The following is a 144179-nucleotide window of genomic DNA, read 5'->3' as shown; positions in this document are numbered from 1 at the left end:
TTTTAAAGTATTATTTCATTATCTCTACCTCAGTGTTTGGTAGAGTTAGACCTAATGCTTTACCCTTTGTAGTTGTACAGCCTAGAGGCAAGAGGAAACACTGTGATGAAACATTACCAATTTAAGGCCTAATATCGAGGAGAAACATATGGACTTCTCCTGGAGCAATGGAAATATTTGGTGATAGAAAGTCAGTAGTGTGAGTTACTGCCTGGTTGGATGGTAGACAGGCCAGGACACTAGGTAATCATGCATATGAACAATTTTTTCATCTTCTTGACTTTAGCTACTTTGAAATAGTAGGTATAATAAACAATTAGATTTTGATAAAATACCTTCTAGTCTGAACAGTTCTGTCTTAACTGTTCATCTCTCTATGATCCCTTGTAACATTTTAGTTTTGTTCCAGTAAGACAATCTATGCTGTCAGGGTAAGATATTCTGGTTGGTCTGTTCATACATGGAAGAAGGGTAAAGGGTCAGGTAGACATTTGTGACAATAAGACCTCATTTGGGAAATTTTAAACTGCAAAAATTTAGAAGTAGCTCTTAAGCAAGGCTTATATTGAATCCATTAGCTCCACAAAGGTAACTCAGTTGATATATAAGTACTTGAAAAGCCATCACCTTTTTTGGGGGGGTGGGGGGTAAAGTCGTGGGGCTTGAACTGTGGGCCTAGGCACTGTCCCTCAGCTCTTCAGCTCAAGGTTTGCGCTCTACCACTTGAGCCACAGTGCCACATGCCCCCAGCCCTAAATTATCCTGATTAATTTTCAGATAGAATCTGGTTTCCTACTTGTGTATGATCTTAGGCGCTATCCATTTGATGTTATTCTTCCTGGAAATTAGAATAACTGGTACCTGGGATAGTGTATAGATCTTTCTGTCCAGTCTGGGCTTTATCTACTAGCCTCACAACAGTAGACTCCCATATAGTCAGGATTTTTATAAGCTTACCATACCTGATTTTTAAAAAATCGTTGCATTTCCTGCAGGTTCTTGAATGCTGAATTAATTTGTGTTTTCTTGGGTTCTTTTGTTTCATTTGAATATATGTGTTGACTTATTCCTCACTTTTCCTTTTCTTTCACTCACGTTCTTAAGTAAAGTGCTGAGAAACCAATTCTTCTTTCTCAAGATAGTCAAGGTGAACATTATTTAGTCCAAAGCAATTTAAGTAATATTTAAACAGCTTCATATCTATGAATGGTATATGAATGCTAAGCGCTGACAAGGGTCTTTTTATTTTCTCAGCCATCTTTGGCATACACAGACAGATCATGAATTATATGAAGATAATAAAGCTACAGATGCTTGCCAGGAGGAGAAAAAACTATTACTAATTGTTTGATAGAGAATTCCTTCTCGTGAAAGAAATATGCTGCTTGATGCAGGATTTCACAAAATCATATTGCTAGGAAGAACCTAAACCATCTCCTAACACTACCGATTTGAGGGAGATGAACTGACCTCCTGCATAATTTACTTTTGAGTCAAATAAAATCAGGCTTCCAAAAAGAGAGTAGACTTTAGAGAAACACCATGTAAATAGGTGCTTAGCTGTTTTTGTCAATTGGTGAAATAATACAGGAAAACTACAGCAAGGTAAAAATATAAAGAACTTTGCATTGAAATACTCATTTGTATATATGTGTGTGTGTGTACACGTGCCTGTACACACACGTGCATGTGCATGTGCTCCTGCATGCATTCATCATTCCTGAGGCTTGATAGTGCCTGGGCACTATCCCTAAGCTTCTGTGCCAAAGGATAGTGGTCTACCACTTTGAACAGAGGTGTCTTCAGATCTCAGCCTCCTGAGTAGTTAGCTAAGCTGATTCAGCCTCTGAGTAGCTAGTTAAATTCTTCTTGTCCTCTATGATTCATTGCTCTTTTATTCTTTCCTGAGGTAATCACAAGCCAAAGTCATAATATGTCTAATTGCTTTAAAAATACTATTACTGCTTGGCAGAAGGGACTCCAATCTATACTCTTAACTACTTAGGAGGCTTGAGAACAGAAACCAGGCCAAATTTTAGTGGACTTCCTTCTCAATCTATAGCTGGGTGTATTGGATCATTTCCACCATCCTGCACTATCTAGAGACTAAGATTGGAAGGACTGCAGGATCAAGGCCAGCCATGGTCGGAAGCTAGAAAGTTGGTGTGCAACTCTGATGCCATTGATGATGGGAAGGCTAAAAGGACAGATCAGGTGCATATTCTTGTGGAAAGGGAACCCCTATCCCAAAATTAACCACTGATATGACGCCAGCCTTGCAAGAACCATACCCCAAGTTGAAATCCCCATAATTGCCCACAACCAAAATAGATATATACATTAACATCCAAAAACATAGTACAATCTGTTCTTTGCTGTAATATAATCTTTATCCGATTATCATATGATGTGACAGAGTAGTTTCTTCACTTACTTATGATATATTTAAAAAGACCTAGAAAATTCTTTCTCACGTATTAAGTGAAAACAAATGGCAAATTGCCTCATTCCTTACATATTTGACTACCACGAAAAATTCATCTAATGATTATTATAGTAATATATTCTGATTTATTACTTTACTTTGTAACAGTTTTTAAACTTTTTGCTTCTCTGCTGAAGTTTAAGTATTCAAATAGTATCATCAAAGTATATTCCTAGGTACTTGGGGAAGTTTTGTACAAGGTTTTTAACCGATGGCTTCTAAGAATTCTTAATTGGTATATTATTTTATTTATTTTTAATTTCAATTTAATTTCATTGTAAAGGTTATGTACAGAGGGGTTACAGTTACTTAAGTGAGGTAATGAGCACATTTTTTATGGAAAGAACATTGTTATCCACTCCATCGATTTTTTTTTTTTTGTACACTCAAACAACTACTGATGATTTTGCTGTTGCTATTGATCAATGGGTACTTTTGCTTTCTTTGTTCATGCATTTTTTTTATTACAAAATTGATATACGCTGGTTTTACAGTTACTTAATTTAACTAAAGAGTACACTTCATTTTATTTTCTAAATTTCAAATTTTGAACTTAATTATTTTCTTTTGTTTTTTGAGGTAATTTTTTCAGAGTTGTAGGATTAGTTAATTTAATTTTTCATGATTTTTACACATGTAAATTATTCAGATATATATTTTGCTTTAAAAATGTTTAACACGTGAATTTCTAAGATTATTTTCTTAATTTTTATATGGTTGGTAAATTTAAATAAATTTATTTTCTTAAGGTACTAAACATATTTTCCAGTTAACAAATACTGTATTTTCAAGAAAGACAAACTTTATTAAGAAGGGCTTCATTACCTGGTCACTTTTTTGTAAATATTTGTACTTGAATTAAAAAAAAAAAACGTTTAATCTGGGCATGGTGATTTGTGGCTTCCATTTTCTAGCTATGGTAGGAACTGCAAGTAGGGTTTATAAATAGGGAGAGCCTGAGAAAATATGAGACCTTAGTACAAAAATATCCAGAGTGGGGCTGGGAAGGTGGCTCAGTTGTAGAGTGCTTGCCTTGCATGAAGCCCTGGGATCGATTCCTCAACACCACATAAGCAAAAAGAAAGAAGCTGGAAATGGTGCTGTGGCTCAAGTGGTAGAAGGCCCTGAGTTCAGGCCCCACAACAGGACCCACAAAAAAATATCCAGAGTGAATTAAAAAAAATATCCAGAGTGAAATGAATAGAGATATAGCCATCCCTAGCGCAATATAGAGCACCTGGTTTTCATATTCTAAATCTTGAGTTAAAACTCCAATAACATCAATCTTTTGTAAAAATAAAAGGATACATGTTTCAAAATGTTTATTGTTTAAAACTCTTTGCAAAGGTTCTCATGTCTTCTATTTCTTAATTTTCAATTTACTTAATCTATAAGAATCCAAGTATATCGTGACTATTTTATTTCTACTAAATTTTAAATAGTACAAACAATACTATGATTCAATATATTAACCTACTTTTACTATTTGCGATAATTTACTCTGTTAATATGATAATATCAATATTCCAAAGGTGTGTATGTGTTGTGTGTGTGTGAGTGTTTATGTGGTTTGTGTGTGTGTGTGCTTTGTATGTACTTTGTAATGCTTGGGTGATCACTCTATTGTTTCACATATGCTGGGCCAAGTTTTTACCACTGAACTATACTGTCTAGTTATAATGTAAGTATTGTTTTAAATTATGACTTTTAAATTTTCATTCCTAGTATGTTTTTTTCAAAATTATATATGATAAAATGTGATCCATATTCTATCCACGATAACAATTTTTATTATTTTATTGTTTTTTAGAATATTTCCACTGCTTTTCTACTTCCAAACTCTTGTGTTTGTTATTGATAAAGGTTTTACTTTGCTACTTTTCTCTCTCCATTCTTTTTGCCTTTAGAGTTTATCTACTCTTTCTTTTATTTCTTTGGAAATTAGTGATCATATTCCTATTACAATTTCTTTACATTGTAACAGGTCTATACAATGCTTTATTTTCTATTTTATTTTTTTCCCAACTTCTTTGACTCTTAGTCCACACTATTAGGTAGAATGAAAAGAAACTTGATTTAGAATACTTTGATTATTTTCCTCCTTCTCTTCTCTGAAGTATTTCTCTACTTAGAAACACAATAGCAATTACATATATCTCCTATGTAGTTCATCATTCTATTCTATCCCCTCTGACTCTACTCTGTAGTACAGTTCAAGTTGTTATCATTCAACTTTATTATGCTATAGTGTTCACTAAATCTTAACTCATTCCTAAATTTATTTTAGATGCTTTAAACATTCTCTAAAGACATTTTTCTCTATATAATATCTGGGGTCTTGTGTTTTCACAAGGTGCAAAATGTGAGTGACTATCAAACATCTAGATATCTCTGTAGAATATTGGTCCACCTGTTCAATAAACTCGTATGCAAATTCAAGGAATACAGGTCAGTCAGAACAATTTTGTAAAATGGTGTAGCTTGAGCCATCATACTAGTTTGAACCTTATTACCATGTGTAGTAGTGAAAGAACAGACACATAGAAGAATGGAACAGATTTATCAAAAATAAATTCTTAGTTTTATGGTCAATAGATTTTGAAGAGGATGCCACGACTTCATGAAATAAAAATAGAATCTTAAATGGGTGTATTGGCACCATTGCTTCTCTAGATTTAAAATGATCTTAGACTACTACCTCAAACCTTATACAAAAATTTAAAATAAAAAATGACTATCAAACTAAATGTGAGATGTTAAAACCTATAAAACATAAATATACAAATTCATGACATTGGCTCAGTAAAGGTTTCTAAAAATTTGACATGTAAAGCATTAGAGGCTAAAGATAATCAAAAATTAACTGGTTAGTATCAAATGATAACCTTTCATAATTCTGTGAAAGTAATGAAAACATATCCAACAGATAGAGCACACATATTTGTTAATGCTACAATGTTAATGTTACAATGATCCTGAGTCTTAAGTAAATTCATATCTTCTAATTCTATATAAAATTTTTCCTGAACAGGAGACTTCTTAAAGAACATATGTAAATTAGTAGTTAATAGGAGGAGCATATGAAATAATTTAGTATCTAAAAAAAAAGAAAAAAGAAAATTCACTAGTATGACCATAATATAAAAAGATGACACAAAATATAATAATGCATTTGTGGAGAAATTGATACATTCCACATAGCACAATGATTTGTATAATACCGCAATCATTTTAGCAAGCAAGTTTTCCAGTCTTCATAAGGTTAAAGAGAATTGTATATTATTCAGCCATTACACTTCTATGTATGTATTAAAGAGAAGTAAAAAAAAATGTTTGGACAGAGAATGTAGTTCATTTACAGTGCACTTGAATAGTATGTGTGAGACCCTGGAAATAATCCCTGAAAACAAATTTGAAAAGACACACTATAGAGGATATATGCTGGACAAATTCCTGTAACTGAATTTTATATCTATTTTAATGTCTGTTCTAAAATTTACAGCATTTCTATTTGAAGAAATGTAAGTTTGTGAAACTTAGGCTTGGAAAACCTATGATTGTACAATTCACTTACAAAGCACTAAAATGTATACAATAAACGGAGATAATATATTGCATGTGAATTTCATGTCAGCAAAAAAAACATTGTTAAAAATACTTCACACAAATTGCAGAATACCTGAAAATATGTTTTCGGTGTTAGCTAAAAATTCTTTGTAAACTACAGCTTTTACAATGAAGATGTGATTTCTGTTTATTTTGAGTTTTTTTTGGTCCACTTTTTTGAGTTTATGCAGAGATAACTCAATCAAAAAGTGCATGTGATAACTGGAATATCTAGGAATTATGCATCACTTATAAGTAATTGATAACCTTTTCTGGAAGGAACTTTTAGCAAATGACAAAATACACAAATCTATGTATTTGCATTTTATGAAACCTATATGCTACTTGCTCAATCCAAATGCTTTTCTCTACTTTGCTAGGAAAAAAGTATTCTCAAGATAAGAGCCAACAGCAGTGAAAAGAAACAAAATACACAATCATGTTGATTTATTTGTGAAAATAACAAATGAAATAAAACAATTCCAGTTAAGCAACTCCAATGTTAGTATGTATGAAGATGTTCCTGAATGCCAACAGACATTGATTTTTTTTTTTGAGTTTTAATTTCTACTAACATATGAAAACTAGAACACGAAAACAAATATAGTCTTAAAGCAAACCAGCCTTGGAATAATTTTCTTAATTGTTTTGAAATCACAAAAGAATTGATACCATTGAGGAAATGATCATTTCCTATAGAAATCATTTAAAATGTTTATCACTTATTATAATTCAAAAACCAAACAAGAGTAATTTTATATAATCATTACAAATATCATTTTATTACTATTATAAAGTAGAATAAAAGGCCAGTCCAAATATATTCTTCTTCTTCTTAATTTTTAATCATTACCTAGATATCTCAATCTAAATAGTCATGTCTTTAACATAGATGTAAATATTCTATAATTTTTACTTAACATTTTTCCGGGGCATGTATTCATGTTTCTAAGAAATGTTCACAACAGTTAAAAGATGCTTTTGTGAAATTAATATGAAATTAATGTGATATATATTGTTGTTGTTTGCAAGGCCTGACCATTGTCTCTAAGCCTTTTTATGATCAAAGCTAGCACTATACAACTTGAGGAACAGAGCTAATTCCTGTTTTTAGTGGTTAATTGGAGATAAAAATCTAACAAGTACTTTTCTGTGTGGACTAGTTTTGAACACAATTCTAAGATCTAATTACACAGAATAGCTCGAATTATAGGCTTGAGTCACTGGAACTTGTTTTGATGTATTTATTTAATTTTAATTATGTCTTAAGATTTTTTCACTATAATGTACATCATTCTACACAAAAATTTGGATATATGTATATATTTCTGATGACAATCTCCAAAAATGTATGTCTTTCTACATATTTTATATATATATATATATATATATATATATATATATATATATATATATTTCGGAAGACAGACTCCCTATAAAACTTTATGCTACTATTTTTGATCTTTTTTAATTTCAAAGATATGCAGTCTATTTTTCCTAAAGTTTCCTAGAATAAAATAACTAATATTTAAATAGAATGTAGAGTTTATTATTTTTAAGGGAATTTTCAATATTCCCATGATATTGTAGTAGCATTTACAGTTTATTACTTGAAATAATTCTGTTCAAACTCTTAAATATTTTTGTGTAGTTGGTAGGGAGAGAGGAAGTTAATTCATACTGGTTAGGAATTTGCAATACTTCAAAAATCTATTCTATAATTTGTTATAAGCATATAGTCAAGCTACCTGTTATGGTTTAGTTTTTTATTTCTTTTTTTGTTCTAAATTTTAATATGGATGCATCACAGTGGTAACATGAAAATTATTAATCAACAGACAAATAATTGCAAAATCACAAATACATATCAGACTTTCAATACTTAGCACTTATGATGCTAGTAATAATTTTGGTGAAGATGATGATGACAACAGTGTACCCTGATAATTACAATATTGTGATTGAAAAGGAAAAGACTTTACACATTTTTGAAGCTAGAGTTCCCACATTGAATACATGGTAATAAACAGCGTTCGATTACATACAGTATGAATAACAAGAGGAGAGTTTCAATATCAAAAAATAGAACCATATTAAACAGGTAGAGACAGTAAAACCCTAATGTTATTCCCGCAGTCTCTCTAATTTATACTCATTTTTCCTGGTGGTATTATTTTCTTATAAATAAAATCGTTAATTTGCACATTTTGATGGACTAAGATGTAGTTTTCAACTTAGTGTGATTAGTTCAAATAACATTCTCATATAGACACTATTCTATAACCCTGTTTTCCAATGATATATTAAGAGTATGTTCTTCAATACAGCTGTAAACATATGACACAATTTACATAATACCACTTACATATCTGTAGTTACCTTAAAAAGGCATACACTCTAGAGACATGAGGTGAAATTTATTTTTATTTCTGCAGGAAACAATTTGTGACTTTATACCAACAAACTGAATTTGACTCTTTCTTTATTTGTAAGGTAAGGTGGAAAATGTAAGGACTCTGGAGTTCAAGCCCCATGACCAAGAAAAGTAAAAAGGGAAAAAAAGGCGGTAAAGCAACATTTTAAAGCAAAAATTGTCTAGAAATAAAATTATAACAGCCCCTGAACTGGCAAAAAAAAAAAGATTAAAATGAAATTGCCTTCAACCATTCATTTAAACAATCTATACTGAGGGCATGCTATTGGAGCTCACATCACTAACTAGAATTTGAGAAGATCACAGTTCAGAACCAGTGTGCAAAGAACGTAATAAGATTCTCATATCATACTAAGCCTGGCATTCTGCAATGCATTTGTGATCGAGTTACTTGGCAGACAGAGGCGAGGAACTTAGCCTCTGTTCAGCCCTCAGCAAAACTGGTAAGTCTATGAGCAAATAACTAAATTGAAAAAAGATTGTTCTAATGGTAGAATACTTGTTCAGCCAACAAAATATCTAAATTCATACTCACTTCCTAAAAGAGGAAAAAGGGGAAGAAAGAGGAAAGAAAGAGAAAGAAAAGAGAGTAGAGAAGGAGGAGGAGAGAAGGGAAGGAAGGAAGCAAGGAAGGTAGGAAGATAGGAAGGAGGGAAGGAAGGAAGGAAGGAAGGAAGCAAGCAAGCAAGCAAGGAAGGAAGGAAGGAAGGAAGCAAAGAAAAGAAAAGAAAAGAAAGAAATGTTGGAATAAAGAATGGGAGGGAGAATGAGAGGTATAAATAAAAACCTCAGCATGTGTTAGATGTTAATAATGACACCAAATCATTTTAGTTATAAATGCCATCATTTAATTCCCTGGGAAGAAACATTTTGTATCAAGCCCTATTGTATGGACTTGGAATCCCTGAAAGGCCACCAGAGACCATGACCATTGCAAACAGCAAAAGAGTCATATATTTGCAAGCTTAAGCTTGATTCTTTGCACATCGCGTAACCGGTGACACTAAGAGTCCCCGAGCACAAAATCAGCACAGCTTTTATAGTATTGAACAAACAAGTTTAGGAAACTTCCACACAAGCACTTACATGATTGTTTTGAGTCCACGGTAAACACATTGCCCTTTTTCTGAACTATTGGTATGTTCTGTTCCTGGAACACTTGGGCAACTGTTCTGCTTTCTTAAGTTTGGGCAGGGTTGGTGGCAACCTGTGGTTTTTTTCTCTCTCTTGGGGTTACTCTGAGGGCAGCCTAGCACAAGTTGGTGGGGGTAATCTCAAATTGGAGTTACTGTGGCTCTTCATTCTCTCCTCTTCTAGAACATCAGGGACCAATCATGGTCCCTTAATTGGCACAGTCTTCTATATTTACAGTTTGGTATTGGGATCTCAGAAATAATAGATGGACTGTGCTGATCTACAGGGTCTACAAGGTCCAATTGTGAGTAACAAAAATTAACAGTACCAAGGACCTTACATTTTCTTCCAGCAATGTGACTCCGTATACCACAGCTAACTTACCTTTATACCAGCTGAACTCGTAAGCTCCAATTTTAAGACATACTCATACAATTTGCTACATACTTAAACTTTCTGAGGTTTGTCTTCTTTACAAACATTTTAAGACAATCCTTATTTTTAAATCTTTCTTATCTAAAGGATACCAATTTTTCCCCAATTCCTTCCTAAGACTTTCTTTACTACACTCCTATTCTTTACAGTTCCTTGAGCTCTTTTGTGACTAGAGTTTAAACCCGTAAATTTTTCCTTTGATTTGTGGAACCAAGTTATCTTAGAAAGCCTTAAAGTACCAGTGGGATGAAAATCTTGCGAGACTTTAAGGCTAAGATTAGGGCTGGGTCTCATTCCTCCTCTTACCACCATATATTTAAAAAAAAATTCTCTCCTCTATCTTTCAAACACATCCAGGCGGAAGCAGATAATTACCATACCAGAGCCAAAATAGGTTGTGACCCTGAAGTGCCTAAGGCAAGGCAGTGATATCCTTGTCCCAAATATCCACTGTGGGAGTAGAGAGGTTACTGGATATCACCAAAAGAATGTCCCACATGATATTAGTTTTAGCAGCTTTCAACCAGGAAGCATTCTCAGGTGATGGAATCAGGCAGGAGTTCAGTCTACTTTTACCAGAGTGGAGATGGTCTGGGTGATGATGTAGATTTCTTCCAGGTGACTGTCAAGCTGTCGTTGAAATTTACTCATTAGTGTGTGCAGCAGCAGCAGCAGCAGCAGGGACTCTCTGTGGCTTCAAGGGACTGTCACACCTGGTTCTGGGCTGCGAATTCCTACAAATACTGGTTAATGATTCATTGCATAGGCTTGGCAGGCTATGACTCAACTAATTTTTTAAGACTATTTACACAGTAGCCCAAGACAATTTACCAAGATGACAATTTTTTAAACTAGATTGTAATTTTAATAAGATTAGGATTTTCTAGGCAGATATAGAGGGCTCAGGCCTGTACTATTATTTCCCATGCCTTTTCCTTCTATCTATTCAGTCTATTTTGTCACATTTTTGAAAAAGATACTCTGGTCCCTTGTTCTTAAATGGGGATGATGGGCAAAGATTCATCTTCTGTCACTTCTTCAAGCTGACTCAGGGGTGCTGATCCTACCTAACCAGGAACCTATAATCTTAGCCTATTTTACAAAGAGGTTACCAAAGTTAGATGTCATTAAGAACAACATTTTAACTTTTGACAAATGCACAGACCTTTTTTTCTGGCTATAGCAGTGCTGCTTATTTAGCCTTCTGCTTTGCAAAAAGATCTTTCAGGATGGCTTAGGAATGTGATCTCTTGTAATCCTAACAATGTCTGAGTTACCTATGCAGGCATTCAGACATATATCAATAGAAAAAACTCTCCGGGATACAAACTTTTCCTGAGCAGATGAATTTCATGAAGCTCGTGTCAGCTCAAAAGTTACTGCCAATTAGAGCTTTTGGCAGTAACAGGGGTTGGGATCTAAACTATCCTCCACATTTTACAACCTTAGCCTTTTAGTACTATCACAGATGACTGACAAGTTCCTGTCCCTTACAAGGTAGATAGTCATAGACATTATGCATGCTTACAACCTATCTTCCCATGACCTCCTGACTCTGACCAATTTTTGAAGGTCCACACACAAATGATTCTAGGATCTGACATTATTTCTGCCATCCCAGCAGATGCTCCTGAATTGCTTTCATCCAAGTAGTGTCTTCTACACACTGGGAAAAATGCCTCATTGGCATTTCTCTTAGTTGGTTGCTGGACTTGAACTCGGAGCCTGAGTGCTGTCCCTCAGCTCTACAGATCAAAGCTAGCACTCTGTCACATTGAATCCTAAAGTAGGTCTGCTTGCTCTTTCAGCCTTCTGGTGGCTGAGTAGAGGTGACAGTCTCACACGGACTTTTTCTGCCCGGGCTGGATTCAAACCAGTTACACATCAATGAGTCTCATAAAAGGCCACTTTACTCCAATTAAAAGCAACAGGGGTGGGGGGGGCATCAACATAGAAGTAGTTTTAAGTATATTCTTACCTGAAACATATTAAGAGCCAAAGTTACGTCTGACAAACTGACAAAAATCCTCACTCCTTTTTTTGGGCCTGATGAGAACTGTTACAAAAAAACCATGAGATCAAACTGAAATAGGAATTAAGCAATTATTTTGGTAATCCTAATTTTTCCTTTCTGCACTTTGAGGAAATGTTTAGAACTATTATACATTTAAACTTTATATACAGAAACCCATTCCTAATTTATAAGCCTCCTATTAATCTCTGTTTTAATATTCTATACTTTAGTTTTTAGTTACATTTTGAAAAATCCTTTGAACTTTCAAGGCTAAGTGTGTCACTAATTTCCTCTTGGCTGCTTGTTTTAAAACAGATACACATGAAAACTTTTAAACTCAAATAATATTTTTTCTTAATGCAAAAATTACAATCACCATCACTGTACCAAGGAGCTAGACTTAACACCTTTATGTCTTTAAAAAAACATACACAATGGCAGAATGTTATTGAGAGCAAATCACATTATACAAATAAAATTTTAACCATCTTTTTAAGGCCTTCTCAATTTTAATTTTAACACATCCAAGGGGCAGTTTTAGCAATGCTAATCAGATCTTTACATCACTCATTTTTACCATCATGTTTCCGGTGTCTATGTGAAGGGAAAAGGGACAGAATAAAGAGGGGCCACTTGGCCCTTCCTGTGGAATGTGCACACACACAATCCGACTCTTTAGGGTTAGATGAACTGCTATTGAGCCAGGTTGCCCTCTTTCACCATGGGTGGACTTCCCATGGCCTGTTCCACCATGCATGACCAGCTGAACTGCACTTCTGCCTGTTCACTGTTCACTCCTAAAGATAGGTTTTTTGTTAGCTTCTAAGTTTCTCCTTTTTGTTAAGCCAGATATCTGGATTACAGTATAAACAGCCTTATGCATTCTGAAATACCAGATTTTCTAATTTTAAAGTTAAAATATCCTTAAAAAGCTATTTAAAACCATGTGAAAATGCTTTAAAAATGTTTCAGTAATGGCCAAACCTCATAACCTTTTGAATTTTAAACTTAATCTCACCCAATTGTTACATCATGCTGACAATTTCTATCATGAATATGTTCACAAACACATACAAAACACACTCAGATCTTTAAGCACCCAAAAATCAAAATCAGTTTTACATATATTTTCTAAAGTTTTCTAACAAAAATTTAAGACAATATTTCTTTTAAACTAAGTAATTTTGTAGAGCTTCATTTTCTCAGGGCCTGATTGTTTAGTGAGTCATTTCACCAATTGATCTTTGACTCACTTCTGTTGGAGGAAGTCTCGGGGGGTGGAGGGGTCACCTGAAACTAAACTGTTTTCTTTTTTATCCAATTTTATTTTTATTTATTTATTTTTCTTCTTAATGTGCTTTTTTTTAATTGAGAAAGTACTGTACAGAGGAGTTAAAATGGGCAAGATAATGAGTACATTTCTTATCAAGCATTGTAGGTTCCTCCTTGGATTCGCCTTCCCATCCCTTCCCATCCTCTCTCCACCCCCCAACCCAATCCTCCTCCCCCTCTCCCCCTCACCACCAAAGTTGTAAAGTGCATTTTTGACATAACAACTTATATATCTCATTATTCAAATAGGTCCACCTGTATCCCTATTTAAACGATTTGTTTTTCTCCCTTGCCCTCCACAAATAATACTGACATCAAATACAGTGAAAGCAGGGGTCATACCGTGGGGGAGGGACATACAAAGCAATGAAGAAATAATCTTATAAATGTGTTAGAAACAATCCCATGAAAGAAAAAAAAAATATTTGAATATGTATTCAAATTATCTGACTTTTTCTGCTTGACACAGACATATACTTGTTAGTGCAAATAAGTGAAACCATTGGACTTATGTTTCTTTGGGCCTGGCTTACTTCACTTTACAAAATTTTTTCCAAGTCTTTCCTATTCCTAACAAATGGGGCAATGTCATTCTTTCTAATGGAGGCTTAGCATTCCATTGTGTGTATATACTACATTTTCTTGATCCATTCATCTACTGGTGGGCATCTGGGTTGGTTCCATATCTTAGCTATGGTAAATTATGCTGCAGTAAACGTAGTTATGCTGGTAGCTTTAGTGTGGTCTTGTTTGTGAACATTTGGGTAAATGTCCAAAAGTGGGATTGCTGGGTCATAGGGGAGCTCAAGCTGGTTCAAAACTTTGGCGAAGTAGCAGGGTATAAAATTAACGCTCAAAAATCAATGGCTTTTCTGTATTCCAACAATGAGAAAAGTGTGGCTGAAATTAGGAAAGAAACTCCATTCAGAATAGCTCCACAAAAAATAAGATACCTAGGAATTAACTAAACCAAAAAAGTGAAGGACCTCTGTGATGAAAACTTTAAAACCTGAAAAAGGAATTTAAAACAGAACTAAGAAAGTGGCAAAAACTCCCATGTTCTTGGATTGGACAGATCAACCTCGTGAAAATGTCAATACTTCCCAAGGCTATCTACAAATTCAATGCGATACCTATCAACATTCCAACCTCATTCTTCAAGGAAATAGAAGAGGCAATCAAAAAATTCATATGGAACAATAAAAGACCCTCAATACCTAAAACAATTCTCAACAGAAAGAACAGTGCTGGAGGAATATCAATACCAAGTTCCAAACTCTACTACAAAGCCATAGTAATTAACACAGCTTGGTATTGGCACAAGAACAGACCTCAGGACCAATGGAATTGAACCAAAAACCCAGAAATGAACCCACAGACCGTTAGCCATCTAATCTTCAATAAGGGAGCTAAAAAAATAGATGGAAGAAAGAGCCTTTTCAGTAAATGGTGGTGCCAAAATTGGTTAAATACTTGTAGAATCAACTCCAAATGGACCAAAGACCTCGGAGTCAAAGCAGACACTCTGAAATCATTATAGGATTATGTAGGAGAAACCCTAGGTCTCCTTGGTACAGGAGGAAATTTTCTTAATAGAGATCTAGAAACACAACAAATCAAAGAAAGGTTGGACAAACGGGATTGCATAAAATTTCTGAGCTTCTGTATGGCAAAGGACATAGCTAGCAAGATCAACAGAAAGCCCATGTATTGGGAGAAGATCTTCACTAGCCTTAAAACAGACAAGGGTTTCATATCTAAAATATACCTGGAACTCAAAAGATTAAATTCCCCAACAACAAACCTTCAAAGAAACAACTGCCCAATAAATAATTCTGCTAAAGACTTAAAGAGAAACTTCTTTGAAGAGGAAAGAAGGATGCCCAAAAGACACATGAAGAAATGCTCAAACTCCCTAGCCATAAAAGAAATGCAAATCAAAACAACATTGAGATAGCGCCTCACCCCAGTAAGAATGGCTGTAATCAAGAACTCTAATAACAACAGCTGCTGGAGGGGATGTGAACAGAAGGGAACCTTACTGCATTGTTGGTGGGTGTGTAAACTTGTTCATCCACTTTTCAGGACTAGCTGAAAAATCAAAACAGGCACACATCTTTCTATGTGACTGAGCTCAGCTGGAGGCTGGAATTTTTATTTCCCCAGAGATTTTCAAATAAATAACAAAAACACTAAAACCAAAAACCCACATTTAAAACTGGTACAAATTCTAAAACAGAACTAGAGAAGACAATAACCAAAGGCTGAGTTTATCCCTACCAGAACTCTGTGTCATTCTCACTCAGCAACCTGAATCCAGAGTCTGCTGAGTGAGCCTACCACTCTCAACCAGAACTTCCCTATCTCCAGAAACATACAACAGAAAACAATAAGGTCTCAGTGAATGGGGTGACATCTCATCAACCTTTGTTGACCCAGGGGCCTTCCAAGGGGGAAGAGAAGTCCAAGTCACTTTGGGGCTAGGGAAATCAGTCCCTAGAGGCCATCCCCTCGGACTTGCAGATTCTCCCCTATACTCCAACCTCCCTGGGCCAAGGCCTAAGGCTAAGATAAACCTCAAATGACAAACAGAGCACTCAACACAAAGGCACAACTTACAAAGGCACACTGCAGCTTTGTAAATTGCCAACCAAAAAGTGCCAGTCTACAGACTTATGGTTTCCCAAAAATGTCCGTCCTAAACAGCAATCTACCCAGAGGGGTCTGGGGACGTCTACTCACAGACCCCATTGGCAGTCTTATAGTGTGTCTACCAAGCCACCTTGCCAACCAGTGTATAGACCCCTCGGGAAACCAGAACTACAGATACAGAACTTGCTGGCAACCAAATATACAGAACAGCAATGCCTTGACTTAAGAGCTGGGTTTTTTGGGATTCTTTGGTGGGCCGTCTAGAGGGTCCTATGAGGCAGGTTCCAGATGAGCCCCCAGAAATGTTGTATGGACTTGGGACCCCCAAAAACCACTGGAGACCATTACCAATGCGAACAGCAAAAGAGTCGTTTATTTGCAAGCTTTAGCTTGGTCCCCCACACACCAGGAAACCGGTGATTCTAAGAGTCCCCGAGCACAAAATCAGCACAGCTTTTATAGTATTAAACAAACAAGTTTAAGGAATTTCCACACAAATAGTTACATGATTATTGTGAGTCCACAATAACCACTCTGCCCTTTTTCGGAACTATTAGTATGTTTTGTTCATCGAACACTTGGGCAACTGCTCTGCTTTCTTAAGGGTGGGCAGGGCTGGTGGCAGCCTATGTTTTTTGTCTCTCTCTTGGGGTTACTCTGAGGGCAGCCTAGCAAAGATAGTGGGGTTAATCTCAAATTGGAGTTACTTTAGCTCTTCAGCCTGAATAAACCATACCATACCATATACAAAGCTCGGTAAAACACAGGTCTGGTTTACACTGTTGGACCAATAGGAGGGTATGTCTAGTGCTGTTGCAGGTGTGTCTTAAGGTTTGTGGAGTTTTTCATCCTGATGATCTTGAAATGATGAAATAGACTAACTACAGAATTACCTGGACAGATACCTGCTGAGACCTATATTAAATCACAGCTTAACAAAGAACAATAGTTACAATGAAATACATTGAACAACAAGACACCGCAACCAAAATTATTTTTTTCCTGAATCACTGTATTTTTTACACTATATATCTCATGTACAAGTTCCTCATTCCCTTCTGTCTCATTATGTTATCTTTGTTTTGGTTTTGTTTTCAGAACCATGATATAACAGGCCATTTCTTATATTTTTGTCTTCTAGTCTTCAGAAAGTCTGCAGTTAAATAGGGTTACGTTCCTTTGGTTAGAAAATAAAAAAGCATATTGGGAGAGGTCTTCATCATAATTTTGTTATGATCTCAAATACGTTTTTATTTCAGGCATTTTCACCTGTATAATCTCACTTTAAACTTTTCCAAAGGGCACTTTAGTCGAAGGAGGAAATTTAAAGTGGATTCTGGTAGAGAATTTGTTACTAAAATCTCTGGTACATAGTAAGGTAAGAAACTCCAAAATCATTCATTAGAGAGATGAGTTATAACTCATCTTTTTACACACTAATACTCTTTCCTCAACAAAACCAGAGGATTTAAAATAACTAATATTTTTTAGAGTTAATGGGCACAAATGTGCACGAATTTTCTAGAAATAAAATGATCACTCATGAAGCCTTACTGATATTTCAAATAATGCTTTCCAATAAAGGGAATCACCTTCACATATTTTCACACAATATGTATCTGCCGGGTAACAGAACCCCAAACTAGACTAAGGCATCTAAGAGCTATCCAATTGTTGTTGCCTTTTTGCAATACTGCTTTCCTATCATATTGATTAGTATGAATTGTATGGCCAGTATAAAATCACATTTGTAATAAAAGTTACTAGATTGGACCTTCATGGATGAAAGAGGAGTGGGGTTTCTGGTGGAGCCCTGCCAGGTGGACTGATTTTCAGTGGAAGAAGGACTGGTCACTGGGGAGGAGGCTGTTTGGGGCAGAGCTTTGAGAAGAAAGAACAAGGCTACAAATGAGGAGGTTAGTTAGAGGAGGGGTGCAGGTAGAGCACTGTGAGCCCTTGTGGGATATGTAGGGTGAGGTTTCCCATCAGACAGGGCAGGAAATGGAGGCAAGAGGCTGACAGGAATGTGGAAAAATGAGGGTGAGGCTTTTCAGGGTCTGGCTTTGAGAGGGCATGGTAATACTAGGAAGAAGTGGGCTAGTAAGGGGTGGAGTTTCTGGTGGAGAATGGCAGGCCTTTGGGAAATGTATTAGGGTGGAGGTGGGGTTTCTGGTAGAGCAGAATATAGTCCCAATGTATGGAGGTGTTTTTCAGAACCAGGGCTTTGTGAGAGCAGTGATAGGATCCAGTGCAGTAGACTACTTGGGATGCGGTTCCTGTTGTAGCCAGTCACCACTTCGCAAAGAGGAGTAAGGTTGGGTGGGAATTTTAGTCTTGCAAGGCAGGACATGGACTTTGGACAGGGTTTCAGGTATGGCAAAGCAACCTTCCAAAAAGGACTATGGAGGGACAAGGATTTACAGTTGAGCCTGGTGAGGCTTCCAGAAGGAGGTCAACTGGTGCCGTGGTTTCCAGTGGAGCAATGTGGGTGTCGAGAGATGGGATAATGTGGTGGGGGTTTTCTAGGCTTCCAGAAGGAGGTCAACTGGAGCAGTGGTTTCTAGTGGAGCAATGTGGGTGTCCAGAAATGGCATAGTGTGCTGGGGGTTTTCTAGTGGGGTTTTTCAGGTGCAGGGTAGTGTTTAGAGCCATGGGGCTAGTTGGAGGAGGGGCTTTGAGAAGGAGTGGAAGGGCTGCAATGGTGTAGAATAATTATGGGACGGGAACCTGGTGTAGGAGGGTGTGGATCTGAGGGAGGAGCCAATAGGGGATGGGTTTATCTGTGGAGCAAGGCAGGGCATTGAGAGAGTAGATGTGGGAGGTAGAGAGCTTGAGTTGGAGCAGGGTTGGCTTTCCAGGCAGGAGATGGACTGTACAAGAAGCTCTGGCCAGGTGAGGCGGGGCTTCAAGGGCAGTTATAGGGGAGGTGAAGGGTTTTTGGTATAGCAGGATAGGCTTTGTGGGAAGAGGTAGGTTCAGGGCTGTGTTTGAGAGGTTAGGCCACTTAGAAGTAGGCTAGTTATTGGTGGAGTTTCTGATGAAACCAGGAGGGGCTTGAGGGAGAATGCTGGTTGGGGTTGGGGTATGAAAGGGATGGGAGGAGCTTGGAGGTACTAGAATAGGGGAGCAATGGGACTATGAGGAACTAGAATAGTTAGGGGCGGGGTATCTGGTGGATGAGGTGGGGATTTCAGGGAGGACCCTGATGTAGGCTGGGTTCTTGGTGCAATAAGTCGGGACATGGAAGGAGATATGGATGTGGCCTTGTTTCTGGTGGTGCAGAGCAGGGATTCCAGGAAAGGGTGGAGTGGAAGAGGGAATTCTCTATAACAGAGGAGGGCTTTCAGGAAGGAGTCTGGTTGCAGTCAGGCCTTTGAAAATTTATAGCAGGTCTACCCGGAGGTACATTAGTTACGGTTAGGCATTTTAAGAGGAAGCTGCCTGGAAGTGGGTTTCCAGTGGTTCTAGTCAAGTTTTATGGGAAAGGGGAATAGGAAAGGGACAATAATTAGTGAAGAGTGGGGCTACAAAAAATAAACAGTTACCACTAATAAATACCATATAAGAACACTATTTTCTGTCAGTGTAGACTTATATAACTTTTATGTATGCGAGAGATACTGGATAAAGTAACCAAGTAATAATTCCTTCCTAGTGAAATTTTTCTTTATTCCAGTTGAGTGAAAATAAAACCACAGGTCAAATCAGGCTCATAGGCACAAAGTAGACTAAGCAAATGAAGAACTAGAATTGATTCCCAAGTACCAACATTAAGGACCACAAATAAAAGTTTAAAATGTCTCAGTTGGTCATAATTGATAACATTGTCTTAAAGTTATGAATGAATAGAACTTTTACTTTGACCACTTTTGAAATCCTAAAACTAAGTAAATAGTAATGTTTTAACTTTATACAATGTTGGAAAGTATACTAAAATAATTAGTAAAATTTAAAATTGTACACAGAATGCTTGTTCTCCAGTATCAATTCTAATCTAAAAGAATTAAAAACCAGAAAATTGTCATATAATGAGTTTGCAGCATGGTTTCCTTTCCGTCATCAAAATGGTGACTTAAGCAATGTGTCTTTAGCACTGGATGCATCGATGTTAAAACATATCTAAGAATGTGAAACACTATTATACAGACCCTGAAAATACTCAGAAGGATCTATGAAATGTTGTTGGAATAAAATTAATGACTAATTACAGTAGGAATTGCTCTTCACTAGCTAGGCCTATAAATACTTTCCAGAAGAAAAGGCTACAATGAAACATAAACAGTGAAAAGGAAGCAGGCAAGCAGACCATGAAGTAAATTTTATCCAATGAACAACATCTATTGAAGCTTGATTGCAATCTTCTTTTACCTAAGTTAGTTACTCACCTATGTTCTTCTCTAATGCCAAATAACAAAGTCATGAAAATGCAGTAATCATTTTCATGACATTAGACTTTACAGAAAGAATTCAATGAATGTACTGCTAGAAAGTAAAGATAGATGTCTGAGCAAAAGAGTGAAAAAAATATCCCCAATCTCTGGCCCTCCGCTGTGAGAAGGGTACAAGATGAAGCACAAGGAGAATGGACAGAAGTACAGTAGTGCATAACAGTAGTTCCCAAGATGCAAAGATGAATGTAACAGAGAGAAAATCAAGATCATCACAGGATTTAGCATGGAAGAGTAGAGACAAGAACAGTGAAAATGCAAGGAGAATTACAAAGAATGCCCTTGCATATTTGGCAGAAGAGTGCATGGCATTGAGGTCTAAACTATGTGGAGGTATTATAGGAAGCTACCTGTACTCATATGGTGCCACAAGAAGCAAAGAACTTATATTTACAAGTCATTGAATAATCCTAAAGGTCTTGCTTCAGTAGTGCAGAGTTAAACCTTGATAAATTCTGTTTTGAAACACCTAACAATCTATAAAACCAAGACAAGAAGATTCATATTGTATATAAGTGACTTGACTGTTTGCAACAATAGAGTTCAAAAAATCAAATCACATAATGTGAATGCAAAAGCATAACATTATTAAGGTAATCTTTGAACAACACACATTTTATGGCAATAGTCCTGATTATAAATGATTTGTTTTCCTTACAGATTTTGGACGTACAAATCAACAAAAAACAAAAACAAAACAAAGCAAAAGACCATAGAGGATACCAGTGCCTCATCACTATTCCTAGTTAGTCAAGAGCATGAGATTGGAAGATCATGTTTCACAGATGGCTAGAGTAGCAATCAATGAGACATTTATGTTCAATTATTCAATCAAAGCAGAGTGAAACCTTGGTTCAAATAGTACAGACTCAGTCAGTCATGAGTGAAAAAAACAAGCAACAGTTTGAGGCTCCGAGTCAAGTTTAATTACTGTGTGTGCATGCATGCACGCTCACACATGCACACACACACACACACACACACACACACACACACACACACACACAAATGGAATGAGAGAGGAAGAGGGAGAGAAAAAAAAGGAATATTAAGAGTTTAAGGACTATCCTAAGCATATATTAATTAATAAAATGAGGGAAATCATGGAACCTATGCTTCTTGGAGTTTGGCTTCCTTCACATAATATGATAGTTTTCCAAATCTTTCCATTATTTTGTGAAAGGTGTTTTGTCATTCTTTCTGATAGAAGCATAAAATTCCATTGTTTATATACAGCATATTTACTTGATCTATTCATCTATGGAGGGGCATTTTGATGGTTCTAAAAATGCTGCCAGAAACATAGTTGTAGATTTAGTGTATTTTACCTTGAGATCATATCGACAAATGCCCAGGAGTGGGATTGCTGGTTCCAGAGCTATGTACATTTGACCTTCCAAAATTATGCTAATTGAAATGAACTCCAAGACATAGAAAAAAATTCTTTTTCTTTTTTCAGATATCAACCTTGATGTTCGTAAAGTAGAGCATCTAGATCTTATTTTATTTCATTTGTCTTTTGCCGTTGGTTTATCCCTGGCAATCTCTGTCTTGATTCTGGTACCTTCAACTTTGTATATACATTTATCTGATTTGGAGAAGGAAAGAGAAAAATTATAGTGATGAAAAAAGTACAAAGAGTGACCCATTGCAACAATGATATTCAAAAGATACTATATCGGAAGTGAACTTTACAACTTTGGGGTGGGTTGGAGGTGTGGGGGCTGGGAAGTGATAGGAGAACAACAATGGAGTGGGTAACAATATTCAATAAGGAATGTACCTTACTCACTTAACTGTAACCACTCTGTACAGTATTTTTGAAATAAAATAAAATTTTAAAATTGAACCTATCCTAGAAAAAATAGTTTTCAAAGTAATACATCTGTCACAGTACTTGTGAGGGATTCTGAAGTCAAGCTGTTAGACTTGGAAAAGGATAGATTGGGAAGCCATCGCAAACAACAATCAAAAGGCTGAAAACTGTGCTCTGGAAAGGTCAAACAGTCAAGGGAATACAGGGGTATGAGTTATCTCAAGAGTATTTAAGTTCGAACTGTTTGACATTAAAATATTAAGATTTGGAGACAAGATCGATGTCTGTGTTATGGTTCTAATGACTATTACTCCCTTCTGATCTCTAACAATAAGGGATTCAATTATCACTATGTTTACAAACAATACCTCATGTTAATAGTTGTAACCACAAGCTAGATTGATGCCTTAGTTTGTGGACATGCCTATAGCCACTGACCACCCCCCTTGCAAGTGCCTGCCTTTTTTCTTGAAATTCTTCACCCACTGGTGGTCTCATTTCTCATCGCCTGTTTGGGTGGGATTTAAGACTCCTTCCTCTCCTCACGCAGCCACTCCGAGGCCCCAGGGGCCAAACTCGGCACCTCACAGGCACTCTCCAGAACCCAGCTGCATTTGGGGATGCTGCTTCCTGAGCCATTGACCTACTGCCTCCTTCCTCCCTTCACCATCCTCTGCCAGGGCCTCCCGTACTCTCCCTACTACCCCCATCCTCAACCCCAGCTCGGCCTCCCCCGAGGCCTCCCCTCCTCTCCAAAAAGCCCCCAGTGCCAACCTCAGAGGGGCCACTGCTCTGGGGAAGACAACTGTGGACCTGGCCCAGCAGAATCAAAGGTTCCACAATGTGCAGCCGGCTTAGAAATGGAGGCAGCATAGGTCTCTGATCAGTGTCTTTCACTTCACTTACACAAGTATTAATTGTATTAATTTGATATTTAATTTTGGATTTTGTAACTTCTTATTAAGCCTTTGAAGAATAGCTGGTAGAAATATAGTCCCAAAATTCAAATTGTCTCTTGTTTAATTCTTTCAAGATTCAGAGATGTTTAAGTAGTTATAACCATCATGAACTCTCATTTCCATAGCAGAGTCTATTCAGAAAATACTTGCTTATGCATCTGTTATCAATTATTTACAAGACTTGAAACTTTTAAAGTTTCAAATATTACAGGAAGATCTTTGATTCATGTTGAATACATGTGAGTAGGTTGAGCTGTTGCATACATTCTTTTGTGTGTGTGTGTGTGTGTGTGTTGTGTGTGTGTGTGTGTGTGTGTGTGTGTGTGTGTGTGTGTGTGTGTGTAGAGGGGTGTATGTGTATGTGTATCATTGAAATCAAGGATAAGAATGTCTGGTCTGAACTTGTCTCCTTTTTCTGAGATATAATTATGGTGTTTTTTGGTTCATTGTATGATCTGATTGCTTGCCTTTGCCTGATGTGCACAATCAAGCTCAATTTTTCAATTAAAACTTCTTATTTATTATTGAGCATAAGGGCTCTGATATTGCTTTGTCTTTAGTCTGCCATCTAGTATCTTTGTTTCCTCTTCAAAAATTAACATGAAATATAACTTTTAACTCCTGACTGACTTTCCCTTTAATTTGCAATTTGAAATAAGTACTATAAGACCTTTGATGTCTGTGTTCATGAAGAAAAATCATTTTGAATTCTCTGTTTAATGTAATAACATCTGGACAGATTTGTTTGCACCAAGATCTTAAAATTTATTTTGTAGTTTTAGTTTAAAATACCTCCTCCATGTTTATAGCGTGGGGAGACAAACAATTCCTAGTAACAATGATAACTGTTTTATTCGTTAAAATATCTGATAATTCATAATTTTGAATATGTCTAGTTTCAAATGAATGCATTTGTTCAATAGCTTTGCTTGATAGACACATGCACAAAAATACCAGTCGTAGGGGCTGAGGAGGTGGATCAGTGGTAGACAGCTTATCTTGAATGCACAAGACCCTAGGATTGATTCCACAGCACCACCTAAGCAGAAAAAGCTAGATGTGGAACTGTGGCTCAAGTGGTAGAGCACTAGTCTTGAGCTGAAATGCTGAAGGACAGTGACCAGGCCCAGAGTTCACCACCACCAACAAATTAAATAAATAAATGAAAGTCATACTCAAGTACATTAATTTCAAAGGTTAATTACCATTTTGGGTAGGGGCAGGGTGCCAAGATACAGCACCTGAAAAATAGTAAAAACAGAAAGTAAAACATCAGCTCTGCCAACAACATGTAGAATTGCCACTCAAAGAGAAACTGGTACTAAGAATGAAATACTTTTTATAACATTTCTTAAGAAATTATGGCTTTATGATAATTATCAAATAAATTGACCTTCAAAAACTCCATTGGGGGGCCTGAGTCTTAAGGGAACCTACAAAAACTGGAGGAGAAAAATCATCATCCTGTTTTTTAAAATTGTTATTGTTAAGAGAGTGTACATACAGATAAACATATTGTAAGTCAGGTAATGAGTTCATTTCTTATTTGACAATCCCATCCCTCCTGTCCCTGTCCACAGTGGTATAGCTCATTGTGAATACAGTATCTACAGAGTACAAGTGCTGCCTTTGTTTCCCTGTTCTCCTTGAATATCTCTGACTCCCTCAATTCCCATAAATGGATAAACTAGAACAGAAAAATTCCTCTTGTTTCCAATTCCTGGAATACATTTCAATATAAACATCAGTAATTTTCTCTGTACACATATCCCAAACTCGTATACTTCCTGCACCCAGTCATAACTCTCACCCAATTCTATGGTCCACAAAGTCATTCTTTTCACTTTCCACACAGGAAGAAGCCGAGATTCAGAAAGATTAAGTAACCTATTGGAAATACAAGGCTGAGCACAGTGGATCGCTTTTATAACTTACCTAATCCAGAGAGTAAGATCTGAATATCATAGTTTGAAACCAACCCAGGTTGACATATTCATTACATGTTTATCTCCAGTTAAACAGAAGAAAGCGAGAATTGTGTTTCATGTGGTAGAGCTAAAACGCCACCAGACTTGAATGGGAAACGTAAAAGATAGTGTCAATATGATGATTTTCAAGAACCAATGCTGTTCCATACATAATCTCAGACACCACACACACACACACACACACACACACACACAAACACACACACACACACACACACACACCACAATCACATCCCTTAAAGCAGATGTTAGTACTGAAATCCAAATAGTTATTTTTAATTATATAAGCTTTATTTTTTAGCTTGAGTGAGGTTTGACTTGATAGTTTCAACTGATGAGCCACTACTTAGAACTTTGTTATAAATATACCCCTGTCTGTATTAAGAAAAACATTCTCCTAGTTAAGTCTTCCTCCTTTTCCAGCAATGATAAGTTTTCTCTTCTTGGTCTAGTTTCTTCTTTTGGGACTCAATCTCTTAGACTTTTCCTTCTTGCATTGTCTGTACGTTCATCGATCCAGTAGATCTCAGTCATCCTAATAACCTGGACAGAACCTGCCTTGGGAAAAGTGTTCTAAGCTCACCATTCAGTGGAGATTGTTAGTACTCACCCATAATCACATTCTCTTCAGAATTGGGAACTTGTTAGGTCCAAGAATTTAGGGAAAGCACTCACTGTGTGCTATTTCATACTTTTTGATTTAATGACAACTTCCATCTATTGTCTACTTTAAGCATTGTGTGAAGAGAAGGATTGCCCCTAAGAGACAGAAGTACTGCACTAACTGTTGCTGTAAAAACATAGAAAGAGGGAAAGAAGCTCTGAAGGAACCGTAGAGCCTAGAAACTGATTTCGTAAAACCCAAACTGCCTTTTATCTTACCGTCAAAATAGAAAGTCAGAGACTGCAGTTACTTGTAAGCTTCATTTATATTCTTGAGCATGGGGCTCCCTTCCTCTTTGTCCTTCTGACCATTTACATCAGGGGCAGGTGGGAAGATGTAACAAGAACACTTAGAGTTGGGACCTGGGATTAAAAACTCCTTTTTGTGATCATAATCATTCCACCACTTCCTGAATTGTACCTGAGGTGCAGAAGGAAATAAGGTTAGTAATTCAGAAACTTATAATTACTTCTAAGTTTGCTACTAATTTTGCTATCTAAACTCATCCATATCCACCCCCAGAATACTATTTCCCAACTGTGTAGACACCCTTACACTCTGTTCTCCCGGAGCATTTGAGTGTAGGGCATCTTCTGTTTCTTATGTGTACTGCTTTATAAATGGAGATTTTCTCCAAGGCTCAAAATTATTTCATTGATTGGGACATTGTGCAATATGCCAAAGAAAGTGTTACCTGGAAGGAAGGTCCTAGAAGGCAAAGCATCTGCTAGGACAATGGATACCCATGGTTTGGCATGCTTAATGTTTTAACTTGTGCACTGAACTAACAGGAGAAAATGACACACTAGGAAATCTGCCAATTATGCCAAATAAAGAGATATGGTGAAGGTCAGAGAAAGGACATTGATTTCATCATAGTTATGACAAGACAAAACCTTAGCACACTATCAGAATACTAATCTATACTCACCTACTTTCTTATTTACCCATATCATTAGGTCTGAGTTGTATGGAAGAGTCCTCAGGAACAGGAAGATCTCGGGGACAGCCTAACATTGTTCTGCCATTTTGGACATAAAATAACTAGTTTGATGAAAGCCATTAGTAATATCCACAAATATGTACATTTATCCTACTACACTTGATAAGTATACCCTCAGTATATTATCTTTGGTTTGGTCACTTGCTGACATAGCAGCTGTCTGGTAGCTCCATTTTGACTTCACTTTATTCACCAGAAATGGAGAAGGAAAGAATAACTACAACACATTTGCATTTTTCTCAATGAGCAGTGAGTGAGTGGCAGGGGAGTATTCAAGAAGCTCCCCATGTTCTCAGTTAGCTAGTACCACCTAGATTCCAGCTCAAATCTTGATAAACAGATACAGAACATACATGTAACTTATTGTGCCAGATTCCCAGCTAGAGAGGTAGATGAGAAAGTGGAAGGGCTTGGTGTGAAAGCCACAGGTTGATATAAAGCAGAATTCAAAGAATGTGAAGATGAAGCAAGCTACCTGGGAGGGAAAGGAGAGGCAGCTAAAGCAGAAGAGCACCTAGACAGAGAAGATAGAGCACATTTGAGGCCACCTGGACATCAAGGTAACCCATCTGAGATACAACAGTCTGGTTGTGCAAAGCCACAGAGAGAGGTTGGAGGAACATCAGCAAGTGCTCTTGCCCATTTCTAGGGAGCTCTCAGAATGACAGGGTAAGAATTGGTAGCTACAAAGAGCACTGCTGCTGAGCACATCTCAGATCCCTTGCTACCATGATAATTGACATTGGAGAGGAGCAGCAAGAATTGTATGAGGTGATTGCAACTCACTATGTGGAGGCTGTTCTGCAGCATTGTGGAGTGTGGTCTCAGGATGCTTAGAGCAAAGATCTTATAGCTGGTATCAAAGAATGCAGTCTACTTGGAGTAGACATTTATAGATGGCACGTGTCTGAACACAACAAGCCCATAATGAGATGCTAGAGGTAGTTTCCCTAAAGATCTAACAGCCAAAACTGGAGAGGCAAACCCAGAGCTCTGCACACATCAGGCCACCATGCCAATTGCTTCTACCATAGTACTAGCTACCCAGTTTGCACACCCATGACTTTTTACCCTGATTGTGCCCCACAATCCCTCACAACTTTTACTCTTTCACTTTGTCTATGTTTCCTTTTCCCTGCTAAACACTTCTGGATGCCTGTATTAGCTACCGCAACCCGTGCAAAACTGTTGTTTCTAATCAATTTCCTGACTCTGTAACTCAAATTACAGTCACAGTTACCATTTACCTGGTATCCTAGTCTCTATACACTTTTTTGTTACCCATAATTCATAACACATGGTTCCAACCATCTGAACACTGACACCCCTGTCTCTGATACCCCATTCCCAAACAAAGCAAGGGAATAGTGAGCACAGACAGTCGAGTTTGATACTCCTTTTGCAGGCGTATTGGGACAAGTTATTCCTCAGGTATTTAACACGAGGGACTAACTAGTGGTGGAAAGAAAAGAGCTTACTCAAAGGTGACTAAAATCCAAGGACATGACTTACAACTTATTGCTAGGAAAAGAAGGTCTTGCAGTGAAAGTTAATGAGAAAGAAAATTTTAGAAAAAATATTGGGGATGATGCAAAATTTGAGCTTAGTCTCTTCTACTAGTGGTCTGAATTATTTTATGACATAGATATGTAAAATTATATGAAGATGCACATTTATGCGGTACTTATATTAATTGATGGAATAGTTGCATAGTATCACGCTAATTATTTTCAATAGTTTAAGCTCTATGATATGCTCATGAGTCTGCCTTTGGCAATATGAATTGAGCTCTCTAACAACAAACGGAATTTCATTGTCAAATACTACAAGGAGATTACAGATGATAGTACCAAAATGAAATCTGGAACAGTAAAACTGAATAAAGCTACAAGTTTGCAGTGAGGGTGTCAGTGGTAAGGGCTATGATAAAAGAAAAATTCTTCACCATGGAATCTTGGAAAAATAGAAGGTGTTTTCTTGAATTACTAGCTTTTAAAATATTCTTAGAAATCAAAACATTGTTTTTTATTCTTGCTATTTGGAACCTCTTTAATGAATGGTTTAACAAAAAATTATCAAAACGACTTTGAAAATTCAATGATGTGAATTATCACATTAACATTATACTCAAAGTTGCCTTGAGATGCAGGAAGGCTGTATTCCTTTTCTATTAAATTAATGGAATAAGCTTCCTGTTGAATGATTGGACAGTCCATGACACTTGTTCCAAAACAAAAAATATACTGGAGAGAAAAAAAAGAGGAGTAGTTCTGGGAAAATGGGGGAGAAAAGCTGGAGGCTAAACAAGCTCTCGCATAGAAAGAAGTTTTATTGTTCCAGTGAACAGTCTTAGGCTGGAGAATTACACCAAGTGTGCCATCACAGTACAGAGAGTTAGCCAGAGAGGGAAAATCCAGGCAAGGAGACAGATCTGAGCACTTGCTGGTAGCTGCGGCTGTGGTGGTGAGCCGCCACCTCCATACCTAAACACAGAGAATCCTGGGCAAAGTTGCCAGACACAGCAAGCTAGTAGATTCTACTCAACACCAGTAAGAACTGACAAGGAGCAGATATCTTCATCCTACAGAATGCAGACCAGAGACTTCAAAGGAACCAAGACTCCTTCCACGGAGGAGAAGTCACTCAGCCCAGGCAGTGAAAACTCTGCCCCCAAAGGGTTGTCTTTCTTCACTGGGTACACAGAGCCAGATGCTACCCCTCCCTAAAGCAGCGTAGATAATCAATTAAAATTCAGTAAACATAAACCTTGAGAATGGTTCTAGGCTGGGCTCTGTGAATGTCTCAGAAGCTAGCCCCTCAAGGAAAAGATACTGTTTGCTGAAAGGCCTCAACTCTACCCAGAACCTAGCCTCATCACAGCATCTCCAAACTAGAGGAAACAACCATCTTCCTCTTTGTGACACTCAAAACAGATCTCCCTCCCACTGAACTAGCCTGGGAGGAGGATTACAAAATTCTGGGTAAAGTAGAGCATTTTTCTGCTTGCCCAAACAAATTGATTTAAGAAACCAATCAAACCACAGGAAAACCAAACACCACAAGCAGAACAGAGACTCCACAAATGGATTGGTTATGGACAAAAGGGAGATACAGGATCTTGCCGTTCCCCACCCCCGAAAAAATCAAAGAACCCTACTTTTATACCTATTTTTATACCTATTTTATTAATAATTAAAAAATTGTATTCTATTAATCTTTTTTCCTCTTATAATTTTTATTTTAGGTGAATATGCATGTGTATATTCTTTTAAATTTTTATTTTATTTCTACTGAACTTTTGGTCCTTTTTCTTTCTTTCTCATTCTTTTTATTTTTTCTTCTCTTTCATTCTTTTTTTGAGTGACTAAATTGCTGTTCTGCTCATCTTCAGATATACCTGTCATCGATTATTAGACCTTATCCCTCGTTGTGTACACACATAATCCAGAAATTTATTACTTAATTCAAAATCTCTTAGGCTTAAATTCCGTAATAACAATATTATTTCTTTATATGTATATAATATTTTAAGTATTTTTATTTTTAGTTTTTCATATCTCCTTTCTACTCCTCCCCTCCTCTCATCCTATCCAAGTTTTTCTCTCAATATTACTTTAATAATCTTGCATAATTTTTGTGTTTCAATTTTAAATTTAAATTTTTGTTTTTCCATTTTTTCTTGTCTCTTTTTTACTCTTCTATTTCTCCTATCCTTTTGTCCAATCCATTTCCCTCTTTAATTTTAGGAATTAGTTAATTTTACTCTCTTTTTACCTTTCCACATCTCTCGGATCTTATTTTTCCCCACATTTTCCCCTAAACCTAGTAGTTTCTGGATTGCCAAATTCTATTTTGCTGTTCTTAGCCCATTAATACATAGTTGTTTGACATTCAATAGATTGTATCTGTTGAAATATATTGTATCTGCAGAGTTTTGGCTGTACAACTACAGGACTTTGGTTGATACTTGCCTTAAAATAGTGTTCTAGCACAAAGCTGGTATTACTGTCATACTAAATAGAGGCATTCATGGAATCCATTAAAAGCCAGCTGAAAGAAGTCAGGGAGACCAGAAAGGGAATACTGTATGGAACCCAGCAGAAGGAATTAGAGTCCAAGGAAACCATCACCAATCAACTAAGTGATTTGAGAATAAACACTGAACACCAAATTAAGGAAGTAAAGAAACTCATACAAGATCTAAAACAAAACTCCAACAAAGAATTTGAAGCCATCAAATCCAAGCAATTAGAAGTAAAAGAACTAAAAAAAACAAAATAGAAATTCTTGACAGTAGGTTAAACCATGCAGAAGATCAAAATTCGGGGATTGGAGACAGCTTAGATATTATAGAGAAAGAACGTACAACTATCTAAGACAAATCCAAGAAATATGACAGACCTATTCAACATTTGGAAGACACCATCAGAAGGCCTAATCTGAAGATAACAGGTGTAGAGGAGCACCTAGAAACAGAAGTTAATGGTCTAGGAAAATTGTTTCATGGGATCCTAACAGAAAACTTCCGAAACATGCAAAATGATAGGTCTATTCAAATACAAGAAGCTTTTAGAACCCCAAATAGACCAGACTAGAACAGGACATCGTATCACCACCTTATAATTCCCACAGGATCAATTCACACCAAGGAAAAGATCCTCAAAGTTGTCAAGGAGAAAAGATCAATCACCTATAAGGGAAACCAATTAGAATCACCTCAGATTTCTCAACTGAGACAATTAAAGCAAGAAAACCTTGGATTGATGTAGGCCATGCCCTAAAGACAAACAACTATTAACCAAGCATACTGTACCCAGCTATACTCTGCTTCATAACTGAAGGTCAAATAAAAACCTTCCATACAAAAGAAAAAGTGAAACAATATATCTCTACCAAACCAGCCTTACAAAAGATACTTAAAGATGTCCTACACAGAGAAAACCAACAGGACCACAATAAAGGCCAAGAAACCACACCCAAACTGAGAATCCAAGAACCATAGGAAGAACCCATTTGGCGCAGCCCTCGAGAAAGTGGATTAAAAAGAAAGATCCTTCCATCTGCTCCCTTCAGGACTCACACCTGGACCATAAAAACAAACCCATTTTGAAAGTGAAAGGCTGGAACAAAATCTACCAAGCAAACAGCCCGCGAAAAGAGGCAGGAGTTGCAATCCTAATATCAGATAAAATAGATTTCAAATTAAAATTAGTGAGAAGAGATAAAGAAAGTCACTACATACTAATAAAGGGATCTCTCCTTCAGGAGGATATTAAAATTCTAAATCTCTATTCACAAAACATTGGAGTACCCAAATTTATGCAAGAAACACTACTTTTTCTCAAATCTCACATAGATCCAAAGACATTAATTGTTGGGGACTTTAACACACCATTTCCCCCAATAGATAGATGAACTCGGCAAAAACTCAACAGAGAAACTCAGATATAAACAACTGCATAGATCACCTAGATTTAATATTATGCCCAGCAGTATCAGAATACACGTTTTTCTCAGCAGCATTTGGAACTTTTTCCAAAATAGACCACATTTTTAGGTCAAAAAGCACACTTGTCCAAATTCAAAAACATTGAAGTTATACCTTGCATTCTTTCAGACCACAAGGGAATAAAATTAGAACTGAACACCAAAACCACCAAAGAAAGTCCTGTAACACATGGAGGCTGAAGAACACATCGTTGAATCATCAGTGGGTCATGGAAGAGATCAGAAAGAAAATTCAAATTTTCATAATATTCAACAAAAATGAACACAGAAATTACCAGCTCCTCTGGGACACAGGGAAGACAGTACTCAGAGGCAAGTTTATAGCTCTGAATACCTACATCAACAAATTGGGGAGATCTGAAACCAACAATTTAATGAGACATCTGAGCCTCCTTGAAAAAGAGCCGCAGGATAAACCCCAATCCATTAGATGGAAAGAAATAATTAAATTAAATCAAAATTAAATGAATTAGTATCCATAAAAACATAGAAAGAATCAACAAAACAGAAGTGGTTCTTCAAAAATTAACAAATTGACAGATCCTTAGCAAATCCTGTTAGAAAGAGAAAAGAGGTGCAGGGAGGAGGCTCAATGGTAGAGGGCTTTCCTTGCATGCATGAGGCCCTTGGATCGATTCCTCAGCACCACATAAGCAAAAAGAAAAACACCAGAAGTGGCACTGTGGTTCAAGTTGTAGAGAACTAGCCTTGAGCTAAAGAGCTGAGGGACAGCACCGAATCTAGTATTAGAATGCCCAGCTACAGTAATAAGAAAAGATGCAGATATAAAAGGGATCCAATTACGTAAAGAAGAAGTAAAACTCTCCCTCTTTGCAGATGACATGTTCTTATAATTAAAGAATCCCACAGACTCTACTCCCAAATTACTCAAGCTGATTCAAAACTTTGGCAAAGTAGCAGGGTATGAAATCAACCATCAAAAATCAATGGCTTTCTGAATGCCAACAGTGAGAAAAACATGACTGAAATAAGGAAAGGAACACCATTAATAATAGCCCTACAAAAAATAAAATACCTAGGAATTAACTTAACCAAAAAAGTGAAGGACCTCGATGATGAAAATTTTAAAAACATGAAAAGGGAAATCAAAAGAGAACTTAAAAAGTGGCAAAAACTCCCATACACCTGGATTGGAAAGATCAAAATCCTGAAAATGGCAATAATTCCCAAGGCTATCTACAAGTTCAATCCAATACCTACCAATATTCCATCCTCATTCTTCAAGGAAATAGAAGAGGCTATCCTAAAATTCATATGGAACAATAAAAGACCATGAATAGCTAAAATGATCCTCAACAGAAAGGACAGTGCTGGAGGAATATTAATACCAAATTTCTAACTCTACTACAAAGCCACAATAATCAAAACAAGTTGGTACTGGCACAAGAATAGTCCTCAGGACCAATGGAATAGAATTGAAAACCCAGAAATGAACCTACAGACCTATAGCCATCTAATCTTCGATAAGGGAGCTAAAACAATAGAATGGAAGAAAGACAGTCTCTTCAGTAAATGGTGCTGGCAAAATTGGTTAACTACTTGCAGAAAATTAAGCTAGATCCTTATGTATCACCCTGCACCCGAACCAACTCCAAATGGATCAAAGACCTCGGAGTCAAACCAGACACCCTGAAAATTTACAGGATGGAATTGGAGAAACCCTAGGCCTCCTTGGCACAGGCCGACATTTTCTTAATAGAGACCCAGAAACACAAGAAATCAAAGAAAGTTTGGACAAATGGGATTGCATGAAACTGCAGAGCTTCTGTATGGCAAAGGACATACCTAGGAAGATCGATTGAAAGCCCACAGATTGGGAGAAGATCTGCACTAGGCATATAACAGACAAGGGTCTTCTATCTAAAATATACCTGGAACTCAAAATTAAATCCCCAACAACAAATCCTCAAAGCAACAAATAAGTGACCTAAAAACTTAAAGAGAAACTTCTCTGAAGAGGAAAGAAGGATGGCCAATACACACATGAAGAAATGTTCAACCTCTCTAGCCTTAAAAGTAGTGCAAATCATACCAGCATTGAGATACCACCTCATCCCAGTGACAATGGCTATAATCAAGAACTCTAAAAACAACAGATGAGGCTGGGAAGGGAGGTGAAGGGTAAACAAAGGAGGAGGCTGCAATGCTTGGTAAGAAATGTATGCTTATCCTGCCCATGTAATTGTAACCCCTCTGTACAGTATGTTCACAAATAAAATTAAATTAAATTAAAAAAAAAAGAACAACAGATGATGGAGGGGATGTTAGCAGAAGGGAAGTTTACTGCATTGTTGGTGGGCATGTAAAGTTGTTCAACCACTTTGGAAAGTTATATGGAGGTTCCTCAGAAAACTCCACATAGAGCTCCCCTATAACCCAGGAATCCCACTTTTGGGCATTTACCCAAATGATCACAAACAGGACCACACTAAAGCTACCAGCACAACTCTGTTTATTGCAGCATTATTTACCATAGCTAAGATATGGAACCAACCCAGATGCCTCTCAGTAGATGAATGGATCAAGAAAATGTGGTATATATACACAATGGAATTCTATGCCTCCATCATAAAAAAATGACATTGCCCCATTTGTTAGGAAATGGAAAGACCTGGAAAAACATTATATAAAGTGAAGTAAGCCATTATATATTCTTGATGTGAACCACTTATCAAATATATACATGCAATAACTTTATCCCATTCTGTGTTGCTTTTTTGGACACTGTTGATTGCAACCTTTGGTGCATTCTGATTTATGTTTTCCTATAATGAATGACCCTTCATTGATGTCAGTTTCCAGTATGTCTTCTGGTCCTGTAACTACGAACCATCATATTGATTTGCACTCCTGCTATAGTAACAGTGAAGTAAAGCTACATAATTATGCTCTGGTCACCTACCTACTGCCACTTTTGTATCTCTCTCCATTAGCTTTTTGTAAACGCCTTAGGGCATATCCACAACTTATTTGGTCCTTAAAAACCTGTAGAATTACAGGCCTTAAATTTAGTTTTAATGGAAATATGTGACGTCCAATTTCTTTTTTTTTCCTTTTTGTACATTTTTGGTTGTAAGAATACTGTACAAAGGAGTTACAGTTACGTGACAAGGTAATTAGTACATTTCCTATCAAGCATTTTTGCCTCCTCCGGGCAAATAAGATGAAAATTGAGACCTTCATAATATAGAAGCACACCAAAACTCTAGGTATATATTTTTCTTCATATGAGTATTTAGAATTTTGTGATGCTAGAGATTTAACCTACTTGCAAGTTAATAATGAACTTGTCACACTTTAACGGATGCTAGACGATTTATGATGCTCTTGGGTCAGAGACAAAAAGGACTTAATTTTTACAGTAATAGTGAAAGCCAGTGAGATATGTGTGTATGTGTATATTTATATATTACAAGTGTAGCTCCCATCCCTCAGTGCCACTGAGTGAAGTAAAGATAGCCATGTGAAGCCTATACAAAAAATGGGTTCTGAGTTTGAGCAAATTCGATCTTTCTAATGAGCAATAGGCATGCATGAACTTTACTCTGGATAATGCCAATAGCTTAGAAAAAGCTTGCAAATATACTATGGAATATAGAGCAGCTAGTGTTCACTTGAAGATATGCAAACACTTGAGTCTGCCGTGGAATTGTTTTTTTTTTCTTTTGTTTCTTGAATGTTCCTAGCTACTAAGACCAATATATATTTCTCCTAATAAACGTTTAGATCCCCTTAAAAGGGAGGCATGACAATTTGTTGAGAATACTTATTATTTTTTTAGCCCTAAGCCCTCAGTCCTATCTAGAATACAATTCAACAAAATAAATAGATGGAATTCAAATTTAACACATCTAGAAGCTTTTTTCTTAGAGGCATTTCTTAATGTAGGTGTGGAAGAAATTAAGGAAAAAATAGGCCCACAAATATATATTATGAAGATATTCTATGTATTTTAACAGTAATAAAAGATTACATTTCTGTTTTTTAGTGTGTGAATATTTACAGAGTATGTACAGAGTGCCAACGTTTATGCCAGGGACTATCATGGAATAGAATGTAGCAAATTTTCTCTATATTGTTTGTATATTTATAGAATTCACCTGTCTGACTTCTCTCCCATTTTGATAAAAAAAGAGAACCTGTTTGATTGAAATACAATCATTATTTTTCTACCTTCAGGATTCCACACACTTTGCTGTCTACTAAATATAGAAAAGATTCATGCATAACCCTCATCTTCAAGGAGCAATTTTCAGTATCCCAAGTAGCTTGTGTTTATCTCCCACCCCTTTCCTCCCAGCTGTCAATCTAGGTGAGCGATGGCTGAATTCTATAAGACAGGAAAACTCAGATAATTCACAGGCATTCAGTTAGTATCTAATGGAAAATTCTTCACTTGGATTATATTATATCATCATCTTTGTGAGAACTCAGCTTCCTTATTTGGAAACTGAGCTGTTCAGTTAAAAGTGAGTAGATGAATCTTATTATTTAAAATTTCATTTAACTGAAATTGGAAGAATTAATTTTTCAGACACTATTCACATTTAAGATTCATTAGCCACATATAGCCAGTGGCTAGTCTGTTAAACAATGCATATATAGAATATTTCCATTATCACAGATGTTTCTGTTGGAACTGTTTTAGAGCATGTTTTAGTTTGTTAAGGCATGGTCCATGTTCATAAACTATATATGCTCCATACGTGGTACTCAGACTGAAGATCCAACCAGAAAGGCTAGACACCCATGAAGTTAAGATATAGGTATAAATTGTTCTACATAGGCACACTTATTTGTGAGGAGGAAGAGGATCAAACAGCCAACATCAGCAGAATCAACCCTCTCAACTCCAGGAAAGAATAGGTAAAAATTTTAGCAGTTGATTGTAGCTTTGCTTCTGTGATTGTAATTGACTGTGTTATTCTCAATGGTGATTTTGTTGGAAAATATAAATGTGTAATTATCACATTAGCTCAGTGAAGAATTTGAGTTTTTGCTTTGTAAATGTAATTTGATATTTATATGTGACATTTCAATTTCTCCTGGTATCAATACACCACAAATATCTTTATATGTTTTCTGAGGTGTTTCTTTCGTTAATTTTGTTGTTCTTACAGCAGACATTTTAGAAATTAGTGGAAAAGTTAAGACTTTCTTGTGTTTTGCAATCCCATTATTTCTCCGTAAGCTTAACAAAAAATGAGAATCTAAGAACTATGTGAAGAAATTGTATCTCCATTCACCTGTTCACTTTCATTAATTACTGGACCAAAGGGAACTGGCTCCCCAGAATCTCACCTTCAGAATTCAAGAATGAGGTGGGAATAAGGCAAGGAAAGAGAGACATAGTAATTTGCACTGAAGTTACTTTGCTGTCACAATGAACACTTGTTCTCATGCAATCTTTTTGAATCCCACAGTTAGCTTTTTTGTGGTTTTTATTAGTATGACAAAGATGACTGACTTTCCCAGATTTACAGTTGGAAGTGTGGGGGACACATTCCTTTATCTATGGAATCTTCCTTAAAATTGTGCATCATTCACTCTGGGTCTCAGTGCCTTTTCCATCCTTGTCACAAGTATGTATTTCTACAAATGGAAACGTTGGTTCATCATTTGTCTTTAAATGATTAAATTATGTGGATTTGCTATAGAAGGAAGGTATTATGGGTAGGACCCTTTGGTCCATGTGGACATTTCTTTATGGAATTCTTTTACGGTCCTTACTCATGGACTCATGTGTAAGTAATTCTCCCCATATTCCAGTATACTCCAGTAGAGTGGGGCAATGCATTAGAAATTTAAAACATGCCTATAACTCTTATAAAGTATACTTTTAAATATAATGATATAAATAAAAGCTTTTGTTTTGTTTTTATTTTTAATTTTAATATTATTGTCAAGGTGATGTACAGAGGGGTTACAGTTACATAAGTAAGGTAGTGATAACCTTTCTTATCTAACTTGTTACCCTCTCCCTCATTTTTCTTCCTCTTTCCTTCATTCTCTCAATCCCTCCAAAGTTGTACAGATCATTTCCAACATATTGTTACATTTGATTTCCTTTAATTAAATGTTTGTGATGTTCCCATCCTGGAACTCCACAATGTAAACACTGGAACACCACGGTTAGACCCATCTGCCATGCATATATGCATATGCATATTTTCCTAAAATTTGGGGTCATATATTTGTTTGATTATTCATTTGTTTATTGCCCAAACTGGAGCTTGAATCCAGGGCCTACACACTGTTCTCTGCTTTTTTTTTCCCCACAGCACTAGCCACAGGCCCATTTCTGTCATTTTGGTGGTTAAATGGATATTCCTCGGGGGGCTGGCTTTGAACCGTAATACTCAAATCTCACCCTTGTGAGTAGGTAAGATACAGGTGTGATCCTACTTTATAAGTTGACTTTTCATCTCATAATATCATTCATATATTTCCTATCCTTAGAAATTTCATACTGTTCTAAGAACATCACTTAGAATGATTGCATGGGAGTCCAGTGCTTATAAATTCCATAATTAATTAAACTTTCCCTAACACTAAAAATTTTGTTGTCTCCAAAATATTAAATGCATCATTAAAGTTCATTTGGATTTTTCATTCTACTATTTATTTTTTATAAATAGATAAGTATCTGCTAGTTGTTAGAAAGAACCAAATACAAAATTTCTTGTTACATAATGATCTATCTTAACTTGGCTCATCTAAAACAGTACGTTACTCCTCCCCATAAAGTTTATATTTTTCCCAGCATGCAGTTCCAGTTTTGTAACTTTTACACACCTTACCCATTATAATGCTTTTGTCGAAAATCCCTCTTACTATCAACTAGTTTTTGTAAAAACATTTTCCATGTTATATCATTAATAGGAAAGCATATTTAACTAATACCAACTCAACGTCATCATTTCCACGTGTATCAGCATTTTAGCTTGGATCAGAACTTGATTTTAACAGTATTTTATTTTAATGGAAGAATCAGAGTATCAAACGGAAGGCTGAGGGTTCCCTTATGAACAAATTTTATCATTCACTGCTTATTTTTGTTTTTGAATTTGAAAGTTAAAGATTACTAGCACACATATCCTCTGTTGTCACTTCATTTGATTCCAGTTCTGTACATCATGTATATACATTTTTCTAATTTGGGAAGGGGAAGGGAAACAACAAAATGCTGAAACAAGGATACATGTTGACCAATTGTAACAATGAGAAGTACAATAAACTATGTTGAAAACTAACTTCACAACTTCAGGGTAGGGGGAAGGAGGAGTTGGGGAAGTAAGGAGGGAAGGGAATGTAGGAGGAAAACAGAGGATGGGGTAACAATGCTCGACAGGAAATGTACTCATTAACATGCTGTAACTGAACCCTGTAACCCCTCTACAATTTCTTTACAATAAAAATATTTTTAAAAAGATTACCAGCTAATATTTCCATGGTTAACTTGCTATGCACCTTAAATGCTTCATATAGCTGAAAATGGGAAACCAAAAAGAAAGCAACTTTATATATATATATATATATATATATATATATATATATATATATATATATATATCTGTAACACTGAGATGCCAAATCCAGTGCCAAGTGAACAAGAACCCAGAGTACAGTCATTAATCTCTAGAATTCTGAGTTGTTTTCTTTTTTCTTTTTTTTTAATTTAATTTAATTTTATTTGTGAACATACTGTACAGAGGGGATACAATTACATGGGCAGGATAATGCGTACATTTCTTATCAAGAATTGCACCCTCCTCCTTTGGTTTACCCTTCACATATATTCCCAGCCTCCCCCCTCCCCCCCAATCCCAATCCTTCTCCTTCCCCCCCTCCCCCCCCCCACACGGACATTGTAAAGCTCGTTTTGGACAAGACAAATTGTACTTCTCATTGTTGCAACAGGTCCACCTGTATCCTTAAACAACTGGTTTTTCCCCATCTCCTCCACAAGTTATACTGACATCAAATATAGTGAAAGCAGGAGTTATACTGTGGGGGAGGGACATACAAAGCAACAAAGAGATAATCTTATAAATGCGTTAGAAACACATGCATGAAAGAAAAAAAATATGAAAATACATGTCTAAGGGTTCATTTTCCTGACCTCACATTATCTGACCTATTCCGCTTGACTCATACATATACTAGATATTGCAAATATGGGAAACCATGGGACCTATGTTTCTTTGGGCCTGGCTTACTTCGCTTAATGTAATTTTTTCCAAGTTTTTCCATTTCCTAACAAATGGGGCAATGTCATTCTTTCTGATGGAGGCATAGAATTCCATTGTGTATATATACCACAGTTTCTTGATCCATTCATCTGCTGAGGGACATCTGGGTTGGTTCCATATCTTAGCTATGGTAAATAATGCTGCAATAAACATTGTTGTGCTGGTAGCTTTAGTGTGGTCTTGTTTGTAAACATTTGGGTAAATGCCCAAAAGTGGGATTCCTAGGTCATAGGGGAGATCTATGTGAAGTCTTTTGAGGAACCTCCATACTGCTTTCCAAAGTGGTTGAACAAGTTTACATTCCCACCAACAATAAAGTGAGGTTCCTTTCTGTCCACATCCCCTCCAGCATCTGTTGTTGTTAGAGTTCTTGATTTTGGCCATTCTAACTGGAGTGAGGTGATATCTCAATGTTGTTTTGATTTGCATATCTTTATGGCTAGGGATGTTGAACATTTCTTCATGTATCTATTGGCCATCCTTCTTTCTTCTTCAGAGAAGCTTCTCTTTAAGTCTTTCGCCCAGTTATTAATTAGGCAGTTGTTTCTTTGAGGATTTGTTGTTGGGTGGTTTAATTTTTTGAGTTCCAAGGATATTTTAGATATGAGACCCTTGTCCGTTGTACGGCTAGTAAAGATCTTCTCCCAATCGGTGGGCTTTCTATTGATCTTGCTAGCTATGTCACTTGCCTTGAAGAAGCTCTGCAACCTTATGCAATCCCATTTGTCCAACCTTTCTTTGATTTGTTGTGCTTCTGGGTCTCTATTCAGAAAATTTCGGCCTGAGCCAAGGAGACCTAGGGTTTCATCTATTCCATCCTGTAATGTTTTCAGAGTGTCTGCTTTGAGTTCAAGGTCTTTGATCCATTTGGAGTTGATTCTGGTGCAGGGTGATATATAAGGATCTAGCTTTAGTTTTCTACATGTAGTTAACCAATTTTGCCAGCACCATTTACTGAAGAGGCTGTCTTTCTTCCATTCTATTGTTTTAGCTTCCTTATCGAAGATTAGATGGCTATAGGTCTGTAGGTTCATTTCTGGGTTTTCAATTCTATTCCATTGGTCCTGAGGTCTATTCTTATGCCAATACCAAGCTGTTTTGATTACTATGGCTTTATAGTAGAGTTTGAAATTTGGTATTGATATTCCTCCAGCAGTGTTCTTTCCGTTGAGGAGCATTTTTGCTATTCGGGGTCTTTTACTGTTCCATATGAATTTTTGGATTGCCTCTTCTATTTCCTTGAAGAATGAGGTGGAATTTTGATAGGTATCGCGTTGAATTTGTAGATAGCCTTGGGAAGTATTGCCATTTTCAGGATGATAATATTGCCAATCGAGGACCTTGGGAGGTTTTGCCATTTTTTTAGTTCCGTGTTGATTTCCTTTTTCAAGATTTTAAAGTTTTCATCATAGAGGTCCTTCACTTCTTTAATTAAGTTAATTCCTAGGTATTTTATTTTTTGTGGGGCTATTACAAATGGAGTTGCTTTCCTAATTTCAGCCACACTTTTCTCATTGTTGGCATACAGAAAAGCCATTCATTTTTGGGGGTTAATTTTGTAACCTGCTACTTTGCCAAAGTTTTGAATCAGCTTGAGTAAATTGTGAGTGGAGTCTATGGGATTCTTTAAATACAAGATCATGTCATCTGCAAAGAGGGAGAGTTTTATTTCTTCTTTCCCTATTTGGATCCCCTTTATGTCTGCATCTTGTCTTATTGCTGTATCTAGGCATTCTAATACTAGATTGAAGAGAAGTGGAGAGAGTGGGCATCCTTGTCTTCTTCCTGAGTTAAGAGGAAATGGCTTTAGTTTTTCACCATTGAGTATAATTCTGGCTGTAGGTTTGTCATATACAGCCTTTATTGTATTGAGGAATGTTCCATGGATTCCTAATTTTTACAAAACCTTCATCATAAAGGGGTGTTGGATCTTGTCGAATGCTTTTTCTGCATCTATTGAGATAACCATGTGGTTCTTACTCTTGCTCCTGTTGATGTGATGAATAATATTAATTGATTTGCGTATATTGAACCAGCTTTGCATCCCTGAAATGAATCCTGTTTGATCATGGTGTATGATTTTTTGGATGAATTATTGAAGTCGATTGTCCAAAATTTTGTTGAGAAGTTTTGCATCAATGTTCATCAAAGAAATGGGTCTATAGTTCTCTTTCTTTGATGAGCCCCTGCCTAGTTTTGGGATGAGGGTTATGATGGCTTCATAGAATGTGTTCAGTAGTGAGCTTTCTCTTTCAATTTCATTGAAGAGTTGGAGGAGTATTGGTGTGAGCTCTGCTTTGAAGGCCTTGTAAAATTCCGCTGTAAAACCATCTGGTCCTGGACTTTTCTTAGCTGGGAGGTCGCTTATTGCTGTTTTTATTTCAATGCTTGATATGGGCCTGTTAAGCTGGTTTAACTCATCTTGGTTTAATTTTGGCATGTCAATATTTGCTAGGAAAAGGGCCATTTCTGTCAAGTTCTCAAACTTATTACCATAAAGTTTTGAGAATTATTCCCTTATAATGTTCTGAATCTTGGTTGTTTCCGTTGTGATGTTTACATTCTCATCTCTGAGTTTATTAATTTGGGTGTGTTCTCTCCTTTTTCTGATAAGGTTTGCTGAGGGTCTGTCAATTTTGTTAAGTTTTTCGAAGAACCAACTCTATGTTTTGCTGATTCTTTCTATAGTTTTTTTGGATTCTAATTCATTTAATTCTGATTTAATTTTGATTATTTCTTTCCATCTACTGGATTGGGGTTTATCTTGCTGCTCTTTTTCAAGGAGGTTTGGAGGTGTCATTAATTTGTTAGTTTCAGATCTCTCCAATTTGTTGATGTAGGAGCTCAGAGCTATAAACTTGCCTCTGAGTACTGCCTTTGCTGTGTCCCAGAGGAGCTGGTAATTTGTGTGTTCATTTTCGTTGAATAGCATGAACATTTGAATTTCCTTTCTAATCTCTTCCATGACCCACTCATGATTCAGCAGTGTGTTGTTCAGCCTCCATGTGATGCCGGATTTCTTTGGTGGCTTTTGTTGTTGAGTTCTAATTTTATTCCCTTCTCTTCAGAGAGAATGCAAGGTATAACCTCAATGTTTCTGAATTTAGACAAGTTTGCTTTGTTGCCTAACATGTGGTCTATTTTAGACAACGTTCCATGTGCTGCTGAGAAGAACGTGTATTCTAATGCTGCTGGGTGAAATGTTCGGTAAATGTCTGTTAAGTCTAGTTGATCTATGCAGCTGTTTAGATCTGCGGTTTCTCTGTTGAGTTTTTGCCGAGTTGATCTATCTAGTGGGGAGAGTGGTGTGTTAAAATCCCCAACAATTGATGTCTTTGGATCTATATGGGATTTGAGGGAACATAGTGTTTCTTTGATAAATTTGGGTGCTCCATTATTTGGCGAATAGATATTTAGAATTTTAATATCCTCCTGAAGGAGAGATCTTTTAATTAGTATGTAGCGACCTTCTTTATCTCTTCTCACGAATTTTAATTTGAAGTCTATTTTATCTGATAGTAGGATTGCAACTCCCGCCTGTTTATGGGGGACGTTTGCTTGGTAGATTTTGTTCCAGCCTTTCACATTGAAAATGTTTTTGTTTTTACGGGCAAGATGTGACTCCTGCAGGCAGCAGATAGAAGGGTCTTGTTTTTTAATCCAACTAGACAGTCTATGTCGCTTAATTGGAGAGTTCAGTCCGTTAACGTTAAGAGATAGGACTGAGAGGTATTTGGGAGTTCCTGCCATGTTATCCACCTTCTTGGGGGCTGCAAAAACTGGGTTCTTCCTAAGGTTCTTGGATTCTCAGTTTGGGTGGAGTTTCTTGGCCTTTGTTGCGGTGTGGTGGTGTTCTATGTGTAGGACATCTTTAAGAATCTTTTGTAGCGCTGGTTTGGTAGAGATGTATTGTTTCAATTTTTCTTTGCTATGGAAGGTTTTTATTTTGCCTTCAGTTATGAAGGAGAATTTAGCTGGGTACAGTATTCTTGGTTGATAGTTGTTTGTTTTTAGGGCATGGCATACATCATTCCAGGCTCTTCTTGCTTTGATTGTCTCTGCTGAGAAATCTGAGGTAATTCTAATTGGTTTCCCTTTATAGGTGATTAACCTTTTCTCCTTGACAGTTTTAAGGATCTTTTCCTTGGTCTGGGTTGATCCTGTGTGGATTATAATGTGACGGAGGTATGTCCTATTCTTGTCTGGTCTATTTGGGGTTCTAAAAGCTTCTTGTATCTGAATAGGCCTATATTTTTTATGACCTATATTTCCTAGACCATTAACTTCTGTTTCTAGGTGCTCCTCTACACCCATTATCCTTAGATTGGGCCTTCTCATGGTGTCTTCCAGGTGTTGGATAGACATATCATATTTCTTGGACTTTTCTTGGATGGTTGTATGTTCTTTCTGTATAATATCTAGGCTGTCTTCAATCCCTGAGATTCGATCTTCTGCATGGTCTTACCTGCAGTCAAGACTCTACTTTTTTTTTTTTTTTTATCTCTTTTCCTTCTAATTGGTCAGCTTTGATGGCTTCAAGTTCTTTGTTGAAGCTCTGTTTTAGGTCTTGTATGAATTTCTTTACTTCCTTAATTTGGTGTTCAGTGTTTGTTCTCAAATCACTTAGTTGATTGGTTATGGTTTCTTTGGACTCCCATTCCATCTGTTGGGTTCCATTCAGCATTCCCTTTGTGGTCTCCCTGACTTCCTTCAGCTCTTTGTTAATGGATTCCATGAATGCCTTTAGTGATCTTTGTGTATTCTCTACCTGGTCTCTCCATTCCTGAATTACTCTTTGATTAGCTTCCTCCCGTCTGTGGGATTCCTGCAGTTCTCTTTCCTCCCGTTCATGGGATTCCTGCAGTTCTCTTTGAGTGTTCTCAGCCTGCTCACGTCATTCCTCCCTTTCTCTTTGAGTATTCTCAAGTTGTTCACGCAAATCCTGTATCAGTTTTTGAGTAGCTTCCTCATGCTTATGATATTCCTGTATAAACTTCTGGGATGCCTCTTCTCTCTCCCTATCACGCTCATACAGAGTCCTTTGTACATTGTCAAACTTCTCATTTATCATGTTTGCTAGTAGTGTTTGTAGAGCTATTTGGGAACTCTCCTCTGGGTTATTCTTTATCTGTTCTAATCCCTGATTATCCAGATTGGAAATTGAGATACCCGAATATGCCATTTTTCTTGTGTTTTTACAGCTTACTCTGCCCATTTGAGATGAAGATAGCACCAGTTTTGTGCTAGAACACTATCTTAAGGCAACCATCAACCAAAGTTTGCGTTTGTACAGTCAATAGTCTACAGATACAATCTAGTTCAACATATACATCTATTCAACATCAAACAACTATATGTTAAAGGACTTCGAACTGCCGAAAAGAATTTGGAAAACCAGAAATTATTAGGATTAGGGAGAGATGTGGGTAAAAAATAGGAATAGATTGGTGTGGGGAGGCACAGGGAGAGTTAACTATGTCCTAATCACAATGCAGGAAATGGGTTGGGTAGGATGCAAGTAGAGAGAGAAAGAAAAAGAAGAGACGGGAAGGGGAATGAAAAGAGAGCAGAAAAAAAATAGAAACGTAAAAATTAATGTTATTATAGAGATAAAAGATCGTCTATTTAGAGAGGAATGTGAATATGTTGTGAGAAATGGAGGGACATAGAGGAGATGTGAAAAACTTTAAGGATGGGAAAGGGAGAAGTAAAGATCAGAAGTTCAGTAGGGCTAGACAAAAAACAAAAAGATAATTAAGAAAGAAAGAAAAAGAGAAAGAAGACAAGAAAAGAAAGGAAAACGCTCATTCACATATTCCTAAAATAAAAATTATAAGAGGAGAAAAAAAAAGTTACTGGAAAACAATTATTTTTTCAGAAGAGGCAAAAGTTAAAGATTAATAAGAGTTTTAGAAGAGAAAAAAATTTATATATATATATATATATATATATATATATATATGGTAACAAAAAACAGAAAACAAAAAAAAGAAAAGAAGAAAAAAATGAAACAAAAAAGAAAAAAAAAGGCTTTTGATTTTTTTTTTGGGGGGGAGGGGTGGGAAGAATCCTGTATCTCCCTATTTTCTGTAACCAGTCTCTTGTTGGAGTCTCTGGTCAGCTTGAGGTCCTATAGCTTGATTGGTTTCTTAAGTCGGTTTGTTGGAAGAGGCAGAAAAATGCTCTGCTTTACCCAAGGTTTTGAGATCCCCCTCCCAGGTTAGTTTTCTGGGAGGGTGATCTGCTTTTGGAATCACAAAAGAGGGGGATGCGGTGATGAGGCTAGGTTCTGGGTAGAGTTGAAGCCTTTCAACAAACTGTAGCATTTCCCTGGGGCTATTTTGTGATAAGGCTCACAGCGCCCAGCCTGGAGCCATTCTCTGGGTTTCTGTTTTTCAATTGATTGTGGTGGCTGCTAGAGGGAGGGGCAGCCTCTGGCTCTGGTTACCCAGTGAGGTAAGCCACTCCAATGGCTGGGACCTGAGCTGGGTGACTTTTCCCTGGATGAAGCTGAGTCTGGCAGGTCGCTTCGCCGTTAAGTTCTTGTGAACTGCTAAATGACTCTTTTTATTCCAAGGCCTGAGCTGGAGCTAGCAGCTCCTCTGAGCTTTGTCGGTATCCAAGATGGAGATCACTGGTGCTGGGGGGGGAGGGTGGCCTTCCCTCTTCTGCTCCCTGAGAAGGAATGAGGACGTCGGGCTTGTACTCACGCCGAGTCTTGTATCCTGGGTGGTCTCTGGTCTGCAAACTGCAGGATGAAGATGTCCACTCCTTGTCGGTTCTTGTTGGTGTTGAGTAGAATCCGCTCATCAGCTGCATCTGGCTCCTTCGTGGTCCTGGACTTTTCTTAGCTGGGAGGTCTCTTATTGCTGTTTCTATTTCAGTGCTGGATATGGGCCTGTTAAGATAGTTTAACTCATCTTGGTTTAATTTTGGCATGTCAATATTTGCTAGGAAAAGGGCCATTTCTGTCAAGTTCTCAAACTTATTACCATAAAGTTTTGAGAAGTATTCCCTTATAATGTTCTGAATCTTGGTTGTTTCCATTGTGATGTTTACATTCTCATCTCTGAGTTTAATAATTTGGGTGTGTTCTTTTTTTTTCTGATAAGATTTGCTAAGGGTCTGTCAATTTTGTTAAGTTTTTCGAAGAACCATCTCTTTGTTTTGCTGATTCTTTCTATAGTTTTTTTGGATTCTAATTCATTTAATTCTGATATAATTTTGATTATTTCGTTCCATCTAGTGGATTGGGGTTTAACTTTCTGCTCTTTTTCAAGGGGGTTTAGATGTGTCATTAAATTGTTAGTTTCAGATCTCTCCTATTTGTTGATGTAGGAGCTCAGAGCTACAAACTTGCCTCTGAGTACTGCCTTTGCTGTGTCCCAGAGGAGCTGGTAATTTGTGTGTTCAATTTTCTTTTTTTTTTTTTTTTTTTTTTTTTTAAATTGTATTTTATTTTATTTGAGAACATACTGTACAGAGGGGCTACAATTACATGGGCAGAATAATGCATACATTTCTTACCAAGCATTGCAGCCTCCTCCTTTGTTTACCCTTCACTTCCCTAGCATGAACATTTTAATTTCCTTTCTAATCTCTTCCATGACCCACTCATGATTCAGCAGTGTGTTGTAGAGCCTCCATGTGATGCCAGACTTTCTTTGAAGGCTTTTGGTGTTGAGTTCTAATTTTATTCCCTTGTGGTCAGAGAGAATGCAAGGTATAACTTCAATGTTTCTGAATTTAGACAAGTTTGCTTTGTGGCCTAAAATGTGGTCTATTTTAGAAAACGTTCCATGTGCTGCTGAGAAGAACGTGTATTCTGATGCTCCTGGGTGAAATGTTCGGTAGATGTCTGTTAAATCTAGTTGATCTATGCAGCTGTTCAGATCTGCGGTTTCTCTGTTGAGTTTTTCCCAAGTTGATGTATCTAGTGGGGAGAGTGGTGTGTTAAAATCCCCAACAATTAATGTCTTTGGATCTATATGAGATTTGAGGGAAAGTAGTGTTTCTTGGATAAATTTGAGTGCTCCATTGTTTGGCGAATAGATATTTAGAATTGTAATATCCTCCTGAAGGAGAGATCCTTTAATTAGTATGTAGCAACCTTCTTTATCTCTTCTCATGAATTTTAATTTGAAGTCTATTTTATCTGATATTAGGATTGCAACTCCCGCCTGTTTATGGGGGCCGTTTGCTTGGTAGATTTTGTTCCAGCCTTTCACATTGAAAATGTGTTTGTTTTTACGGGCAAGATGTGACTCCTGCAGGCAGCAGATAGAAGGGTCTTGTTTTTTAATCCAACTAGACTGTCTATGTCGCTTAATTGGAGAGTTCAGTCGGTTAACGTTAAGAGATAGGACTGAGAGGTATTTGGGAGTTCCTGCCATGTTATCCACCTTCTTGGGGGCTGTGAAAACTGGGTTTTTCCTATGGTTCTTGGATTCTCATTTTGGGTGCAGTTCCTAGGCCTTTATTGTGGTCTTGTTGGTTTTGTATGTGTAGGACATCTTAAAGAAACTTTTGTAGGGATGGTGTGGTGGAGATGTATTGTTTCAATTTTTCTTTGCTATGGAAGGTTTTTATTTTGCCTTCAGTTATGAAGGAGAATTTAGCTGGGTACAGTATTCTTGGTTGATAGTTGTTTGTTTTTAGGGCATGGCATACATCATTCCAGGCTCTTCTTGCTTTGATTGTCTCTGCTGAGAAATCTGAGGTGATTTTAATTGGTTTCCCTTTATAGGTGATTACCCTTTTCTCCTTGACAGCTTTGAAGATATTTTCCTTGGTCTGAGTTGATCCTGTGTGGATTATAATTTGACGGTGGGATGTCCTATTCTTGTCTGGTCTATTTGGGGTTCTAAAATCTTCTTGTATTTGAATAGGCCTATCTTTTTGTATGTTTGGGAAGTTCTCTGCTAGGATCCTCTTAAACAAGTTTCCTAGACCATTAACTTCTGTTTCTAGGTGCTCCTTTACACCCATTATCCTTAGATTAGGCCTTCTGATGGTGTCTTCCAGGTGTTGGATAGATCTATCATATTTCTTGTACTTGTCTTGGATGGTTGTATGTTCTTTCTGTATAATATCTAGGCTGTCTTCAATCCCTGAGATTCGATCTTCTGCATGGTCTTACCTGCTGTCAAGACTCTCTACTTTGTTTTTTATCTCTTTTCCTTCTAATTGGTCAGCTTTGATGGCTTCAAGTTCTTTGTTGAAGCTCTGTTTTAGGTCTTGTATGAATTTCTTTACTTCCTTAATTTCGTGTTCAGTGTTTGTTCTCAAATCACTTAGTTGATTGGTTATGGTTTCTTTGGACTCCCATTCCTTCTGTTGGGTTCCATTCAGCATTCCCTTTGTGGTCTCCCTGACTTCCTTCAGCTCTTTGTTAATGGATTCCATGAATGCCTTTAGTGATCTTTGTGTATTCTCTACCTGGTCTCCCAATTCCTGAATTACTCTTTGATTAGCTTCCTCCCGTCTGTGGGATTCCTGCAGTTCTCTTTCCTCCCGTTCATGGGATTCCTGCAGTTCTTTTTGAGTGTTCTCAGCCTGTTCACGCCATTCCTCCCTTTCTCTTTGAGTATTCTCAAGTTGTTCACGCAAATCCTGTATCAGTTTTTGAGTAGCTTCCTCATGCTTATGATATTCCTGTATAAACTTCTGGGATGCCTCCTCTCTCTGCCTATCACGCTCATACAGAGTCCTTTGTACATTGTCAAACTTCTCATTTATCATGTTTGCTAGTAGTGTTTGTAGAGCTATTTGGGAACTCTCCTCTGGGTTATTCTTTATCTGTTCTAATCCCTGATTATCAAGATTGGAAATTGAGATACCCGAATTTGCCATTTTTCTTGTGTTTTTCCAGCTTACTCTGCCCATTTGAGATGAAGATAGCACCAGTTTTGTGCTAGAACACTATCTTAAGGCAACCATCAACCAAAATTTGCGTTTGTACAGTCAATAGTCTACAGATACAATCTAGTTCAACATATACATCTATTCAACATCAAACAACTATATGTTAAAGGACTTCGAACCGCAGAAAAGAATTTGGAAAACCAGAAATTATTAGGATTAGGGAGAGATGTGGGTAAAAAATAGGAATAGATTGGTGTGGGGAGGCACAGGGAGAGTTAACTATGTCCTAATCACAATGCAGGAAATGGGTTGGGTAGGATGCAAGTAGAGAGAGAGAGAAAAAGAAGAAAGGGAAAGGGAAATGAAAAGAGACCAGAAAAAAATAGAAACGTAAAAATTAATATTATTATGGAGATTAAAAGACCATCTATTTAGAGAGGAATGTGAGTAAAGAGAAGGGAATGGACGTAGAGGAGAAGTGAAAACCTTAAAAAAATGCTTAAAATATTATATAGCTATAAAGAGGTAGTACTGCTATTAAGGAATTTAAGTCTCGGAGGTTTTGAATTGAGTAATAAATTTGTGGATTAAGTGTGTACACAATGGGAGATAGGGTATACTAGTTAACTACAGTTTATCTGAGGATGTGCAGGACAAGAGTTAAGTCACGTAAAGATGATCAAAAGAGAGGATAAGGTGCAAAGGATAAGAAAGGGAGAAAAAAGATCAGAAGTTCAGTAGAGCTGGATAAAAAAACAAAAAACAAAAAGATAGTTAAGAAAGAAAGAAAAAGAGAAAGAAGACAAGAAAAGAAAGGAAAACGCACATTCACGTATTCCTAAAATAAAAATTATAAGAGGAAAAAAAAGTTACTGGAAAACAATTATTTTTTCAAAAAAGGCAAAAATTAAAGATTAATAAAATTTTTAGAAAAGGAAAAAAAATTTATATATATATAAGGTACCAAAAAAAAGAACAAAAAGAAAAAAAAAAGAAAGAAAAGAAGAAGAGAAAAAAAAATTCTTTGATTTTTTTTTATTTTTTTGGGAGGGGTGGAAAGAATCCTCTATCTCCCTTTTGTCTGTAACCAGCCTCTTCTTGAAGTCTCTGGTCAGCTTGAGGTCCTGTGGCTTGATTGGTTTCTTAGGTCAGTTTGTTTGAACAGGCAGAAAAATGCTCTCCTTTACCCAAGATTTTGAGATCCCCCTCCCAGATTAGTTTAATGGAGGGTGATCTGCTTTGAGAGTCACAAAAGAGGGGGATGCAGTAGTGACGCCTTTCAACAATCAGTAGCTTTTCCCTGGGGCTATTTTGTGAAAAAAAAGACAGAGCTCAGCCTGGAGCCATTCTCAGGGTTTCTGTTTTTCAATTGATTGTTGAGGCTGCTAGAGGGAGGGGCAGCCTCTGGCTCTGGTTACCCAGTGAGGAAAGCCACTCTAATGTCTGGCGCCTGAGCTGGGTGACTTTTCCCTGGATGAAGTTGAGTCTGGCAGGTCAGTTCGCCGTTAAGTTCTTGTGACCTGCTAAATGACTCTTTTTATTCCAATGCCTGAGTTGGAGCTGGCAGCTCCTCCAAGCTTTGTCGGTACCCAAGATGGAGATCACCGGTGCTGGGGGGGTAGGGGTGGCCTTCCCTCCTCTGCTCCCTGAGAAGGAGTGAGGACGTCGGGCTTGTACTCACACTGAGTCTTGGATCCTGGGTCGTCTCTGGACTGCAAACTGCAGGATGAAGATGTCCGCTCCTTGTTGGTTCTTGCTGGTGTTGAGTAGAATCCGCTCGCCTGCTGTGTCTGGCTCCTTCGTCCTGGACTTTCTGTGTGAGCACTCAGGTATGTCTCCCCCAGAGGTGGGCACCGCGACCTTTCCGCCGCTGCCGCAGCGGGTGCTGGCAAGTGCTCAGATGTGTCTCCTTTCCTTGGCTTCCCCTCTCTTGTCTAACTCTCTGTCCTGTGATGGCACACTTGGTGTGATTCTCTGGCTTAGGACTGTTCACTGGAAATCTAAAACTGGTTTCTATACGAGAGCTTGTTCAGATTCCAGCTTCTCCTCCGCCATCTTCCCGGAACTCCCCCTGAGTTGTTTTCTTTGGCTGGAAATCTCTTTAGTGTTTTATGCACAATATGCAGAAATGTCCTGAAAAAATATTCATGGATAAAAACAATTCTACACGATCAGGAAAATTTGCACCATGTGAAAAAGTGGAAAATAAGATGAGAAAAATTCTATTCCTGTTTATATAAAAGCTAGGATTGGACATGGATCTACCAGTAGACTGAAGAAGAGAAACAATTATTTAAGTGAGTTGTTATTATAAATGTAATAATATAATGATATATATGGTAAAATAAAACCTGATGATGAGCCATGAACTCTGCCTGGGGAGTTCAAGAAAATCCTTATTGCTCAGTATCTTGATACATAGGAAGGGTGAAACAAATATTCTGTAAAATGAAGAAAATATTATGAAGTTCAGTAATCTCTAAATATTATGATCAAGGAACGTAATGTATCAGGAACAAGGTACCAGTTAATTGAAGAGTGAAATTGGAGCAATTGAAATGACCATATTGCTTGGAATTATGGAACTTCCTTAATATGCACAGGGGCCTGGGTTCAATCCCCAGCACTAAAAAGCAAGAAAGGAAAGAAACCAAGAAAGTTTTGCAAGTTGGGGTCTATAGTTCTCTTTCTTTGGTGTGTCCCTGCCTGGTTTTGGGATGAGGGTTATGATGGCTTCATAGAATGAGTTCGGTTGTGAACTTTCTCGTTCAATTTCATTGAAGAGTTGGAGGAGTATTTGTGTGAACTGTGCTTTGAATGCCTTGTAGAATTCTGCTGTAAAACCATCTGGTCCTGGGCTTTTCTTAGATGGGAGGACTCTAATTGCTGTTTCTATGACAATACTTGATATGGGCCTGTTAAAATGATTTAACTCATCTTGGTTTAGTTTCAGCATGTCAATATTGGCCAGGAAAAGGTCCATTTCTGCCAAGTTCTCAAATTTATTAGTATAAAGTTTTGAGAAGTATTCCCTTATAATGTTCTGAATCTTGGTTGTTTCTCCGGTGATGTTTCTATTCTAATCTCTGAGTTTATTTTTTTGGGTTGTTCTCTTCTTTTTCTGATAAGGTTTGCTAAGGGTCTGTCAATTTTTTTAATTTTTTTTTAGAAGAACCAACTCTTTTATTGTTGATACTTTCTATGGTCTTTTTGTGGATTCTAATTCATTTAATTCTGATTTAATTTTAATTATTTCTTTCCTTCTACTGGATTGGGGTTTATCTTGCTGCTCTTATTTAAGGAGAGTCAGGTACCTTATTAAACTGTTGGTTTCAGATCTTTCCGTTTTGTTGATGTAGGAACTCAGAGCTATAAACTTGCCTCTGAGTACTGCCTTTGCTGTGTCCCAGAGGAGCTGGTAATTTGTGTGTTCATTTTTGGTGAATATCATGAACATTTGAATTTCCTTTCTAATATCTTCCATGACCCACTCGTGATTCAGCAGTGTGTTGTTCAGCCTCCATGTGTTACAGGACTTTCTTTGGTGGCTTTTGTTGGTGAGTTCTAATTTTATTCCCTTGTAGTCTGAGAGGTATAAGTTCAATGCTTTTGAATTTGGACAAGTTTGCTTTGTGGCCTAAAATGTGGACTATTTTGAAAAATGTTCCATGTGTTGCTGAGAAAAACCTGTATTCTTATGCTGCTGGGTGAAATATTCAGTAGATGTCTGTTAAAACTGGTTGATCTATGCAGTTGATTAGATCTGCGATTTCTCGAGTTGATCTCTCTAGTGGGGAAATTGGTGTGTTAAAGTCCCCAACAATTAATGTCTTTGGATCTATGTGGGATATGAGGAAAAGTAGTGTTTCTTGGATAAATTTGGGTGCTCCTTTGTTTGGTGAATAGGTAATTACAATTGTAATATTCTCATGGAGGAGAGATTCCTTAATTATTAGTATGTAGTGACCTTCTTTATCACTTCTTACTAATTTTAATTTCAAGTCTATTTTACCTGATATTAGGATTGCAACTGCCGCCTGTTTATGTGGGCTGTTTGCTTTGGTTCCAGCCTTTCATGTTGAAAATGTTGTTTTTATGGGCAACATGTGACTCCTGAAGGGAATAGATAGAAGGATCTTGCTTTTTAATCCATCTGGGCAGTCTATGTTGCTTAATTGGAGAGTTAAGTCCATTAATGTTGACAGATAGGACTGAGAGGTATTTGGGAGTTTCTGCATTTTTGTGCACCTTCTTGGGGGCTGCAGCAACTGGGTTCCTCCTATGGTTCTTAGATGCTCAGTTTGGGTGTGATTTCTTGGCCTTTATTGCGGTCTTGTTGGTTTTCTCTGTATAGAAAATCATTAAGAATCTTTTGTAGGGCTGGTTTCGTGGATATATATTGTTTCAGTTGTTCTTTGGTATGGAAGGTTTTTAGTTTACCTTCGGTTATGAAGGAGAGTAAGCTGGGTACAGTATTCTTGGTTGATAGTTGTTTGTCTGTAGTGCATGGCATACATCATTCCAGGTTCTTCTTGCTTTGATTGTCTTTGATGAGAAATTTGAGGTTATTCTAATTGGTTTCCCCTTATAGGTGATTCATCTTTTCTCCTTGACAGCTTTAAAGATCTTTTCATTGGTCTGAATTGATCCATTGTGGATTATAATGTGACAGTGGGATGTCCTATTCTGGTCTGGTCTATTTGGAGTCCTAAAACTTATTGTATCTGAATAGGTCTATCTTTTTTCATGTTTGGGAAGTTCTCTGCTAGGATCCTGTTAAACAAATTTCCTAGACCATTAACTTGTTTTTAAGTGCTCCTCTACACCCATTATCCTCAGATTAGGCCTTCTGATGGTGTCTTCCAAATGTTGAATAGATCTATAATATTTCTTGGATTTGTCTTGGATGTTTATATGTTTTTTCTCTATAATATCCATGCTGTCTTCAATCCTGGAGATTCAGTCTTCTGCAAGTTCTAACCCACTATCAAGACTTTCTACTTTGTTTTTTTTTTCTTTTATTTCTAATTGGTCAGCTTTGATGGCTTCAAATTCTTTGTTGAAGCTTTGTTTTAGATCTTTTATGGACTTCTTTACTTCCTTAATTCGGTGTTCAGTGTTTATTCTCAAATCACTTAGTTGATTGGTTATGGTTTCCTTGGACTCCCATTCCTTCTTCTGGGTTAGATTCAGTATTCCCTTTGTGGACTCCTTGAGTTCTTTTATTTCACCACTTATGGATTCCATGAATGCCTTAATTATCTTTGTGTATTCTCATTCTGGTCTCTCAATTCCTGGTCTCTTTGATTAGCTTCCTCCCATTCATGTGATTCCTGTAGCTCTCTTTGACTGATCTCAGCCTGCTCACACCATTCCTTTATTTCTGTTTGAGTGCTCTCAAGCTGCTCACGCAATTCTGTATCAATCTTTGAGTAGCTTCCTCATGCTCATGATATTCCTGTATTGGCCTTTTTTTGCCTCCTCTCTCTCCCTATCATGCTCATACTGAGTCCTTTGCAGGTTTTCAATCTTTCCATTTACCATGTTTACCAGTGGTGTTTGTAGAGCTTTTTGGATTATCATGAGTCGGAGTTGAGATACCCAGACTTGCCATTTTTCTTGTGTTTTTCCTGCTTGCTCTGCCCATTTGGGATGAAAGTAACACCTGTTTTGTGCTAGATCACTATCTTAAGGTAAGCATCAACCAACGTTTGTAGTTGCTCAGTCAAAGTCTGCAGATACACTCTAGTTCAACGGATATATCTATTCAACATCAAACAATTATGTATTAATGGGTTATGAACCACAAAGAAGATTTTGGCAAACCAGAAATTATTAGGTTTGGAGAGATGTGGGTAAAAATAGGGATAGAAGGATATGGAAAGGCAGAGGGTGAGTTAACTTAACTAATTGTTAATCTCAAAGTGGGAACTAGGTTGGATAGAATGATAGTAGAGAGAGAGAGAAAAGAAAAGAAGATAAAGATATAAAAAGAGACAAAAATAGAAGAACAAATATTAAAAATTAAAAAGTGAAACACTTAAAAACTTAAAAATTATTCAAATTTAAAGATGTAATATTCAGAGAAGAATGTGGATAGGATAAGATAAGGGTAGGGAAGAAAAGGAGATGTGGTATACTAAAAATGCTTAAAATATATAGATATAAAGAGGTAGTACTATTATTAAGTAATTTAAGTCTAAAAGGTATTAAATTGAGTAATACATTTCTGGATTAAATGTGTACACAATGGGGGATAAGATCTAATAATCAACTACACGTATATCTGAGGATGAGCAGAAGAGCAATTAAGTCATGCAAAGAATAAAAGAGAAGAAAAGGTTCAAAGAATGAGAAGGAAAGAAAAAAGATCCAAAGGTCAATAGTGCTAAATGAAAAAGAAAAAAAAAGAAAAAAAGCACACACTTATACCCTTAAAATAAAAGTTATAAGAGGAAGAAAAAAGTTAATAGAAAACAATTTAAAAAAAAAAGTTCAATATTAAAAATTTTTAAAAAGTTTTAGAAAAAAATTTTTAATAAAAGGTACAAAAAAGTTCTTTGATTTTTTTTTGGGGGGGATGGGAAGATCCTATATCTTCCTTGTGTCCTTAACCTGTCTCTAGTTGGAGTCTCTGGTCTGCTTGTGGTATTTGAATTTGCTGTGGCTTGGTTGTTTTTTTTTTTTAAGTCGGTTATTATGAGCAGGCAGAAAAATGCTCTGCTTATCAGGATTTTTTGATCCTTCTCCCAGAGGGAGATCTGCTTTGAGTATCACAAAAGAGGGAGATGGCTGTTTCCTCTACTTTAAAGATACTGTGTTGAGGCTAGGTTCTGGGTAGAGTTGAGGCTTTTCAGCAAATAGTAGTTTTTCCCTGAGGGGCTAGCTTCTGAGTCACTCACAGAGCCCAGCCGGGAGCCTTTTTCAGGATTTATGTTTACTGTATTTCAATTGATTTTCAAGGCTGCTGTAGAGAAGGACAGCCTCTGTCTCTGTGTAATCAGTGAAGAAATCCACTCCTGGGGCTTGCGCCCTGTTCTGGATGACTTTTCCCTGGGTGGAGCTGAGCCTAGCAGGTCAGATTAGGTTCCTGTGAGCTACTAAATTACTCTTGTTTCCTTCCAATGCCTGAGTTAGAGCTAGCTGCTCAGCCAGGCCTTTGCCAGTATCAAAGATGGAGATCTCTGGTAGTGGCGAGGGGAGGGGTGGTCTTCCTTCCTCTGAACCCTGAGAAGGAGTGAGGATGTCAGGCTTCTTCTCACGCCGGAATCTTGGTTCCTGTGCTGTCTCTGGTCGGCGAGCAAACTGCAGGATGAAGATGTCTGTTCCTTGTCAGTTCTTGCTGGTGTTGAGTAGAATCCGCTCACCTGCCGCCTCTAGGGCCTTTGTCCGGGACTCTCTATTTTGCCAGTATGGTGGCTACATCTGCCACTGCTGCCGCCTCAGCAGCTGCCACCTCAGCTACAGCAGCTGGCAAGTGCTCAGATCTGTCTCCTTGCCTGGATTTTCCCTCTCTGGCCTAACTCTCTGTCCTGTGATGGCACACTTGGTGTGATTATCTGGCTTAGGACTATTCACTGGAACAAAAACTGCTTTCTATGTGAGAGCTTGTTTAGCCTCCAGCTTCTCCTCCGCCATTATCCCAGAACTCCCTCTGAAACCGTTATTCAACTATTTTTTTTATTTCAAAGATAGGCTGTCTATTTTTCGAAAAGTTTCCTAGCATAAAATAACTAATATTTCAATAGAAAGTACAGTTTATTAATTTCAAGGGAATTTTAGATATACGCATGATATTGTGGTAACGTTTCTAGTATATTACTTGAAAAAATTCTGTTCAAACTCTTAAATATTCGTGTGTAATGACAGGGAGAGAGGAAGATAATTCATACTGGTTAGGAATTTGCAATGCCTCAAAAATCTATTGAATAATTTGTTATAAGCACATAGTCAAGCTACCTGATATGGCTTAGGTTTTTTTTTTTTGTTTCTTTATTTATTCAAAATTTTAACATGTATGCATGCACAGTGGTAACATTAAAATTATTAATTATAATACAAATATTGCAAAATCATAGACAGGTATCATACATTCAATAGTTAGCACTTATGATTGTAATAATAATTTTTATGAAGATGATGATGACCACAGTGTAGCCTGATAATGACAAGGTAGTGAATCAAAAGGAAAAATTTTTAGACATCTTTTAAGCCAGATTTCCCACATTGAATACATAGTACTAAAAAGCATTGGATTAATACAATAAGAATAATAAAAGGAGAGTCTCAATATGAAGAAATACAATCACATAAACAGGTGAGACAGTAAAAACCCTAATGTTATTCTTTCAGTCTCTCTAAATATACTCACATTTCTTGGTACTATTGTTTTCTTATAAATAAAATCGCTTATTTGCACATGTTGATTATCCCACATAGATAAAATATAATAAGCTGAGTGCTTTCTGTTACAAATCATCTTGTTTGTTCTAGCCTTAGGATTTTAGGAGAAAGCCTTTAACTACCCACATAGCCATTGGCTTAGTTATATATCCCTAGAAGTTAACAACACATGCCTCAAGAAGCATACTTCACTCATTAGGCAGAAATCCATGATCAGTTTTAGTTTCCATCCAGTTAACTGGGGAAAATCTATGTATAAATTTATTAAGAACTCTTGGCAACAAATAAAGCAATAAGAAAAATTTTGATGGACTAAGATGTAGTTTTCAACTCAGTGTGATTAGTTCAAATACCATTCTCATTAAGACACTATTCAATAACCAATGTTTTCCAATGACATATTCTTCAATAGAGCTGTAAACACATGACACAATTACATAATACCACTTAAATATCTGGAGTTACATTAAAAGGACACGGTCCTTAGAGCCAGGAGGAAAATTTATTTTTATTTCTGCATGAAAAAAATTGTGACTTTATACCAACAAACTGAATTTGACACTTTCCTTATTTGTAAGCTAAGGGGGAAAATGTAAGGACTCTTCACTTTTCTTTTTTTTTTTTGCTCTATAAGCCAACAAATATATTCTTCAATATCTCTGGTAGAATACATCCATTTACAGATGAGAAATGTAAGGCCAGTAGTCAATGTAATGAGTAAATAATGATACTAGAATTTGTGTCTGAGCCCTTCACTCTGTGTGCTTACAAGCAGAAGTAATTTGGTGATGGAAAGGGCCAATAAGAAAAGACTATGGGGAAAAACATACTTTGTAAAATGTTGCTTAAATCTAGGTGACCAGTGATGATTACATGAAACAGGCTGGTGTCAGGGGCATAAAAAGGAGTACATAGAAATCATATTAGTGACAGAAACTCAGAAAATCTTGATCCTTCATCTTAACTAATGGGTGATAGCAGAAGGTTAAGAAGAAATCTAGTGTTCTACATCTCTGGCCAGGCAACTGTGTTAGTGATATTCTTGGTGATAGGGAATGCAAGTGGAAATGATGGATTTAGGGAGAAAAAAACTCTGATAGTTGTAAAGTTTATATGAAAAAGAATAATAAAATTGGGGGCATTATTAAAGGGAAGAGTTAAGGGAAAGTTCTGACACAGTTCTGAACAATGTGAGTACTATTGTGGACAAGATTGGAAGAATGAGATAAATAAGGAAACAAGAAAGTAATAAACTCAGATTTACAGAAGTAAATAAAGGAAAGAATTTGCAGGAAGAAAAGGTCAAAACTGTTACAGAGATATTGAAGGAAATATGCTATTTGGATTTGAAAACTAAAAAGGTATAGACACGTTCAATAAGAACAGTGTTTTGGTGATATCTCCATGATGAAATAACCCTGTCATTCAAACTGCCACAAATTCTTATATGTAGGAAGTGCTCTGATAAACTTCAAGCTTTTATTGAATGGAAGATTTCAGACATTACCCTCATCACTAGGATTAAATTTCTAAAAAGATAAGGCATTATGCTTTAATGCCTTTCTTTCATTTTCTCTTACACATTGGCAAGTAGGGGAGGATTCTTATGTAACAATAATACAATGTTGACTTGTAATCACACAACATCTAGGATATAGTGTTAATTCAGATGTTTACTAATTAGCTCTAAAATTTATGGATATTTATATTTCTCCTGGGTAAACTAATGAGCTCCAAGATAATTGTACACCCTCTAATGTGGGCATAGGGTTATACTGTGGAACTTTCCCGTTCAGATAGGGAGTACTACCCTATTGTTTAACATGGAGAACGTACCCTCATAGACTGTGTGTGTGCAAACCAGAAGTGGTACTTGAACAAGGGAAAACATGGGACCTATGTTTCTTTGGGGCTGGATTACTTCACCTAATATAATTTTTTCTAAGTCTTTCCATTTCCTAGCAAATGGAGCATTGTTATTCTTTCTGATGGAGGCAAAGAATTCCTTTGTGTATATATACCACATTTTCTTGATCCATTAATCTACTCAATGGCATCTGGATAGGTTCCATATCTTAGCTCTGGTAAATAATGCTGTAATAAACATAGTTGTGCTGGAAGATTTAGTATGGCCTTGTTTGTGATCATTTGGGTAAATGCCCCAAAGTGGGATTGCTGGGTCATAGGAGAGCTCTAGGAGTTTTTTGAGGAACATCCATACAACTTTCCAAAGTGGTTGAACAAGTTTACACTCCCAATAACAATAAAGTAAGGTTCCCATCTGGCCACATCCACTCTAGCATCTGTTATTCTTGTTCTTGCCTATGGCCATTCTAACTGGGGTGAGGTGGTATCTCCATGTGGTTTTGATTTGCATTTCTCTTATGGCTGTTGAGGTCAGGCATTTCTTCATGTGTCTATTGGCAATCCTTCTTTCCTCTTCACAGAATTTTCTCCGTAAGTCTTTAGCCCTCTTATTTTTATTTATTTATTTATTTTTATTTTGAAAATATTGTACAGAGGAGTTAAAATTACATGGGCAAGATAAAGAGTACATTTCTTATCAAGAATTTTAGCCTCCTCCTTTGTTTACCCTTCCCATCCCTTCCCATCCTCCCCCCGACCCCCAATCCTCCTCGAACCCCCCATGAAAGTTGTAAAGTTCATTTTCCACATAACGACTTGTACATCTCAATGTTGGAATGTAACCCACTTATTTATTGGGCAGTTGTTTCTTTGAGGATTTGTTGTTGGGGGATTTAATGTTTTGAGTTCCAGGTATAGTTCACATATGAGAACCTTGTCCATTGTATGGCTAGTGAATATCTTCTCCCAATAAGTAGGCTTTCTATTGATCTTGCTAGCTATATCCTTTGCCATGCAGAAGCTCTGCAACTTAATGCAATCCCATTTTTCCAAATTTTCTTTGATTTGTTGTGTTTCTGTAATGATTTCAGACCTGCAATGTTTTCAGAGTGTCTGCTTTGACTCCGAGGTCCTTGATCCATTTGGATTTGATTCTGGTGCAGGATGACATTATGGATCTATTTTTGATTTTCTACAAGTGATTAACCAATTTTGCCAGCACCATTTACTGAACAGGCTGTCTTTCTTCCATTCTATTTTTTTAGTTCCCTTATCAAATATTAGATGACTATAGGTCTGTGGGTTTACTTCTGGGTTTTCAATTCTATTCCATTGGTCCTGAGGTCTGTTCTTGTGCCAGTGCCAAGCTGTTTTGATTACAATGGTTTTGTAGTAGTGTTTGAAATTTGGTATTGATATTCCTCCAGCACTGTTCTTTCTGTTAAGGATCGTTTTTGCTATTCGGGATCTTTTATTGTTCCATATGAATTTTTGGATTGCCTTTTCTATTTCCTTGAACAATGATGTTGGGATATTGATAGGTATCACGTTGAATTTTAGATAGCCTTGGGAAGTTTTGCCATTTTCACGATGTTGATCCTTCCAATACAGGAGAATGGGAGTTTTTTTTGCCACTTTCTAAGTTCTGTTTTGATTTCCTTTTTCAAGTTTTTAAAGTTTTCATCATAGAGATCCTCCACTTCTTTGGGTATATTAATTTCTAGGTATTTTATTTTTTGTGGGGCTATGACAAATAGAGTTGTTTTCTGGTTTTCAGCATGCTTTTCTCATTGTTGGCATACAGAAAAGCCATTGTTTTTTGAGGATTAAATTTATACCCTGCTACTTTACCAATATTTTGAATCAGCTTGAGTAATTTGAGAGTGGAGTCCGTGGGATTCTTTAAATACAAGATCATGTCATCTGCAAAGAGGGAGAGTTTTACTTCTTCTTTCCCTATTTGGATCCCTCTAATGTTTGCATCTGGTTTTATGGATTAACTAGGCATTTAATTCTAAATTGAAGAGAAGTGGAGACATTGGACATCCTTGTCTCGTTCCTGAGTTAAGAGGATATGGCTTTAGTTTTTCACCATTAAGTATAATGTTGGCTGTAGGTTTGTCATATAGAGCCTTTGTTGTACTGAGGAATGTTCCCTGGATTCCTAATCTTTGCAGAAGTGGTGTTGGATCTTGTCAAATCCTTTTTCTGAATCTATTGAGATAACCAGGTGGTTCTTGTCCTTGCTCTTTCTGATGTGATGAATTATATTAATTGATTTGTGTATATTGAACCAACTTTGCATGAAATGAATCCTGAAATGAATCCTGTTTGATCGAGTTGCATGATTTTTTGGATGAATTGTTGAAGTCGATTGGCCGAAAGTCTGTTGAGAATTCCTGCATTAATGATCATCCAAGAAATGGGTCTATTGTTCTCTTTCTTTGAAGACTCCCTGCCTGGTTTTGGGATGAGGATTATGATGTCTTCATAGAATGAGTTCGGTAGTGAACTTTCTCTTTCTATTTCATTGAAGATTTGGAGGAGTTTTGGTGTGAGCTCTTTTTTGAAGGCCTTGTAGAATTCCTCTGTAAATCCATCGGGATCTGGGCTTTCGTTAGATGGGAAGACTCTTACTGCTGTTTCTATTTCATTGTTGGATATGGGCCTGTTAAGATGGTTTAACTCATCTGGGTTAGTTTCTGCATGTCAATATTTGCTAGGAAAAGGTCCATTTCTGCCAAGTTCTCAAACTTATTAGCATAAAGTTTTGAGAAGTATTCCCTTATAATGTTCTGAATCTTGGTTGTTTCTGTGGTGATGTGTCCATTCTCATCTCTGAGTTTATTTATTTGGGTTGTTCTCTTCTTTTTCTGGTAAGATTTGCTAAAGTTCTGTCAATTTTGTTAATTTTATCGATGAATCAACTCTTTCTTTTGTTGATTCTTTCTATGGTATTTTTGGATTCTAATTCTTAATTCTGATTTAATATAAATCATTTCTTTCCATCTACTGGATTATTCAAGGAGGCTCTCAGATGTCTCATTAAATTGTTGGTTTCAGATATCTACAAGTTGTTTGTGTTGGAACTCAGGGCTATAAACTTGTCTCTAAGTACTGCCTTTGCTGTGTCCCAGAGTAGGTGGTAATTTGTGTGTTCATCTTTGCTGAATATCATGAATATTTGAATTTCTTTGTAATGTCTTTCATGACCCACTGGTCATTCCACAGTTTGTTTATCAGCCTCCATGTGTTACAGTACTTTCTTCGGTGACTTTTGGTGGTGAGTTCTAATTTTATTCCCTTGTTGTGTGAGAGAATGCAAGGTATAACTTCTATGTTTCTGAATTTGGAAAAGTTTGTTTTGTGACCTAAAGTATGGTCTATGTAGGGAAATGTGCCATGAGCTGCTGAGAAAAACGTGTATTCTGATGCTGCTGGTGAAATATTCCGTAGATGTCTGTTAAATTTAGTTGATCTATGCAGGTGTTTAGATATGCAGTTTCTGTGTTGAGTTTTTGCCGAGTTGATCTATCTAGTGGGGAAAGTGGTGTGTTAAAGTCCCAAACAATTAATGTCTTTGGATCTATGTCAGATTTGAGGGAAAGTAGTGTTTCTTGAAGAAATTTGGGTGCTTGGTAGTTTGGCGAATAGATATTTCAAATTGTAATATTCTCCTGAAGGAGAGATCCCTTAATTAGTATGTAGCAACCTTCCTTATCTCTTCTCACTATTTTTAATTTGAAGTCTATTTTATTTGTTATTAGGATTGCAACTTCCACCTGTTTATGTGGGCCATTTGCTTGGTAGATTTTGTTCCAGCCTTTCACTTTGAAAATGTGTTTGTTTTTATGGGCAATATGAGACTCCTGAAGGCAGCAGATAGAAGGATCTTGCTTCTTAATCCAACTTGACAGTCTATGTCGCTTAATTGGAGAGTCAATCCCTTAAAGTTAAGAGTTAGAATTGAGAGCTGTTTGGGAGTTCCTGCCATTTTATGCCCCTTCTTGGGGGCTGCAGCAACTGGGTTCTTCCTATGGTTCTTGGATTCTAGTTTGAGTGCGGTTTCTTTGCCTTTATTGTGGTCTTGTTGATTTTCTATGTGTAATACATCGTTAAGTGTCATTTATAAGGCTGGTTTGGTGTATATATATTGTTTCAGTTGTTCTTTGGTATGGAAGGTTTTTATTTGGCCTTCGGTTATGAAGGAGAGTATAGCTGGGTACAGTATAATTGGATGATAATTGTTTGTCTTTAGGGCATGGCAGCTCTTCTTGCTGTAATTTTCTCCACTGAGATATCTGAGGTTATTCTAATTGGTTTCCTTTTGTAAGTGGTTGATCTTTACTCCTTGACTGCTTTAAGGATTTTTTTCCTTGGAATTGATGCTGTGGGGATTATAATGTCAAGGTGGGATATCCTGTCATGGTCTGGTCTATTTGGGGTTCTAAAAGCTTCTTGAATCTGAATAGGTCTATCTCTTTGCATTTTTGAGAATTCTCTGCTTGGAAAATGTTAACCAAATTTCCTAGACCATTAACTTCTGACTCTAGGTGCTCCTCTACACCTATTATCCTCATATTAGACCTTCTGAGGGTGTCTTCCAAATGTTGAATAGCTCTAGCATATTTCTTGGATTTGTCTTGGATAGTTGTATGTTCTTTCTGTATAATAACCTCGCTGTCTTCAATCCCTCATATTCGATCTTCTACATGGTCTTCCATGCTCTCAAGACTTTCCACTTTGTTTTTTTTTTTCCATCTATTTGGTCAGCTTTGATGACTTCAAATTCTTTGTTGGAGCTTTGTTTTAGATCTTATATGAACTTCATTACTTCCTTAATTTGGTGTTGTGTTTATTCTCAAATCACTTAGTTGATCGGTTATGGTTTCCTTGGACTCCCATTCCTTCTGTTAGGCTCCATTCAACATTCCCTTTCCGGTCTCCCTGACTTCTTTCAGCTGTCTTTTATTGGATTCCATGAATCGATTTTTGTGCTAGACACTATTTTAAGGCAAGCATAAACCAAAGTCCTGTAGTTGCACAGTCAAAAGTCTGGGCATTTTGTCAGTATCAATTTCTGGGCCTTTGTCAGTATCAAAGATGGAGCTCTCTGGTGGTGGGAGAGGGGCCACCTTCCCTCCTCTGCTTTCTGAGAAGGAGTGAGGATGTCAGGGTTCTATTCATGCCAGAAGCTTGGTGACTGGGCCCACTATGGTCTGTGATATGCAGCATGAATATATCTGTTCCTTGTCAGTTCTTCCTGGTGTTGAGTAGAATACGCACACTGTGTCTGGCATCTTTTTGACTGGACTCTCTCTGTAGGCATGGTGACTCTGGCCGCTGATTCTCAGATCTGTTTCCTTGCCTGGATATTCCATCTCTGGCCAAACACTCTGTACTGTGATGGCACACGGGGTGTGATTCTCTATCCTAGGACTGTTGACTGGAACACTAAAACTGTTGTCTATATGAAAGCTTGTTTAGCCTAGACCTTCTGCCATCTTCATCTGAATTCTAGATTATGACTTTTTATACTCTAACTTGGGACAATGATCTGCTGTCAGTTACTTTCCTCTCTTCTCCTTCTTTTGCCCTTCCACTTACATAATTTTTATTTAAAGAAACATATTTGAGCTTGTATTTCTAAATTCTTTAAAATTATCTGAATTTCTTCATACTTCTTGCAGACTCCTATATCTTTCTCAAGGGAATATTTTGTCACTACCATTTTTATCCTATATGATATTAGATATCTTCCTGCCTAATTCAGTGCAAGATATAAATTACACTCATTTAGATATTGCAACACTTGTACCACCATAAAATCCTTTCTTACAAAGAAATAATGATTTTAGTATTTCTGGGGAGGTGTCATCTGTCATTTTTGAATGACCCTAAATGATACTTACATGCAAACATTTTCAAACCAATATGCCATTCAGTAGATGAACGAATCAACAAAATGTGATATATATATGTATATATATATGTATATATATGTATATATATATGTATATATACATATATGTATATATATCACATTTTGTTTATATATATATATATATATATATATATATATATATATATATGGTTGAATTCTATGCTTCCAATTCAAAAGGAAATGGAAAGATTTTTTAAAATCCTGGTAAATAAAATAAGCCAGACCCAAAGACACAGATTCCATAGTTTCCCTCATTTGTAATAATAGGATATGTATAGAATAACACTAGCAGATGAGCAGAATGGCTCAAAAGCTTTGCATATAGGACCATACAAGATCATGTTGAGCAAAATAAACATCTAGATATGGAAATAGAGGTTTTTCTTTGTGGGTGTTTTTTTTTAATGTACTATGTGATTTCTTTTTTCTTTTGTGTTTTCCCCTATAGTTTATCCCCTGCTGTATTTGATTTCAGTACTGTGTGTATTGCACATGCATTTATCTTAATTTGAGAAGGCAAGATGAACAACAAATTGGGGAGACAAAGTTCAAAGGGCAAACCAATGCAATAGCAATACTCACAAGACAACATGTTGGAAATTTACATTACAACTTGTGAGGGGTTTGGGGGGAAAGGAAAAGTGTGAGAAAAATGAGGTAGTGGGTAAAATTTCGACATGTTATGTATTCACTACCTTACAATTAATGCAACCCCTGTATATATCACCTTAAAAATAAAATTAAACAAAAATAAGTTAAATAAAGTATAATTTCACTGTATTGCTATAGTAAATATTATCCTATGTGCATTACCTTTTAAAAAATGAACACTATTTGGCATCTAATTTGAATTAATTACACCTTTCTTTATCAGAGGTTCATCAACTTGAATGTAATCTAAATATACAATATTTTCACAATATATCTGTCATAATTTTCAAAAAAAATTATAAGTTAATATTGTCCCATAGTAAAACAGAAAACAGTTTAATTCTCTGGAAACTCCTAACTTTTAAAACTGAATAATTGTAAAAGGACAGAATATATGTGTTCTTCAAAGTTCTTACAAATACTAACTACTCATTTTCAAATTCTGAACATTCCATATCAGATATTCAAAACAGTACCTGTTTGTATGATATTTAATTCTGCAATAACTGCAGTTTCTAATGGGGTGCTACATAGTGAGAAATCAACAGAAAAAAAATAGCCACATTCTGGTGGATGATATAACTACGAAGTATGTGTAATAATTAATTCCTCAAGAGTAAACATTTGTTCATCAGAGTAAGCTATTATTTCTGTGATCATCAATCCCAAGCTTTTATGCCATAAAGTCTTCGTAGCCCAACAGTTTCCAATTTGTATGGTGCACCTTAAAATTCCCTTAATTCACATCATGAATAGCTTATCACTATTGTGAAAAAATACTACACTTGTGCTAATATGATGCCTTTCCTATTGTGGAAAGTACACTACACTAAACTTTGCTGCAACATTTTTCTGAGTTCTAGAAATCAGAGCACTTGCAAATATTACTTATATTTTTATCTATCATAGATATTCAGGAGGCTAAGATCAGAAGATTGTGGTTCAAAGCCCACCCAGTCAGGAAGATTCCTTAGATTCTTATCTCCAATAAACTTCTCAGGAAAAGCCAGATTCAAGTGGCACTGAGGTTGAAGTTGTAGTGCATGAGCCTTCAGCAAAAACTGGCTCAAAGAGAGTGGCCAGGCCCAGAGTTCAAACCTGAGGACAAACCAAAAAATAGAACCAACTCCAACCTCGCATTTTTCTCATTGTATACAGAGGCATGTAATTAAGGAAATTTCTTCCTGTATTACAAATAGATAGAAGAACCAAGACCTCACACAATTATTGTCTTCATACCATGTTACACCAAAGCCTCAAAAAATTGCTTGTTCTAAATTAATAAATTAATATCATCCATTTGTTGGCAACTCTGTGCAGATTATTCACACTATCTCATTTTATACATGAACTGTTGGAATTATCAATTAACTAAGTTCTAATTATACCTCGCTTGAAAGAATATTTTAAGCAAATAAAATGCCTGATTCATGTGTGAATTTGTCAATTAAAACCTCTACTTAAAAAGAATTTTGTAGTATCCTATAGAATATGAAATTAGAAACAAAACCAAAATATTTATTTTAAATATAAATTCTAATTTAGCAAGGTCTACAAAGTCCTACATTAGATGAACTTTGTATTTTTCCAGGCTTAAACTTTTGTAATCCTTCATTATTTCTTTTAAATCCAACAGAATGATGCTTATTTTTTCAAATTTTTGATTGGGAATCATGAGCCATTTTGCATCTAGGAATGTTGTGTAATGCAGAGAGCATTTAAAACACAACTGAGGATTATATATGAGTTGCATTTCAATAGGAAACTTGCCTTCTCAAAACATAGTGACAAAATTAGCCCAAACTTCCAACTGTGTATTCCTTTCTTGTTTTTTGGTGTGTTTCATTGAGACAAAATTATGCTACCTGGTCCAGGGAAGGTATCACTATGTAATCCCACTCTCTAATCTCCTGTCTTACCTTGAGTGCTAGAATTCCAGGCTTGTATCAAATTGCCCTTCCATAGTTTGGTGGTTTATTTAATCTAGATACAGACTAGAAATTCTGAACTTCTCCTATGATCTTATTCATTAGACTGACTGTTCAAGTTGTTTATGTACTACTTTCAAAGATGTTCTATCATTTCACACAGGATATGAACATTTTCAGATGCACCTGCAGGGGTCTCTGATTCCTTCTTCCAGGGATCCAATCCCTTTAATAATGATTACTTGACTTTCTTTTTATCTCTGGTCCCTAGGTATGTAATATTATCAAACTTTGAATAAATTTCACTTGAGGACTTTCTAATATTAAAAATTATCACTTGATCTAGTCTTACTCAGGATATATTTTCTATTGTTTTCTAACATTTCTCCATATTCTGAGAGTTGTTTTATTTGTGCAGGTGTGTTTGCACATATATGTGCCTCTGTGTGTATGTGTATGTTTGTATGTGTGTATGCAAAAGCCTCAGCAACCTCATTCAGCAATCTTGCTCATGACTAGTATTCCATCACTTGAGTTCACGCCTATAATTCTAGGTATTCAGGAGGCTGACATCTGAGGATTGCAGTTCAAATCCTGTATGAGTAGGAAAGAAATGTTCTGAGGCACTTATCTCCAATTAACCACCAGAAAACTGGAAGTGGCGCTGTGGCTCAAGAGGTAGAACACTAGTCTTGAGGTGAAGAGTGGAGAGATATTTCCCAGGCTGAGTTCAAACCCTGTCTCAACCATCAAAAAGAAAGAAAAAAAGAAAGAAAGAATAAAGATAAAAGAAAGAAAAAGAAATGAGATCTTGGCCACCAGTTCATTGCCAGTATAATTCCTGCTTTCTCACCATGGACTTTTTTTCAGTTAAGTCCATGCTCTTATATCTAACTTGCTTTGGAACCAGAATTATTCTTCAATTGTACATTTTACAAATTTGCGTGATTAGCAACCATGATTTAGAGATAGAAGTTGAAAGAGAGTGGCCTCATCGTTCATGTTCTTCTTAGTATTAATTATTTCTCTATGTCACTCCCATAGATGTACATAATGGCCTTGGCTTTATTGGTTCAATGTTGTCTTATTTGCAGAGTCTTCTATAGTATATTGAACCATTATACTTAAACACAGAACTTTTCTTTCTCTTATTATTCCTATTGTTTCTTCTACTGTTAACTTGTGTACACTTGGGAAATAATTCACAACACACACACAAATAAACTTTTCTGAGAATCTTCTCCAAGTTAAGTTTAATTTAAGAGCACTTACGGAATTTGAAGTTAATGTACTCATGGATAATGGTTTCTTTTATGTTTTTATAGTAAAAAATAATGTACAGAGGGCTTAGAGTTACATAAGTAAGGTAATGAGTACATTTCTTATTGTTACATCCTCTTTTGTTTTTCCTGTGTTATCCATTCCCTCCCCATCTGCCCAATTCCCCCTCCCCTCCACAAGTTGTAAAATTCGTTTTCTACATAGTGTCTTGTTCATATCATTGTTACAATAGTTCATCCTGAATCTTTGTTTCAGCATTTTGTTGTTTCAATTCCCCTTCCCACACTAGAAAAATGTATATGCAAGATGCAGGGCACCAACATCATATCCAGTGAAAACAGGAGTTATATCATGCGGGAAGAACATGGAGGAGAAACGAAAAAATCACATAGTACATTTTAGATACATTAAAAACAATTTCAATAAAGAATAAAACAAGTTGTGTCCCTATCTTAGGTTTCATTTTTCTTAACATTATCTTATATGGCCATATGTACATGAATAATGTTTTTAAATTTTATATTTTGTATTTACTAAGTTGTCTCTGAAAGGCGTGTTACCTCATGTCCAAAGATGTCTTTGTGCTAGTTCTATGAAGCCTGAAAACATTCATTTTACCTGAAGAGGGTGCCTTTCTTCAATTTTTTTAGCTCCCTTATCAAAGATTAGATGGCTATAGGTTTGTAGGTTCATTTCTGGGTTTTCAATTCTATTCCAGTGGTCCTGAGGTCGATCCTTGGAGATTCCTCAAAAGACTCCACATAGAGCTCCCCTAAAACCCAGCAATCCCACTTTGGGGCATTAACCCAAATGTTCACAAACAAGGCCACATTAGAGGTACCAGCACGACTATGTTTATTGCAGCCTTATTTACCATAGCTAAGGTATGGAACCAACCCAGATGCCCCTCAGTAGATGAATGGATCAAGAAAATGTGGTATATATACACAATGGAATCCTATGCCTCCATCAGAAAGAATGACATTGCCACATTTGTTAGGAACTGGAAAGACTTGGAAAAATTATATTAATTGAAGTAAGCCACGCCCAAAGAAACATAGGTCCCATGGTTTTCCTATTTCCAATAACTAGTATATGTCTGAGTCAAACAGAAAAGGTCAGATAAGTTGATGTTAGGGAAATGAACCCTAAGATATGTATTCGAATGTTTTTTGTTCTTTCATGTGACTTTTTCTAACACATTTATAAGATGATTTCCTTGTTGCTTTTTATGTCCCTTCCCCACGGGATAACAATAACCCCTGATTTCACTGTATTTGATGTCGGTATAATTTCTGGAGGGGAACGGAAAAAAAAACAAATCATTTAAATAGGGATACAGGTGGAACCATTGCAGCAATGAGATGTACAACTCGTTATTTCAAAAACGAACTTTACAACTTTGTTGTTGGGGGGAGGAGGATTGGATGGAGGGGGGAGGGGAGGATGGGAAGGGGAAACCAAGGAGTAGGCTACATTGCTTGATAAAAAATATACTCATTCCAGATCTTAGCTATGGTAAATAATGCTGCAATAAACATAGTTGTGTTCGTAGCTTTAGTGTGGTCTTGTTTGTAAACATTTGGGTAAATGCCCAAAAGTGGCACTCCACATCCCCTCCAGCATCTGTTGTTATTAGAGTTCTTGATTATACCCATTCTAACTGGGGTGAGGTGATATCTCAATGTTGTTTTGATTTGCATTTCTTTTATGTCTAGGGATTGGAAGGGGAAACCAAAGAGTAGGCTACAATGCTTGATAAAAACTGTACTCATTATCTTGCACATGTGATTGTAACCACTCTGTTCAGTATTTTCACTGTAAGAAATATATATTCATTGTTAGAAAAAAAAAAGAATCCAAGCTTGAAGAAACTGTCCCTGTCTTTTTTCGAGTGTGTTCTTTATTCATATAAAAACTTCTTCTTTAAAGTATTTCAAAAGGAAACAATGTGCCATTTGAAGGCCAGCATAGAACAAAAGGAAATAAACATTGTTTTAAAAGTTTTCTTTTGCAAGGAAACAAAGATTTGGAGGTTTTAATTTGTCTTTTGCATGGATATTTCACTATTGAGATGATTCTGTTGTTGCAGGAGTCACTTATTAATTCCTTTAGTCTTGTCCTGAATTCTCCAGCACAATTAGTATTAGAAAAAAGCAGGATCCAGTGAGTATGATCAGCAAAAGGAGCCTGTTCTCAAACCAGTGCTTTATGGATGGTCCCAAAGAAATATGTGCGTTTTTTTCTTGTTCGTTTGTTTAGTTTGTCCTGGTTCTGGAGCTTGAACTCAGAGGCTGGACCATGTCTCTGAACAAATGTCTTCCCTGGCCAACTTCCCCCAAAGCTAGGACTCTACTACTTGAGCCAAAATCCACTTTTGGCGTTTTTGGTGTTTGGTTACAGATAAGAATGTGACAGACTTTCCTGCCTAGGTTGGCTTTGAACTGAGAAAGTAAGAAAGCCAAGTGACATCAACTGTATCAAGATTTCTGTTTTGAACCAAGAAATACTAGACAAAGTTTATTATAAAGCTAATATTTGACAATTTTTAAAAGAAAAGAATATGTCTAACAAAGAATCCATAACTTAAATAACTCCACAAATGTAGGTGCACTGAATCATTTTGGACGCATTTTTTTCATCTGCTTGGGAAGATAACTATTGACTTCATAGATTCCTTTTGGGGAAACTTAGTCATATTTGCCTGTTGTCACTGGCTTTGTACACATGCATGCTGTACATGCTTCTAAGGGCCCTACATAAAGAAGTCTTGAAATTCTCAACAGTATTTAAATAAGATGCTCCAGCCTAAGGTTAAGATTTTAGGTGTGGACATTTATCAACACTCCTGATTCAGACTCTACTTGATATAATTTTTAATCAATATTTTGTTTTTAGTTTTGTTCTTTGTAAATTCACATGCACCTATGAAAAATTGTGTGGACATCCCAATGATATTCTCAAAGTACCTCTTAATCATGACTCACAAAAAGTTGTATTATATTACGACAAGGAAAAATGCTATAAATAAAGAAAACAATAATTAAATATTAATGATTACTAAAATAAAAAACAAAACAATTACCAGGGTTTTCAGTATTTGAAGTGTACATAGTAGAGTTTACTATTTTCTCATATTCCTGTACATTTAAAACTGGATAAAGCTATAAGTAGCATTTAAATTTACTCACTAAGATTACTATTTATAGTTCATCTCATCATTTGTATGTGGATTATATCATTATTTGTTCATCACTAACATATAACGTAAAGGAGCCCTGAAGATTTAACAGAAACTGTGTACTTAAAATCTTAACTTAAAATCTTAACTGCTTCTTTACACAGTCTTTGCAACTTCTCATTAGTAAAGTGTCTATAAAATCTGAAATGTACATACTTACTAGTACATGCTACCAGAAATATTATATACTTTATCAAAAATTTTTATGACCTGCCAAACAGTCTTAATTTTGCCATATATAAGCAAATCCCAAAATTAAACATATTTAAAACATTAAAACTTTTAACAAACCTTAACATTTGCTGCAATGATCATTATGACAAGTGCCTTTTGTAGAATAATTGAATTCTTCCTCCTACAAATCTCATGAACAACAAATATCTGGAATTATTTTGTTTTTGATATGTCAATCTTGACTTTATTCTTAAATGTGTGCTTATGTAAGAAACACATGGTTCTAAAATTTCACAATTCTTTTGAACTTATTTTTGTTGAATTGTCTAGTTTAAGAAAATCAATTACTCTTTATAAAAATGTTTTGTGCTCAATTTGGCTGCACACACACTAAAATTGGAACATACAGAGAAGATTAGCATGGTCCCTGCACAAGGATGATACACAAATTAGTGAATCGTGCCATATTTTTACAACAACAGATGCTGGAAGGGATATGGCCAGAAGGGAGCCTACTGCATTCTTGGTGGGAGTGTAAACTTGTTCATCCACTTTGGAAAGCAGTTTGGAGGTTCCTCAAAAGCCTCCACATAGAGCTCCCTATTATACAGCAATCCCACTTTTGGGCATTCTCCCAAATGATCACAAACCAGTCCATACTAAAACTACCACCACAACAATGTTTATTGTAGCATTATTTTCTATAGCTAAGATATGGAACCAACCCTGATGCTGCTCAGTAGAAGAATGGATCAATAAAATGTTCTCTCTCTCTCTCTCTCTCTCTCTCTCTCTCTCTCTCTCTCTCTCTCTCTCTCTCTCTCTCTCTCTCTCTCTCTCTCTCTCTCTCTGTGTGAATGTACACTTACACAACCACATTGGAAAGCAGTCTGGTGAGTCCTCAGAAAGATAAATATTGACCTTCCTTATGGCCCACTCATACCACTTCTAGGCCTCTATCCTGAACAACAGGTACCAATATTCAAGGACAAATGCACTTCCATGTTTATTGAAGCACTGTTCACAATAGCCAGGATATGAAAACAACCCATATGTCCCACCAGAGATGAATGGATCAAAAAACTGTGGTAACTATACACAACGGAATATTTTCCAGCCATTAGAAAAGACAAATTAATGGCATTAGTAGGGAAATCAATCAAGCTACAGGAAATCATGTTGAGCGAGGTGAGCCAAAATCAAAGAGACAAATGGCACATGGTCTCCGTGATAAGCGGATGTTAAATCCAAAATGTAAGGTGATATGACAAAATTAACAACACTTAAGAAACCAAGAACTTCCACTCATCTGGTCGAATCACTACTAAAAAACCCCATTCTGCTGATCATATGTGCACACTGAAGGGAAACCAGGAGGACGACACAGAACTAGAGGGAATCAGGGAAAAACATACAACAGTGGGATCCATCAGCTGCACTGGACATTGACCAAAATGAACTAAGCAACTCAATGTCACTGGAGGGAGGGAGGGAACAAGTGGGAAAGAGGGAACAGCTGACGCTTATGCAATACAAAAGAAATATACATATTTCAAAACAAAAAAGTTTACATATGGAAGAAATAACTCTATTGCAAAGCTCATAGAATTCATAAATGTTGTAGACCATAATAGACAATTTGCTCCATCGAAGTTTGAATGTGTTTGTGACTTAAACTAAGCATCACTATCCCACAATATTGTGAAATTTGGGAAAGTATGTAACCACTTAATCACAATAAAAACATTTGAAAAAATGATGAAGGTGGAAAACTAAGTTGCTCTAAAAAACAAAAAAGGAAAATGTTCTGTGTGTATTTGTGTGTACACACACACGCACACACATATACTATATATATATATATATATATATATATATATATATATATATATATATATATATGAATTCTATGCCTCCATCAGAAAGAATGACAACGCTCAATTTGTTAGGAAATGGAAAGATTTGGAAAAAAATTATATTAACTGATGTAAGCCAAGTCCAAAGAAACATAGGTCCCATTGAATCCCTTATTTGTAATAACTAGTATATGTCTGGGATAAGCAGAAAAGTTGAAAGCTTATGTGTATATGACTAGATAAGTTGATGTTAACCTAAATAACCCCCAAGATAGAGACACAAGTGTTTTTTTTCTTTATTGCTGTTGTTTCTCACGTATTTTTAATGTACGATGTGATTGTTTTTCTTTTTTATACGTTCCTCCCCAACAATATAACCCTGTTTTCACTTTATTTGATGTTGGTGCACCTGCATCTTGAATGTACACTTCTCTAATTTGGGAAGGGAAAGGGAAAAAACAACATGCTTAAATAGGAATACAGTTTGACCCATTGTATAACAATAGATGCACAAGACATTATTTTGAAAAAGGAACTTTACAATTTAGGCTAGGGACATTTGGTGGGGCTTTGGGGTATGAGGAGTGTACTTGTGGAGGTGTAAGGGAAGGAATGGTGGGGGAAAAACAAAGGAGGAGGTAACAATGCTTGATAGGAAATGTACTTATTACTTTGCTCATATAACTATAACCCCTCTGTACAGTATTTTTACAACAAAAATGTATAAAAATGTTTTGAGATGGAAGAGTTTATGAAGCCCATTTTACCCTTATAATATCGTTAACAAAGAAATTAATGCAAAACACTGATATGAAGATATTTTGAAAAAGTGAGTGTGTGTGCATTCCTGCGTGTTGGCATGCTCAGAGTTTGAAATCAGGGCTTCAATATCTTGCTACGTCTTTCTCTCTAGATTGGTGAGTTACTATATGAGCTACATCTCCATTCCTGACCCTTTGCTATTTCGTTAAAATTTTGAAAAATAATCTCATGAATTTATTTTGTCCTGTTGACTTCCAAATATTATCCACAGATCTCAGGCTCCTTAATAGGTATCCCGAGTAGTTAAGATTATAGGTGTGACAAACCAGTACCAGGCTTTCAGAATAATTTTAAAAGTAGAAGAAAATTTACTTCACAGAGGCCTGTTTTATCATCTCCTTGTCTTAAAGCATTTTGCAGTGATTATATGTGAAATTTTTCATTCTTGAATTATTAAAATACAGTAAGTGATGATATTTAAAACATTTAGTACTTTTTAAAAATGATACTGAAACTATGGGACAGAAGAAATTTGCCTCTCTTTGGACCATAATTTATAAGCTCAGCTCTGTGCATGATAACCCAATGTCACCAACACAGTCTGTGTTGAAGACAAAATGTAAAAATGGGCAATAATTGCTATGCTATTATTTCTTGGACAGTATGAATATTGAATTGAGAGTATCAGAGAATGGAGAGAATTTATCTACCTTTTGTGTATTGCTGGAAGACTTTTGGAAAATTTGACTCATTTTCTTCCTCACTGTGTGTCTTGGGCCATGCACTTAGTGCCTTTAATTACAATTTTTCCCAACACTAAAATGGTAATAACATTAGCATTATAGCAAATGTTATCTTAAGAATTAAGGGTCCTTAGAATGATGAACTCTTTTCTCATTCTTGTAGAGGCATTATCAGATGAGAGGAACTGTATTTTTTTGTTTGCTTACTTCCATTTATTCATGAATTTGAAATCTGAACTTCTTAAGACTGAAAGAAACCAAAATTAGACACGCAGGCTTTGGAAAGAGCAAACAATGTAAAATAAATAAAATACATATAGATATGTAAAAGATCTGACTAAATTGTTATATAGTCTCAAGCATAAACAGAAAATGATTTAAGCAATATCATGTTATTGAAAATTGAAAAATGTTAGGAGTTGCTTAATTTTTTCCTTTTTACTACCTTGAATTAATTATTTTTGTATAGAGAGATTAAAGATGAGATTAACAATAAACTTGATTAAAAATGGACAAAAGTTCCAATAGACATGTTTTCCATAAACCCCTCTATATCACCAGTGGGTTTACACAGTTGTTTTTAATACAACTTCTGTGCTGGCTTAATGCTGTGAGAAGTCATTAGAGAAATGTAATTCAAAATTACTATGATACTACTTTATAACTATTATAACTCTTATCAAAAAAAATCAAAGGAACAAGGTGTGATGGTTAAAGGTTTTAATTCCAAGAATTTAGGAGTTTGGATTTCGGTCTTAAGCCAGTCTAGAGTACTGAAGATAGTAAAAACTTGCCCTTTATTACCTTTTGAATAAAATGTAATCATGTTGGTAAGAGTGTGAAGAAAAGGAAATTTTCTACACTCTTGGTCAAAATCCAGGTTAGTATTTTCCTTGTAGAAAGTAGTATGCAGTTTTCTAAAGAAATCATACTTGAAATATCATCTGACCCACCAATCATGTGATTATTTCTCTCTGGGTAATTCATAAATATATCTGTAGTTCATTGTTATTCACATTATTCACAACAACAGCCAAGATGTAAATCGAAGTTCAGTGTTCAACGACACTAATAAAGCAACTGTGGTACATACACAAATATCTTTTTCTGTTTCATCCTTAAAATAACAAGAGACTGCTCCCATTACCCACAACTTACAATGACCTGTAAGATGAATTCGAAATGAAGAAAAGTGTTATGTTCTGATCTTTGTAAACACACACACACACACACACACACACACACACACACACACACACACACACACACACACATACACAAAAACCATCCTCAAACATTGACAGAATATTTTTGTAAAGTAAAGCATTTAGTTCGGGCATTTAGTTCACAATGCATAAGATACTAGATATACATTATGACCAGGTATAGAGTTGTAATGTACAACATGAGGATACAGGGGACAACATTGGCCTTATATAAGAATTAAGCTAAGTAAGTAGGAGTTGTTCTTCCTAGTAGTGGTTACTCTTTTAGTTGTTCTTCCTTCAATAATGGATAAGATGAATGTAATTCTTTAAGTATACCTGCCTATTTGCAGAAATAATAACAAAAAATATAGCAATAATGTTGCATGCTCAACGTAGAACAAAATGTCAAATTAAAATACATGAGATTATCATTCATGTAAACTAATTCTTACAAATGAAACCATGGGACTTATGTGTCTTTAAGTCTGGCTTACTGCACTAATATGATTTTTTTCCAAGATCTTCCATTTCCTTACAAATGAGGTGGTCACATTCTTTGTGATTGAAGCATAGTTTTCCATGTGCGTTTATCTGTGTGTGTGTGTGTGTGTGTGTGTGTGTGTGTGTGTGTGTGTGTGTGTGTGTGGAGTGTGTGTGTCATTTTTGGTAAATATTACTGTGATACACAGTAGTAGCTTTACTGTGGCCTTGTTTGTGATCACCTGGTTATATGCCCAGAAGTGGGATTACTGGGTAATAGGGGAGCATTATTGTGTACATCAAGGATAATCTTAGTAGATGAGCAGAATAGTTCAATAGCTATGTACATATGATTGTATAAGGTGATTCTAAGTGAAATGAACTCCAAGACATGTTCTTTGTTGTTGTTGTTCTTAATGTACTGTGATTTCCTTTTATGTTTTTGTGTTTTCCCCACCTATGGTTTATCCCCTGTAGTCACTGTATTTGATTTTGATACCCTGGGTATTTTAAATATGTTGATCTGAACTAGGTAAGGAAAAGAAAAAAAAAAAACAAAATGGTGAGACAAAGGACAAAGGGAGAACCTATGCAACAGTGGTATTCACAAGTCAATATGTTGTAAATAATCTTGGGGTGGGCATTGGGAGTGAAGAGAGAGAAAAATAGGGGAAAGGTGTCGCTACCGCCTGGACCAGCAAGGAAGACGCGACACCGGACTCTTCTCTCTGCCCTTTATTCAGGACCTTTTTGTAATCTTGTGACCCCAACCCCGGGGAGAATTCCCCACAGCCTTAAGTACCCGCTGGGTAGCCAACCCTGATACGCCACGTGGGAACCACCAATAGGTTCAGGTGCGCGGAAGCCAGCCAGATTCTTTGCCTTAGCCATATCAGGAGTTGTTTACCACAGAGACCACTCACCATCGGGAAGGCGGAGGGCGGAAACCAGCACCATCTTCCAGGTGCGGCCTCTCGCAGCTCTCTACAGTTCCCCCTTTTTTGTTTAAAGAACACAGATGAGAACAGAGGTCTGATCCCTGTTGTGCAATTGCAAGGACTGCATACAAGCCTTCTCCCAGAGGGTACCTTCTCTAGGGATGACTCAGCCTGTCCATTGATTCGTTTTTCACAAGGACGGGAAAAGGCGAATCGAACCCGTGTGCAACCAAACATGCTCTCCTCGAGGGCAAAACTCATGCCTCTCAACTGCAGTACTTTGGCTTTGCAATCTGTGTTCATTGTTTTAGGGTGGCAAGCCACGCTTAGGGGGACTGACCTGCTCCAATGACTGTAAAGGCTTGGATAATCATGGCTGCACTGCGACGCTGAGAACCTCTAATTTGGCAAATGCACCACAGACATACCAAGGAGGCTAACACCAGGAGGCCTATCAGGGCTCCCAAACCCGCCCCCTCCTTGAGATGAATCATAGCAGTGGAGATCCATGAAGATAACCCCTCCGCCAATCCGGTATCCACTCAGGTCGAGTTCACCATGACGATGACAACCCTGAGCTGTTCCATCAGCCTGTCGAACTCCCCAGTTCAATTACCTAAAAGATAACTAGACAATTGTTTAGACAAATTTGCAGCGTTTTTTGAATAGGTTTTTTTCCTGGGCCTGAACTCTGGGCCTGGGCGCTGTCCCTCAGCTCTTCAGCTCAAGGCCAGCACTCTACCACTTCAGTCACAGCGTCACTTCCGGCTTTTTTCATTTTGGTTATGTGGTGCTGAGGAATCGAACCCAGGGCCTCATGCATGCAAGGCAAGTGCTCTACCACTGAGCCACCTTCCCAGCCCCATTCTTCTGGGTTAATTGCACCACAGCAGCAGCTAATCCAGCTCTCTGCAAACTTTCATCCATGCTTCTAGTCCCCTATTCTTATATGGGGTTATGGTGGCTCTGCATTCCTTAGTGCACTGCTCGTAAACAAGCTGTTTAATTAATGGCATGGCTGCATCTGGGTCACCAAAAATTCTGCCAGTAGCCTCGACCATACGGGCAACAAAGTCCAAAAACAGCTCCGTAGAGCCCTGCAGGATTTTGGTGAGATTGCCATTCACCTCGCCTTTATTTGGTAAGGCCTTCCATGCCTTTATGCCAATTTTATTGATTTGTTCATAAACTTGAACCGGGTAGCCTATCTGCTGATTGGCGAATCTCCCCTGTCCAAGCAGCCTATCTCTGTCCCAAGCTGGGTTTCCCCCAGCCTGATTGGCTGCAGCCTCTTCACTAGCAAATTCAATCAAAAAGGCCTTCCAATCTAAATACTGACCTGGGCTCAAACAAGCTCGTGCGAGCCCACTCCAATCACTGGGTGTCATGCAATGTCTAGGGCCTCCACCTGGGCTACAGTAAAGGAGGCTGTGATTCCGTATGTCCGCACAGACTCCGCTAAAATTTTATAACCTTAAAATCTAAGGGTTCATGAAACCGCTGTCCCTGTGGATCCTGAAATATTGGACAGGCTAGATGTAACTCGGTTCTGACCGCTTTCCACACGCCTGGGCTGAAAGAACAGCCGGGGCTGCCACTTCCAGGGTCCTCCGCATAGAGCGGAGGGGCCGAAGGTGTGGCACGGTGCACGGAGGGCATGCATTCGTCTTTATCTGGGTCCTCTCTCTCCTTCCCTTTCCTCCTCTTTCTTATCTTTGTTTTTTCTATTTGTTCTATGAGTGATTGTAGTTCCTCTGAGTCTGTAGACTCAGAGGTCTCTAGTTCGGCAAAATCAGGGTATGACCCCGCCCTGCTCTCCTCCTTTTCGCTGTCTGCCCTTTCTGATCTTTCTTCCTGCAGCATTTCTAAGGCGGCCTGACCATTCTCTACCGCCTCACTGCAACGCTGGTCCTCGAGACAGCCTCTTATCAGTTTCCATATTGGTCTCACTCCGCTCTTAAGCGTTCCTTGTTCAGAGGCAAAACCTTGGTCCCTCCCTAGTTTCTCCCAAGAGGCCACCGTGAGGCTTCCAGAGACAGCGAACCATGGGGCAACGGTGTCACATTCATTCAAAAATCTCTCTAAAGTACTCTTTTTTATTTTTAACTTTTTTGAGTGCAGTAGCTCATTGAGAGCCAAAAAAATTGGGTGTGAAAAAGAAGCGCCCATGTTTTAAACATTTAAAGCTGGTAAACAAACTTTTACTTTCACTTTTGGCTACTCTATTGACTAGCCCCGGGTTCTCAATCTCTCTTTATCTACCGAGAAGAGCAAAAATCCCCCCGCTCTTGTGGCGGATTCCCATTTTACCTGGGAACTTACTCCCCGCTCTTGTGGCAGATTCCCCTTTTACCTGGGAACTTACTCCCCACTCTTGTGGCGGATTCCCCTTTTACCTGGGAACTTACTCCCCGCTCTTGTGGCGGATTCCCCTTTTACCTGTGGACTTACCCCCGCTTTTGTCGCGGATTCCCCTTTTACCTGGGGACTTACCCCCGCTTTTGTCGCGGATTCCCCTTTTACCTGGGGACTTACCAGTGCACCACCCTGACCGCAGAGAGTTCTGAGTCCTCGTTGGGGTTATGGCTGAGTTCCCCGTACGGGCCACCACGTGTCGCTACCGCCTGGACCAGCAAGGAAGACGCGACACCGGACTCTTCTCTCTGCCCTTTATTCAGGACCTTTTAGTAATCTTGTGACCCCAACCCCGGGGAGAATTCCCCACAGCCTTAAGTACCCGCTGGGTAGCCAACCCTGATACGCCACGTGGGAACCACCAATAGGTTCAGGTGCACGGAAGCAAGCCAGATTCTTTGCCTTAGCCATATCAGGAGTTGTTTACCACAGAGACCACTCGCCATCGGGAAGGCGGAGGGCGGAAACCGGCACCATCTTCCAGGTGCGGCCTCTCGCAGCTCTCTACAGAAAGGTTAACAAGTTAGAAAAGAAATAAATTAATTATGTTACTTATGTAACTATATCCCATCTGTACATTACCTTGACAATAAAATTTAAATAAAAAATAAAATATATGAGACCAGCATACAGGAGATGGGAGTGGGGGAAATACTGTAGTATCATAGAGTAGAACAGCTGGGGAGAGCAGTAATTTGACTTTAATGTAGGAAGTAATAAACTAGCATACAGATTTTCAGCCTCATGTCGGTCATTAAAAAGGGAAAACAAAATGCACAATCAGCAAACCAATTGAGATAAAATAGAAAACTAAACAATTAAGATAAAGGGATGACTTGGACCAAGAATAACAAATGACACAATTAGGAAATAAATAACAAGCTGCTGGGCTGGGAAGTTGGCTTAGTGCTAGAATGCTTGCCTTGTATGCCTGAGGCCCTGGGTTCGATTCCTCAGCACCACATAAGCAAAAAGAAAAAAGTTGGAAGTGGTGCTGGGTCTCAAGTTGTAGAGCGCTAGCCTTGAGCTGAAATGCTGAGGTACAGCACCCAGGCTCAGAGTTCAGGCCCCACGATTGGACCCAAAAAATAAAATTAAAAAAAATAACAAGCTGCTAAGTTTAAAAATGATCACCCTTAATTCTATTGACTTGTTTACATCACAATTTGTTAGAAGTATAATTCAAATCACAGTTTAATAGTATATTGTTTTAATAATAGTTTACTTATTATTGATTTCTTAACATTGAATGGTTAATATATAATTTTAATTTCATCAGCTATAGAAAAGAAGAAAGTGAAAATAATTTTAATAATATATTTAATGAATTGTAAAATTGAGAAGCATTAAATTTGAACAAATAACAAATCATTGCTTCATTTCTGTGAGTTAATGTAATAATTCAAAGTGTATTCTACACTTAGCAATCATCTTCACATCAAATAATAAATTATTACACATGACCCTTGGTATTATTTGGAAGAGTTCAGCACTGTGGTAAAATTCACACCACATAGTACACGAGGGTATGATTCCTCTCATATAGCTTAAATTGTGGAAATTTGATTTTTACATGCATGTTAAGTTCTTGTCTAGGTCACATCTATAAAATTATTTAAAATTATATACACGAGGACTATTTCAGATGATAATTCAAAGTGATATTCATTAATTAAATTTTTATTATTTCATACCAAATAAATATTTACAGAGAGATTGAATTTTTCTGTAGATGTTGGTTTATGTGTGCCAGATTATACGTATTAAAGCTTATTTTATATTCCTGACATTGTTTCTAGAGTTGAATTTATTTGTCCATTACGGGTTAAGTGTATTATATTGGATATATGAAAGTAAACTGAATGTTTATTCCATTAATCCTTTGTCTAATCCCAATATGAATTATCCATGTGTTTGAAGTAATGAAAATAACAACAGATAAAAGCAAGATAAATCAGTCTGTAGTAGACAAGTATTTACCCCATATTTACAGAATATTCTTTTTTTTTGGGGGGGGGAGTCCGGTCGTGGGGCCTGAACTCTGGGCCTGGGCACTGTCCCTCAACTCTTCAGCTCAAGTCTAGTGCTCTACCACTTGAACCACAGCGCCACCTCTGGCTTTTTTCTTTTTGCTTATGTTGTGCTGAGGAATCGAATCCAGGGCCTCAGGCATGCAAGGCAAGCACTCTCCCACTGAGCCATCTTCCCAGCCCTACAGAATATTCTTGGGAATATGTGCTCCAGGCTGGCCACAACTGAAGAATATTATGGTTTGAACTATCATAAGAGACGGAAGGAAGGCGAACCTTCCTTCCAAAAGTCTGATCCCAGGAATGTGATCTGCTTTATGGTGCCTACTTAGGAATGAATATTTTTCACAGTCAACTTTGAAAAGCCATCTTGATAGACGACTTCTGTAAGTGGTTACAAAGCATTATTGATGGATTTGCAAGGATGCCTGATTGCCTCATTTTGAGACAATTAACAGGAATTTAGTCAGTTGTTCTTTGTATCGTATGGAGTATTACTCATTGACTCTAGGCCAGGGGATCACAGGGGCCCAGAGAAACTACTACCTTGAATAGTAATCCTAGATATCTAAAACAAAATACACACACACACACACACACACACACACACACACACACACACACACACACACACTCCAGTAAGCACATCCAGGCAGGATTGCTATCACAGCCTAAAAGAAGTCAGGCAAAAAACAGAAGCTGAGAATCATTTAGCTGATAACTAATATCTTTTTTATGAGGCATACTCAAATGAGACTCAAGAGAGAGGATCAGAAAGACTGATCAGACTAAAATTGGTCACACAAAGATTGGAAAGTAGAATTCCTTGTAGTAAAAATAAATCATTGAAAGCTTGTGCATGTAAGAACATGACAGAAGAACAAATTCCAGAAATGCACATTTTCTTAGAAGTCAGCTAAATCAATTTTCAGTGCAAATCTTTGAATTCTTAAATATTTGACCACATGTGGGAGAAGGTTGAAAATAAAGAAAATTTCATCACTCTATTAGGAAGTCCAATATCACATTAGGGAATAATCAAGCATAGATTTGTAATAAAAAGAGAAAACAATTATTCCAAGTAAGGGTTTCATTTCTTCTGATGTAAAAGTTCTTAAATTAGGTGCTAGCAATTACCATACAATTGATCCAGTCCCCCAGCTGAGTTGATATTGACTGCAGTATTCCCACATGAAGGAAAAGAGAAAATTTACAAATGTCTGATGAAATGAGGTGAAGGTGAAGTGTTCTAATAGTAATATCTGAGGTTTAGACACAGGTGAAGAGGTGGATTTTCATTTCTAAAAATCCCCCATTTTTACCTGGTGCTAGTAGCTCACAGCTGTAATCCTAGCTACTCAGGAAGCTGAGATCTGAGGACTACAGTTCAAAACCAGCCTGGGCAGGATAGACCCTGAGACCCTTATTTCCATTTAACAATCAGAAAACCAGAAGTGGCACTGTCACTCAAGTGGTAGAGCACTCACCTTGAGTTGAAGAGTTCAGGGACAGTGTCCAAGTCCAGACTTCAAGCACCTCGAACAACAACAAAATCTCCCTTTCATGGACTACCTACATCTCTTCCTAACATTCAACCAAGGAGCCATTTTATCACCCACTAACATTTAAGTCCTAATCTAGCTACTGCAAATAGATTGATTTGGTATCTTATATAAAACGGTTCATATTTACGGAAACAAATACCAGCAGTGGTAACATTTTTCCAGTCCTTGAACTCTGGGCCTGAGCCCTGAACACGGTTATGCTGGTAGCTTTCATGTGAGCTTGTTTGTTATTTATTGGATTACTGCCCATGAGGGGAATTACTGAGTCTTAAGGGAGATCTATATTTACTCTTTTCAGGAAACTCCGTACTGCCTTCCGCAGTGGTTGAAGGAGATTCAAAGAAATAGAAAGTATTTCCCACCAACAGTGTAATAGAGTTCCTAATTGGCTACATCCATGCCAGAATTTGCTATAGTTAATTTTCTTAGTAATGGCCATTCTAATGGACGAGGTAGAATCTGTCTTGTTTACTTATAGATTTGTAAGCATCTTCTAGCTATCATAAATGAATGAATCCATGAAACCTATATTGCTCTGAGTCTGCATTCCTTTCTCTTTTCTCTCAATATAATTTTCCCAAACCTTTCATTTTCCTTACTACTGGTGAAAAGTCATCTTTCTGATGGGTGAATATAATTCCATTGTGTGTGTGTGAGTGTGTGTGTGTGTGTGTGTGTGTGTGTGTGTGTGTGTGTGTGTGCGTGTGTGAGCGTTTGTGTTGGTAAGATGACTATAGGCCCATGTATTCATTTCTAAGCATTCTGTTTCATCTGTAATTTTGTAATTCCATATTATAGTTGCATTGCTTCTCTTCTACTTTGAAGAATATTGTTGGGATTTTAATGAGTATTGCATTGCCAATTGTTTAGAGGAAGTATTGCAGTTTTCAAAATGTTAATTCTTCCAACCAGGAACATTGAAATACTTTCTATTTCTTTGAATCTCCTTCAATTTCCCTTTTTATATTTTTAAAGTTTTCACATATAGGGCCTTCACAATTTTAGTTAAATTAATTAATTCCTAGTTTTGTTGTTGTTGTATTGTTTTGTTTAGATTTGATTTTGAGGCTAGTACATATGAGGTGGTTTTTTGGATTTCAGAGTGGATCTTCCCATTGTTGGTAACAGAAAAACTACTGATTCTTGTGGTTTTTATACCCTGCTGCATTGCTGAAGGTTAGCATCACCTTTACTAAATAGAGGGAGTAATCCACAGGGTCCTTTAAATAAAGGATCATTTCAATTGTAAAATGGGATAGTTTTACTCCTTCCCTATTTGGATCTGCTTTATGTTTTTCTCTTGTCTATTGCTCTTGGAAGAAAGTCCACTACCATATTGAAGAATAGTAGAGAGTGGACATCCTTTTCTCATTCCTCATGTTAATGTCTTCATGCTTCCACCCTTAGGTAAATGCTAATTATCTGTGTCATATACATACTCAGTTTAATATTGAGGAATGTTCCATGCATTCCTAGGTTCCCAGACCTTTTAATCATAAAGGGGTATTGGAGCTTGTTAAAAGCTATTTCTATATCCCTATTGACAATCATGTGTTTCTTGTCCCTGCTTTTGCGGATGGTTTGTATTATGTTTATTGACAAGAATGTTGACTCAAATCGTATCCAAGATGATTCCTACTTGATCATACCATATGATTTTTTGTTAGTTGCTGAAATTGGTTAGTGAGAATTTTATTAAGAAGTTCTGCATTAATGCTTATCAAAGAGTTTGGTTCATAGTTCTCTTTCTTTGGTGAGTCCCTATGTGATTTGGGGAGGAGACTAATTCTAGCTTCATAGAATGCGTTTGATAATGTGTCTCTCATAGATACTAAATGGATGCATCTTGGTTTTTGATACAACTATCTAATCTATGTCTTCTATTTGGAAATTTATGTCCATTGATATTGAGAGTTAAGACAGAAATATCTGATAAGTCCTGCTATGTTATACACCTGTTATATAGGAGCTGTGCCTCATCTACTCTTAATATATTTACCTTGTTCTCTGGTAGGGAGCATTTTATATGACCAGTTCCTCTTCTTCTTGATCTTCTCTATGTAGGATATATTTGATCATATTCTATTCTGATAATTTGGTGGACATACTTTGTTTCAAGTTTTCTTTGTCATGAAATATGTTTATATATCCTTTAAATGTAAAGGAGAGTTTGGCTTGGGACTGTATTCATGGTTGGTAGTTGTTTACCTTTAATGTTTGTCATATATAATGCCAGGCTCTCCTTTTTACCATATAAGTTAAGAAATCTGTATTTATTCTGACTGTATATTCTTTATAAATAATCAATCTTTTCTCTATGGCATCTTTAAGAATCCTTTCCTTGATCTTTAATAATCCTCTAATGGATTATGATGTGGTGGTGGATTCTTCAGTTCTAGAAGTCTGATTGGTTTCTAAAGGCTTCTCTTCTTTGAATGAGCCTATCTCGTTGGATTTTTGGCCTGTTCTCTGCTAGAATTCTGTAATATGCTTCCCATCCATTTAATATCTTGCTCTTCTCCTTCTTGATACCTATCTCCCCGAAATTTGATCTTCTAACTGAGACTTGAAGTTCTGGCAAGATCATTTCTTATTTCTTGGATTTGTTCTAAATGATTATTCCCTCGTTCCTATTAGATCTATTCTGTCTTTGACCCTGACATTATCTTCTATGTCATCTATTTGCTGTGGAGATTTCTACTTTGTTTTTTATTTCCCTGTCTTCTAATTGGTCATTTTTTAGGGGTTCTGTGTCTTTATTAAAGCTTTGTTTTAGGTCTTGTATGGACTTTCTGGACATTTTTTCTTCGGTTGGGGGAGATGTAAGGATTGTTTTCTTAACTGTGTCTTATGTCATATCTTTTAACTAGGCATGCATTTTTTCTTGGACTCCCTTGTCTTCTCAGAATTTATTTATCTTTCTGTTTGAAGTCTCCATGAATTATTTTGCTAATGACTGGTTGGTCTCATCTTGTTTACAAATTTCCTTGTAGAAGTTTTCTATCTTTCCATTAATCACATTTTCCAGCAGTATCTGTAATACATTTTGATAACTATCTTCTACGTCCTTGATTGTCTATTCTAATGTCTGGTTATTTACTGTATGAATAATACTACTTTGACATTACTTTTTTGTATTTTTTTGATTTTTTTGTCCATTTGGAGGTTTTCTTTTGGGGGATCTATGATATTAATAGGTGACTCTCTATGTTCTTAGTTAATTTGCAGGGTCTTGGTTTGGCTTCCAGTTGTAATGTGTTTTTCTGGAATTGCATTTTTGTTGAGTCCATTAAGTGTAGGAATAGAAATCTGTTGTGGTGAGATGTTGTGATGTTAATATTTGTGGTTCCAGTGACCATTTGGACTGTCCAGTGGTATGGCAAATTGTCTATGTATATGGATGTGGCTTTCTCTGATGTACACTACTGTTCCTGTTTTTTTTTTTCCATGTTGCCTTTCATTTCCACACTGCACATGTGCTTTTGAATGTGTTGCCCAATGTGTTCCTGGGTGGCACCTTTTCATAGATTTCTCTTTTCTTGTGAATACAGTATAAAACCTTCTTATGAATTGTATGTCTATAATTATATATATATTTATAGCTGCATATCTATAATTATAGCTGATTTCATGTGACCCTCTAGCTGTGGAGTACCTGCTACGACTCTAAATTTCTGCTATATTAGAGATAGCTAGGATAATGTTCTGTTGTTATTCTGTCATTGTTTTTCCTCTTCCTCAGATTTATTTTTTATATTGTGGATTTTTTCACATAATTTAGGATTTTTTATTGTTGTATCAGGTTATTTTGTTTTCCTGCTTATGCTACTTTGAAATAGTGATTTCAGGCTTTTAAGAAGAAATAGGAACATATGTTATTAAATTGAGAGAAAGAGAAGACTTTTAAACCTATTTACTACAAGTAAATTAATATTAAGCAAAGCTAATGAAAATAATTACTTATTTACTCTTCAGAGGATGACTATAGTACTCTTGGATATCTCGGAGGAAAAGACTTTAGACTCGTTACAATTGTTGACTTACATTGAAATTACTGGCTAAACGTTCTTCAGAAAGGGAAAAGCTCCATTACTTCCATATTAGTATTATAAAATCATAATAGCTGCATGTTGAATTGTTTTCCCTTTGCTATTTTCAATTCCATTATTCATCCATTATGTATCTAGGGCTTTGAATGACCACTTCCTTAAAATACCTATATTGCTTATATTGTGATGCAAATCTCAGTAATATAAATTTGAATTTATCTTTGAGTCTCATCTTTAGTTACATTCATATGAAATTTATGCAGTCTCAAGTAAGAAACCTGACTTTTTTACTCTATTCTATGCTTTAATCAATAAATCCAGTCTCTTTAGAAATGCGTTCTCAGCTTTTAAATTGCTTCAGTAAACATCATGTGTTTCTAGACTTTTACTGAAGTAAATATAAAGTTTGGAACATGAGGACAACTCCGCTATTATCACTTCAAAGTAAACCCTTGGGAATTATTTTATATATAAAAATAAATAAGTGCAATGCAATGTTTATACATGAATAATATAATGGTTAAGTCAATTAGACACAAGAACTACCATGCAATTCTCAATTAACTTAAAGGCATCAAAATATTGTGTTCATGAATATCACTCATTTTTAAAAAATGATTAGTCAATACAAAGTTTACATTCTATTTGAAATTTACAAAATGAAAATTACACTCAAATTTGCTGTCAATATCCTGTTTCCAGGAATACATTTATTTAGCAAACAAGGAAACAAAAAATAAGGGTTTGTCACATAGAATGAAAAATGTAGAAGCAGACTGTCTTTCCTTAAGATGTTAAGTACCTGCAAATCGTGTGATTTATTCAAAGATACTATACACACTCATAAGAGAATTTGTGATCAGAAGTGATAGGTAAGCAAAGTAACTGGAAAACTGTATGCTTAAATTGAGCTTTCAATAAAGGATGACAAGTTTTCAATAAATGAGCCTATTATTCTGTATCTCTAACACACATACAGCATTCTACATTTTCCCACATACTCCCATTCTGTTAGCTCAGTTCCTGATCGATATTCTTCTATTTCATGATTTCAATTCCTTCTAAAACAACAAAGTGGGCGTTTTTTTGTCTCGAGATCCAATACATTCTAGTATCTTGGAACAGTAGTATGAATTCACAGAGTTTGACTTGAATGTCAAGTATGAAGATGTTGTATTCAAGGTACTCTTAATTGGCCTGAAGCATACAAAGATATACAGTATACTTAGAACAAAAGACTTGATCTCAGGGAAACATACAAATCCAGGCAAGATCCTGAAGCAAAGAAAAGCAAGGGAGCACAAACATCAGTCAACTATAATTACAAAGGAATGGAACTGATCTCTGATGTGTCTGGGTGGCAACTCTATGTGTTTGTGTGTGGGTGTTTGTGTGTGTGTGTGTGTGTGTGTGTGTGTGTGTGTGTGTGTGTGTGTGTGTGTGTGAGTAGAGAGAGAGAAAGAGAGACAGACAGAGAGAGAATTTAGTGTGGCTTCCATATTTACAGTTCATAGAGCATTACTTGTTAGGGAAGAGGTGCTCATATTAGAGCTGTGATACTACTGTCATCACTTTACTGCAAACAAACACTTGCTTAATCTCTAATTAAATAGGGAAAATAAACTAACATCTTACATGATTGTTTTGACAATTAATTAGTATATTGAAGGCCAAAGGGAGGAATTGCAGATCAATATAATCTTTTTTTTCCTCTCTTCTAAATATTACACTGCAATAGATGTGATTTCAGGAGTCTCCTGCCATGTACTTCCAGTTGAATTACTAATATGCTTAATAATATGAAACATGTGATAGAGAAATAGATCAGCCAACAAGCACAAAGAATTTGTGATAAGATTGAGCTTCCAGCAGGGTTGCCACAACTTTTAGGAATGTAATTCCTTCATATGAACTTCAAATTTTGTGGCTTTCCCTGTGTGATTAAATGGCAAGAAGGTCTGTAGAAACAAGAATTCTTGTTCAGCCAAGTAGAAAGTGCTCATGTTCCCATCCTCAGGTTGCAAATTTCCATTCCATATAGACTTTCTGTTAGAGTGCTTTCATTTAATATACTTCAGCAACTCATCCTTCCCTGTGGGAGACAAGAAAAAAGATAATTTTGTTTGTATATTAAATTATGTAAATTAGTATGTACAGGCATGATTTGTATAATTACAGAAGTTTGTAATAAATATAAGGAGGGATCATTTCACAATAAAAGTATAATTAAAATCACATAATAAGACTAGAAGTCACAGAATTATGTGCATGAAAACATGCATTAGATTAGTTGCAGAATTTCTATTTTGAGATAAACTTTATATTGAAGCATAATGCACTTTACCTAAGGATTGAAACATTTTATTGAAAAATATATTTCCTGGAGATATTTTTGCTTCATAATTTTAGGGATACCGTTGGACCCATTTTAATAATGAGATGTACAAGACGTTATGGCGAAGACGAACTTTACAACTTTGGCTGGTGAGGGTGTGGAGATGGGTAAGGATGGGAAGGGGAAACAAAGGAAAAGGAAACTGCTTGATAAGAAATGTACTCATTACTTTGCCCATATAATTGTAACCCCTCTGTACAATATTTTCACAATAAAAAAATTAAGAAGAAAATGATCCCAAAGTAATCATTTTTGTATTATTTTCTTATTTCCATGTGATTTACCTCTAATTTAGAAATCTAGATATATAATTTAATTTAATTTTACCAAAAATATTATTGAGTATAAGATTCTTATACTCTCTACATTCTTCACACTGAGATCATCAAATATGGTGAGTTTGAAATGATTAGTCTCTGTTTGACCCACGTGAATATTATTTACAATGTGAGTGAAATGTTTAAAAAGTAGTATTTATTTTAGTTGCTCTGAAGAGACAATAACTGATAAAATCAAAGGCTAAAGATGATTAGATTTAAAATTTAGAATTCAGGAAATATTTTTGACAACACTGGTTACTGGAGCCTTCACAAAAACCTCATGAGATAATTTATATTGATGAAGCAAACATCCCACACTGGTTACTGGAGCTTTCACAAAAACCTCATGAGACAATTTATATTGATGAAGGAAAAATCCCAGAGTTTAGATATTTACGAATAAAAAAATCATGTCATTCTGAATATGTAGAGCTACATAACAAACATAGAAAATTTAGCTTTTAAATATCTGAATATACGAATACATTTAATTGCAGGGTAAGTACTTGTTCTGAAAGGAGTTAAAATTGCATTTATTTTGAAAAGTAAACCTAAGTATTCATTTGAATAAAAGACAATGTTTAAAATATCACTAATCCAAGACACAAGATGTATAGTTCATTGTTTTTTATGCCTATTATGTTCTCTAAACTTACTACAAATATTAGATTAGTAAACCTAAATCATTGCTTTGTAGGGAAATAGAAAGATTCTTAAAACTCATGACTATAACTTTTTCTCATACAATTACTAGGTAACTGTTTTATTTTTTTGTCAGGGAATCTTATTTTTATTCATTAAGTTAAATAATTGGCCAATAACAATATAAATTATGCATGAACAAAGTTTAGAACAAGTATTTCTTTCACAAAACATATCATAGTTCTCTTCACGAACAGTGGAAGGCAGTGTGTTATTTATTTATTTATTTTTAGTTATTTTATTAATGGTTATTAATTTTCAGAAGTGGCAGTTTCGTTATTCTCTTTCCTTTTTGTTACTCCTTCCTCCAAAGATCTTGTTTTTTACATAAAATTATATCTTTATATATGCACATATAAACTCTTTTGGAAGATTTAAGCTAAACTGCAACTTAATTTTGAAGTAGGCCCTGAGAGGAGACTCGAGCTAGTACAGTTTCTTTACAGACTTTGTTTTAGTTTTAGGGATTTTAGGAAAAAAAACCAAAAACCTCTAAACAAGGTTAACTGGACCTTGGCTCCAACCAGCCCAGTTCTTAGAATGAGAAGAATGCCCCTAGGTTCCCCTCCCCTTATTCTGTTAAGGACTGACCTTTTAAACAGATAGCCAGTAATCAGGCTCATGCTGGCAACATCCTGAGTTTACCATAAAGTCCGCCTTTTTCACATGCTTGTGTTAAACTCCACTAAACTCCTTGTATATGCTTACCTTAAGCTCCACTTTACCATTGAGAGTCATTTAAACCAAAAGTGATAGGCTGGTTTAAACAGCCATTATGTGACAAAGTGTAACCTCATTGGCCACCTGTGTGTGGTCTGGTATGACTGTGCAATCTTTTCGGTGTGTGACAATCTCATTGGTTGCCTACATGACCAGGCTGTGAGTTTTGCCTTTAAAAACCTAAGTACGTGGGCCGCTGGGGGTCGCAGTATCTGCTCCTGAGCCTGTGCTGCAGCCCTGGCCAGTCAGTGTAGGAACCTTCTCAATAAAGTTGCTTCTTTAATAACAACTTTGTTGTGGTGGGCTCTGTCACTCCAGACAACTAGGTGGGCTTGCCTGCCTGAGTAGGGGGTCTTCCTACTACAAATTTAAGATGTACAGAGGATTAACAGGATGAACAAAAATGAGTATTTTTTTGTTAACTTCTAATTGAACTATCATTATTATTATGGTTAGGGTTAGGATACCAGACAGAATTAGAATTAGGGTTAGAGAAATAGCAAATTTAGGTTCAACTCAGGATGACCTATTGCAACAATAATACTCACAGCACACTGTACTGAAATGAACTTTACACCATGGAGAGAGAAGAGTGATGGAGATGGGAGAGGGAAGGGATAGTTGGACAACAACAAAGAAGGGAGTAACAATGGACAACAACAAAGAAGGGAGTAACAAGAAATGTACTCATTACCTTATGCATTTAACTTTAATCCCCCTGTCAGCCTCATTACCTACTCAGGAAGCTGATTTCTGAGGACCGCTGTTCAAAGCCAGCCCAGGCAGGAAAGTGTGTGAGAATTTTATCTCCAATTAACTACCAGTAAACCAGAAAGTGGTGCTGTGCCTCAAGTGGTACAAGCGCACACGTTGAGCTAAAGAACTCAGGGATTGTGCTCAGGTCCAGAGTTCAAGCTCCAGGACTGACAAAAAGAAAAAAAAGAAAAAGAAATGTGTTAAATGTTAAGTAAAACTGAACTTTTTTAGATTTTAGGAATTCAGGAAAATCTGGGATAATGGAAGTACAATATATTTCATAATATCAGGATTTGAGATCAATGGGTATAATGATTCCTCTTATGGAACAAGATAGGTTCAGAGATAAGAGTGAGAAAATCTGTAGGGCTTAGGAAAACCTGCAATTTATTTCAAGGATTACAGTGGAATTTCAGGATTGCAAAAAATGAGCATTTTTCATAAATTTTAGAATTGGGATACCTTTAGAGTTAAGGTTATGGTTAGGATTCCAGCCATGGTTAGGGTTAGGTTGAAAGAGAAAAAAAATGAGGGTCAAATTGAAGGTAAATTTTAATATAAGCCTGGCAAGAATTAGAATGAATGTGAATTAGAGTATTGCTATTAATATTAGAATCAACTTGCAATTAGGCTTATATTTATTCTCAATATTCCAGTTAAGATTAAGTTTAGGGTTCGAAAATGACTAAGATATTGGAAAAAAATTGAAACTTATGTTTGGAAGGCTTATTTGAATCAAGTTAGGATGAATGAAAACTAGTGAAATACTAATTAGTGTTAGTATTGATATATAATTTGGATTAAAATCAGGGTCAGTATTTTGTTCTGATTATGATTAGCGTTATGAATAGGAAAGTTTTACTATAAAATTGAGATTTCACTAACAGGTAGAAGCAAAAATGTGAGCCTTAATAGTAACTAGAGCATTATCATTATATTTATTTCTCATTGATCATTCTTGTAATGATTAATCAGAGTTTTACAGCCAGTTTTAGGGTGAGAGTTAGCATTAAGTAAAGGACTAGGTGATATATAAATCTGAAATTGTTTTAGGATACAGTGGTGCAGGAAAAGGTAGGATTAATGGAAACTACAGTATTTTTCCTGGTAAGAGAATTTGAGGACAAGTAATATAATGGTTCATGTTAGGAAACAAGATAACTTCACAGGCAGAATCAGGAAATTTGTTGGAATTAGGGCAAATTGAAACTCATTTCCAGAGTGCAAACTGGAATATTCATTAAAATGAATAAATCTAGAGTATTTATTATTATTAATTTTGGACTATTATTAGTTTGAAAATTAGGTTTCAGTTCCAGCTGGACAGTGTTAGCATTAGGAAAATGGAAAATTTAGGGTCAAATTGAAAATAAAACTTTGAATAACAAGTCAAGATCGAATTAGGATGAATAGGAAATAGGAAACTGCTAATAATATTAGGATTAGGGTATGATTAGTGTGAGGGAACCTGAATGTTGTGTTAGAAAAATGGCAAGATATTAAGTAGAAACAATTTTAAGAAAGATGAGTTGAATCAAAGACAGGATGTACAAATTTAATGTACTTTAGTGGCTTTTAGAATCCAAAGGCCATTCGTTCTAGGGTTAGGGATACTTTTTCTAATTTATGAACTAATGAATTAAAGGCACAATTCTTTCATTCTTACAAACCAAGACAGTCACGATTTGGGGAAAAAACAATTTCCTACATGAAAATGTGTCTTAAAATATTTTCCAACCAGGATTAAATAATAGTGAACAGGTTGTCATTTATTAAAATTGGGTAAGTTGATGATAAAACTTTCAAAAAATATCCAAACACATAAAATTGGAACTCAGATATGTTAATGGGAATACAGATACTTGCTCTAGCTGGGAAATTGTGTGTGTGTGTGTGTGTGTGTGTGTGTGTGTGTGTGTGTGTGTGTGTGTGTGTGTGTGTTGTGTGTGTATGCACCCACCACATGTCTTCAAATCAGGCCTGGGCCCTGTCGTCAGCTTATTCTGTGGAAGTATGGTACTAAACCACGTAGCCACAGGCTTTCTTCTGGCTTTTTAGTAGTTATTTTGAGATAAATATCTCATGGATTTTCCTGTCTAGACTTAATCTTCTGATCCCCAGCAATCCTTGGGTTAGTGTTACTGTGGGTGCTACCACAAAATGACAGTTCATTAAACTGGGAGCAATATGGAAGTACTCTTGCAAGATATGAAGTAACCAGTTCATTAATGTGGGAGTAACAGGATCACATTAGATTGCCTTCAAACACATTATTTCTGATGAGTTTAACTGAAGCCCAAAGCATAATCCAAACCTATTTGCCACACTGTATGAAGTAGCACATACTCATGGTGTAGAATATGAACAATGAATTAAATCATAAAGACTTCGTTGGGTTTGCAACAAAGAAATAGAGTGTCATTGAAATGAAGTCCAGACTGGAGGCCTGTAGCAAGCAGGAGAGCATCTGCTGAGTGTGTGTCCAACCCCCAGGACCATAAAGAATTAGAAGAGAAAGTGTAAGAGAAAGAGGAAAGGAAAGGAGGAAGAAGGGGTAAGAGAGGAGGAAGGGCATAGCAGGAGGGAGAAGAGGAGGGGACAGGGAGAAAGTAGAGTTAGGAGAGAAGGAAGAGGGAAACAGGACTCTGGAGAAGAGGAGCAGGTGAGGAGGCAGGAAGAGGAAGATAAATGCAATATATCAACAAGAATTGTTGGGAAACATTTTGCATAAGCGATCTGCATGTTCAATGGTAGGATTATTTTCTAATCAGAGACACATCTAGCACAGTGACAATATGGGTGATACCTGTTACTCAATCATTTTATTCCCTTCCTTCAGTGAGGAGTTCAGAAGAAATGCTTAGTTCGGTGTTTTACAGATATACTTCAGGATTTCTTTTTCATGAATCAAACAATGGAAAGAACTAAATGCAACTTCCCTTAATTAAAAAAGAATAGAAGCTATATTTATTTGTATTACTATGCATGAAGAAATCCTGGAGATTTCTGGTTAATTCAGAGGGCCCATGCAAAAATACAGGACATGAGGAAAGTAAAATTGTTTTTAAAGTATAATAGGTTATCATTGCTGAAAAGTTTTACTGGACGTCTTTCGTTTTTTGTTTTGTTTTGTTTTGTTTTGTTTTTGTTTTTGCCAGTTGTTCATTGCTCCAAAGCTGTGCCCTGGAGCCCTTTCCAAGTCACCACATGAAACTCCATTTCTGTAGCCCCTGTGGGTGTGGGTGCCTACTCAGGTCACCCGTTGAGATGTGTGGCCAACTCCTTTATCGTGGATGTGCAGTGAGTGGAGTATGTGCATGCTCCCCAGCATTTCCAGATGAGCCCAGCCCACCCTTCCCACCTAACTTCCCAGTCTCAGTTGCTCCATTTCACCCAGGAGCTGGCAGCTATGGGTATGGATTTGAGGCCACTGTTGCCCTCTCCTCCTCCAGCTGTGTTGGTTGGTACTGGTCTTCTGTGCTCCTGAGTGCGTGGCCCATCCTAGGGAGACTCTGTTCTGGGGTCACTGTCTGCCCCCATGAGTGCGGGGTGAGGGACACCCTGTTTGTACACTGTACAGTCCATTGGTAAAGGAAGGCTGGGCATGCAGTCTGCCCCCTTGGGGCCAGGCAGCCCAGCCTTGGTTCACCTCATCTGTTTTTAAGGGGGTCTGGGTACTGGAGCCATGTGTTGGCCCTTCTGCCAGCTGGCTTGTGACAGATGGAGCAGCTCAGCAACCTGGAGCCCCTTCAGCAACTCTGTGGACCTCCATTTTCTGGTCCTTGTGGACTCGGTTACAGGGCCAACCCTACATATTCCAATCAGCACACCAGCTGCAGCACTGAGGGAATGAAGTTCCTCTTGCTTTGCTGTGTAGCCTCCTCCGTCGCCTTTCTGGCCCACATGGGCCCAGCTCTGGGTGCCATTCCAGGGATACTCCATTTAGAGGCAATGGGCTCACCCCCTACCCTTGTTGTTCTCCAAAGCAGGGGAAAGGGCCTGGCCTTGGCAGTTTAGGCTGCACAGATGGAAGGCAGGACTTGCCTTGCCTTCCCCCCGGCTTTGGCACCTGAGTCTGGGTTGCTTGGTTTGGTCACTAATGGAACCTTGTTGGCTACAGCCCACCGCAAAGGTCCTGCACCTGCTGCAGCAACAATGCAAGGTCCTGGACCCCCTTAGGGTCACCACATGGACCCCTGATGGGCCTACTTGGGCTGGGTGTGGGTTTCATCTCAGGAATCCCATTAGGAAGTGCCACTCTCCTTCGTGGTACTGCAAGCAAGAGGTGCCACATATAATATCTACTTTCTAACATTTTCCTTCACTGAGATAAACAGAACTTGGAGATATAAATAAGTTTTATAAAAACAATATATAAACTATATCACTTCAACCTTTTAAACCACTGTAATAATTTTATCCAGTAGGAATTCTGTCTGTAATTACCTATTTTACATTTGAATGTAACAAATGTAATGTATTTTGTGTGTATTTTACTTTTCTAGTATAATTTCATTTGCACTACTTACAATTTTTTTCAAATTCTGTGATTTAATCACGTGTTTATGGATAGGAGTTTTGTTGTACTTTTATTTCAGTTTTCCATTATGGCCTTATGAATACAAACAATAAAATCCATTCTTGTTGGTATAAAGTTCAATGATTTTGGACTAGAGACTCAAGGATATAGCATAGCATTACATAACATACAGTAATGTGTATCACTTTGTTTAATACTGCTCCAAAAAATAATTGATAATTCAGGTGGCAGCCACTTCATCTGGCATGCTGGTCTGTCTGGTGAAGTAGGATCTTAGTGGCAGCCTGCCCATATCAGGCCACTGCAGGCACCTTGCCTGGGACTGTGGGAGAGGATCAGGGTGCATCTGCTGTTCAGCTAGGGCAGCAACTCGGCAGCTGCTGTGTGAATGACACAGTGTCACTGACTCACATCTAACACATGCCTGCCCCGTGGGCTTGGGCCCTGAGGATCAGCCCCTCCCTCAGACAGCAGAGTTATTCTGGGTTTTGTAAAACGTTCTGCATCTGAGCATTCCCAAGTTTGGTTTTTGTATTGTTTCTTGTAAATGCTTTGTGAAATTTGTGTTTTATGTGTTGAGGTGCGAGAGAAGGAGCCAGATTATGAACACAGTTTCCTACCAGTCTTTCATTTAAAAATGAAAGCAGATTATCTATAAAAATGCCTATCAGGAAATAAATTTGAGAGGGGAAAAAAAGGCTGCTTTCCCATAAGATCAAAATGTGCTAGCTTTATATGCATGTTTTATGCGCTCAAAATACAATTAAGTAACTCACTGTCTAGGAACAATTGTCCAGAGCTCAGAGTTAAGTGTCTGGGACCTAGAGGCATAGTGTTTGTGAGGTTTATCCAAAGGGAGGGAAGAAAGTTAAAATTCATAAATGACTTTGTAGAATCAAGGTGGCAATACAAAATGAGAATCACAATAAACTTCTTTGCTATTCGGGGTATTTTATTATTCCATATGAATTTTTGGATTGCTTCTTCTATTTCGTTGAAGAGTGACATTGGGATATTGGTAGGTATCTCATTGAATTTGGATATAGCCTTTGGCAGTATTGCCATTTTCATTATGTTAATCCTCCCAATCCAGGAGAATGGGAAGTTTCCCTCTTCCATAGCTCTGCTTTAATTTTCTTTTTCAGGTTTTTAAAGTTCCCATCATAGAGGTCCTTCACCTCTTAAATTAACTCCTAGGTATTTTATTTTTTGTGTGGCTAGTAAAAAGGGGTTGCTTTCCTAATTTCAGCTGCACTCTTATCGTTATTGGAATACAGGAAAGCCTTTATTTTCTGAGGGTTAATTTTATAATCTGGTAGTTTACCAAAGTTTCTGATCAGCTCAAGTAACTTGGGAATGGAGTCCATGGGTTTCATTAAATACAAGACCATGTCATCTGCAAAGAGGGAGAGTTTTACTTCGTCTTTTAGTATTTGGATCCCTTTAAGATTGCATCTTATCTTATTGCCCAAGATAGCATTCTAATATTAAGTTGAAAAGGAATGGAGAGAGCAGACATCCTTATCTTATTCCTGAATTTATAAGTAATGGGTTTAACTTCTCACCATTAAGTATAACGCTGGCTGTAGGTTTGTCAGTTCTTAGCAGAAAGAACAGCACTAGCTGCCGGGCACTGGTGGCTCACGCCTGTAATCCTAGCTACTCAGGAGGCTAAGATCTGAGGATCGCGGTTCAAAGCCAGCCCGGGCAAGAAAGACCATGAGACTCCTATCTCCAATAAACCACCAGAAAACCGGAAGTGGCGCTGTAGCTCAAGTGGTAGAGCGCTCGCCTTGAGCTGAAGAGCTGAGGGACAGCGCCCAGGCCCAGAGTTCAAGCCCCATGACCGACAAAAAAAAAAAAAAAAAAAAAAAAAAAAAAAAAAAAAAAAGAACAGCACTAGAGCAATATCAGTTCCAAATTTCAAGTGCTACTAAAAAGCCATAGTAATAAGAATAGCTTGTTTCTGGCACAAGAACAGACCTGAGGACCAATGGAGTAGGACTGAAGACTCAGAAATGAACCCCCTGACCGATAGCCACCTAATCTTTGACAAGGGAGCTAAAAAAGAGAATGGAAGAAAGACAGACTTTTGAGTAAATGGTGTGGGAAAAATTGGTTAAACACCTGTTAAACTAAAGCTGGATCGGTATATATCATCCTGCACAAGAATCAACTCCAAATGGATCAAAGACCTCAAAATAAAAGAGGACACCATGAAAACATTACATGAAGGAATAGGATAAACTCTAGGGCTTTTTAGCACATACCGAAATTTTCTTAATAGAAAGCCAGAAACAAAGAGTAAAGAAAAATAAGTTAAGAAATTCATTCCTTAATTCATCTCTTTATGAAACAAGTAATTTACTATTACAAGATGAGATGAAATTATAAATTCCAAATGCTGATGCAGTCTGTATGTAATAAACATATTACAATAGTCAGAAAAAGAAATCAAAGAAACGTTGGACAAATGGGATTGCATGAAACATGAGAGCTTCTGCAAGGTAAAGGTCATAGATAGCAATATCAATAGAAAACACACGTTCTGGGAGATCTTCATGAGGTATATAATGGACAAGGTCTTATATCTAAAATGTACTTAGGACTCAAAAAATTAAATCCCCCAACAGCAGATCCTCAAAGAAACAACTGCTCGATAATTAAGTGGGCTAAAACTTAAAGAGAGACTTCTCTGAAGAGGAAATAAAAATGGCCATTAGACACATGAAGAAATGTTCAACTATTCTAGCCACAAAAGAACTGAAAATCAAGACAACATTGTGATTGCAACTTACTCTAGTTAGAATGGCTATAATCAGGAAATTTAATAACAACATGTTGGAGGGGATGTGGCTAAAACGGAACCCTATTTCATTGATGGTGGGAGTGTAAACTTGTTTAACCACTTTGGAAAGCAGTATGGAAGTTCTTCAAAAGACTTCATGTAAAGTTCCCCTATGTCCCAGCAAGCCCACTTTTGTGCATTTAGGCATTTACCCAAAAGATCATATTTACTGCAACATTATTCACCATAGCTAAGATATGGAACCAAACTCGATGCTCCTCATTTCATGAATGGATCAAGAAAATGTGATACACACACACACACACACACACACACACACACACACACACACACACACACACGCACAATGGAATTCTATGCCTCCATTAGAAAGAATGAAATTGTCACATTTATTAGGAAATGGATTTGGTAAATATTATATTAAGTGACGTAAGCTAGGCCCAAAGAAACATATTTCCCATGGTTTTCCTTGTTTGCAAGGACTACTTTATGTCTAGGACAAGCAGAGAAGATCAAAGGCTATGGACGTATAACCATATAAGATGACACTAAGTGAAAGGTACCCCAAGTCACACACACAAGTGATTTTGTCTTTCTTGTTTTTGCTTTTAATATACTTATAATGCACTATGTGATTCTTTTGTAGGTTCATCCCCCCATTGGTATAATCCCTGCTTTCATTGTATTTGATTCCAGTGTTCTGCATTTTTGTATACATTTTTGTAATTTGGGGTGTGGAAAGGTTATAGCAGAATGCTGAAATGGGGATACAGGTTGACCCATTTTGATGATGAGATGTACAGGACACTGTCAAAAATGAATTTACAATGTCAGGTAGGGGTCAAGGAGGGAGGAGTTGGAGAGTTGGGGAGGGAAAGGGTAGTAGGGGAAAAACAAAGGAGGAAATAACAATGCTCAATAGGAAATGTACTCATTACCCTACTCATGTAACTGTAAACCCTCTGTATAGTATTTTTACAATAAAAAATATAAAACTCTCTTCCTGGTATAGATTTCCAGTGCTGCCCTCGGCATTGCATCTTTTGCCTTTTCTGGCTGTGGTTAGGTCCATCTGCCCAGTGGATCAGTAGTCTTCAAGGCTTCTTGGTCCTGAAGTGGGACTTGGATTTTCCAGCATACCTTCTTCACTCCCCCCCCATGCAACTAGGATTGCAAGCAGAATTTCTATGAATTTGACTCCAGAAAACAACCACTGATCCAAAAGGAAAGGTCACCATACACCTCCCTTCCTCCCCCATTCCTTCCTTTCTTCCTCCTTGGGAAAGAACAAAATAATTTTGCAGGTTTTGGCAAACACACAAATTGCCCACCACTTCCCCTTTTAAACTAGGTTTAAGGTCACTAAGTCATGTAAATGGATAATGCTGCACTCATTATTCTGGACAACTTCAGGTTGTTTAATGCTTTAATTTGTTGTTGTTGGTGGTGGTGGTAGGAGGGCCTGAACTCTGGGTCTGGTTGCTGTACCTGATGAGCTTTACAGCTCAAGGCTAGTGTTCCTCCATTTGAGCCACAGAGCCATTTCCACATTTTTCTGCTTATGTGGTGCTGAGGAATTGAACCCAGGACCTCATGCATTCAGGAAAAGCACTCTACCACTGAGTCTCCTTCCCAGCCTTAATGCTTCAATTCTTTAAATTTTATTTTTGTCAGTCCTGGGGTTTAATCTCAGGGTGTAAACATATCCCTGAGATCTTCAGCTCAAGTGGAGCCCTCTAACACTTGAGCCACAGTGCCAATTCCTGTTTTCAGATAAGCATCTTTCAGACATTCCTGTCAGGGTTTGCTTTGATCAGTGAATTTTTAATTATATTTCTTCTATGTATTTATTGGAATATTGCAGTTTATCTGAAATTTAAAGTTTTCTGTAAAACTTTGTCTTCAAGTATTCCAATAGTATTACATATTACATTTACAATCTATTCTGTAGCAATACATTTTGAAATTATTATGTTAAGATGAAAATCTTGTTGTTTGTAGAAAAGTCCCATTAAATTCCAAATTGGTTTTCTACAAGTAGTTAACCAATTTTGCTAGCACTATTTACTGAAGAGGTTGTATTTCTTCCATTCTAATTTTTTAGCTCCCTTATCGAACATTAGATGTCTATAGGTCTGTAGGTTCATTTCTGGGTTTTAATTTCTAGTCCATTGATCCTATGGTCTGTTCTTGTGAGAGTACCAAGCTATTTTAATTACTATAGCTTTGTAGAAGAGTTTGAAATTTGGTATTGATATTCCTCCAGCACTGTCGTTTCCGTTAAATAATCGTTTTTGCTATTCGTGGTCTTTTATTTTTCCATATGAATTTTTGGATTGCCTCTTCTTTTTACTAAAAGAATGAGGCTAGAATATTGATAGGTATCATACTGAATTTGTAGATAGCCTTGGGAAGTATTACCATTTTCACTATGTTGATCTTTCCAATCCAGGTGCATGGGAGTTTTTGCCACTTTGTAAGTTCGGTTTTGATTTCCTTTTTCAGGTTTTTAAAGTTTTCATCATAGAGTTGCTTCTTTTCTTTGTTAAGTCCTAGGTATTTTCTTTTTTGTGGGGCTATTACGAATGGAGTTGCTTTCCTGATTTCAGCCCTACTTTTCTCATTGTTGGCATACAGAAAAGCCATTGTTTTTTGAGGATTAATTTTATACCCTGCTACTTTGTCAAAGTTTTGAATAAGCATGAATAATTTGGGAGTGGAGTCCATGGGATTCTTTAAATCCAAGTTCATGTCATTTGCAAAGAGGGAGAGCTTCTTCTTTCCCTATTTGGATTCCATTTTATATTTGAATCTTATTGCTGTAGCTAGGCATTCTAATACAATTTTGAAGAGAAGTGGAGTGAGTGGACATCCTTATCTCATTCATTAGTTAAGAGGAAATACCTTTATTTCTTCACCATTAAGTAAAATGCTGGATGTAGGTTTGTCATATACATCCTTTATTGTATTGAGGAATGTTCCCTGAATTCCTAATTTTTCCAGAACCTTCAGTATAAATGGGTGGTGGATCTTGTCAAATCCTTTTTCTGCATCTATTGAAGTATCCATGTGGTTCTTATCCTTGCTCTTGTTGATGTAAGTTATTGTATTAATTGATGTGCATATATTGAAGCAGCTTTACATCCCTGAAATGAATCCTGTTTGATCATGATGTATAATTTTTTGGATGAATTGTGAAAGTCGATTGACCAAAATTTTGTTGAAAAATTTTGCATCAATATTCATCAAAGAAATGGGTCTATAGTTCTCTTTCTTTGATGAATCCGTGCCTGGTTTGGGGATGAGGTTTATGATGGCTTCATAGAATGAGTTCGGTAGTGAACTTTCTCTTTCAATTTCATTGAAGACTTGGAGGAGTATTGATGTGAGCTCTGCTTTGAAGGCCTTGTAGATTTCTGCTGTTAAACTATCTGGTCCTGGGCTTTTCTTAGATGGAAGGTCTCTTATTGCTATTTCTATCTCATTGCTTAATATGGGCCTGTTAAGATGGTTTAACTCATCTTGGTTTAGTTTCGGCATGTCTATATTTACTAGGAAATGGTACATTTCTGACAGGGTCTCAAACTTATTAGCATAAAGGTTTGAGAAGTATTCCTTATAATGTACTGAATCTTGGTTGTTTCTCTGGGGATGTTTCCTGTCACTACCGCCTCGACCAGGAAGGAAGAGGTGAAACCGAACTCTTCTCTCTGCAGTTTATTCAGGACCTTTGAGTAATCTTCTGACCCCAACCCCGGGGAGAATTCTCCACAGCCTTAAGTACCCGCTGGGTAGCCAACACTGATATGCCACGTGGGAACCACCAATAGGTTCAGGTGTGTGGAAGCAAGCCAGATTCTTTGCCTTAGCCATATAAGGAGTTGTTTACCACAGAGAGCACTCACCATCAGGAAGGCGGAGGGCGGAAGCCGGCGCCATCTTCCAGGTGCGGCCTCTCACAGCTCTCTACAGTTCCCCCTTTTTTGTTTAAAGAACACAGATGAGAATAGAGGTCTGATCCCTGTTGTGCAATGCAAGGACTGCATACAAGCCTTCTCCCAGAGGGTACCTTCTCTAGGGATGACTCAGCCTGTCCATTGATTCGTTTTTCACAATGACGGGAAAAGGTGAATCGAACCCGTGTGCAATCAAACATGCTCTCCTCGAGGGCAAAACTCATGCCTCTCGACTGCAGTACTTTGGCTTTGCAATCTGATTTCATTGTTTTAGGGTGGCAAGCCACGCTTGGGGGGACTGACCTGCTCCAATGGCTGTAAAGGCTTGGATAATCATGGCTGCACTGCGACGCTGAGAACCTCTAATTTGGCAAATGCACCACAGACATACCAAAGAGGCTAACACCAGGAGGCCTGTCAGGGCTCCCAAACCCACCCACTCCTTGAGATGATTCATAGCAGCGGAGATCCATGAAGATAACCCCTCTGCCAATCTGGCATCCACTCGGGTCAAGTTCACCGTGACGATGGCAACCCTGAGCTGTTCCATCAGGCTGTCGAACTCCCAAGTTCAATTACCTAAAAGATAACTAGACAACTGTTTAGACAAATTTGCAGCGTTTTTTGAATAGGTTTTTTCCTGGGCCTGAACTCTGGGTCTGGGCACTGTCCCTCATACCTTCAGCTCAAGACTAGTGCTCTACCACTTGAGCTACAGCGCCACTTCTGGCTTGTTTCTTTTTGCTTATGTGGTGCTGGGGAATTGAACCCAGGGCCTCAGGCATGCAAAGCAAGTGTTCCACCACTGAGCCACCTTCCCAGCCCCATTCTTCTGGGTTAATTGCACCACAGCAGCAGCTAATCCAGCATTAGTTAGTGGTCCGCCCAGCTCTCTGCAAACTTTCATCCATGCTTCTAGTCCCCTATTCTTATATGGGGTTATGGAGGCTCTGCATTCCTTAGTGCACTGCTCGTAAACAAGCTGTTTAATTAATGGCATGGCTGCGTCTGGGTCACCAAAAATTCTGCCAGCAGCCTTGACCATATGGGCAACAAAGTCTGAAAACGGCTCCATAGAGCCCTGGAGGATTTTGGTGAGATTGCCACTCACCTCGCCTTTATTTGGTAAGGCCTTCCATGCCTTTATGCCAATTTTATTGATTTGTTCATAAACTTGAACTGGGTAGCCTATCTGCTGATTGGCGAATCTCCCCTGTCCAAGCAGCCTATCTCTGTCCCAAGCTGGGTTTCCCGCAGCCTGATTGGCCACAGCCTCTTCACTAGCAAATTCAATCAAAAAGGCCTTCCAATCTAAATACTGACTTGGGCTCAAACAAGCTCATGCTAGCCTACTCCAATCACCGGGTGTCATGCAGTGTCTGTTTGGGCCTCCACCTGGGCTACAGTAAAGGAGGCTGTGATTCCGTATGTCCGCAAAGACTCAGCTAAAGATTTTATAACCTTAAAATCTAAGGGTTCATGATACCGCTGTCCCTGTGGATCCTGAAATATTGGACAGGCTAGATGTAACTCGGTTCTGACTGCTTTCCACATGCCTGGGCTGAAAGAACAGCCGGGGCTGCCACTCCCGGGGTCCTCCGCATAGAGCAGAGGGGCCGAAGGTGTGGCACGGTGCACGGAGGGCATGCATTCGTCTTTATCTGGGTCCTCTCTCTCCTTCCCTTTCCTCCTCTTTCTTATCTTTGTTTTTTCTATTTGTTCTATGAGTGATTGTAGTTCCTCTGAGTCTGTAGACTCAGAGGTCTCTAGTTCAGCAAGATTGGGGTATAACCCCCCCCTGCTCTCCTCCTTTTCGTTGTCTGCCCTTTCCGATCTTTCTTCCTGCAGCATTTCTAGGGCGGCCTGACCATTCTCTACCGCCCCACTGCAACGCTGGTCCTCGAGACAGCCTCTTATCAGTTTCCATATTGGTCTCACTCCGCTCTTAAGCGTTCCTTGTTCAGAGGCAAAACCTAGGTCCCTCCCTAGTTTCTCCCAAGAGGCCACCATGAGGCTTCCAGAGACAGGAAACCACAGGGCAACGATGTCACATTCATCCAAAAATCTCTCTAAAGTACTCTTTTTTATTTTTAACTTTTTTGAGTGCAGTAGCTCATTGAGAGCCAAAAAAATTGGGTGTGAAGAAGAAGCGCCCATGTTTTAAACATTTAAAGCTGGTAAACAAACTTTTACTTTCACTTTTGGCTACTCTACTGACTAGCCCCGGGTTCTTGCTCTCTCTTTATCTACCAAGAAGAGCAAAAATACCCCCCCCCCCCGCTCTTGTCGCGGATTCCCATTTTACCTGGGAACTTACCCCTCCCTCTTGTCACGGATTCCCCTTTTACCTTGGGACTTATCCCAGCTCTTGTCGCAGATTCCCCTTTTACCTGGGAACTTACCGGTGCACCACCCTGACCGCAGATAGTTCTGAGTCCTCGTTGGTGTTATGGCTGAGCTCCCCTAACGGGCCACCACATGTTGCTACCGCCTCGACCATCAAGGAAGATGCGACACCGAACTCTTCTCTCTGCAGTTTATTCAGGACCTTTGAGTAATCTTCTGACCCCAACCCCGGGGAGAATTCTCCACAGCCTTAAGTACCCGCTGGGTAGCCAACCCTGGATAAGCCACGTGGGAACCACCAATAGGTTCAGGTGCGCAGAAGCAAGCCAGATTCTTTGCCTTAGCCATATAAGGAGTTGTTTACCACAGAGAGAACTCGCCATCGGGAAGTCAGAGGGCGGAAGCCGGCGCGATCTTCCAGGTGTGGCCTCTCGCAGCTCTCTACAGTTTCCATTCTCATTTCTGAGTTTATTTATTTGAGTGTGTTCTCTTGTTCTTCTAATAAGATTTGTTAAGGGTCTGTCAATTTGTTAATTTTTTAAAGAACCAACTCTGTTTTGTTGATTCTTTCTATGCTTTTTTTGGATTCTAATTCATTTAATTTTGATTTAATTTTAATTATTTCTTTCCATCTACAGGATTGGGGTTTATCCTGCTGCTCTTTTTCAAGGAGGCTCAGATGTGTCATTAAATTGTTGGTTTCAGATCACTTCAATTTGTTGATGTAGGAACTCAGAGCTATAAACTTGCCTCTGAGTACTGCATTTGCTGTGTCCCAGAGGAGCTGGTAATTTGAGTGTTCATTTTTGTTGAATATTATAAACATTTGAATTTCATTTATGATCTCTTCCATGACCCAGTGGTGATTCAACAGTGTGTTGTTCAACCTCCATGTGTTACATGACTTTCATTGGTGGCTTTTGGTGTTCAGTTCTAATTTTATTCCCTTGTGGTCTGAGAGAATGCAAGGTATAACTTCAATGTTTTTGGATTTGGACAAGTTTGCTTTGTGACCTAAATGTGGTCTATTTTGGAAAAAATTCCCTGTGATGTTGAGAAAACATGTATTCTGATGCTGCTGGGTGAAATATTCGGTAGATGTCTTGTTAAATCTAGGTGATCTATGCAGTTTTTTATATCCATAGTTTCTCTGTTAATTTTTTTTTGCCGAGTTGATATATCTAATGGGGAGAGTGTGTCTTAAAGTCCCCAACAATTAATATCTTTGGATCTATGGGAGATGTGAGAAAAAGTCAAGTTTCTTGGATAATTTTTGGTGCTCTTATGGGAAATAGATATTTAGAATTGTAATATCCTCCTGAAGGAGAGATCCCTTAATTATTATATAGCAACCTTCTTTATCTCTTCTCACTAATTTTAATTTGAAATGTATTTTATCTAATATTAGGATTGCAACTCCTTCCTCTTTATGAGGCCGTTAGCCTGTTAGATTTTGTCCAGCCTTTCACTTTCAACATGTGTTCCTTTTTATGAGCAAGTTGTGACTCCTGATCTTATTTAAAAATCCAACTAGACAGTTTATGTTGCTTAAGTGTATTGTTAAGTTTGTTAATGTTTGGAGATAGTACTGAGAGATATTTGGGAGTTCCTGCCATTTTATGCACCTTCTTGGGGGCTGCTCCAACTGGGTTCTTCCTACGGATCTTGGATTCTCAATTTGGGTTCAGTTTCTTAGCCTTTATTATGTTCCTATTGGTTTTGTCTGTGTAGGACATCTTTAAGTAACTTTTGTAGGGCTGGTTTGGTAGAGATATATTGTTTCACTTTTTCTTTGGTATGGAAAATTTTTATTTGTCCTTCAGTTATGAAGGAGATTATAGCTGGGTACAGTATTCTTGGTTGATAGTTGTTTGTCTTTAGGGCATGGCCTACATCATTCCAGGCTCTTCTTGCTTTAATTGTTTCTGCTGAGATATCTGAGGTGATTCTAATTGGTTCCCCTTATAGGTGATTGATCTTTTCTCCTTGACAACTTTGAGGATCTTTTCCTTGGTCTGAATTGATCCTGTGGATATTATAATGTATAGTTGTGATGTCTTGTTATGGTCTGGTCTATTTGGGGTTCTAAAAGCTTCTTGTATCTGAATAGGCCTATCTTTTTGCATGTTTATGAAGTGTTCTGCTAGGATCCTGTGAAACAAATTTCCTAGACCTTCTGTTTCCATGAGCTCCTCTACACCTATTATCCTCAGATTAGGCTTTCTGTTTGTGTCTTCCAAATGTTGAATAGATCTATCATATTTCTTGGATTTGTCTTAGATAGTTGTATGTTCTTCCTCTATAATATATAGGCTGTCTTCAATCCCCGAGTTTCAGACTTCTGCATAGTCTAACCTACTGTCAAGAATTTCTACTTTTTTTTTAAATTTCTTTTCCTTCTAATTGCTCAGCTTTGATGGCTTCAAATTCTTTGTTGGAGCTTTGTTTTAGATCTTGTATGAATTTGTTTACTTCCTTAATTTCGTGTTCAATGTTTATTCTCACAGGACTTAGTTGATTGGTTATGGTTTCCTTGGACTCTAATTCCTTCTGTTGGACTCCATTCAACATTCCCTTTCGGGTCTCCCTGACTTCTTTCAGCTGTCTTTTAATAGATTCCATGAATGCCTCTATTTGGTATGAAAGTAACACTAGTTTTGCGCTAGAACACTATTTTAAGGCAAACATCAACCGAAGTCCTGTAGTTGCACAGTAAAAAGTCGACAGATACAATCTATTTCAACAGATACAAACTATTCAACATAAAACAACAATGTATTAATGGGCTAAGAACAGCAAAGTAGAATTTGGCAAACCAGAACTGATTAGTTTTAGGGAGAAAAGGGGGGAAAATAGGATTAGAGAGATGTGGATAGGTAAACGGAGAGTGAAATTAACCAAGTCTTAATCTCAAAGGGGAAAATGGATTGGACAGAATGATAGGAGAAAGAGAAGAGATAATAAAAGAGGCAGGAAAAAATGGAAAAACCAAAATTTAAATTTAAAAAGTGTAACACAAAAATTATTCAAGTTTAAAGAAGTAATATTGAGTGAAGAATGGGAAAAGGATGAGAGGAGAGGAGGAGTAGAAAGGAGATATGAAGAACTAAAAATACTTATAATAAAAATAAAAATAAAAAATAATTATAATATTATATAGGTATTATGAGATAATATGGTTATTAAGGAATTTAAGCCTAAGAGTTTTTGAAATAAGTAATAAATTTCTGGATTAAGTGTGTAAACAATGTGGAATAAGGTCTAATAATCAATGAAGGGTATATCTGAGGATGAGCAGAACAGCAATTAATTCACCCAAAAGAGAATGAAGAGAAGAAAAAGTGAAAAGAATGAGAAAGAAAGAAAGAAAGGAAAAGGATCAATAGTTCAGTAGAGATAAAATAAAAATACAAAAGTGCACATACATATACACCTAAAATAAAAGTTATAAGAGGAAAAAAAGATTAATAGAAAACAATTTTTTTAAAAATTACAAGTTAATAAAAAGGTACAAAGAAAGGGTTCTTTGGTGGGGGGGCGGGGCATTGAATGGGAAGATGCTGTATCTCCCTTGTGTCTATAACTAGTCTCTTGGTGGAGTCTCTGGTTTACTTGTGGTATTTGGTTTTCCTGTGGCTTGATTGGTTTCTTAAGTTAGTTTGTTTGGGCAGGCAGAAAAATGGTCCGCTTTACCCAGAATTTTGTGAACCTCCTCCCAGGCTAGTTCAGTGGGAGGGAGATCTGCTTTGTTTCTTACAAATGAGGGAGTTGGCTGTTTCCTCTTGTTTGGAGATGCTGTGATGAGCCTAGGTTCTGGGTAGAGTTGAGGCCTTTCAGCAAACAGTAGCTTTTCCCTGAGGGGCTACCTTCTGAGACACTCACAGAGCTCAGCATGGAGTAATTCTCAGGGTTTATGTTTACTGAATTTCAATGGATTATCTAGGCTGCTATAGGGAGGGGAACCCTCTGGCTCTGTTTACCCAGTGAAGAAAGACATTCCTCTGGGTGCAGAGTTTTCACTGCCTGGGCTGAGTGCCTTTCTCCTGGGTGGAGCTGAGCCTGGAAGGTCAGGTCAGGTTCCTGTGACCTGCTAAATGACTCTTTTGTTTTCCTCCAAGGCCATGGTTGGAGCTATATTCTGAGCCTTTGCCAGTATCAAAGATGGAGATCTCAGATAGTGGCACAGTGCAGAGTAGGAGGGAGAGGGGTGACCTTGCCTCCTCTGCTCCATGAGGTGTTATTATGTCAGGGTTCTACTCATGCCAGTGTATTGGTTCTTGAGTCGTCTCTGGTCTGTGATCTGCAGGATAAAGATACCTGTTCCTTGTCAATTCTTGCTGGTTTTGGGTAGAATCTGATCACGTGCTGTGTCTGGCACTTTTGTCCAGGACTGTCTGTGTTGTAGCTATGGCAGCAGCGGCCACTGCTACCGCTGCTGTCACCACGGCCACAGCTACCAACAATTGCTCAGATCTGTTTCCTTTCCTGGATTTTCCCTTTCTGGCAAAACTCTCTGTACTGGGATGGCACACTTGGTGTAATTCTCCCACCTACGACTATTCACTGGTACACTAAAACTGCTTTCTAGGTGAGAGCTTGTTTAGCCTCCAGGTTCTCCTCTGCCATCTTCCTGGAACTACTCTTTTTTTTCTCTACAGTATATTTTTTGGTTTGGAACAAGTGTCATGGATTGTCCAACCATTCAAAAGGAAGCTTATTCCATTAATTTAATAGAAAAGGAATGCAGCCTTCCTGCCTCTCAAGGCAACTTTGAGTATAATGTTAATCTGATAATTCACATCATTGAATTTTCAAATTCGTATTGAGAATTTTTTGTTAAACTATTCATTAAAGAGGTTCCAAATATCAAGAATAAAAACAATGTTTTGCTTTCTAAGAATGTTTTAAAAGCTAGTAATTCAATAAAACACATTCTATTCTTCCAAGATTCCATGGTGAAGAATTTCTCTTTTATCGTAGCCCTTACCAGTGACCCCCTCCCTTCAAACTTGTAGCTTTATTCAGTTTTCTTGTTCCAGGTTTCATTTTGGTACTAGCATGAATAATCTCCCTGTAGTATTTGACAATGATATTCTATTTGTTGTTAGAGAGCTCAATTCATATTGCCAAAGGCAGACCCATGGGCATATCATAGAGCATACACTATTGAATATCATTAACGTGATCCTATTCAACTAGTCCATCAATTAATATAAATACCACATAAATGTGCATCTTCATATAATTTTTAAAATGCAATGTAGTTACATATCATATGTCATAAAATAATTCAGACCACTAGTAGAAGAGAGTAAGCTCAACCTTTTGCATTGTTCCCAATGCTATTTGTAAAATTTTCTTTCTCATTAACTTTCACTGCAGGGCCTTCTTTTCCTAGCAATAAGTTATGTCATGTCCTTGGATTTTTGTCAACTTTGAGTAAGCTGTTTTCTTTCCACCACCAGTTAGTCCCTCGCGTTAAAAACTTGAGGAATAACTTGTCCAAATATGCCTGCAAGAGGAGTATCCAAGTCAACCCTCTGTGCCCACTATTTCCTTACTTTGTTTGGGAATGGGGTATCAGAGACCGGGAAGACAGGGGTGTCAGGGTTCAGGTGGCTGGAACCATGGTGTTATGAATTATGGGTAGCAGAAAAGAGTAGTAGAGACTAGGATACCAGGTAAAGGTTAATTGTGACTGTAATTGCTGAGTTCCAGTGTTAGGAAATTGGTTAGCTTTGCAGGGGTTGGGGTAGCTAACACAGGTATCCAGAACTGTTTAGCAGGAACAAGTAAGCATAGACAAAGTGAAAGAGTAAAAGTTGTGAAGGATTGTGGGGCCCAATCAGGGTAACAAGGTCATGGGTGTGTAAACTGGGTAGCCAGTACTATGGTAGAAGCAATTGGCATGGTGGCCTGATGTGGTGCAGAGCTCTGGGTTTTCCTGTCCAGTTTTGGCTGTTAGATCTTTAGGGAAACTACCTCTAGCAGCTCATTATCAGCTTGTGTTCAGGCACGTGCCATATATAAATGTCTACTCCAAGTAGATTGCATTCTTTGACATCAGCTATAGGATCTTTGCTCTAAGCATCCTGAGAGACCACACTCCACAATGCTACAGAACAGGCTCCACTTAGTGAGCTGCAATCACCGCATACAACCTTTGCTGCTCTTCTCCAGTGTCAATTATAATGGTAGCAAGGGATCTGAGATGTGCTCAGCAGCAGTGCTCTGAAAAGCTACCAATTCTTACAATGGCAATTTGGGAGCTCCCTAGAAATGGGCAAGAGCACTTGCTGATGTTCTTCCAACTTCTCTCTGTGGCTCTGCACAACCAGTTTGTTGTACCTCAGATAGAATACTTTGATGTCTAGGTGGCATCAAACTTGCTCTATCTTCTCTCTCTAGGTGCTCTTCTGTTTCAGCTGCCTCTCCATTTCCCTCCAGTTAGCTCGCTTCATCTCCACATCTTTTGAATTGTGCTTCATATCAACCTGTGGCTTTCCCACCAAACCCTTCTACTTTCTCATCTACCTCTGTGTCAATATGGTACAACATGCTAACTTCTGTATCTGTTTATCGAGATTTGAGCTGGAATCCAAGATGGTACTAGCTAACTGATAACATGGGGAGATTCTTAAATACTCCGCTGCCATTCACTGCTCATTGAGAAAGATGCAAATGTGTTCTGGTCAGTCTCACCTCCATTTCTCGTTCACAGCATAAAGTGAATTCACAATGGAGCTACCAGACAGCTGCTATGTCAGCAAGTGACAAAACCAAAGATAATTTATTGAGGGGATACTTACCAAGTGTAGTAGGATAAATGCACATATTTGTAGGATATTACTAAGAGCTTTCATCAAACTGGTTATTTTATGCTCAAAATGGCAGACCAGTGTTAATCTCTCCCCGAGATCTTCCTGTTGTGAAGGCCCTGAGGACTCCTACATACAACTCAGACCTAATGACATGGGTGAATAAAAAAGTAGGTGAGTATGGATTAGTATTTTAAAGGTGTGGTAAGATGTTGTCTTGTCATGACCAAGATGTAATCAATGTCTTTATGTCCTTCCTCTGACCTTCATCATATCTCTTTATTTGGCATAATTGGCAGATTTCTTAGTGTGTCATCTTCTCATGTTAGTTCAGTGCACAAGTTAAAACATTAAGTATGCCAAACCATGGGTTTCCATTGTCCTAGTAGATGTTTTGCCTTCTAGGACCTTCCTTCTAGGTAACTCTCTGTTTAGCATATTGCACAATGTCCCAATCAATGAAATCATTTTGAGCCTAGGAGAAAATCTCCATTTGTAAATCAGTACACATAAGAAGGAGATGATGCCCCACACTCAAATGCTCCAGGAGAACAGAGTGTAAGGGTGTCTACACAGTTGGGAAATAGGATTCTGAGGGGTGGAAATGGATGAGTTTAGATAGCAAACTTAGAAGTAATTATAAGTTTCTGAATTTCTAACCTTATTTCCTTTTGCCCCTCAGATCCAATTCAGGAGGTGGTGCAATGTTTATGATCACAAAAAGGAGTTTTTAATCCCAGACCCAAACTCTAAGTGTTCCTGTTACATCTTCCCACCTGCCCCTGATGTAAATTGTCAGAAGGGCAAAGGGGAAGAGAGCCCCCTGCTCAGGAATAGAAATGGAGCTTACAAGTAACTGCAGTCTCTGACTTTCTATTTTGAAGGTAAGATAAAAGGCAGTATGAGTTACTACAAAATCAGTTTCTAGGCTCTATGCTTCCTTCAGAACTTCTTTCTCTCCTTCTATGTTTTGACAGCAACAGTTAATAAAGTGCTTCTGTCTCTTAGGGACAATCCTTCTCTTCACACAATGCTTAAAGTAGACAATAGATGGAAGCTGCCATTAAATTAAAAAACAAACAAACAAACATGAAATAGCACACAGTGAGTGCTTTCCCTGAATTCCTGGACCTAACAAGTTACCAATTCTGAAGAGAACGTTATTATTGGTGCATACTAACAACCTCCACTGAATGGTGAGGTTAGAACACTTTTCCCACGACAGGTTCTGTCCAGGTTATTAGGATGGCTGAGTTCTACTGCATCAATTAACTTACAGACAATGCAAGACAGAAAAGTCTAAGAGACTGAGATCCCAAAAAGAAACTGGACCAACAAGAGAAAACTTATCATTGCTGAAAATGTGGGAAGACTTAACTAGGAGAATGTTCCTCTGAATACAGATATGGATATAATTATAACAAAGCTCTAATTTGTGGCTCATCAGTAGAAACTATCAAGTCAAACCTCACTAAAGCAAAAAATAAAACTTATAAAATTAAAAAAAATCTATTTGGATTTCAGTACTAACATCTGTTTTAAGGAGTGCGATTGTGGTGTGTGTGTGTGTGTGTGTGTGTGTGTGTGTGTGTGTGTGTGTGTGTGTGTGTGTGTGTGTGTGTGTGTGTGTGTGGTGGCTGAGATTATGTATGGGACAGCATTAGTTCTTAAAACCCATCATTTTGTCAATATTCTTTAGGTTTCCCATTCAAGTCTGGTGGCATTCTAGCTCTACCATGTGAAACACACAATTCTCACTTTCTTCTGGTTAAATGGAGATAAACATGTAATGGATATGCCAAACTGGGTTGGTTTCAAACTATGATCTTCAGATCTTACTCTCTGGAGTAGGTAATGTATAAGAGTGAGCCACTATGTTCAGCCCAGTATTTCCAGTGACTTACATAATCTTTCTGAATCTCAGTTCTTCCTGTGTGGAAAGTGAAAAGAATTACTGTGTGGACCTTAGAATCAGGTGGGAGTAATGACTGGGTGTAGAAAGTATACGTGTTTGGGATGTGTGTACAAAGCCTGAAACGCTCATAAAACTACTGATGTTTATATTGAAATGTATTCCAGGAATTGGAAACAGGAGGGATTTTTCTGTTCTAGTTTATCCATTTATGGCATTGAGGGAGCCAGAGATATTCAAGAAGAACAGGCAAACAAATGCAGTATTGTACACTGTAGATATTGTATTCACAACGAGCTATACCACTGCGGACAGGGACAGGAGGGATGGGATTGTCAAACAAGAAATGAACTCATTACCTGACTTAAAAAATTGTTATCTTTTTATTTTATTTTATTTTATTTGTGAACATACTGCACAGAGGGGTTACAATTACATGGTCAGGATAATGCATACATTTCTTACCAAGCATTGCAGCCTCCTCCATTGTTTACCCTTCACCTCCCTTCCCAGCGTCCCCCCTCCCCCCCAAGCCTTCGCCCTCCCCCCCCAACGACTTTGTAAAGCTGATTTTTGACATGGCAATTTGTACTTTTCATTGTTGCAACAGGTCCACCTGAATCCTTAAACGACTTGTTTTTCCCGTCTCCTCCCCAAGTTATACTGACATCAAATATAGTGAAAGCAGGGGTTATACTGTGGAGAAGGGACATACAAAGCAACAAAGAAATAATCTTATAAATGCGTTAGAAACACATGCATGAAAGGAAAAAAAAAACATTAAAATACAAATCTAAGGGTTATTTCCCTAACATCACATTATCTCACCTTTTCCCCTTGACTCATACATATACTAGATATTGGAAATAAGGGAAACCATGGGACCTATGTTTCTTTGGGCCTGGCTTACTTCACTTAATACAATTTTTTCCAAGTTTTTCCATTTCCTAACAAATGGGGAATTGTCATTCTTTCTGATGGAGGCATAGAATTCCATTGTGTATATATACCACATTTTCTTGATCCATTCATCTACTGAAGGGCATTTGGGTTGGTTCCATATCTTAGTTATGGTAAATAATGCTGCAATAAACATAGTTGTGTTGGTAGCTTTAGTGTGGTCTTGTTTGTAAACATTTGGGTAAATGCCCAAAAGTGGGATTGCTGGGTCATAGGAGAGATCTATGTGAAGTCTTTTGAGGAACCTCCATACTGCTTTCCAAAGTGGTTGAACAAGTTTACATTCCCACCAACAATGAAGTAAGGTTCCCTATAACAATTTTAAAAATACAGTAACAATTTTAAAAATCCGGGTTGATTCTCTACTCCAGTTTTTGTAGGTGCCCTTATGACTCAGGCCCACCAATGGAGATTTTGAAGGTCAATTTATATAATTAATATAAAGCCATAATTTCCTAAGAAATTCTATATGTTGTTGGTAGAGCTAATGTTTTACTTTCTGGTTTTAGTATTTGTTAGATGTTGAAATCCTTCATAAAGTTTTTCAACAGATTTCTGCTGTATCTTGGCACCCTGTCCCTAACTAAAATGGTTATCAACCTTTGAAATTAATGTACTTGAGTATGAGTTTTATTTATTTAATTTGCTGATGATGGTGAAATGTCGTTGTCCTTTATCTCTTCAGTTCAAAACTAGTACTCTACCACTTGAGCCAAAGTACCTCTTCTAGCTGTTTCTGCTTAGGTGGTGCTGTGGAATAAAACCTAGGGTCTCTTGAATTCAAGATAATCTGTCTACCACTGATCCACCTTCTCAGCCCCCATAAGTGGTATTTTTGTGCAAGGGTCTATCAAACAAATCTATTGAGCAAATGTATTCATTCACCACTAGACATAATCAAAATTTATGAATTATCAGATATTTTAATGAATAAAACTGTTATCATTGTTACTAGGAATTGTTTGTCTCCCCATGCTGTAAACATGGAGGAGGTATTTTAAACTAAAACTACTAAAGTACTCATATCTAAAATATACTAGGAACTCAAAAAATTAAACCACCCAACAACAAATCCTCAAAGAAACAACTGCCCAATAAATAAGTGGGCGAAAGACTTAAAGAGAAACTTCTCTGAAGAAGAAAGAAGGATGGCCAATAGACAAATGAAGAAATGTTCAACATCCCTAGCCATAAAAGAAATGCAAATCAAAACAACATTGAGATATCACCTCACCCCAGTTAGAACGTCCAAAATCAAGAACTCTAACAACAACAGATGCTGGAGGGGATGTGGACAGAAAGGAACCTTACTTCATTGCTGGTGGGAATGTAAACTTGTTCAACCACTTTGGAAAGCATTATGGAGGTTCCTCAAAAGACTTCACATAGATCTCCCTTATGACCCAGCAATCCCACTTTTGGGCATTTACCCAAATGTTTACAAACAAGACCACACTAAAGCTACCAGCACAACAACGTTTATTGCAGCATTATTTATCATAGCTAAGATATGGATCCAACCCAGATGTCCCTCAGCAGATGAATGGATCAAGAAAATGTGGTATATATACACAATGGAATTCTATGCCTCCATCAGAAAGAATGACAATTCCCCATTTGTTAGGAATTGGAAAAACTTGGAAAAAATTATATTAAGTGAAGTAAGCCAGGCCCAAAGAAACATAGGTCCCATGGTTTCCCTTATTTGCAATATTTAGTATATGTATGAGTCAAGCGGAAAAGGTCAGATAATGTGATGTCAGGAAAATGAACCCTGAGATATGTATTTTAACGTTTTTTTTTCTTTCATGCATGTGTTTCTAACACATTTATAAGATTATCTCTTTGTTGCTTTGTATGTCCCTCCCCCACAGTATAACCCTTGCTTTCACTATATTTGATGTCAGTTTAACTTGTGGAGGAGATGGGGAAAAAACAGTTGTTTAAGGATTCAGGTGGACCTGTTGCAACAATGAGAAGTACAAGTTGTCATGTCCAAAACGAGCTTTACAACGTCGGTACGGGGGGGGGGGGGGGAAGGGAGAAGGAGAAGGATTAGGATTGGGGGGGAGGGGGGAGGCTGGGAAGGGATGTGAAGGGTAAACCAAAGGAGGAGGGTGCAATGCTTGGTAAGAAATGTACGCATTATCCTGCCCATATAATTGTAACCCCTCTGTACAGTATGTTCACAAATAAAATAAAATTAAATTAAAAAAAAGTAATTTTAAGGTCTTGGTGCTAACAAAACTGTCCAGGTGTTATTACACTAAACAGAGAATTCAAGATGAGTTTTGTTCATAAATATAGAGATTAAAGGACATATAATCCTTATTTCAAAATGCAAATTAAAGGGAAAATCAGTCAACGGGTAAAATTTATATTGAATGTTAATTTTTGAAGAGGAAAAGAAGATCTTAGATGGCAGACTGAAAACACTATCAGAGCCCTTTATGCTGAATTACAAAAAAAAATAACCTTTAATTGAAAATTGAGCTGGAATGTGCACATCAGGCAAAGGCAAGCAATCAGAGCATAGCACCAACAACGAAACACCATAATGTATATCTCAGAAAAAGGAAACAAGCACAGACCAGTGCTCAACATCCTTATCCTTGATTTCAATGATACACATATACCCCCCTACACACAGATGCACACTCACACACATACACACACACAAACACAAAAGAACACACAAGAATGTATGCAACAGCTCAACCTCATCACTTCCATTCAACATGAATCAAAGATCTTCCTGTAATATTTGAAACTTTAAAAGTTTCAAGTCTTGTAAGTAATTGATAAAAGATGCATAGGCAATTATTTTCTGAATAGACTCTCCTATAGAAGTGAGAGTTCATGATGGTTATAACTACTTAAACATCTTTGAATCTCAAAAGAATTAAACAAGAGACAATCTGAATTTTGGAACTATATTTCTACCAGCTATTCTTCGAAGGCTTAATAAGAGGTTAACAAAATCCAAAATTGAATACCAAATTAATACAACTCATATTTGTGTAAGTGAAGTGAAAGACACTTCTCAGTGACCTATGCTGCCTCAATTTCTAAGCCTGCTGCACATTGTGGAACCTTTGATTCTGCTGGGCCAGGCCCACAGTTGTCTTCCCCAGAGCAGTAGCCCTGCTGGGGTTGGCACTGGGAGCTGTGTGGAGAGGAGGGGAGGCCTCCGGGGAGGCCGAGCTGGGGTTGGAGATGGGGGTAGTAGGGAGAGTATGGGAGGCCCTGGCAGAGGCTGGTGAAGGGAGGAAGGAGGCAGTAGGCCAATGGCTCAGGAAGTAGCATCCCCAAATGCAGCTGGGTTCTGGAGAGTGTCTGTGAGGTGCACTTTGGCCCCTGGGGCCTCATGGCTGGGTGAGGAGAGGAAGGAGTCTCAAATCCCACCCAAACAGACAATGAGAAATGAAACAACCAGTGGTTGAAGAATTTCAAGAAAAAAGGCAGGGCTTGTAGGTAAACTCTGGGGGTGGGGAGGGCAGTAGTGCCTAGCCAGTGGTGGTCATGCCTCTCCTGAGGCCCTTGATGTGAATAAGGGCCTGCTCTGCTGTGCACTAGGCCTCACTCTTGCCTTGAAGCACGCACCAGGAATTGCAGGCACATCCTCAGGTTACCCCACAGAGCTGGCCTGCCATGAGTGCTGGGGACCGGGCAGCTGCTGGGAGGTTATGTGCAGCAGGGCAGAGGAAGAATGGCTTGTTGGGTCTTCATCCGTCCCACAAAAGACGGACGGGATCTGAGGAAAGGTAAGTGCGGCACTCGCCCGTTCCCTAGCCTCCCTCAGCCCAGGAGACAATCAGACACAGCGGGGAGCCAAATCCAGCAGGTAGAAAAACTCTTTATTAACAGAGAGCAGCCCCTTTTTAAAGACAAAGAGGGTGGGTGGTATGGTAAGGGAGGAAGAGGAACCAATCACTGTCAAGGTCACACCCTATCATTCACCTGAGCCTTCATGGGCTGGTTAGGTACAGATCAGGAGATCAATTGGGGTCTGCCCACTCTACTCTCTCCCAGAGCCATCTTGGCTGGCCATGTGCTCTTCAGTAAATTAGGCTCTGCCCACTCAATCCCCTCCCAGCGCCATCTTTGCTGCCCATGTGCTCCACAGATTCCCCCTTTTTTTTTTTGTTTGTTTTAATGACAGACCCACCTAGCACAGTAATAAACATCAGTCCCACCACAGTTAGAAATGTCCGAAGCAGTTCAATTAATTCCTGGGCACCTGGTGTCTTTTAAGTAAGCCAGTTCCTTGTACGTGCCTTTAAGCTAGCACAGGAGTCAAGATGACCTTTGAGCTTTACTGTCAGCTCCCAATTGCTCCCAACATCATCTCCCCCCATCTTTGCTTAAAGAAGCGAACCCGCCTGTCTTAGGTTGGGTGGATCGCCTTGTCTGCCTTACCCGTCATCGGGAACTTCTTCAGAGCGAAGCTGAAGGCCCTGTCTTAGGTTGGTCAGACTGACACCCCCTCTTACCCGTCTCTGGCTGCGATTCCTCTGGGGGGGGAATTCATTCATTTGGAGCTTAATAACTGGCTGGCTAAGCTCATAAGAGTTTTGCAGTGCACATATAATGCAAGGAAGGCATAGAAAAACCATCAGCAAAAGCATTCCCAGGCCAGGAAATGTCAGTACTAGTCCTTTAACCTTAGTGAAGGATGGGATAGCAGTCTTTGCCACTTCAGAGTCCAGAGGTGGGGACTGTTCTAATCCAGCTATTTGCCCGTGGGGTTGGACAAAATCTAAGCTGAAAGCATAAAAAAAGGTGGTTGTTTAACAATTAAGTATGAATTCAATGCTGCTATACAAGCAATTAGTACAAGAACAATTAAATCAGGTAACATTAAAATAATTAACTCCTAAAAAAATATTAAATAGTCCATAGGGTGGTGATCAAAAATGAAGGTCAGGCAACCAGGTCGAAGGGACAGCTTCTCTTGTGGTGCTCCTGACGATTTCTGCATTGCCAGCGTTGATCACTGCCCAGGTCACTCGCTGAGGTTGATGTAGATTCCATAGGGCCGTTCACAGGATCGGGAGAGTCAGGACAGCCAACATCTGGAGTATTGCCATCTGCAATTGTTAGAGAACACAAGAGAGCTTCTCAAGGGCTGGTTGCCCTTGGGGATGGTTAATAATTGTCTTTCTGGCTTTTGTCTTTAGCTTATTCTTGGGCATCCTCCTGTATAGAGGAAATGGGTAAAAACTTAGGTTCCTGGCAGGGATCCAAATCCCCTGCCCATAGTAACTAGGGGGTCAGGTCCTCTTCATTGTTGTGTCAGGGGGTCCTTCCACCTGACTTTCACTTGGAGCTTAGGGTTTAGTTGTCCCCAGTGCTTCTGAAATCTGGATTCAGTTGCCCCTTTTGAAATCAACGCTATCTGTAACTGTATATGGGGGCTAACTCCCCCTTTTTTGTTTTATAGGCTATCAGAATACAAATTAAAGGGTTTTTGAATGTCCTGAAGGGCCATAATTATGGCCAACATTTCCTTATATTGTAATTGTAGGGACAGAAACCCATGGCAACAGCCAATTGATTTCCCCTAAAAGACTCTGAAGTTGGGTTAAGGTCAGAGAGGCTGGAATATCCAGCAAAGGCTTAAGGGGGCTGGCCTGAGTCAAGGTAAGGTGGGTCCCGAGCACCTTAAAAGGAGCTACCTTTTGAATTTTATTAAGGGCTATGGTAAAAACCCCCTTTTTTAATATGTCCAGAACCTGGGCCAGAAGGCCCTCCAGGCAGCTTGGGTCTCGGTGCCCCAGAATTATATCATCCATGTAGGCATAGGCAAGGGAGGTATCTGAACCCAGCACAGGCCCTAAAAGTGTAGCCAAGTATTGTTGGCAGAAGGCCGGGCTATTGGCCATACCCTGTGGCAGCACTCTCCATTCAAACCTCCGATCAGGCTGGGAAAAATAAAGAGAAGGTATAGAGAAAGCAAACTTCTCGCAGTCATCTGGATGCAGAGGGATAGAGAATAAACAATCTTTAATATCAATCACAACCAAGGTATATTCTGAAGATATAGCAGGAGTCCAGGGCATGCCTCTTAGGGGCGTTCCTACTAGCTCCATCCTTTCATTTACCTTCTGTAGGTCTTGGAGCATCCGCCAAGCCCCAGAGGCTTTTTGAATAACAAATAGGGGTGTGTTCCAAGGACTTATAGAAGGGCAGATATGCCCGAGGCTTATCTGTTCCTCCACCAGAAGGTGGAGGGCTTCAAGTTTAGGTTTGGTCAATGGCCACTGCTCCACCCAGATTGGGCTTCCTGGCTTCCACCTAATGGGAGGTGCCCAGGGGGCAGTGGCCTTTAGGATTGGGGGTGCACCTGAGCGGGTCCCCTATGTTTTTCTCTGTAATTATGAAAGTTAAAAAAATCCCCTTCCTTAACTCCCTCTAGATCCTGTTTAAGCCTTTGTGTTTCTTCCCCATCCAGGATATCATCATAGGATGCTCCATGGTCTGTAGTGACCACGGCATCCATTTGTCTTAGCATATCTTGCCCTAGTAAATTGGCAGTGAGGTTCTTTGCCACTAAAGGACGTATCTTTCCCTGTTCTCCGTCTGGGCTAGTCCATGTCATAAGGGCAACCGTTTCTTTGGTCTGGGAGTTGCCCCCTACCTCCAATATCGGGGGCCCAGATGCAAGCTTCCAGTCCAAGCGCACTTCCTCCTCCCTGAGTATGGTTTGGTCTGCCCCAGTGTCAATTAAGCAGTGAAACCTCTTTTTGCCTATGAGAATACTCATTTTAGGGCAAAGTCTGTCCACCAGGGGGATGGTCCAATGGACCTGGGCTGCCCTGCCATGAGGCTGCCTGGGCCTCACAGCAGAGGGGGTTCCTCCTTGAGTTAAAGGGGCTAGAGGATGCCCCTTCCCCAAGTTTAAAGACTTCCCCTCTAAATCAAACTTGTATCCCTCCATGCCCCTGGGGCAGGATGTAGGGGGCGGTTTGCCCTCAGGCCGGTTGGCGGGGGATTGTTGTAAACAGTCCCTCTTAAAGCGCCCCTCCTGCCTGCATTTAAAACAAGTCCCTCTTCCCGATAGTCTTGGGGTTTCTTGGCCCTGGGCTGCCAGCGCCTGAGTAATAGCCTCAGTCATTGTAAACGCCTGAGCTTGTAAAGCTAAAGCTAGTGATTGGGACTGGTGATGTTGCATTCCCACATCCTGTGAGGCCACCACCCATCTGCTCAGGGAACTCTCTCTCAATCCCGCACAGGCTATGCCTTGGTCTGCATTCATCCCTTCCCAGACCAGCAGCTTAGTAATAGGTATCATTGGTTGAGCCTGCCGGTTACTCTCTGCACGCACTCTGCATTCCTCCTTAAAGAAAGCCTGCCATTTAATAAACTGAGAACTAGTAAGAACGGCTTTGGCCACATCCATCCAGTCCTTAGGGACACACGGGTGATAGGCAATGTCTTGTAATAGGGTCTGGGCCCACGGAAAGTTTGGGCCATCCTCCGCCACCGCCTTGCAGAGGTCTTTAAGATCCTTAGCTTCCCATGGATACCATTCCAAGGGCCTGTTAGCTCCTGGTGCCAGATTGACTGGATACGCTTGGGGAAGCGAATCCTGTGGCCGAGAGTCTGGGCTCTTGGGTGGCCCTTCCTTTCCAGGGCTCTTTGGTGGCCCTTCCTTTCCAGAGGATGTCTCCGAGGAGGTTACTTCCCCGGCCCTCGGCCCCTCCATAGAAGGCTGGTAGGGGTCTGGGTCTTGAAAGTCCCTCTCGCAGGTCTCGTAGGGAGGGGGCCTAGGACTGTCAGTATCAGCTGGGTCAGAGGGGGTAATATCAGCTGGGTCAGAGGGGGTAATTTTTACCCTCGTTTTGACTTCTACTGTGCACGTCTCAGTGCGTTCTCGATTGGATTTGACCCTTTCCTTTTCCTTCTCACTTCCCACATCCTCCTGTACCCCTTCTAGGCCTGATGTTGCCTCTTCCTCCTCCTTCTGTGATATAGCATTACCCATATTTAGGGTTTCACTTACCCCGAGAGACCACTTAGCCTCGGCCGGTATCTTTTCCTTTCGTGCCCCACGTTGGGCGCCAGATGCTGGGTCTTCGTCCATCCCACAAAAGACCGACGGGGTCCAAGGAAAGGTAAGTGCGGCGCTCGCCCGTTCCCTAGCCTCCCTCAGCCCAGGAGACAATCAGACACAGCGGGGAGCCAAATCCAGCAGGTAGAAAAACTCTTTATTAACAGAGAGCAGCCCCTTTTTAAAGACAAAGAGGGTGGGTGGTATGGTAAGGGAGGAAGAGGAACCAATCACTGTCAAGGTCACACCCTATCATTCACCTGAGCCTTCACGGGCTGGTTAGGTACAGATCAGGAGATCAATTGGGGTCTGCCCACTCTACTTTCTCCCAGAGCCATCTTGGCTGGCCATGTGCTCTTCAGTAAATTAGGCTCTGCCCACTCAATCCCCTCCCAGCGCCATCTTTGCTGCCCATGTGCTCCACATGGCTGGTGGGTACTGCTCCACCCTAGCCAGGCACAGGGCCACTGGGGAAGTTCTGGCTCTGGATCAGGACCAGGGACTGCCTTCCAGACAAGTGGCCTCTGGGGACTTTCATTGTGGCTGTTATATGTGGGCTGGGAAATTCCTTAGCATGGTCAAGGTGTCTCCACAGATAGGCAAATTTACTCCTGTGCCCCTCCTATCTTCTGGATTCCCACTTTCCTCCTGTCTTGTGCCATTTCCAACTATAGGAGTAAAGTTCTCCAGCCTTTAAGAGGCCATCCCAGAGATGCTTACAGGGCTTCCCACGTCTGGTTCACCATGCATGCAGGGCTCATAGGGTGCCATCCTCCAGGCAAAGGGTACCACAATTTCAGTTTGGAAGAGGGAAAAACTTCATTGCCCCAGATACAGCTGCCCTTGGGGTTCTCTGTGTACACTAGTCTTGTGCTGAGATAATGATCCCCAAAGACCACCAAGGAGCCATTTCTGATGTGAGCACACGAGGGTCATTTATTGCAAGATCGAGCCTGGACTCACAACTGTCAGCATCGCAGTGGGTCAGAGTTGCGACCTCCAAACCTTCAGTTAACAGGGTTTCTATAGGGCATAGGGCTGAGGTAAGTTGGCTCATAGCTTGTCAGTTACATGATTGGTTGACATTTAATGAGAAAATATTGTAACAATCTTATTGGCTAACACGTGCAGGCTTAGCAGTAAGAAGCAAATTATGTTAACTATGGAATCTTAAGAAACATCTGTAGCTTTAGGTACCTTCCTGTCATCCGCTGATGGCTATTGCTAGAGGAGTTACGGGAAGAAGGTTGTTGGGACATTTCATGGTTTTTCCAGGAACCTGAGTCCTAACATTCGGTAAAAGTTTTTGCAATAGATACTTTCAGTAAATGCCTTCACAATGGATACTTTCAGTATAGGCCTTCAAAATGGACTAAGTCCAGAATGGCTATACTTTGGCTAAGGTCTCTCACTAAGGGTAGGTCTCTCACTAGGGGTGTGTGTGTGTGTGTGTGTGTGTGTGTGTGTGTGTGTGTGTGTGTGTGTGTGTGTGTGTGTGTGTGTGTGTGTGTGTGTGTTTGGTGTGAGAGAGTCAGACACAGCTGAGGTTTTGTGTAAAACATTTCTTCCCTTCAGCATTGAGTTTTGGTATCTAGTGGTTGTTCCCGCTCCTGAATTCTGAACTCTAAATTTGTTCTTCTATATACTTTTATCCTTAGATCTTCTTAATATTCAGATTCCTAATATCTGCTGTGAACTTCAGAATTTGCTTCATAAAGGGGGTGCCTTTCTTCTAACTTTTATGAAGCCCTTTGCTCTATTTAAATGCAGGATGTGCTGTGTTAGTGGTTTTACTTAACCCAGATTGTTGTGGCCCAGGCTGTGACTGTTAGTTCTGAGATTAGTTTAGGCTAATATGAAATACTATCATTTCAATCTATCTAGTGAAAAAAGTTCAGCATCTTTATTGAAACAATTTCCTGGCTGTAAAACCAATAAAAAAATTCCAGTGGTATAAATGTACAATGTGTTGATTTTAGTTAATTGTGCACCACAGCAATGAAAAATTTCTTCTTACTAAAGTGAATAGTACGTGAAAAAACCAAATATTATAGAACTTAAAAACTGATAAAATATCAAAAGTAAAAGAAAGACACTGATCAGGAATGCAGTACAAATGTAAGTGTTTAATAAATAAATGAAATATTTGCGATTCTTATCCACATAGGAAATACAAAGGAAAATAAATAGGAAAGTCACTGAAATCCCATCCTACACACCAGAATAACTATCACCACTCGAATAAATAAACATCTGGAGAGGTTGAAATAAATCAGGAACTGTATTTGGTTTTGTGGTATTGTAAACTAGTGCAACTCATATGGAGATCATAATGGAAGTTTAGACAATACCAAAAAGACACATGTGTTGATGACTTTTACTGCAACCTTGATACATAAAGAAGGAATATAAATCAACATCAACATCCATGTGCATGGCAGCAAGAAAGAAAGCTGTGCAATCAACTTAGATTCACAAAAAAGAGGGAATAAAGAAATATGCTATTCATAACAATAAACATGTTCTGGTATATAAGAGAAGTGAATTTCTCCAATATCACTGCTAAATATTTTTGGATATACACCTAATCCTAATTTCACAGGTTTTGTGGCTTCGTGTTTTTCTTTAAAAGGGACCTCCATATTGATTTTTAGAGGAGTTACAATAGGTTGAAGATATCCTATAATATGTGGAAATTAGAAGAAATTTAAATATATCAATGAACACATAAAGGACCATCATATACAGTTTATAATTTGATCCAATTTTAAGAAGGCAACAGTTGGGGGACAAGACAATGTTAGAAGCTTAATAACAAAAACACAGACATGGAAAAAATTTTTAAAAAATGTGCAACTGATTAGTGCTAATACTAACAAAATATTTTCCTCAAGTTTTAAAAATGAAAAAATTAAAATAATACTTAATAACATCAAATAAGTATGCCATGGAAGAAAATGTACCATAGACATATGTTCCCCATAATTTGTTTTAATTTATAACAAATGGACACAGGTCTCATGGTTTCCCTTATTTGCAATATCTAGTATATGTGTGAGTCAAGCAGAAAAGGTCAGGTAATATGATGTTAGGAAAATGAACCCTTAGATATGTATTTTAATGTTTTTTTTTCTTTCATGCATGTGTTTCTAATGCATTTATAGGATTATTTCTTTGTTGCTTTGTATGTCCCTCCCCCACAGTATAACCCCCGCTTTCACTATATTTGATGTCAGTATAACTTGTGGAGGAGATGGGGAAAAACAAGTCGTTTAAGGATTCAGGTGGACCTGTTGCAACAATGAGAAGTACAAGTTGTCTTGTCAAAAACGAGCTTTACAACATCGGTGTGGGGGGGGGAGGGGAAGGATTGGGTGGGGGGAAAGAGGGAGGCTGGGAAGGGAGGTGAAGGGTAAACAAAGGAGGAGGCTGCAATGCTTGGTAAGAAATGTATGCATTATCCTGCCCATGTAATTGTAACCCCTCTGTACAGTATGTTCACAAATAAAATTTAAAAACATTAAAAAAGGAAAAAAAAAAAGAAAATGTGATTACATGTCTGAAGATAATAACACATTCAAGTATCATTTATTGAATCCAGCAAAGAAAAGTAACAGAGAAGTAGAAAGTAAGAACAACCTGGGGCATGGATGAAGATACTCAGTAGAACTTTGTGAGGAAAAAATGTGCTCCATTTTGCTCATCAACGTTGAGCTAGGACAGCTACCTTTTGACAGAGCACTTGTAATGTAGTCAGAGCAGTGGAGGTACGAATTTAGGCAGTAATTTATTACTTTTATTCCCTAATCTTATGATGTGATTCCCAAATGATATGAGTGATCCTATATTTTCTGAGCCCTTTTTCACCCAAATTTTCTAATTCCTTCCCCTGCCAGTAATTCTTCTGCTATTCTCATTTCTCCTTGTTTCTGAACTCAACTCCTGTGACGTTTTGATTCATGAGAAAGAGCTGAAGAAATATGAGGATGGTCTGGAATCTGAGGAACATCCACTCCAGCTTGGAGGATCTGGTAAAAGACCTCCACCTGGGACTCAGAATCAGATATTAATTGACCTCTTTGGAAATAGAGAAACTCAATCCCTCAGGCAGGATTCATCATTCCTTGACTTTCTCTGAAGAGATTTGGTACTATGGAACAATTCAGAGAATGAGTTTTCCCACCACTCACCACAGCTTTGTCAGGAGGAATAGGTTCAAAACTAAAAGTGACCTCAGTTCTCACAGGGCCAGTCAGAAACCAAGAGATCACATTTTCCTCCTCATCAGGCACCTTCTGTTAGAAACAGAGTCTGGGCAAAGTCTAAGATGGAGATAAAGTGAGACTGGGCCTAAGGAGTACACAAAAGAATGACCCTCTCTGACTAAAAGTGAGTTGTGCAGTGAGACATGATAACTTCCTTTATATATGAAAATTCACTAGGTGTGTTATCTCACTGCCATTGTGCGGGAGGTCAGTTTCCCCAAAGAAGTTGTTAAATGTTGTGTCTACCAGTTTGCTCTCTAGGCTATTGTCTCTCCCACCCATTCCCATGCCAAGAATGCATTGCTTCTTTCAGGCACTCAACTACTTGTCCTGAATCCTAAGAAGGAATATTGTAGGCTATACTTTGACTAACCTCTTGCATTGGAGGTAGAAAAGTCCCAGGCTCTGCACATGCCAAGAGGTAGAAAAGGTGAGTATAAGCTCAGATTGGAACTGAACAACAATCATATTGAAAAAAATAATAAATGAAATTAATGGTTGAGTAATTTAGGGTGGATAGCCACTAAATTTAGGTAATTATTAGTAACACATATACAATCATGGATTAGGAAGAAAACAGTGAAGTAGGTTCAAGATAACATGGAAAAGACACAAAATAACCATAACAGGAGATGAGAGTGTGAAGGAACTGTTGGCATAGGTCCATTTACTATCTGAGGAATGAGCTTGGTTAGGAGGCTTTTAGAATAATATCTAAAAGAGACGGACTTGCTGGGCACTAGTGGCTCACACCTGTAATCCTAGGTACCCAGGAGAGTGAGATCTGAGTATTAAGATTCAAAGCAAGCCCAGGCAGAAAAAGCCAGAAATAGTCCTGTGGCTCAAGTGGTAGAGCACTAGCCTGGAGCTCAGGGACACTATCTAGGCCATGAGTTCAAGCTTCATGATCATCAAAACAACAACAACAACACAATAATGATAAAAAAAATAAAAGAAGGACTAAAAGATATGCGATGGAATGATGATCCTGTGTAACTGTCTAGGGAACATAAAAGGAGACAAAATTTGGAGCAAAATGATACCTATTCTTACTAACCAAGGATGCATAGCAAATGCCAAATTCCTCTTCCGAGAAACTTCCAAACCTGAGCTCAGAACATGGCTCATTGGTTGAGTGCTTGCCTTGCAGGCTTGACGCCCTGGGTTCAATTCCTCAGCCAGAAGTGGTGGTATGGCTAGAGTGGTAGAGCATTAGCCTTGAGGTGAAGAGGAGAGGGACAGGACCCAGGCCCAGAATTCAGGCCCCATGACCTACCAAAAAAAAAAAAAACCCAAAAACAAAAAAAGCTTCCAAACTTATTTTTTCTCATAAATTAGGAGAGGCTTTTTTTTTTTAACATGTATTCTTATCTAGTTCAAGGTCATCAGAATTTCAGTAGAGTTTTCCTGTTGAGATATAATGCACCAACTCTGCTGAACTTAATCATGACTAGGAAAGTATGGACACTAATGTGTTTATTATAATTTTCCTTATAAATATATAATTCTGTCAGATATTATATATAATATATAGTGTAAAATATATTATACATTATAAAGTATAATAAATATATTCTAATACAACATATATTATATATTAACAAACTTCCTAATTTTAGAGTTAGGAACAAGCAACATATTGAAAGACAAATGCTTGAATCTCTGAGTAATTTCTCTACCACTGGACAATTCCATGTTTCATTCTTATTACCCAAAGAGCAACATAGGCAAGCGGTGCCCATGGATGTGGTTCTCTGTATTCTGGAAACTGTGATCTGCATATATATATATATATATATATATATATATATATACATATACATGTATATATGAAATATTGTTTTATACTAGTGAATGTGTAAAACTATAGCAACAGATAATTAAGTCAACATCTATGTGCACACACACTCAATCATTTTCAAGTATAAGAATTTCTTTTCTGGCTGGGAAGATGGCTCAGTGGTAAAGCGCTTGCCTTGCATGCATGAGGCTCTGGGTTCAATTCCTCAGCACCACATAAGCAAAAAGATAAAAGCCAGAAGTGGTGCAGTGGCTCAAGTGGTAGAGCACTAGCCTTGAGCAGAAGAGTCGAGGGACAGCACCCAGGCCCAGAGTTCAGGCCCCATGACCGGCCCCCCCACAAAAAAATAATGTCTTTTCTTTGTTCCGTATGCACCTACACAGAGAGTACATGAGTTACCCTTGAATTGTCCTGGTCGTTATTTATCTGGCTACTGTAGCTTCACATCCTTTGTTCTCTTAGTAGCCAGATGTCATGTGTTCAACAACAATACTTTTTACAGGCAAAAGTATCTACCCTGACACACATAGGAACTTGGATTTCAGAAATGCCACAAATATTTGGGAGTTACAGCAGTACTTATCAAAATTAAATAGATTACATATTTATTAGAAAGTTTGTCAGAAAAATAAACTTCAATGCAGGATGAAACACTTGAAGAAAATTACAGTTGAAATTACATATAGCTATGTGCTGGTAGCTCATGCCTGTAATCTTGGCTAATCTGGAGGCTATCTGAGAATCAGTTCAAAGCCATCTTGGGCAGAAAAGTTGCCATGAGACACTTATCTCCAGTTACTCAATCAAGACTAAAATTGATACTGTGGCTCAATGTTGTAGATAGATAACCTTGAGCCAAAGACCTCAGGAATAGTGCCCAGGACCCAAGTTCAAACTCTGCAATAGACAATAAATAAATATAAAAAATAAATTACATATAATTTATTATCAACTCTGTACAAGGAAAATAGGATATGACACATGGCAACATATGACTTCAAGTTACAAAGTTCCAAAGCATTTCCCCACTCTTGAGAACTAGGAGTAATCCACATTGAAAAAAATAAAAACATGAATAATTTATACCAAATTTCAAAGCATACTATATGTTATACAAAGGAAATGCAATAAACATGCATTTCCCAATTTAGTAACATCATATAGTATAAAGAATCTGATTAATTGATTCATAAAAATCAATACAATGGAGATAAAACATCTAATATCTCAGGGGTAAAATTAGCAGAATACTTTCCATCTATGGTGGCTGTTCTGTAAATTATCCAGCCCTATCCATCCCACAATTGCAGAAGGCTCCTCCTAAGAATGGCCAGAAATCTGTGAGTGCTCAATGTAGACCTTGTCCCATTCTCTATTATTTGGGCAAGTGATTGACTGAATATCTGAAAACTTGCCAAAGGCACAATTTGGGAATGGCTTCCAGTAACGACATTTTAGTTCTCAGAAAAAAAGGGAAATTGAAGACAGTGGGAAAATGTACCAGACCCGGAAAGATTTCTATCATTGTATTAAAACTGTACCCTTCTACTGACACTTGAACAAACTGCAGCAATTGTCACTCCAACCACATGTCCAAAAAATAGCTTTCCAAATATTGACCTGTTTTCACGTTGGCAAATCAAGACACTCTATTGTGGCCCTGTTTTATTTAACCTATCTGCTATAGTTTGCCCAAAAGATAGTTGACCTTACCAATTTCTTAAATTTTAGGTCATCACATAAACACTTCATAGCCCTTAAACATTAAAAATACCTATCCATATAAGTCTGCATTACATACTTATTACTGTTTTTCTTCATTTGCCATGTTATACATATTTGTGTATCCCATGGCTTAGTTCTGTAATCTTCCTTCTCATGAGTGTTACCACTGGGTACATGTAATTATTTCGTTTTTTTTCTCCAGCTCTGTTCTTTCTTTAATTCAATTCCTTAATAGCATCATGTTTACTGACAACTCCTAGCTATTGATTTTAACAAATTCAAAAGAGTCCAAAGTGAGCTTTGATTGTATCCCTCATTACTATTTGATTAATTGATAACTCTTCCAGTTGCCTTGTCAAAATATCTTGTAGTCATTTCAGACTTACCTATTATTTCACACCTCATATGTAATGTATGAGCAGGTTTTGACAAATTAACTCACATAATATTTTAGGAACCATAAATATATAGTATATGAATACTAATACTATGACTTAAATTCGTGGACTTGGTTGATTTTTTTTTTTACTTTTCTTTTGTGCTCAGGTTGTCAGTCTTCCATTTGAGCCACAGCTCCACTTTTAGCTTTTTGGTTCTTAGTTGAAGATAAATGTCTCATGGTCTATTTACCTGGTCTAGGTTGAAACTACGATCTTCTGTTTTCAGCCTTATAAATAGCTAGATTTAAAGGTGTACACCAATAAAACCACCCCTATTATATTTGAATTAAAAATAAGTTGAAAGAACGAATATTTATAGTATTTTCAAATCAATATGTTTTCATTTACACATTGTCTTAAGAGGTTTTTGTTATTACAGCTCACTTATCAAGAAAGGAAAGGAAAAATTCATAACCAAAGAACCTTTGTATGTCCAAAGCTCAAGCCTGCTAACCACAATTTCTTTGCTGGGAAATAACAAAGGATGATATCGACTACAGGCAAAGCAAGAGAAAAAGCTCTTCACTGAAGTTGCTGAAAGACTGATAAGGATGAGGACAAGCAACTTTATCCAGAAAGTATCACAAAGTGATTGCTGTGGATAAGTGTAGCCAATCTTAGAGGATGTTCATAATGATGAGGAGAATATTTGATTACAGAGGTGTGCTTTCTTGAAGATATCTATTTATAACATAGTTTGTGTACTGTTAAAAATGAGACAGTTATGATAGGGATATTGTCATTCCTTGTATCCTTCACAGTATAATATTAAAACCAGTTTTATACATATAGTATTTATAGTAATTATAGACTATCACTAATTATGCATATATTATAAATATATCATTTATATGTTATGTAATATAGTATATTACATATATTATGCACACATAATTTAATTTTTCTACTTGTCTGTCCAGGAATTAAACTAGCAATATCTTTGAAAATGGATAATAAAGTAGGGTCCTTACAATTTCGATTGCAACATAGAGTTTTATTCAGTTAGTAGTTATTTATTCTGAATTGGTTTAGAAATGGAATATCAGAATATAATTGAGCATTCAAAAATAATTATGTAAGAATATGCCAAGGATGGGGTTAAAAATCTATAACCTGACTCATGTATGTAATTCCTGCTACTTAGGGCCTGAGATCTGAAGATAGCTATATGAAGCCAGTCTGAGTGAAATGGCTCAGGGACAAAACCCAGTCTCAGTAATGGCACAAAAATAAATTATGTGACTAAAACATACATATATATTTATTTACATAAACTTGTCATTCCTTGTATCCTTCACAGTATAATACTAAAATGTTTTATACATATATTATTTATAGTAGTCCTAGAATATCAGTAATGATACATATATATGTATATATATGATATATAAATATATAATTTCTATGTTATGTAATAAGATACATTACATATATTATACACACCTAATTTATACTGATAACACTAATATCCATTAAATTGATATATGTTTTAGAATAGGGAATAGATTTTTTTTGGTACAACAAGGAAGTAAATACACACGAAAATTATTCCTTATGGATTGTATATCCATAACAATCTACCCTGTGTATTGAGGGTACTGATTGATAAAAGCCTGTGTTCGTCAGCACAGGTGTCTTCGATACCAGGAATAATAAACAGTGGAAGCTGAATGATGTTCATTCAGATATTTCTTTAGAAATTAAACTGATCTTCATTTGATATAAAGATCACTTGTGCTGTCATTATCCACACCCTTTTCATTTAAAAATATTTATATTCTGTATCAATGTTATTGATCTCATAACCATAATTAGGAAGATAATGTGGATTCATCTGCTCCATAGCTCTTCAAAAGTAATGAATGTGACACAGAATATCCTCAGATGTGGCTGGTGGAATTCTGGTTTTGAATTATGGGTCTCAACTGATTAGTCTTAGCAACTTGGGAAATTTGTTTGGGCTTCTTTCCTACTTTTGTTTTTAATAAAAATCTTAATTCATTTCCTAACTTGAAGAACACTCATGAGCACTTAAATTACCCTAATGCAGGTTCAGTGCTTGGAATGGTGTCTGCACCTTGTGTAGTAGGTCCCAAAGAAGTCAGTTTCCATCAACATGGTCACAGCATCCTTCCTGAAGGACTTCAGAAATATATACCCAATTGATGTTAATATCTTTGAAAATTTGTCTTTACTAAAAAAAAGTCTTGTCCTCATATGAAACAATGAAAGCAATGTTGGGGTTGTCCTGTGGCTTTTATTATGAAGGAGTTTTGCCTAAATTTCATTCTTACTCTATTAGTGGTAGCAGTAACATTCTTTAGTGCTACCCTTCATATTTCTAGTTCTGTGTTCCAGTTGGAATACTATTGTAACTTCGTTTATAATCTTTGTTATAAGAATAAATAAACTACAACTGCTGAGGTTTTCAATAGTCAATGCATTACATTTTATGTGCTTAATATTTTCCTGAAATTATTACCTTTGGATTATATATCCCTAACAAACTATTTTTTATGATTTCTTATATGATTTATATAGATTTCTTATGTGATTCTTATATGACATCTTAGAGATCCATAAATAAAACAGCTCAGAACAGGAAAAGAGTAGGTAAGAAGTCATAAACAATACTATTATGGTGCTCTTAATGGCTAAGTGTAAAGAATATATGACAAAACTGTTGGAAGATTCATTTGTTTTTTTTTTTTGTTTTGTTTTTTTGTTTGCTAATCTCTCCCCTTTTTTTGTAGAAAAGGTTCTCACTATAAAGTGCCAACTAGTCTGGACCTTTCAAGGCTTGTCTCAGTGACATAAGTGATGAGATTAGGGACATGTGCTCCCATGGCTGGCTTTTAGGAAGTTCACAATATCGCAATACCTATACACATAAAGAAACTTTTGTGAGTAATGTGTATTTACTTCCTCAATAGCCACAATGTCAAATTACTAATAACTGGCATCACTAACACCTCCATAAATCAAATGCAAACTAAAAGCTCTACTTCAAAAACCAACATCTAAGGCAGTGTTGGAAATACAAGAAGATACATAATACATCTAAAGGAGTGAGTTCTTTAACACTGGCAATGAGCAGTGATAGCTGAATTTTTAACCAGCTTGAAAAGTTCGGGTGTCCACTAACTATGTGATTAGAGTTGCAGAGTTGACCTTGGTATCAAGATTGGAGGTAACATTCTAAGGCAGCTAAGTTGCAGCAATATTGTAGCTCGATACAGTGTGACCCTTCCTAATAATGGTAAACAGAGAGTAGAAGCTAAGTCAGTAAAATGTATAGGAAGGATTCTCCACTGAGAATAATTTTAAAGGGTGATCTTGCGTTGAAAATGAATAGCCCATCATTCTGCTTTAAGCTCTAGCATATTTATGATTTGAGGACAATTATAACAAACCACTGTGCCATGAGTACTGAGCAGTGTTGGTGTATATTACTATAATATATGTAAAAATCCTTACAGGTATGGAATGGCCTGACCCTGACACTTCATTCTGTGTTGTTGAGTTTCATGGAGAAATGTTCATAATTAGGCAATTCATAGTCATCTAAGTCTGAATCAGGCAACTGAGATAAGACATTAGGGTCATCACTCCAGTGACATGGTCTGTGACCTGTGAAATAAATAACATTATTTAACAATGCATATGTGTTTCTGAAAATGCATGCAGTACCAAATACCAAATATACAAAAGGGACAATTATCCATCTCATATTATCAGAAATAAAGATATTCCTGAAGTACACTTACTTGCTAGAGGATCACAGGGTCACTGCTAATGTTTGGTATCTTTCCAGGTGCTCAATCTTCCTCAATCTTTTTTGAGTAAGTGTTTTTCCATAGTTTGTTTTGAGGTGTTCAGAAAATCAGTACTGTCACTAACCGCAACCATGGGACAGGAAAGATGATGGGATACCTGGCCAAAAAACTGAGAAATCACTGGAAATGATAGGAAAGAAGACACGAGAGGACCCAAAGCCTCATTGCCAGCTTCTGGATCACCAAATCATGCTTAACATATTTATATTCCTTCTACTACCAGGCGGGTGGTGGTCAGTGGCTATAGGTATGTCCACAAACTAAGGCATTAACCTAGCTTTGGTTACAACTATTAACATGAGGTATTGTTTGTATACATAGTGATAATTCAATCCCTTATTGTTAGGGAGCAGAAGGGAGTAATAGTCATTACATCCATAACACAGGCATCCATCTTGTCTCCAAAGTCTTAATCTTTTAGTGTCCAACAGCTCGAATTTATATACTTTTGAGGTAATAACTCATACCCCTGTCTTCCCTTGACTGACCTTTCTAGAACAGAGCTCTCAGTCTTTTGATTGCTGTTTGATATGGCTTCGCAATCTATCCCTTTCCAGGTTTAACAGTTTGACCCTAGAATCCCTCACAAGTACTGTGACAGATATCTTATTTTGAAAACTATATTTTTTCTAGGATAGGTTCAATTTTTTAATTTTATTTTAGTTCAAAAATACTGTACAGAGTGGTTAGAGTTACATGAATAAGATACATTCCTTGTTGAATATTTTTATCCACTCCATTGTTGTTCTCATTTCCCTTCCCACTCTCCACACATCCTCCCCACCCCATAGTTGTAAAGTTCATTTCTGAAAGTGTCTTGTGAATATCATTGTTGCAATGGGTCACTCTTTGTACTTCTTTCATCACTATATTTTTTCCCTTTCCATCTCCAAATCAGATAAATGTATATACAAGATGGAAGGTACCAAAATCAAGACAGAGTTTGCTAGGGATAAACCAATAGAAAAGACAAATGAAATAAAATAATGTCTAGATACTCTACTGACATCAAGGTTGATATCTGAAAAAAAAAAAAAACTTGCTGTTTCCATGTCATGGAGTTCAACCAAGCTACAGGAAAATCAAATACAACAAGCAGACCAGAGACTCCAACAAGAGACTGGTTATGGACACAAGGGAGATACAGGATCTTCCCTTCTCACCCCCAAAAAGCAAAGAACTCTTTTTTGTCACCTTTTATTAAAATTTTTTTAACATTTTTAATTTTTAACTTTAAAAAATTGTTTTCTAATAACTTTTTTTTCTTCCTCTTATAATTTTTATTTTACGGGTATATGTGTGTGTGTGTGTGTGCGTGCGTGCCTTTTTTCCATTTTTGTTTAGCACTACTGACCTTTTGATCCTTTTTTCCTTTCTTTCTCATTCTTTTCACTTTTTTTCTATTTCGTTCTTCTTTGCGTGAATTAGTCGCATTTCCGCTCATTCTCAGATATACCTGTAGTTGATTATTAGACCTTATCCCCGATTGTATACACACTTAATCCAGAAATTTATTACTGAATTCAAAACCTCTTAGACTTAACTTCTTTAATAGCTGTACTACCTCTATATACCTATATAAAATTTTAAGCATTTTTATTTTTTGACATCTCCTTTCTATCCCTCCCCTTCTCTTATCATATTCCCATCCTTCTCTGAATATTACGTTTTTATTCTGCATAATTTTAAGTGTTTCACTTTTTAATTTTTAATTTTTGTTTTAGTATTTTTCCTTGTCTTTTTTTTTCTCTTTCTCCCCCCCCCCCCCGGTGTCTACTATCATTCTATCGAATCTATTTCCTGCTTTGAGATTAGGACTAAGTTAGCTCCCCTCTACATTTTCACATCCTTCTATTCCTATTTATACCCACATCTCTCACTAAACCTAATAATATCTCATTTGCAAAATTCTTCTTTGCGGTTCATAGCCTATTAATAAATAGTTGGTTGATGTTGAAAATGTATCTGTTGAACTAGATTATATCTGCAGGCTTTTGTAATATTTATTTATTTATTTTTATTGTGAAAATACTGTACAAAGCGGTTACAATTACATGGGCAAAATATTTGCTGCCTTCAGGAGTCACACCTTGCCCATAAAAACAAACACATTTTCAATGTTAAAGGCTGGAACAAAATCTACCAAACAAACGGCTCCTATAAACAGGCGGGAGTTGCAATCCTAATATCAGATAAAATAGAGTTCAAATTAAAATTTGTGAGAAGAGATAAAGAAGGTCGCTACATACTAATCAAGGGATCTCTCCTTCAGGAGGATCTGCAGGCTTTGGACTGTGCAACTACAGACTTTGTTGATGCTTCCCTTAAGATAGTTTTCTAGCACAAAATTGGTGTTACTCTCATGCCAAAGGGACAGAAGAAGCTGGAAAAACACAAGAAAAATGGCAAGTCTGGGTATCTCAACCCCCACTCATGGTAATTAGTGGACAGAACAGATAATGAATAATCCAGAGGAGAGTTTCCAAAAAGCTCTAAAAACACTAATGGTAAACATGGTAAATAAAAAGATTGAAAACCTTCAAAGGACTCTGGGTGAGCATGATATATAGAGAGAGGAGACAAACAAATGTCAAAACAGGAAGCTCATAGGTGTGAGGAAGCTACTCATAGATAGATAAAAGAATTGCATGAGCAGCTTGTGAACACTCAAAGAGAAATAAAGGAATTGTGTGAGTAGGCTGAGATTAGTCAAAGAGAACTAAAGGAATTGTATGAACATGAAGAAGCTGATCAAAGAGTAATACAGGAATTTCAAGAGCGGGATTAGCATAGACAAAGATCACTAGAGGCATTCATGGAATCCATAAACAGAAGGTGAAAGAAGTCAGGGAGTCCACAAAGGGAATGCTGAATGGATCCCAAGAGAAGTAATGGGAGTCCAAGGAAACCATAACCAATCAACCAACTGATTTGAGAATAAACACTTGACACTAAATTAAGGAAGTAAAGAATTTCATACAAGATCTAAAACAAAGATCCAACAAAGAATTAGAAGCCATAAAAGCCGACCAACTGGAAGGAAAAGAAAAAAAAAAGTAGAAAGTCTGGATAGTAGGATTGGCCATGCAGAAGATTGAATCCTGAGGATTGAAGACAGCCTAGATATTATAGAGAAAGAATATACAACCTTCAAAGACAAATCCAAGAAATATGATAGATCTATTCAACATTCAAGCCTTGGAAGACCACACTAGAAGGCCTAATCTGAGGATAATGGGTGTAGAGGAGCACCTAGAGCCAGAAGTCAATGGTCTAGGAAATATGTTTAACAGGATCCTAGCAGAGAACTTCCCAAACATGCAAAAAGATAGGTCTATTCAGATACAAGAAGCTTTTAGAACTCCCAATAGACTAGATCAGAAGAGGATATCCCATTGTCACATTATAATACTCACAGGATCAATTCAGAACAAGGAAAAAATCCTTAAAGTTGTCATGAAGCAAAGATCAAACACCTATAAAGGGAAACCAACTAGAATCACCTCAGATTTCTCAGCAGAAACAATCAAAGCAAGAAGAGCCTAGAATGATGTAATCTATGTCCTAAATACAAACAACTATCAACCAAGAATACTTTACCCAGCTATACTCTCTTTAATAATCGGAGGTCAAATAAAACCCTTCCATAGCAAATAAAAATTGAAACAATATATCTCCACCAAACCAGCCCTACTAAAGGATCTTAAAGATGTCCTACACAGAGAAAACCAACAAGACCACACTAAAGGCCAAGAAATATCACCCAAACTGAGAATCCAAGAACCATAGGAAGAACACAGTTGCCACAGCTCTGTAGTAGTTGGATAAAATGGAAGGAACTCCCAAATACCTCTCAGTTCTATCTCTCAACATTAACGGACTTAACTCACCAATTAAGCGACAAAGTCTGTCTACTTGGATTAAAAAGCAAGATCCTTTTATCTGCTGGCTTCAGGAGTCACATCTTGCCCACAAAAACAAACACATTTTCAATTTTAAAGGCTTAAACAAAATCGACCAAGCAAACGGCTCCCATAAACAGGATGGAGTTGCAATCCTAATATCAGATAAAATAGAGTTTTAATTAAAATTAGTGAAAAGGTTGGTACATACTAATTAAGGGATCACTCCTTCAGGAGGATATTACAATTCTAAATATCTATTTGCCAAACAGCAGAGCACCCTAATTCGTCCAAGAAACTCTACTTTCCCTCAAATCCCATATAGATCCATAAACATTAATTGCTGGGGACTTTAACACACAACTTTCCCCACTAGATAAATGAACTTGGCAAAAACTCAACAGAGAAACCGTAGATATAAACAACTGCACAGACCAACTAGATTTAACACACATCTACTGAATATTTCACCCAGCAGCATTAGACAATACGTTTTTCTCAGCAGCACATGGAACATTTTTCAAAATAGACCACATTTTAGGCCACAAAGCAAACGTCCAAATTCAGAAACATTGAAGTTATACCTTGCATTCTCTCAGACCACAAGGGAATATATTTAGAACTCAACACCAAAAGCCACCAAAGAAAGTCATGTAACACATGGATCCTGAACAACACACTGCTGAATCACGAGTGGGTCTTGGAAGAGATTAGAAAGGAAATTCAAATGTTCATGATATTCAACAAAACTGAACACACCAATTACTAGCTCCTCTGGGACACAGCAAACACAATATTCAGAGGCAAGTTTATAGCTCTGAGCTCCTACATCAACAAATTGGAGAGATCTGAAAACAACTATTTAATGAGACATCTGAACCTCCTTGAAAAAGAGCAGCAAGATAAACCCCAATCCAGTAGACAGAAAGAAAAAATTAAAATTAAATCAGAATTAAATTAATTAGAATCCAAAAAAGCTATAGAAAGAATCAACAAAACTAAGAGTTGGTTCTTTGAAAAAATTAACAAAATTGACAGACCCTTAGCAAATATCAGAAAAAGAAGAGAACACACACAAATAAACTCAGAGATGAGAATGGAAACATCATCACAGAAACAACTAATATTCTGAACATTATAAAGGAATGCTTCTAAAACCTGTATACTAATAAGTTTGAGAACTTGGCAGAAATGGAACTTATTCTAGCAAATACTGACATGTCAAAACTAATCCAAGATGAGTCAAACTATCTTAAAAGGCCTATATCAAGCACTGAAATAGAAACAGCAATAAGAGACCTCCAATCTAAGAAAAGCCCAGGACCAAATGGTTTTACAGCAGAATTCTATTAGGCCTTCAAGGCAGATATTACACCAATATTCCTCCAACTCTTCAATGAAACTGAAAAAGAAAGTTCACTACTGAACTCATTCTATGAGGCCATCATAACACACAACCCAAAACCAGGAAGGGACTCATCTAGGAAAGAGAAATATAGACCCATTTCTTTGACGAACTTTGATGCAAAACTTCTCAACAAAATTTTGGCCAATCAACTTCAACAATTCATCCAAAAAATCATACACCACGACCAAACAGGATTCATTTCATGGATGCAAAGCTGGTTTAAGATACGCAAATCAGTTAATATAATTTATCACATCAACAGAAGCAAGGATAAGAACCACATGGTTATCTCAATAGATGCAGAAAAAGCAATTGACAAGATCCAACATCACTTTTTATGAAGTTTCTGGAAAAATGAGGAATCCA

General features: G+C 37.6%; 1 non-coding gene across 1 annotated transcript; it reads left to right on the top strand.

Annotated features, from left to right (window-relative positions):
* The first annotated feature begins 74469 nt into the window (after window positions 1-74469).
* On the top strand, window positions 74470-74575 carry LOC138827631 (U6 spliceosomal RNA). Its single transcript, XR_011372154.1, has one exon. It is a non-coding gene; the product is annotated as a U6 spliceosomal RNA (small nuclear RNA).
* The last annotated feature ends 69604 nt before the right edge of the window (window positions 74576-144179 follow it).

The sequence above is a fragment of the Dipodomys merriami genome, unplaced genomic scaffold, assembly GCF_024711535.1.
Source record: "Dipodomys merriami isolate MVZ:Mamm:240054 unplaced genomic scaffold, mDipMer1.0.p SCAF_159, whole genome shotgun sequence".
Classification (NCBI taxonomy): domain Eukaryota; kingdom Metazoa; phylum Chordata; class Mammalia; order Rodentia; family Heteromyidae; genus Dipodomys; species Dipodomys merriami.
This window is presented reverse-complemented; position numbering and strand designations above follow the sequence as displayed.